Here is a 144,179-nt window from a genome sequence, read left to right on the forward strand (position 1 = left end):
GGTACCGCACATTCGATTTATCGGTACCGCACATTCGATTGATCGGTACCGCACATTCGATTGATCGGTACCGCACATTCGATTTATCGGCAACGCACATTCGATTTATAGGTACCGCACATTCGATTGATCGGTACCGCACATTCGATTGATCGGCACCGCACATTCGATTGATCGGTACCGCACATTCGATTGATCCTCACCGCACATTCGATTTATCGGTTCCGTATATTCGATTGATCGGTACCGCACTTTCGATTGATTGGTACCGCACATTCGATTGATCGGCACCGCACATTCGATTGATCGGCACCGCACATTCGATTGTTCGGTACCGCACATTCTATTTATCGGTACCGCACATTCGATTTATCGGAACCGCACATTCGATTGATCGGTACCGCACATTCGATTTATCGGCAACGCACATTCGATTGTTCGGTACCGAACATTCGATTTATCGGCAACACACATTCGATTGATCGGTACCGCACATTCGATTGATCGATACCGCACATTCTGTTTATCGGTACCGAACATTCGATTTATCGGTACCGCACATTCGATTTATCGGTACCGCACATTCGATTTATCGGTACCGCACATTCGATTGATCGGTACCGCACATTCGATTGATCGATACCGCACATTCGATTTATCGGCAACGCACATTCGATTTATAGGTACCGCACATTCGATTCATCGGAACCGCACATTCGATTTATCGGTACCGCACATTCGATTTATCAGTACCGCACATTCGATTGATCCTCACCGAAATTCTATTGATCGGCACCGCACATTCGATTGATCGGTACCGCACATTCGATTGATCGGTACCGCACATTCTATTTATCGGCAACGCACATTCGATTTATAGGTACCGCACATTCGATTGATCGATAAGGCACATTCCATTTATCGGTACCGCACATTCGATTGATCGGTACCGCACATTCGATTGATCCTCACCGCACATTCGATTTATCGGTACCGCATACTCGATTGATCGGTACCGCACATTCGATTGATCGGTTCCGCACATTCGATTGATCGGCACCGCACATTCTATTGATCGTTACCGCACATTCGATTGATCGTCATCGCACATTCGATTAATCGGTACCGCACATTCGATTGATCGGCACCGCACATTCGATTGATCGTTACCGCACATTCGATTGATCGGTACCGCACATTCGATTGATCGATACCTCACATTCTGTTTATCGGTACCGCACTTTCGATTTATCGGCACCGCACATTCGATTGATCGATATGGCACATTCGATTGATCGGTACCGCACATTCGATTGTTCGGTACCGCACAATCGATTGATCGGCACCGCACATTCGATTGATCGTTACCGCACATTCGATTAATCGGTACCGCACATCAGATTTATCGGCAACGCACATTCGATTAATCGGTACCGCACATTCGTTTGATCGGTACCGCACTATCGATTGTTCAGTACCGCACATTCGAATTATCGGCAACGCACATTCGATTTATCGGTACCGCACATACGATTTATCGGTACCGCACATTCGATTTATCGGTACCGCACATTCGATTGATCGGTACCGCACATTCGATTGATCGGTACCGCACATTCGATTTATCGGCAACGCACATTCGATTTATAGGTACCGCACATTCGATTGATCGGTACCGCACATTCGATTGATCGGCACCGCACATTCGATTGATCGGTACCGCACATTCGATTGATCCTCACCGCACATTCGATTTATCGGTTCCGTATATTCGATTGATCGGTACCGCACTTTCGATTGATTGGTACCGCACATTCGATTGATCGGCACCGCACATTCGATTGATCGGCACCGCACATTCGATTGTTCGGTACCGCACATTCTATTTATCGGTACCGCACATTCGATTTATCGGAACCGCACATTCGATTGATCGGTACCGCACATTCGATTTATCGGCAACGCACATTCGATTGATCGGTACCGCACATTCGATTCATCGGTACCGCACATTCGATTTATCGGCAACGCACATTCGATTAATCGGTACCTCACATTCGATTTATCGGCAACGCACATTCGATTTATAGGTACCGCACATTCGATTGATCGGTACCGCACATTCGATTGATCGGCACCGCACATTCGATTGATCGGTACCGCACATTCGATTGATCCTCACCGCACATTCGATTTATCGGTTCCGTATATTCGATTGATCGGTACCGCACATTCGATTCATCGGAACCGCACATTCGATTTATCGGTACCGCACATTCGATTTATCGGTACCGCACATTCGATTGATCCTCACCGAAATTCTATTGATCGGCACCGCACATTCGATTGATCGGTACCGCACATTCGATTGATCGGTACCGCACATTCTATTTATCGGCAACGCACATTCGATTTATAGGTACCGCACATTCGATTGATCGATAAGGCACATTCCATTTATCGGTACCGCACATTCGATTGATCGGTACCGCACATTCGATTGATCCTCACCGCACATTCGATTTATCGGTACCGCATACTCGATTGATCGGTACCGCACATTCGATTGATCGGTTCCGCACATTCGATTGATCGGCACCGCACATTCTATTGATCGTTACCGCACATTCGATTGATCGTCATCGCACATTCGATTAATCGGTACCGCACATTCGATTGATCGGCACCGCACATTCGATTGATCGTTACCGCACATTCGATTGATCGGTACCGCACATTCGATTGATCGATACCTCACATTCTGTTTATCGGTACCGCACTTTCGATTTATCGGCACCGCACATTCGATTGATCGATATGGCACATTCGATTGATCGGTACCGCACATTCGATTGTTCGGTACCGCACAATCGATTGATCGGCACCGCACATTCGATTGATCGTTACCGCACATTCGATTAATCGGTACCGCACATCAGATTTATCGGCAACGCACATTCGATTAATCGGTACCGCACATTCGTTTGATCGGTACCGCACTATCGATTGTTCAGTACCGCACATTCGAATTATCGGCAACGCACATTCGATTGATCGGTACCGCACATTCGATTGATCGATACCGCACATTCTTTTTATCGGTACCGCACATTCGATTTATCGGTACCGCACATTCGATTTATCGGTACCGCACATACGATTTATCGGTACCGCACATTCGATTTATCGGTACCGCACATTCGATTGATCGGTACCGCACATTCGATTGATCGGTACCGCACATTCGATTTATCGGCAACGCACATTCGATTTATAGGTACCGCACATTCGATTGATCGGTACCGCACATTCGATTGATCGGCACCGCACATTCGATTGATCGGTACCGCACATTCGATTGATCCTCACCGCACATTCGATTTATCGGTTCCGTATATTCGATTGATCGGTACCGCACTTTCGATTGATTGGTACCGCACATTCGATTGATCGGCACCGCACATTCGATTGATCGGCACCGCACATTCGATTGTTCGGTACCGCACATTCTATTTATCGGTACCGCACATTCGATTTATCGGAACCGCACATTCGATTGATCGGTACCGCACATTCGATTTATCGGCAACGCACATTCGATTGATCGGTACCGCACATTCGATTCATCGGTACCGCACATTCGATTTATCGGCAACGCACATTCGATTAATCGGTACCTCACATTCGATTGATCGGTACCGCACATTCGATTGATCGGCACCGCACATTCGATTGAGCGGTACCGCATATTCGATTGATCGGCACCGCACATTCGATTTATCTTCACCGCACATTCGATTGATCGTTACCGCACATTGATTGATCGATAAGGCACATTCGATTGATCGGCACCGCACATTCGATTGACCGTTACCGCACATTCGATTCATCGGTACCGCACATTCGATTTATCGGCAACGCACATTCGATTAATCGGTACCTCACATTCGATTGATCGGTACCGCACATTCGATTGATCGGCACCGCACATTCGATTGATCGGTACCGCACATTCGATTGATCGGTACCGCACATTCGATTTATCGGTACCGCACATTCGATTGATCGATACCGCACATTCTGTTTATCGGAACCGCACAATCGATTTATCGGTTCCGCACTTTCGAGTTATCGGCACCGCACATTCTATTGATCGATAAGGCACATTCGATTGATCGGTACCGCACATTCGATTGTTCGGTACCGCACAATCGATTGATCGGCACCGCACATTCGATTGATCGTTAACGCACATTCGATTAATCGGTACCGCACATTAGATTTATCGGCAACGCACATACGATTAATCGGTACCGCACATTCGATTGATCGGTACCGCACAATCGATTTTTCGGTACCGCACATTCGAATTATCGGCAACGCACATTCGATTGATCCTCACCGCAAATTCGATTTATCGGCACCGCACATTCGATTGATCGGTACCGCACATTCGATTGATCGGTACCGCACACTCGATTTATCGGCAACGCACATTCGATTTATAGGTACCGCACATTCGATTGATCGGTACCGCACATTCGATTTATCGGTACCGCACATTCTATTTATCGGTAACACACATTCGATTGATCCTCACCGCAAATTCGGTTTATCGGCACCGCACATTCGATTGATCGGTACCGCACATTCTATTGTTCGGTACGGCACAATCGATTTATCGGTTCCGCACTTTCGATTTATCGGTTACACACATTCGATTGATCCTCACCGCAAATTCGATTTATCGGCACCGCACATTCTATTGTTCGGTACGGCACAATCGATTTATCGGTTCCGCACTTTCGATTTATCGGTTACACACATTCGATTGATCCTCACCGCAAATTCGATTTATCGGCACCGCACATTCGATTGATCGGTACCGCACATTCTATTGTTCGGTACGGCACAATCGATTTATCGGTTCCGCACTTTCGATTTATCGGCACCGAACATTCGATTGATCGATAAGGCACATTCGATTGATCGGCACCGCACATTCGATTGATCGTTACCTCACATTCGATTAATCGGTACCGCACATTAGATTTATCGGCAACGCACATTCGATTAATCGGTACCGCACATTCGATTGATCGTTACCTCACATTCGATTAATCGGTACCGCACATTAGATTTATCGGCAACGCACATTCGATTGATCGGTACCGCACAATCGATTGTTCGGTACCGCACATTCGAATTATCGGCAACGCACATTCGATTGATCGGTACCGCACATTCGATTGATCGATACCTCACATTCTGTTTATCGGTACCGCATATTCGATTTATCGGCACCGTACATTCCATTTATCGGTACCGCACATACGATTTATCGGTACCGCACATTCGATTTATCGGTACCGCACATTCGATTGATCGGTACCGCACATTCGATTGATCGGCACCGCACATTCGATTGATCGGTACCGCACATTCGATTGATCCTCACCGCACATTCGATTTATCGGTTCCGTATATTCGATTGATCGGTACCGCACTTTCGATTGATTGGTACCGCACATTCGATTGATCGGCACCGCACATTCGATTGATCGGCACCGCACATTCGATTGTTCGGTACCGCACATTCTATTTATCGGTACCGCACATTCGATTTATCGGAACCGCACATTCGATTGATCGGTACCGCACATTCGATTGATCGGTACCGCACATTCGATTTATCGGCAACGCACATTCGATTGATCGGTACCGCACATTCGATTCATCGGTACCGCACATTCGATTTATCGGCAACGCACATTCGATTAATCGGTACCTCACATTCGATTGATCGGTACCGCACATTCGATTGATCGGCACCGCACATTCGATTGAGCGGTACCGCACATTCGATTGATCGGCACCGCACATTCGATTGATCTTCACCGCACATTCGATTGATAGTTACCGCACATTGATTGATCGATAAGGCACATTCGATTGATCGGCACCGCACATTCGATTGACCGTTACCGCACATTCGATTCATCGGTACCGCACATTCGATTTATCGGCAACGCACATTCGATTAATCGGTACCGCACATTCGATTCATCGGTACCGCACATTCGATTTATCGGCAACGCACATTCGATTAATCGGTACCTCACATTCGATTGATCGGTACCGCACATTCGATTGATCGGCACCGCACATTCGATTGAGCGGTACCGCACATTCGATTGATCGGCACCGCACATTCGATTGATCTTCACCGCACATTCGATTGATAGTTACCGCACATTGATTGATCGATAAGGCACATTCGATTGATCGGCACCGCACATTCGATTGACCGTTACCGCACATTCGATTCATCGGTACCGCACATTCGATTTATCGGCAACGCACATTCGATTAATCGGTACCTCACATTCGATTGATCGGTACCGCACATTCGATTGATCGGCACCGCACATTCGATTGATCGGTACCGCACATTCGATTGATCGGTACCGCACATTCGATTTATCGGTACCGCACATTCGATTGATCGATACCGCACATTCTGTTTATCGGTACCGCACAATCGATTTATCGGTTCCGCACTTTCGAGTTATCGGCACCGCACATTCGATTGATCGATAAGGCACATTCGATTGATCGGTACCGCACATTCGATTGTTCGGTACCGCACAATCGATTGATCGGCACCGCACATTCGATTGATCGTTAACGCACATTCGATTAATCGGTACCGCACATTAGATTTATCGGCAACGCACATACGATTAATCGGTACCGCACATTCGATTGATCGGTACCGCACAATCGATTTTTCGGTACCGCACATTCGAATTATCGGCAACGCACATTCGATTGATCCTCACCGCAAATTCGATTTATCGGTACCGCACATTCGATTGATCGGTACCGCACATTCGATTGATCGGTACCGCACACTCGATTTATCGGAAGCGCACATTCGATTTATAGGTACCGCACATTCGATTGATCGGTACCGCACATTCGATTTATCGGTACCGCACATTCTATTTATCGGTAACACACATTCGATTGATCCTCACCGCAAATTCGGTTTATCGGCACCGCACATTCGATTGATCGGTACCGCACATTCTATTGTTCGGTACGGCACAATCGATTTATCGGTTCCGCACTTTCGATTTATCGGTTACACACATTCGATTGATCCTCACCGCAAATTCGATTTATCGGCACCGCACATTCGATTGATCGGTACCGCACATTCTATTGTTCGGTACGGCACAATCGATTTATCGGTTCCGCACTTTCGATTTATCGGCACCGTACATTCCATTTATCGGTACCGCACATACGATTTATCGGTACCGCACATTCGATTTATCGGTACCGCACATTCGATTGATCGGTACCGCACATTCGATTGATCGGCACCGCACATTCGATTGATCGGTACCGCACATTCGATTGATCCTCACCGCACATTCGATTTATCGGTTCCGTATATTCGATTGATCGGTACCGCACTTTCGATTGATTGGTACCGCACATTCGATTGATCGGCACCGCACATTCGATTGATCGGCACCGCACATTCGATTGTTCGGTACCGCACATTCTATTTATCGGTACCGCACATTCGATTTATCGGAACCGCACATTCGATTGATCGGTACCGCACATTCGATTGATCGGTACCGCACATTCGATTTATCGGCAACGCACATTCGATTGATCGGTACCGCACATTCGATTCATCGGTACCGCACATTCGATTTATCGGCAACGCACATTCGATTAATCGGTACCTCACATTCGATTGATCGGTACCGCACATTCGATTGATCGGCACCGCACATTCGATTGAGCGGTACCGCACATTCGATTGATCGGCACCGCACATTCGATTGATCTTCACCGCACATTCGATTGATAGTTACCGCACATTGATTGATCGATAAGGCACATTCGATTGATCGGCACCGCACATTCGATTGACCGTTACCGCACATTCGATTCATCGGTACCGCACATTCGATTTATCGGCAACGCACATTCGATTAATCGGTACCTCACATTCGATTGATCGGTACCGCACATTCGATTAATCGGTACCTCACATTCGATTGATCGGTACCGCACATTCGATTGATCGGCACCGCACATTCGATTGATCGGTACCGCACATTCGATTGATCGGTACCGCACATTCGATTTATCGGTTCCGCACTTTCGATTTATCGGTTACACACATTCGATTGATCCTCACCGCAAATTCGATTTATCGGCACCGCACATTCTATTGTTCGGTACGGCACAATCGATTTATCGGTTCCGCACTTTCGATTTATCGGTTACACACATTCGATTGATCCTCACCGCAAATTCGATTTATCGGCACCGCACATTCTATTGTTCGGTACGGCACAATCGATTTATCGGTTCCGCACTTTCGATTTATCGGTTACACACATTCGATTGATCCTCACCGCAAATTCGATTTATCGGCACCGCACATTCGATTGATCGGTACCGCACATTCTATTGTTCGGTACGGCACAATCGATTTATCGGTTCCGCACTTTCGATTTATCGGCACCGAACATTCGATTGATCGATAAGGCACATTCGATTGATCGGCACCGCACATTCGATTGATCGTTACCTCACATTCGATTAATCGGTACCGCACATTAGATTTATCGGCAACGCACATTCGATTAATCGGTACCGCACATTCGATTGATCGTTACCTCACATTCGATTAATCGGTACCGCACATTAGATTTATCGGCAACGCACATTCGATTGATCGGTACCGCACAATCGATTGTTCGGTACCGCACATTCGAATTATCGGCAACGCACATTCGATTGATCGGTACCGCACATTCGATTGATCGATACCTCACATTCTGTTTATCGGTACCGCATATTCGATTTATCGGCACCGTACATTCCATTTATCGGTACCGCACATACGATTTATCGGTACCGCACATTCGATTTATCGGTACCGCACATTCGATTGATCGGTACCGCACATTCGATTGATCGGCACCGCACATTCGATTGATCGGTACCGCACATTCGATTGATCCTCACCGCACATTCGATTTATCGGTTCCGTATATTCGATTGATCGGTACCGCACTTTCGATTGATTGGTACCGCACATTCGATTGATCGGCACCGCACATTCGATTGATCGGCACCGCACATTCGATTGTTCGGTACCGCACATTCTATTTATCGGTACCGCACATTCGATTTATCGGAACCGCACATTCGATTGATCGGTACCGCACATTCGATTGATCGGTACCGCACATTCGATTTATCGGCAACGCACATTCGATTGATCGGTACCGCACATTCGATTCATCGGTACCGCACATTCGATTTATCGGCAACGCACATTCGATTAATCGGTACCTCACATTCGATTGATCGGTACCGCACATTCGATTGATCGGCACCGCACATTCGATTGAGCGGTACCGCACATTCGATTGATCGGCACCGCACATTCGATTGATCTTCACCGCACATTCGATTGATAGTTACCGCACATTGATTGATCGATAAGGCACATTCGATTGATCGGCACCGCACATTCGATTGACCGTTACCGCACATTCGATTCATCGGTACCGCACATTCGATTTATCGGCAACGCACATTCGATTAATCGGTACCGCACATTCGATTCATCGGTACCGCACATTCGATTTATCGGCAACGCACATTCGATTAATCGGTACCTCACATTCGATTGATCGGTACCGCACATTCGATTGATCGGCACCGCACATTCGATTGAGCGGTACCGCACATTCGATTGATCGGCACCGCACATTCGATTGATCTTCACCGCACATTCGATTGATAGTTACCGCACATTGATTGATCGATAAGGCACATTCGATTGATCGGCACCGCACATTCGATTGACCGTTACCGCACATTCGATTCATCGGTACCGCACATTCGATTTATCGGCAACGCACATTCGATTAATCGGTACCTCACATTCGATTGATCGGTACCGCACATTCGATTGATCGGCACCGCACATTCGATTGATCGGTACCGCACATTCGATTGATCGGTACCGCACATTCGATTTATCGGTACCGCACATTCGATTGATCGATACCGCACATTCTGTTTATCGGTACCGCACAATCGATTTATCGGTTCCGCACTTTCGAGTTATCGGCACCGCACATTCGATTGATCGATAAGGCACATTCGATTGATCGGTACCGCACATTCGATTGTTCGGTACCGCACAATCGATTGATCGGCACCGCACATTCGATTGATCGTTAACGCACATTCGATTAATCGGTACCGCACATTAGATTTATCGGCAACGCACATACGATTAATCGGTACCGCACATTCGATTGATCGGTACCGCACAATCGATTTTTCGGTACCGCACATTCGAATTATCGGCAACGCACATTCGATTGATCCTCACCGCAAATTCGATTTATCGGTACCGCACATTCGATTGATCGGTACCGCACATTCGATTGATCGGTACCGCACACTCGATTTATCGGAAGCGCACATTCGATTTATAGGTACCGCACATTCGATTGATCGGTACCGCACATTCGATTTATCGGTACCGCACATTCTATTTATCGGTAACACACATTCGATTGATCCTCACCGCAAATTCGGTTTATCGGCACCGCACATTCGATTGATCGGTACCGCACATTCTATTGTTCGGTACGGCACAATCGATTTATCGGTTCCGCACTTTCGATTTATCGGTTACACACATTCGATTGATCCTCACCGCAAATTCGATTTATCGGCACCGCACATTCGATTGATCGGTACCGCACATTCTATTGTTCGGTACGGCACAATCGATTTATCGGTTCCGCACTTTCGATTTATCGGCACCGTACATTCCATTTATCGGTACCGCACATACGATTTATCGGTACCGCACATTCGATTTATCGGTACCGCACATTCGATTGATCGGTACCGCACATTCGATTGATCGGCACCGCACATTCGATTGATCGGTACCGCACATTCGATTGATCCTCACCGCACATTCGATTTATCGGTTCCGTATATTCGATTGATCGGTACCGCACTTTCGATTGATTGGTACCGCACATTCGATTGATCGGCACCGCACATTCGATTGATCGGCACCGCACATTCGATTGTTCGGTACCGCACATTCTATTTATCGGTACCGCACATTCGATTTATCGGAACCGCACATTCGATTGATCGGTACCGCACATTCGATTGATCGGTACCGCACATTCGATTTATCGGCAACGCACATTCGATTGATCGGTACCGCACATTCGATTCATCGGTACCGCACATTCGATTTATCGGCAACGCACATTCGATTAATCGGTACCTCACATTCGATTGATCGGTACCGCACATTCGATTGATCGGCACCGCACATTCGATTGAGCGGTACCGCACATTCGATTGATCGGCACCGCACATTCGATTGATCTTCACCGCACATTCGATTGATAGTTACCGCACATTGATTGATCGATAAGGCACATTCGATTGATCGGCACCGCACATTCGATTGACCGTTACCGCACATTCGATTCATCGGTACCGCACATTCGATTTATCGGCAACGCACATTCGATTAATCGGTACCTCACATTCGATTGATCGGTACCGCACATTCGATTGATCGGCACCGCACATTCGATTGATCGGTACCGCACATTCGATTGATCGGTACCGCACATTCGATTTATCGGTACCGCACATTCGATTGATCGATACCGCACATTCTGTTTATCGGTACCGCACAATCGATTTATCGGTTCCGCACTTTCGAGTTATCGGCACCGCACATTCGATTGATCGATAAGGCACATTCGATTGATCGGTACCGCACATTCGATTGTTCGGTACCGCACAATCGATTGATCGGCACCGCACATTCGATTGATCGTTAACGCACATTCGATTAATCGGTACCGCACATTAGATTTATCGGCAACGCACATACGATTAATCGGTACCGCACATTCGATTGATCGGTACCGCACAATCGATTTTTCGGTACCGCACATTCGAATTATCGGCAACGCACATTCGATTGATCCTCACCGCAAATTCGATTTATCGGTACCGCACATTCGATTGATCGGTACCGCACATTCGATTGATCGGTACCGCACACTCGATTTATCGGAAGCGCACATTCGATTTATAGGTACCGCACATTCGATTGATCGGTACCGCACATTCGATTTATCGGTACCGCACATTCTATTTATCGGTAACACACATTCGATTGATCCTCACCGCAAATTCGGTTTATCGGCACCGCACATTCGATTGATCGGTACCGCACATTCTATTGTTCGGTACGGCACAATCGATTTATCGGTTCCGCACTTTCGATTTATCGGTTACACACATTCGATTGATCCTCACCGCAAATTCGATTTATCGGCACCGCACATTCGATTGATCGGTACCGCACATTCTATTGTTCGGTACGGCACAATCGATTTATCGGTTCCGCACTTTCGATTTATCGGCACCGCACATTCGATTGATCGATAAGGCACATTCGATTGATCGGCACCGCATATTCGATTGATCGTTACTTCACATTCGATTAATCGGTACCGCACATTAGATTTATCGGCAACGCACATTCGATTAATCGGTACCGCACAATCGATTGATCGGTACCGCACATTCGATTGATCGGCAACGCACATTCGATTGATCGGTACCGCACATTCGATTGATCGATACCTCACATTCTGTTTATCGGTACCGCACATTCGATTTATCGGCACCGAACATTCCATTTATCGGTACCGCACATACGATTTATCGGTACCGCACATTCGATTGTTCGGTACCGAACATTCGATTTATCGGCAACGCACATTCGATTGATCGGTACCGCACATTCGATTGATCGATACCGCACATTCTGTTTATCGGTACCGCACATTCGATTTATCGGTACCGCACATTCGATTTATCGGTACCGCACATTCGATTGATCGGTACCGCACATTCGATTGATCGGTACCGCACATTCGATTGTTCGGCAACGCACATTCGATTTATAGGTACCGCACATTCGATTGATCGGTACCGCACATTCGATTGATCGGTACCGCACATTCGATTGATCGGTACCGCACATTCGATTTATCGACAACGCACATTCGATTTATAGGTACCGCACATTCGATTGATCGGTACCGCACATTCGATTTATCGGCAACGCACATTCGATTTATAGGTACCGCACATTCGATTGATCGGTACCGCACATTCTATTTATCGGTACCGCACATTCGATTTATCGGTACCGCACATTCGATTGATCCTCACCGCAAATTCGATTTATCGGCACCGCACATTCGATTGATCGGTACCGCACAATCGATTGTTCGTTACCGCACATTCGAATTATCGGCAACGCACATTCGATTGATCGGTATCGCACATTCGATTGATCGATACCGCACATTCTGTTTATCGGCACCGCACATTCGATTTATCGGTACCGCACATTCCATTTATCGGTACCGCACATTCGATTTATCGGTACCGCACATTCGATTGATCGGTACCGCACATTCGATTGATCGATACCGCACATTCGATTTATCGGCAACGCACATTCGATTTATAGGTACCGCACATTCGATTCATCGGTACCGCACATTCGATTGATCGGTACCGCACATTCTATTTATCGGCAACGCACATTCGATTTATCGGTACCGCACATTCGATTGATCCTCACCGCACATTCGATTTATCGGTACCGCATACTCGATTGATCGGTACCGCACATTCGATTGATCGGTTCCGCACATTCGATTGATCGGTACCGCACATTCGATCTATCGGCAACGCACATTCGATTGATCGGTACCGCACATTCGATTGATCGATACCTCACATTCTGTTTATCGGTACCGCATATTCGATTTATCGGCACCGTACATTCCATTTATCGGTACCGCACATACGATTTATCGGTACCGCACATTCGATTTATCGGTACCGCACATTCGATTGATCGGTACCTCACATTCGATTGATCGGTACCGCACATTCGATTTATCGGCAACGCACATTCGATTTATAGGTACCGCACATTCGATTCATCGGTACCGCACATTCGATTGATCGGTACCGCACATTCTATTTATCGGCAACGCACATTCGATTTATAGGTACCGCACATTCGATTGATCGATAAGGCACATTCCATTTATCGGTACCGCACATTCGATTTATCGGTACCGCACATTCGATTGATCCTCACCGCACATTCGATTTATCGGTACCGCATACTCGATTGATCGGTACCGCACATTCGATTGATCGGTACCGCACATTCGATTGATCGATACCTCACATTCTGTTTATCGGTACCGCATTGTCGATTTATCGGCACCGTACATTCCATTTATCGGTACCGCACATACGATTTATCGGTACCGCACATTCGATTTATCGGTACCGCACATTCGATTGATCGGTACCTCACATTCGATTGATCGGTACCGCACATTCGATTTATCGGCAACGCACATTCGATTTATCGGTACCGCACATTCGATTGATCGGTACCGCACATTCGATTGATCGTCATCGCACATTCGATTGATCGTCACCGCACATTCGATTGATCGGTACCGCACATTCGATTGATGGATACCGCACAATCGATTTATCGGCACCGCACATTTAATTTATCGGTACCGCACATTCGATTTATCGGTACCGCACATTCGATTTATAGGTACCGCACATTCGATTGATCGGTACCGCACATTCGATTGATCGGCAACGCACATTCTGTTTATCGGTACCGCACATTCGATTTATCGGCACCGCACATTCCATTTATCGGTACCGCACATACGATTTATCGGTACCGCACATTCGATTGTTCGGTACCGAACATTCGATTTATCGGCAACGCACATTCGATTGATCGGTACCGCACATTCGATTGATCGATACCGCACATTCTGTTTATCGGTACAGCACATTCGATTTATCGATACCGCACATTCGATTTATCGGTACCGCACATTCGATTTATCGGTACCGCACATTCGATTGATCGGTACCGCACATTCGATTGATCGATACCGCACATTCGATTTATCGGCAACGCACATTCGATTTATAGGTACCGCACATTCGATTTATCGGTACCGCACATTCGATTTATCGGTACCGCACATTCGATTGATCCTCACCGAAATTCTATTGATCGGCACCGCACATTCGATTGATCGGTACCGCACATTCGATTGATCGGTACCGCACATTCTATTTATCGGCAACGCACATTCGATTTATAGGTACCGCACATTCGATTGATCGATAAGGCACATTCCATTTATCGGTACCGCACATTCGATTTATCGGTACCGCACATTCGATTGATCCTCACCGCACATTCGATTTATCGGTACCGCATACTCGATTGATCGGTACCGCACATTCGATTGATCGGTTCCGCACATTCGATTGATCGGCACCGCACATTCTATTGATCGTTACCGCACATTCGATTGATCGTCATCGCACATTCGATTGATCGTCACCGCACATTCGATTGATCGGTACCGCACATTCGATTGATCGGCACCGCACATTCGATTGATCGGTACCGCACATTCGATTGATCGATACCTCACATTCTGTTTATCGGTACCGCACATTCGATTGATCGGCACCGCATATTCCATTTATCGGTACCGCACATACGATTTATTGGAACCGCACATTCGATTGATCGTCATCGCACATTCGATTGATCGGTACCGCACACTCGATTTATCCGCAACGCACATTCGATTAATCGGTACCGCACATTCGATTTATCGGTACCGCACATTCGATTGATCGGTACCGCACATTCGATTGATCGGTACCGGACATTCGATTTATCGGCAACGCACATTCGATTTATAGGTACCGCACATTCGATTGATCGATAAGGCACATTCGATTTATCGGTACCGCACATTCGATTTATCGGTACCGCACATTCGATTGATCCTCACCGCACATTCGATTTATCGGTACCGCATATTCGATTGATCGGTACCGCACATTCGATTGATCGGTACCGCACATTCGATTGATCGGCACCGCACATTCGATTGATCGTTACCGCACATTCGATTAATCGGTACCGCACATTCGATTGATCGTCACCGCACATTCGATTGATCAGCAACGCACATTCGATTAATCGGTACCGCACATTCGATTGATCGGTACCGCTCATTCGATTGATCGGTACCGCACATTCGATTTATCGGTACCGCACATTCGATTTATCGGTCCCGCACATACGATTTATCGGTACCGCACATTCGATTGATCGGTAAGGCACATTCGATTTATCGGCAACGCACATTCGATTGATCGGTACCGCACATTCGATTGATCGATACCTCACATTCTGTTTATCGGTACCGCATATTCGATTTATCGGCACCGTACATTCCATTTATCGGTACCGCACATACGATTTATCGATACCGCACATTCGATTTATCGGTACCGCACATTCGATTGATCGGTACCTCACATTCGATTGATCGGTACCGCACATTCGATTTATCGGCAACGCACATTCGATTTATCGGTACCGCACATTCGATTGATCGGTACCGCACATTCGATTGATCGTCATCGCACATTCGATTGATCGTCACCGCACATTCGATTGATCGGTACCGCACATTCGATTGATGGATACCGCACAATCGATTTATCGGCACCGCACATTTAATTTATCGGTACCGCACATTCGATTGATCGGCAACGCACATTCGATTAATCGGTACCGCACATTCGATTGATCGGTACCGCACATTCGATTGATCGGCGCCGCACATTCGATTGAGCGGTACCGCACATTCGATTGATCGGTACCGCACATTCGATTGATCGGCAACGCACATTCTGTTTATCGGTACCGCACATTCGATTTATCGGCACCGCACATTCCATTTATCGGTACCGCACATACGATTTATCGGTACCGCACATTCGATTGTTCGGTACCGAACATTCGATTTATCGGCAACACACATTCGATTGATCGGTACCGCACATTCGATTGATCGATACCGCACATTCTGTTTATCGGTACCGAACATTCGATTTATCGGTACCGCACATTCGATTTATCGGTACCGCACATTCGATTTATCGGTACCGCACATTCGATTGATCGGTACCGCACATTCGATTGATCGATACCGCACATTCGATTTATCGGCAACGCACATTCGATTTATAGGTACCGCACATTCGATTCATCGGTACCGCACATTCGATTTATCGGTACCGCACATTCGATTTATCGGTACCGCACATTCGATTGATCCTCACCGAAATTCTATTGATCGGCACCGCACATTCGATTGATCGGTACCGCACATTCGATTGATCGGTACCGCACATTCTATTTATCGGCAACGCACATTCGATTTATAGGTACCGCACATTCGATTGATCGATAAGGCACATTCCATTTATCGGTACCGCACATTCGATTGATCGGTACCGCACATTCGATTGATCCTCACCGCACATTCGATTTATCGGTACCGCATACTCGATTGATCGGTACCGCACATTCGATTGATCGGTTCCGCACATTCGATTGATCGGCACCGCACATTCTATTGATCGTTACCGCACATTCGATTGATCGTCATCGCACATTCGATTAATCGGTACCGCACATTCGATTGATCGGCACCGCACATTCGATTGATCGTTACCGCACATTCGATTGATCGGTACCGCACATTCGATTGATCGATACCTCACATTCTGTTTATCGGTACCGCACTTTCGATTTATCGGCACCGCACATTCGATTGATCGATATGGCACATTCGATTGATCGGTACCGCACATTCGATTGTTCGGTACCGCACAATCGATTGATCGGCACCGCACATTCGATTGATCGTTACCGCACATTCGATTAATCGGTACCGCACATCAGATTTATCGGCAACGCACATTCGATTAATCGGTACCGCACATTCGTTTGATCGGTACCGCACTATCGATTGTTCAGTACCGCACATTCGAATTATCGGCAACGCACATTCGATTGATCGGTACCGCACATTCGATTGATCGATACCGCACATTCTTTTTATCGGTACCGCACATTCGATTTATCGGTACCGCACATTCGATTTATCGGTACCGCACATACGATTTATCGGTACCGCACATTCGATTTATCGGTACCGCACATTCGATTGATCGGTACCGCACATTCGATTGATCGGTACCGCACATTCGATTTATCGGCAACGCACATTCGATTTATAGGTACCGCACATTCGATTGATCGGTACCGCACATTCGATTGATCGGCACCGCACATTCGATTGATCGGTACCGCACATTCGATTGATCCTCACCGCACATTCGATTTATCGGTTCCGTATATTCGATTGATCGGTACCGCACTTTCGATTGATTGGTACCGCACATTCGATTGATCGGCACCGCACATTCGATTGATCGGCACCGCACATTCGATTGTTCGGTACCGCACATTCTATTTATCGGTACCGCACATTCGATTTATCGGAACCGCACATTCGATTGATCGGTACCGCACATTCGATTTATCGGCAACGCACATTCGATTGATCGGTACCGCACATTCGATTGATCGGTACCGCACATTCGATTTATCGGCAACGCACATTCGATTAATCGGTACCTCACATTCGATTGATCGGTACCGCACATTCGATTGATCGGCACCGCACATTCGATTGAGCGGTACCGCATATTCGATTGATCGGCACCGCACATTCGATTTATCTTCACCGCACATTCGATTGATCGTTACCGCACATTGATTGATCGATAAGGCACATTCGATTGATCGGCACCGCACATTCGATTGACCGTTACCGCACATTCGATTCATCGGTACCGCACATTCGATTTATCGGCAACGCACATTCGATTAATCGGTACCTCACATTCGATTGATCGGTACCGCACATTCGATTGATCGGCACCGCACATTCGATTGATCGGTACCGCACATTCGATTGATCGGTACCGCACATTCGATTTATCGGTACCGCACATTCGATTGATCGATACCGCACATTCTGTTTATCGGAACCGCACAATCGATTTATCGGTTCCGCACTTTCGAGTTATCGGCACCGCACATTCTATTGGTCGATAAGGCACATTCGATTGATCGGTACCGCACATTCGATTGTTCGGTACCGCACAATCGATTGATCGGCACCGCACATTCGATTGATCGTTAACGCACATTCGATTAATCGGTACCGCACATTAGATTTATCGGCAACGCACATACGATTAATCGGTACCGCACATTCGATTGATCGGTACCGCACAATCGATTTTTCGGTACCGCACATTCGAATTATCGGCAACGCACATTCGATTGATCCTCACCGCAAATTCGATATATCGGCACCGCACATTCGATTGATCGGTACCGCACATTCGATTGATCGGTACCGCACACTCGATTTATCGGCAACGCACATTCGATTTATAGGTACCGCACATTCGATTGATCGGTACCGCACATTCGATTTATCGGTACCGCACATTCTATTTATCGGTAACACACATTCGATTGTTCCTCACCGCAAATTCGGTTTATCGGCACCGCACATTCGATTGATCGGTACCGCACATTCTATTGTTCGGTACGGCACAATCGATTTATCGGTTCCGCACTTTCGATTTATCGGTTACACACATTCGATTGATCCTCACCGCAAATTCGATTTATCGGCACCGCACATTCTATTGTTCGGTACGGCACAATCGATTTATCGGTTCCGCACTTTCGATTTATCGGTTACACACATTCGATTGATCCTCACCGCAAATTCGATTTATCGGCACCGCACATTCGATTGATCGGTACCGCACATTCTATTGTTCGGTACGGCACAATCGATTTATCGGTTCCGCACTTTCGATTTATCGGCACCGAACATTCGATTGATCGATAAGGCACATTCGATTGATCGGCACCGCACATTCGATTGATCGTTACCTCACATTCGATTAATCGGTACCGCACATTAGATTTATCGGCAACGCACATTCGATTAATCGGTACCGCACATTCGATTGATCGTTACCTCACATTCGATTAATCGGTACCGCACATTAGATTTATCGGCAACGCACATTCGATTGATCGGTACCGCACAATCGATTGTTCGGTACCGCACATTCGAATTATCGGCAACGCACATTCGATTGATCGGTACCGCACATTCGATTGATCGATACCTCACATTCTGTTTATCGGTACCGCATATTCGATTTATCGGCACCGTACATTCCATTTATCGGTACCGCACATACGATTTATCGGTACCGCACATTCGATTTATCGGTACCGCACATTCGATTGATCGGTACCGCACATTCGATTGATCGGCACCGCACATTCGATTGATCGGTACCGCACATTCGATTGATCCTCACCGCACATTCGATTTATCGGTTCCGTATATTCGATTGATCGGTACCGCACTTTCGATTGATTGGTACCGCACATTCGATTGATCGGCACCGCACATTCGATTGATCGGCACCGCACATTCGATTGTTCGGTACCGCACATTCTATTTATCGGTACCGCACATTCGATTTATCGGAACCGCACATTCGATTGATCGGTACCGCACATTCGATTGATCGGTACCGCACATTCGATTTATCGGCAACGCACATTCGATTGATCGGTACCGCACATTCGATTCATCGGTACCGCACATTCGATTTATCGGCAACGCACATTCGATTAATCGGTACCTCACATTCGATTGATCGGTACCGCACATTCGATTGATCGGCACCGCACATTCGATTGAGCGGTACCGCACATTCGATTGATCGGCACCGCACATTCGATTGATCTTCACCGCACATTCGATTGATCGTTACCGCACATTGATTGATCGATAAGGCACATTCGATTGATCGGCACCGCACATTCGATTGACCGTTACCGCACATTCGATTCATCGGTACCGCACATTCGATTTATCGGCAACGCACATTCGATTAATCGGTACCTCACATTCGATTGATCGGTACCGCACATTCGATTGATCGGCACCGCACATTCGATTGATCGGTACCGCACATTCGATTGATCGGTACCGCACATTCGATTTATCGGTACCGCACATTCGATTGATCGATACCGCACATTCTGTTTATCGGTACCGCACAATCGATTTATCGGTTCCGCACTTTCGAGTTATCGGCACCGCACATTCGATTGATCGATAAGGCACATTCGATTGATCGGTACCGCACATTCGATTGTTCGGTACCGCACAATCGATTGATCGGCACCGCACATTCGATTGATCGTTAACGCACATTCGATTAATCGGTACCGCACATTAGATTTATCGGCAACGCACATACGATTAATCGGTACCGCACATTCGATTGATCGGTACCGCACAATCGATTTTTCGGTACCGCACATTCGAATTATCGGCAACGCACATTCGATTGATCCTCACCGCAAATTCGATTTATCGGTACCGCACATTCGATTGATCGGTACCGCACATTCGATTGATCGGTACCGCACACTCGATTTATCGGAAGCGCACATTCGATTTATAGGTACCGCACATTCGATTGATCGGTACCGCACATTCGATTTATCGGTACCGCACATTCTATTTATCGGTAACACACATTCGATTGATCCTCACCGCAAATTCGGTTTATCGGCACCGCACATTCGATTGATCGGTACCGCACATTCTATTGTTCGGTACGGCACAATCGATTTATCGGTTCCGCACTTTCGATTTATCGGTTACACACATTCGATTGATCCTCACCGCAAATTCGATTTATCGGCACCGCACATTCGATTGATCGGTACCGCACATTCTATTGTTCGGTACGGCACAATCGATTTATCGGTTCCGCACTTTCGATTTATCGGCACCGCACATTCGATTGATCGATAAGGCACATTCGATTGATCGGCACCGCACATTCGATTGATCGTTACTTCACATTCGATTAATCGGTACCGCACATTACATTTATCGGCAACGCACATTCGATTAATCGGTACCGCACAATCGATTGATCGGTACCGCACAATCGATTGTTCGGTACCGCACATTCGAATTATCGGCAACGCACATTCGATTGATCGGTACCGCACATTCGATTGATCGATACCGCACATTCTGTTTATCGGTACCGCACATTCGATTTATCGGTACCGCACATTCCATTTATCGGTCCCGCACATACGATTTATCGGTACCGCACATTCCATTTATCGGTACCGCACATTCGATTTATCGGTACCGCACATTCCATTTATAGGTACCGCACATTCCATTTATCGGTACCGCACATTCGATTGTTCGGTACCGCACATTCGATTGATCGGTACCGCACATTCGATTTATCGGCAACGCACATTCGATTGATCGGTACCGCACATTCGATTGATCGATACCTCACATTCTGTTTATCGGTACCGCATATTCGATTTATCGGCACCGTACATTCCATTTATCGGTACCGCACATACGATTTATCGGTACCGCACATTCGATTTATCGGTACCGCACATTCGATTGATCGGTACCTCACATTCGATTGATCGGTACCGCACATTCGATCTATCGGCAACGCACATTCGATTTATCGGTACCGCACATTCGATTGATCGGTACCGCACATTCGATTGATCGTCATCGCACATTCGATTGATCGTCACCGCACATTCGATTGATCGGTACCGCAAATTCGATTGATGGATACCGCACAATCGATTTATCGGCACCGCACATTTAATTTATCGGAACCGCACATTCGATTGATCGGTACCGCACATTCGATTGATCGGTACCGCACATTCGATTTATCGGCAACGCACATTCGATTGATCGGTACCGCACATTCGATTCATCGGTACCGCACATTCGATTTATCGGCAACGCACATTCGATTAATCGGTACCTCACATTCGATTGATCGGTACCGCACATTCGATTGATCGGCACCGCACATTCGATTGAGCGGTACCGCACATTCGATTGATCGGCACCGCACATTCGATTGATCTTCACCGCAAATTCGATTGATCGTTACCGCACATTGATTGATCGATAAGGCACATTCGATTGATCGGCACCGCACATTCGATTGACCGTTACCGCACATTCGATTCATCGGTACCGCACATTCGATTTATCGGCAACGCACATTTGATTAATCGGTACCTCACATTCGATTGATCGGTACCGCACATTCGATTGATCGGCACCGCACATTCGATTGATCGGTACCGCACATTCGATTGATCGGTACCGCACATTCGATTTATCGGTACCGCACATTCGATTGATCGATACCGCACATTCTGTTTATCGGTACCGCACAATCGATTTATCGGTTCCGCACTTTCGAGTTATCGGCACCGCACATTCGATTGATCGATAAGGCACATTCGATTGATCGGTACCGCACATTCGATTGTTCGGTACCGCACAATCGATTGATCGGCACCGCACATTCGATTGATCGTTAACGCACATTCGATTAATCGGTACCGCACATTAGATTTATCGGCAACGCACATACGATTAATCGGTACCGCACAATCGATTTTTCGGTACCGCACATTCGAATTATCGGCAACGGACATTCGATTGATCCTCACCGCAAATTCGATTTATCGGCACCGCACATTCGATTGATCGGTACCGCACATTCGATTGATCGGTACCGCACACTCGATTTATCGGCAACGCACATTCGATTTATAGGTACCGCACATTCGATTGATCGGTACCGCACATTCGATTTATCGGTACCGCACATTCTATTTATCGGTTACACACATTCGATTGATCCTCACCGCAAATTCGGTTTATCGGCACCGCACATTCGATTGATCGGTACCGCACATTCTATTGTTCGGTACGGCACAATCGATTTATCGGTTCCGCACTTTCGATTTATCGGTTACACACATTCGATTGATCCTCACCGCAAATTCGATTTATCGGCACCGCACATTCGATTGATCGGTACCGCACATTCTATTGTTCGGTACGGCACAATCGATTTATCGGTTCCGCACTTTCGATTTATCGGTTACACACATTCGATTGATCCTCACCGCAAATTCGATTTATCGGCACCGCACATTCGATTGATCGGTACCGCACATTCTATTGTTCGGTACGGCACAATCGATTTATCGGTTCCGCACAATCGATTTATCGGTTCCGCACTTTCGATTTATCGGCACCGCACATTCGATTGATCGATAAGGCACATTCGATTGATCGGCACCGCACATTCGATTGATCGTTACCTCACATGCGATTTATCGGTTCCGCACTTTCGATTTATCGGTTACACACATTCGATTGATCCTCACCGCAAATTCGATTTATCGGCACCGCACATTCTATTGTTCGGTACGGCACAATCGATTTATCGGTTCCGCACTTTCGATTTATCGGTTACACACATTCCATTGATCCTCACCGCAAATTCGATTTATCGGCACCGCACATTCGATTGATCGGTACCGCACATTCTATTGTTCGGTACGGCACAATCGATTTATCGGTTCCGCACTTTCGATTTATCGGCACCGAACATTCGATTGATCGATAAGGCACATTCGATTGATCGGCACCGCACATTCGATTGATCGTTACCTCACATTCGATTAATCGGTACCGCACATTAGATTTATCGGCAACGCACATTCGATTAATCGGTACCGCACATTCTATTGATCGTTACCTCACATTCGATTAATCGGTACCGCACATTAGATTTATCGGCAACGCACATTCGATTGATCGGTACCGCACAATCGATTGTTCGGTACCGCACATTCGAATTATCGGCAACGCACATTCGATTGATCGGTACCGCACATTCGATTGATCGATACCTCACATTCTGTTTATCGGTACCGCATATTCGATTTATCGGCACCGTACATTCCATTTATCGGTACCGCACATACGATTTATCGGTACCGCACATTCGATTTATCGGTACCGCACATTCGATTGATCGGTACCGCACATTCGATTGATCGGCACCGCACATTCGATTGATCGGTACCGCACATTCGATTGATCCTCACCGCACATTCGATTTATCGGTTCCGTATATTCGATTGATCGGTACCGTACTTTCGATTGATTGGTACCGCACATTCGATTGATCGGCACCGCACATTCGATTGATCGGCACCGCACATTCGATTGTTCGGTACCGCACATTCTATTTATCGGTACCGCACATTCGATTTATCGGAACCGCACATTCGATTGATCGGTACCGCACATTCGATTGATCGGTACCGCACATTCGATTTATCGGCAACGCACATTCGATTGATCGGTACCGCACATTCGATTCATCGGTACCGCACATTCGATTTATCGGCAACGCACATTCGATTAATCGGTACCTCACATTCGATTGATCGGTACCGCACATTCGATTGATCGGCACCGCACATTCGATTGAGCGGTACCGCACATTCGATTGATCGGCACCGCACATTCGATTGATCTTCATCGCACATTCGATTGATCGTTACCGCACATTGATTGATCGATAAGGCACATTCGATTGATCGGCACCGCACATTCGATTGACCGTTACCGCACATTCGATTCATCGGTACCGCACATTCGATTTATCGCAACGCACATTCGATTAATCGGTACCTCACATTCGATTGATCGGTACCGCACATTCGATTGATCGGCACCGCACATTCGATTGATCGGTACCGCACATTCGATTGATCGGTACCGCACATTCGATTTATCGGTACCGCACATTCGATTGATCAATACCGCACATTCTGTTTATCGGTACCGCACAATCGATTTATCGGTTCCGCACTTTCGAGTTATCGGCACCGCACATTCGATTGATCGATAAGGCACATTCGATTGATCGGTACCGCACATTCGATTGTTCGGTACCGCACAATCGATTGATCGGCACCGCACATTCGATTGATCGTTAACGCACATTCGATTAATCGGTACCGCACATTAGATTTATCGGCAACGCACATACGATTAATCGGTACCGCACATTCGATTGATCGGTACCGCACAATCGATTTTTCGGTACCGCACATTCGAATTATCGGCAACGCACATTCGATTGATCCTCACAGCAAATTCAATTTATCGGTACCGCACATTCGATTGATCGGTACCGCACATTCGATTGATCGGTACCGCACACTCGATTTATCGGAAGCGCACATTCGATTTATAGGTACCGCACATTCGATTGATCGGTACCGCACATTCGATTTATCGGTACCGCACATTCTATTTATCGGTAACACACATTCGATTGATCCTCACCGCAAATTCGGTTTATCGGCACCGCACATTCGATTGATCGGTACCGCACATTCTATTGTTCGGTACGGCACAATCGATTTATCGGTTCCGCACTTTCGATTTATCGGTTACACACATTCGATTGATCCTCACCGCAAATTCGATTTATCGGCACCGCACATTCGATTGATCGGTACCGCACATTCTATTGTTCGGTACGGCACAATCGATTTATCGGTTCCGCACTTTCGATTTATCGGCACCGCACATTCGATTGATCGATAAGGCACATTCGATTGATCGGCACCGCACATTCGATTGATCGTTACTTCACATTCGATTAATCGGTACCGCACATTAGATTTATCGGCAACGCACATTCGATTAATCGGTACCGCACATTCGATTGATCGGTACCGCACAATCGATTGTTCGGTACCGCACATTCGAATTATCGGCAACGCACATTCGATTGATCGGTACCGCACATTCGATTGATCGATACCGCACATTCTGTTTATCGGTACCGCACATTCGATTTATCGGTACCGCACATTCCATTTATCGGTCCCGCACATACGATTTATCGGTACCGCACATTCCATTTATAGGTACCGCACATTCGATTTATCGGTACCGCACATTCCATTTATAGGTACCGCACATTCCATTTATCGGTACCGCACATTCGATTGTTCGGTACCGCACATTCGATTGATCGGTACCGCACATTCGATTTATCGGCAACGCACATTCGATTGATCGGTACCGCACATTCGATTGATCGATACCTCACATTCTGTTTATCGGTACCGCATATTCGATTTATCGGCACCGTACATTCCATTTATCGGTACCGCACATACGATTTATCGGTACCGCACATTCGATTTATCGGTACCGCACATTCGATTGATCGGTACCTCACATTCGATTGATCGGTACCGCACATTCGATCTATCGGCAACGCACATTCGATTTATCGGTACCGCACATTCGATTGATCGGTACCGCACATTCGATTGATCGTCATCGCACATTCGATTGATCGTCACCGCACATTCGATTGATCGGCACCGCACATTCGATTGATCTTCACCGCACATTCGATTGATCGTTACCGCACATTGATTGATCGATAAGGCACATTCGATTGATCGGCACCGCACATTCGATTGACCGTTACCGCACATTCGATTCATCGGTACCGCACATTCGATTTATCGGCAACGCACATTCGATTAATCGGTACCTCACATTCGATTGATCGGTACCGCACATTCGATTGATCGGTACCGCACATTCGATTGATCGGTACCGCACATTCGATTGATCGGTACCGCACATTCGATTTATCGGTACCGCACATTCGATTGATCGATACCGCACATTCTGTTTATCGGTACCGCACAATCGATTTATCGGTTCCGCACTTTCGAGTTATCGGCACCGCACATTCGATTGATCGATAAGGCACATTCGATTGATCGGTACCGCACATTCGATTGTTCGGTACCGCACAATCGATTGATCGGCACCGCACATTCGATTGATCGTTAACGCACATTCGATTAATCGGTACCGCACATTAGATTTATCGGCAACGCACATACGATTAATCGGTACCGCACAATCGATTTTTCGGTACCGCACATTCTATTTATCGGCAACGGACATTCGATTGATCCTCACCGCAAATTCGATTTATCGGCACCGCACATTCGATTGATCGGTACCGCACATTCGATTGATCGGTACCGCACACTCGATTTATCGGCAACGCACATTCGATTTATAGGTACCGCACATTCGATTGATCGGTACCGCACATTCGATTTATCGGTACCGCACATTCTATTTATCGGTTACACACATTCGATTGATCCTCACCGCAAATTCGGTTTATCGGCACCGCACATTCGATTGATCGGTACCGCACATTCTATTGTTCGGTACGGCACAATCGATTTATCGGTTCCGCACTTTCGATTTATCGGTTACACACATTCGATTGATCCTCACCGCAAATTCGATTTATCGGCACCGCACATTCGATTGATCGGTACCGCACATTCTATTGTTCGGTACGGCACAATCGATTTATCGGTTCCGCACTTTCGATTTATCGGTTACACACATTCGATTGATCCTCACCGCAAATTCGATTTATCGGCACCGCACATTCGATTGATCGGTACCGCACATTCTATTGTTCGGTACGGCACAATCGATTTATCGGTTCCGCACTTTCGATTTATCGGCACCGCACATTCGATTGATCGATAAGGCACATTCGATTGATCGGCACCGCACATTCGATTGATCGTTACCTCACATTCGATTAATCGGTACCGCACATTCGATTTATCGGCAACGCACATTCGATTAATCGGTACCGCACATTCGATTGATCGGTACCGCACAATCGATTGTTCGGTACCGCACATTCGAATTATCGGCAACGCACATTCGATTGATCGGTACCGCACATTCGATTGATAGATACCGCACATTCTGTTTATCGGTACCGCACATTCGATTTATCGGTATGGCACATTCCATTGATCGGTCCCTCACATACGATTGATCGGTACCGCACATTCGATTGATCGGTACCGCACATTCGATTTATCGGCAACGTACATTCGATTTATAGGTACCGCACATTATATTTATCGGTACCGCACATTCGATTGATCGGTACCGTACATTCGATTTATCGGCAACGTACATTCGATTTATAGGTACCGCACATTCGATTTATCGGTACCGCACATTCGATTGATCCTCACCGCACATTCGATTTATCGGTACCGCACATTCGATTGATCGGCACCGCACATTCGATTGATCGGTACCGCTCATTCGATTGATCGGTACCGCACATTCGATTTATCGGTACCGCACATTCGATTTATCGGTACCGCACATTCGATTTATCGGTACCGCACATTCGATTTATAGGTACCGCACATTCGATTTATCGGTACCGCACATTCAATTTATCGGTACCGCACATACGATTTATCGGTACCGCACATTCCATTTATCGGTACCGCACATTCTATTGTTCGGTACCGCACATTCGATTGATCGGTACCGCACATTCGATTTATCGGCAACGCACATTCGATTGATCGGTACCGCACATTCGATTGATCGATACCTCACATTCTGATTATCGGTACCGCATATTCGATTTATCGGCACCGTACATTCCATTTATCGGTACCGCACATACGATTTATCGGTACCGCACATTCGATTTATCGGTACCGCACATTCGATTGATCGGTACCTCACATTCGATTGATCGGTACCGCACATTCGATTTATCGGCACCGCACATTCGATTGATCTTCACCGCACATTCGATTGATCGGTACCGCACATTCGATTGATCGTCATCGCACATTCGATTGATCGTCACCGCACATTCGATTGATCGGTACCGCACATTCGATTGATGGATACCGCACAATCGATTTATCGGCACCGCACATTTAATTTATCGGTACCGCACATTCGATTGATCGACAACGCACATTCGATTTATCGGTACCGCACATTCGATTGATCGGTACCGCATTTTCGATTGATCGGCACCGCACATTCGATTGAGCGGTACCGCACATTCGATTGATCGGTACCGCACATTCGATTTATCGGCAACGCACATTCTGTTTATCGGTACCGCACATTCGATTTATCGGCACCGCACATTCCATTTATCGGTACCGCACATACGATTTATCGGTACCGCACATTCGATAGTTCGGTACCGAACATTCGATTTATCGGCAACGCACATTCGATTGATCGGTACCGCACATTCGATTGATCGATACCGCACATTCTGTTTATCGGTACCGCACATTCGATTTATCGGTACCGCACATTCGATTTATCGGTACCGCACATTCGATTTATCGGTACCGCACATTCGATTGATCGGTACCGCACATTCGATTGATCGGTACCGCACATTCGATTGATCGGTTCCGCACATTCGATTGATCGGCACCGCACATTCTATTGATCGTTACCGCACATTCGATTGATCGTCATCGCACATTCGATTGATCGTCACCGCACATTCGATTGATCGGTACCGCACATTCGATTGATCGGCACCGCACATTCGATTGATCGGTACCGCACATTCGATTGATCGATACCTCACATTCTGTTTATCGGTACCGCACATTCGATTGATCGGCACCGCATATTCCATTTATCGGTACCGCACATACGATTTATTGGAACCGCACATTCGATTGATCGTCATCGCATATTCGATTGATCGGTACCGCACACTCGATTTATCGGCAACGCACATTCGATTAATCGGTACCGAACATTCGATTTATCGGTACCGCACATTCGATTGATCGGTACCGCACATTCGATTGATCGGTACCGGACATTCGATTTATCGGCAACGCACATTCGATTTATAGGTACCGCACATTCGATTGATCGATAAGGCACATTCGATTTATCGGTACCGCACATTCGATTTATCGGTACCGCACATTCGATTGATCCTCACCCCGCACATTCGATTTATCGGTACCGCATATTCGATTGATCGGTACCGCACATTCGATTGATCGGTACCGCACATTCGATTGATCGGCACCGCACATTCGATTGATCGTTACCGCACATTCGATTAATCGGTACCGCACATTCGATTGATCGTCACCGCACATTCGATTGATCAGCAACGCACATTCGATTAATCGGTACCGCACATTCGATTGATCGGTACCGCACATTCGATTGATAGGCACCGCATATTCGATTGAGCGGTACCGCACAATCGATTGATCGGTACCGCACATTCGATTGATCGGTACCGCACATTCGATTGATCGATACCTCACATTCTGTTTATCGGTACCGCACTTTCGATTTATCGGCACCGCACATTCGATTGATCGATATGGCACATTCGATTGATCGGTACCGCACATTCGATTGTTCGGTACCGCACAATCGATTGATCGGAACCGCACATTCGATTGATCGTTACCGCACATTCGATTAATCGGTACCGCACATCAGATTTATCGGCAACGCACATTCGATTAATCGGTACCGCACATTCGTTTGATCGGTACCGCACAATCGATTGTTCGGTACCGCACATTCGAATTATCGGCAACGCACATTCGATTTATCGGTACCGCACATTCGATTGATCGATACCGCACATTCTTTTTATCGGTACCGCACATTCGATTTATCGGTACCGCACATTCCATTTATCGGTACCGCACATACGATTTATCGGTACCGCACATTCGATTTATCGTCACCGCACATTCGATTGATCGGTACCGCACATTCGATTGATCGGTACCGCACATTCGATTTATCGGCAACGCACATTCGATTTATAGGTACCGCACATTCGATTGATCAGTACCGCACATTCGATTGATCGGCACCGCACATTCGATTGATCGGTACCGCACATTCGATTGATCCTCACCGAACATTCGATTGATCGGTACCGCACTTTCGATTGATTGGTACCGCACATTCGATTGATCGGTACCGCACATTCGATTGATCGGCACCGCACATTCGATTGTTCGGTACCGCACATTCTATTTATCGGTACCGCACATTCGATTTATCGGAACCGGACATTCGATTGATCGGTACCGCACATTCGATTGATCGGTACCGCACATTCGATTTATCGGCAACGCACATTCGATTGATCGGTACCGCACATTCGATTGATCGGTACCGCACATTCGATTTATCGGCAACGCACATTCGATTAATCGGTACCTCACATTCGATTGATCGGTACCGCACATTCGATTGATCGGCACCGCACATTCGATTGAGCGGTACCGCACATTCGATTGATCGGCACCGCACATTCGATTGATCTTCACCGCACATTCGATTGATCGTTACCCCACATTGATTGATCGATAAGGCACATTCGATTGATCGGCACCGCACATTCGATTGACCGTTACCGCACATTCGATTCATCGGTACCGCACATTCGATTTATCGGCAACGCACATTCGATTAATCGGTACCTCACATTCGATTGATCGGTACCGCACATTCGATTGATCGGCACCGTACATTCGATTGATCGGTACCGCACATTCGATTGATACTTACCGCACATTCGATTTATCGGTACCGCACATTCGATTGATCGATACCGCACATTCGATTTATCGGTACCGCACATACGATTTATCGGTACCGCACATTCGATTTATCGGTACCGCACATTCGATTGATCGGTACCGCACATTCGATTGATCGGTACCGCACATTCGATTTATCGGCAACGCACATTCGATTTATAGGTACCGCACATTCGATTGATCGATAAGGCACATTCGATTTATCGGTACCGCACATTCGATTTATCGGTACCGCACATTCGATTGATCCTCACCGCACATTCGATTTATCGGTACCGCATATTCGATTGATCGGTACCGCAAGTTCGATTGATCGGTACCGCACATTCGATTGATCGGCACCGCACATTCGATTGATCGGTACCGCACATTCGATTGATCGGTACCGAACATTCGATTTATCGGTACCGCACATTCGATTGATCGATACCGCACATTCTGTTTATCGGTACCGCACATTCAATTTATCGGTACCGCACATTCGATTTATCGGTACCGCACATACGATTTATCGGTACCGCACATTCGATTTATCGGTACCGCACATTCGATTGATCGGTACCGCACATTCGATTGATCGGTACCGCACATTCGATTTATCGGCAACGCACATTCGATTTATAGGTACCGCACATTCGATTGATCGATAAGGCACATTCAATTTATCGGTACCGCACATTCGATTTATCGGTACCGCACATTCGATTGATCCTCACCGCACATTCGATTTATCGGTACCGCATATTCGATTGATCGGTACCGCAAGTGCGATTGATCGGTACCGCACATTCGATTGATCGGCACCGCACATTCGATTGATCGTTACCGCACATTCGATTAATCGGTACCGAACTTTCGATTTATCGGCAACGCACATTCGATTAATCGGTACCGCACATTCGATTGATCGGTACCGCACATTCCATTGATCGTCATCGCACATTTAATTTATCGGTACCGCACATTCGATTGATCGGTACCGCACATTCGATTTATCGGCAACGTACATTCGATTAATAGGTACCGCACATTCGATTTATCGGTACCGCACATTCGATTGATCCTCACCGCACATTCGATTTATCGGTACCGCACATTCGATTGATCGGCACCGCACATTCGATTGATCGGTACCGCTCATTCGATTGATCGGTACCGCACATTCGATTTATCGGTACCGCACATTCGATTTATCGGTACCGCACCTTCGATTTATCGGTACCGCACATTCGATTTATAGGTACCGGACATTCGATTTATCGGCAACGCACATTCATTTTATAGGTACCGCACATTCGATTTATCGGTACCGCACATTCGATTTATAGGTACCGCACATTCGATTTATCGGTACCGCACATTCAATTTATCGGTACCGCACATTCGATTGTTCGGTACCGCACATTCGATTGATCGGTACCGCACATTCGATTGATCGATACCTCACATTCTGTTTATCGGTACCGCATATTCGATTTATCGGCACCGTACATTCCATTTATCGGTACCGCACATACGATTTATCGGTACCGCACATTCGATTTATCGGTACCGCACATTCGATTGATCGGTACCGCACATTCTATTTATCGGCAACGCACATTCGATTTATAGGTACCGCACTTTCGATTGATCGATAAGGCACATTCCATTTATCGGTACCGCACATTCGATTTATCGGTACCGCACATTCGATTGATCCTCACCGCACATTCGATTTATCGGTACCGCATATTCGATTGATCGGTACCGCACATTCGATTGATCGGTTCCGCACATTCGATTGATCGGCACCGCACATTCGATTGATCGGTACCGCACATTCGATTGATCGGCACCGCACATTCGATTGATCGGTACCGCACATTCGATTGATCGATACCTCACATTCTGTTTATCGGTACCGCACATTCGATTGATCGGCACCGCATATTCCATTTATCGGTACCGCACATACGATTTATTGGAACCGCACATTCGATTGATCGTCATCGCACATTCGATTGATCGGTACCGCACACTCGATTTATCGGCAACGCACATTCGATTAATCGGTACCGAACATTCGATTTATCGGTACCGCACATTCGATTGATCGGTACCGCACATTCGATTGATCGGTACCGGACATTCGATTTATCGGCAACGCACATTCATTTTATAGGTACCGCACATTCGATTTATCGGTACCGCACATTCGATTTATAGGTACCGCACATTCGATTTATCGGTACCGCACATTCAATTTATCGGTACCGCACATACGATTTATCGGTACCGCACATTCCATTTATCGGTACCGCACATTCGATTGTTCGGTACCGCACATTCGATTGATCGGTACCGCACATTCGATTGATCGATACCTCACATTCTGTTTATCGGTACCGCATATTCGATTTATCGGCAAAGAACATTCCATTTATCGGTACCGCACATTCGATTGATCGGTACCGCACATTCGATTTATCGGTACCGCACATTCGATTGATCGGTACCTCACATTCGATTGATCGGTACCGCACATTCGATTGATCGTCATCGCACATTCGATTGATCGTCACCGCACATTCGATTGATCGGTACCGCACATTCGATTGATGGATACCGCACAATCGATTTATCGGCACCGCACATTTAATTTATCGGTACCGCACATTCGATTGATCGGCAACGCACATTCGATTAATCGGTACCGCACATTCGATTGATCGGTACCGCACATTCGATTGATCGGTACCGCACATTCGATTGATCGGTACCGCACATTCGATTGATCGGTACCGCACATTCGATTTATCGGCAACGCACATTCGATTTATAGGTACCGCACATTCGATTGATCGATAAGGCACATTCGATTTATCGGTACCGCACATTCGATTTATCGGTACCGCACATTCGATTGATCCTCACCGCACATTCGATTTATCGGTACCGCATATTCGATTGATCGGTACCGCAAGTGCGATTGATCGGTACCGCACATTCGATTGATCGGCACCGCACATTCGATTGATCGTTACCGCACATTCGATTAATCGGTACCGAACATTCGATTTATCGGCAACGCACATTCGATTAATCGGTACCGCACATTCGATTGATCGGTACCGCACATTCCATTGATCGTCATCGCACATTTAATTTATCGGTACCGCACATTCGATTGATCGGTACCGCACATTCGATTTATCGGCAACGTACATTCGATTAATAGGTACCGCACATTCGATTTATCGGTACCGCACATTCGATTGATCCTCACCGCACATTCGATTTATCGGTACCGCACATTCGATTGATCGGCACCGCACATTCGATTGATCGGTACCGCTCATTCGATAGATCGGTACCGCACATTCGATTTATCGGTACCGCACATTCGATTTATCGGTACCGCACCTTCGATTTATCGGTACCGCACATTCGATTTATAGGTACCGGACATTCGATTTATCGGCAACGCACATTCATTTTATAGGTACCGCACATTCGATTTATCGGTACCGCACATTCGATTTATAGGTACCGCACATTCGATTTATCGGTACCGCACATTCAATTTATCGGTACCGCACATTCGATTGTTCGGTACCGCACATTCGATTGATCGGTACCGCACATTCGATTGATCGATACCTCACATTCTGTTTATCGGTACCGCATATTCGATTTATCGGCACCGTACATTCCATTTATCGGTACCGCACATACGATTTATCGGTACCGCACATTCGATTTATCGGTACCGCACATTCGATTGATCGGTACCGCACATTCTATTTATCGGCAACGCACATTCGATTTATAGGTACCGCACATTCGATTGATCGATAAGGCACATTCCATTTATCGGTACCGCACATTCGATTAATCGGTACCGCACATTCGATTGATCCTCACCGCACATTCGATTTATCGGTACCGCATATTCGATTAATCGGTACCGCACATTCGATTGATCGGTTCCGCACATTCGATTGATCGGCACCGCACATTCGATTGATCGGTACCGCACATTCGATTGATCGGCACCGCACATTCGATTGATCGGTACCGCACATTCGATTGATCGATACCTCACATTCTGTTTATCGGTACCGCACATTCGATTGATCGGCACCGCATATTCCATTTATCGGTACCGCACATACGATTTATTGGAACCGCACATTCGATTGATCGTCATCGCACATTCGATTGATCGGTACCGCACACTCGATTTATCGGCAACGCACATTCGATTAATCGGTACCGAACATTCGATTTATCGGTACCGCACATTCGATTGATCGGTACCGCACATTCGATTGATCGGTACCGGACATTCGATTTATCGGCAACGCACATTCATTTTATAGGTACCGCACATTCGATTTATCGGTACCGCACATTCGATTTATAGGTACCGCACATTCGATTTATCGGTACCGCACATTCAATTTATCGGTACCGCACATACGATTTATCGGTACCGCACATTCCATTTATCGGTACCGCACATTCGATTGTTCGGTACCGCACATTCGATTGATCGGTACCGCACATTCGATTGATCGATACCTCACATTCTGTTTATCGGTACCGCATATTCGATTTATCGGCACCGTACATTCCATTTATCGGTACCGCACATGCGATTTATCGGTACCGCACATTCGATTTATCGGTACCGCACATTCGATTGATCGGTACCTCACATTCGATTGATCGGTACCGCACATTCGATTGATCGTCATCGCACATTCGATTGATCGTCACCGCACATTCGATTGATCGGTACCGCACATTCGATTGATGGATACCGCACAATCGATTTATCGGCACCGCACATTTAATTTATCGGTACCGCACATTCGATTGATCGGCAACGCACATTCGATTCATCGGTACCGCACATTCGATTGATCGGTACCGCACATTCGATTGATCGGCACCGCACATTCGATTGATCTTCACCGCACATTCGATTGATCGTTACCGCACATTGATTGATCGATAAGGCACATTCGATTGATCGGCACCGCACATTCGATTGACCGTTACCGCACATTCGATTCATCGGTACCGCACATTTGATTTATCGGCAACGCACATTCGATTAATCGGTACCTCACATTCGATTGATCGGTACAGCACATTCGATTTATCGGTACCGCACATACGATTTATCGGTACCGCACATTCGATTTATCGGTACCGCACATTCGATTGATCGGTACCGCACATTCGATTGATCGGTACCGCACATTCGATTTATCGGCAACGCACATTCGATTTATAGGTACCGCACATTCGATTGATCGATAAGGCACATTCGATTTATCGGTACCGCACATTCGATTTATCGGTACCGCACATTCGATTGATCCTCACCGCACATTCGATTTATCGGTACCGCATATTCGATTGATCGGTACCGCAAGTTCGATTGATCGGTACCGCACATTCGATTGATCGGCACCGCACATTCGATTGATCGGTACCGCACATTCGATTAATCGGTACCGAACATTCTATTTATCGGCAACGCACATTCGATTAATCGGTACCGCACATTCGATTGATCGGTACCGCACATTCCATTGATCGTCATCGCACATTTAATTTATCGGTACCGCACATTCGATTGATCGGCACCGCACATTCGATTGATCGGTACCGCTCATTCGATTGATCGGTACCGCACATTCGATTTATCGGTACCGCACATTCGATTTATCGGTACCGCACATTCGATTTATCGGTACCGCACATTCGATTTATAGGTACCGGACATTCGATTTATCGGCAACGCACATTCATTTGATAGGTACCGCACATTCGATTGATCGGTACCGCACATTCGATTTATAGGTACCGCACATTCGATTTATCGGTACCGCACATTCAATTTATCGGTACCGCACATTCGATTGTTCGGTACCGCACATTCGATTGATCGGTACCGCACATTCGATTGATCGATACCTCACATTCTGTTTATCGGTACCGCATATTCGATTTATCGGCACCGTACATTCCATTTATCGGTACCGCACATACGATTTATCGGTACCGCACATTCGATTTATCGGTACCGCACATTCGATTGATCGGTACCGCACATTCTATTTATCGGCAACGCACATTCGATTTATAGGTACCGCACATTCGATTGATCGATAAGGCACATTCCATTTATCGGTACCGCACATTCGATTAATCGGTACCGCACATTCGATTGATCCTTACCGCACATTCGATTTATCGGTACCGCATATTCGATTAATCGGTACCGCACATTCGATTGATCGGTTCCGCACATTCGATTGATCGGCACCGCACATTCGATTGATCGGTACCGCACATTCGATTGATCGGCACCGCACATTCGATTGATCGGTACCGCACATTCGATTGATCGATACCTCACATTCTGTTTATCGGTACCGCACATTCGATTGATCGGCACCGCATATTCCATTTATCGGTACCGCACATACGATTTATTGGAACCGCACATTCGATTGATCGTCATCGCACATTCGATTGATCGGTACCGCACACTCGATTTATCGGCAACGCACATTCGATTAATCGGTACCGAACATTCGATTTATCGGTACCGCACATTCGATTGATCGGTACCGCACATTCGATTGATCGGTACCGGACATTCGATTTATCGGCAACGCACATTCATTTTATAGGTACCGCACATTCGATTTATCGGTACCGCACATTCGATTTATAGGTACCGCACATTCGATTTATCGGTACCGCACATTCAATTTATCGGTACCGCACATACGATTTATCGGTACCGCACATTCCATTTATCGGTACCGCACATTCGATTGTTCGGTACCGCACATTCGATTGATCGGTACCGCACATTCGATTGATCGATACCTCACATTCTGTTCATCGGTACCGCATATTCGATTTATCGGCACCGTACATTCCATTTATCGGTACCGCACATGCGATTTATCGGTACCGCACATTCGATTTATCGGTACCGCACATTCGATTGATCGGTACCTCACATTCGATTGATCGGTACCGCACATTCGATTGATCGTCATCGCACATTCGATTGATCGTCACCGCACATTCGATTGATCGGTACCGCACATTCGATTGATGGATACCGCACAATCGATTTATCGGCACCGCACATTTAATTTATCGGTACCGCACATTCGATTGATCGGCAACGCACATTCGATTCATCGGTACCGCACATTCGATTGATCGGCACCGCACATTCGATTGATCTTCACCGCACATTCGATTGATCGTTACCGCACATTGATTGATCGATAAGGCACATTCGATTGATCGGCACCGCACATTCGATTGACCGTTACCGCACATTCGATTCATCGGTACCGCACATTTGATTTATCGGCAACGCACATTCGATTAATCGGTACCTCACATTCGATTGATCGGTACAGCACATTCGATTGATCGGCACCGCACATTCGATTGATCGGTACCGCACATTCGATTGATCGGTACCGCACATTCGATTTATCGGTACCGCACATTCGATTGATCGATACCGCACATTCTGTTTATCGGTACCGCACATTCGATTTATCGGTACCGCACATTCGATTTATCGGTACCGCACATACGATTTATCGGTACCGCACATTCGATTTATCGGTACCGCACATTCGATTGATCGGTACCGCACATTCGATTGATCGGTACCGCACATTCGATTTATCGGCAACGCACATTCGATTTATAGGTACCGCACATTCGATTTATCGTTACCGCACATTGATTGATCGATAAGGCACATTCGATTGATCGGCACCGCACATTCGATTGACCGTTACCGCACATTCGATTCATCGGTACCGCACATTTGATTTATCGGCAACGCACATTCGATTAATCGGTACCTCACATTCGATTGATCGGTACAGCACATTCGATTGATCGGCACCGCACATTCGATTGATCGGTACCGCACATTCGATTGATCGGTACCGCACATTCGATTTATCGGTACCGCACATTCGATTGATCGATACCGCACATTCTGTTTATCGGTACCGCACATTCGATTTATCGGTGCCGCACATTCGATTTATCGGTACCGCACATACGATTTATCGGTACCGCACATTCGATTTATCGGTACCGCACATTCGATTGATCGGTACCGCACATTCGATTGATCGGTACCGCACATTCGATTTATCGGCAACGCACATTCGATTTATAGGTACCGCACATTCGATTGATCGATAAGGCACATTCGATTTATCGGTACCGCACATTCGATTTATCGGTACCGCACATTCGATTGATCCTCACCGCACATTCGATTTATCGGTACCGCATATTCGATTGATCGGTACCGCAAGTTCGATTGATCGGTACCGCACATTCGATTGATCGGCACCGCACATTCGATTGATCGGTACCGCACATTCGATTAATCGGTACCGAACATTCGATTTATCGGCAACGCACATTCGATTAATCGGTACCGCACATTCGATTGATCGGTACCGCACATTCCATTGATCGTCATCGCACATTTAATTTATCGGTACCGCACATTCGATTGATCGGCACCGCACATTCGATTGATCGGTACCGCTCATTCGATTGATCGGTACCGCACATTCGATTTATCGGTACCGCACATTCGATTTATCGGTACCGCACATTCGATTTATCGGTACCGCACATTCGATTTATAGGTACCGGACATTCGATTTATCGGCAACGCACATTCATTTTATAGGTACCGCACATTCGATTGATCGGTACCGCACATTCGATTTATAGGTACCGCACATTCGATTTATCGGTACCGCACATTCAATTTATCGGTACCGCACATTCGATTGTTTGGTACCGCACATTCGATTGATCGGTACCGCACATTCGATTGATCGATACCTCACATTCTGTTTATCGGTATCGCACATTCGATTTATCGGCACCGTACATTCCATTTATCGGTACCGCACACTCGATTTATCGGTACCGCACATTCGATTTATCGGTACCGCACATTCGATTGATCGGTACCGCACATTCTATTTATCGGCAACGCACATTCGATTTATAGAAACCGCACATTCGATTGATCGATAAGGCACATTCCATTTATCGGCACCGCACATTCGATTTATCGGTACCGCACATTCGATTGATCCTCACCGCACATTCGATTTATCGGTACCGCATATTCGATTGATCGGTACCGCACATTCGATTGATCGGTTCCGCACATTCGATTGATCGGCACCGCACATTCTATTGATCGTTACCGCACATTCGATTGATCGTCATCGCACATTCGATTGATCGTCACCGCACATTCGATTGATCGGTACCGCACATTCGATTGATCGGCACCGCACATTCGATTGATCGGTACCGCACATTCGATTGATCGATACCTCACATTCTGTTTATCGGTACCGCACATTCGATTGATGGGCACCGCATATTCCATTTATCGGTACCGCACATACGATTTATTGGAACCGCACATTCGATTGATCGTCATCGCACATTCGATTGATCGGTACCGCACACTCGATTTATCGGCAACGCACATTCGATTAATCGGTACCGAACATTCGATTTATGGGTACCGCACATTCGATTGATCGGTACCGCACATTCGATTGATCGGTACCGGACATTCGATTTATCGGCAACGCACATTCATTTTATAGGTACCGCACATTCGATTTATCGGTACCGCACATTCGATTTATCGGTACCAAACATTCGATTTATCGGTACCGCACATTCAATTTATCGGTACCGCACATACGATTTATCGGTACCGCACATTCCATTTATCGGTACCGCACATTCGATTGTTCGGTACCGCACATTCGATTGATTGGTACCGCACATTCGATTGATCGATACCTCACATTCTGTTTATCGGTACCGCATATTCGATTTATCGGCACCGTACATTCCATTTATCGGTACCGCACATACGATTTATCGGTACCGCACATTCGATTTATCGGTACCGCACATTCGATTGATCGGTACCTCACATTCGATTGATCGGTACCGGACATTCGATTGATCGTCATCGCACATTCGATTGATCGTCACCGCACATTCGATTTATCGGTACCGCACATTCTATTTATCGGTACCGCACATTCGATTTATCGGTACCGCACATTCGATTGATCCTCACCGAAATTCTATTGATCGGCACCGCACATTCGATTGATCGGTACCGCACATTCGATTGATCGGTACCGCACATTCTATTTATCGGCAACGCACATTCGATTTATAGGTACCGCACATTCGATTGATCGATAAGGCACATTCCATTTATCGGTACCGCACATTCGATTTATCGGTACCGCACATTCGATTGATCCTCACCGCACATTCGATTTATCGGTACCGCATATTCGATTGATCGGTACCGCACATTCGATTGATCGGTTCCGCACATTCGATTGATCGGCACCGCACATTCTATTGATCGTTACCGCACATTCGATTGATCGTCATCGCACATTCGATTGATCGTCACCGCACATTCGATTGATCGGTACCGCACATTCGATTGATCGGCACCGCACATTCGATTGATCGGTACCGCACATTCGATTGATCGATACCTCACATTCTGTTTATTGGAACCGCACATTCGATTGATCGATAAGGCACATTCGATTGATCGGTACCGCACACTCGATTTATCGGCAACGCACATTCGATTAATCGGTACCGAACATTCGATTTATCGGTACCGCACATTCGATTGATCGGTACCGCACATTCGATTGATCGGTACCGGACATTCGATTTATCGGCAACGCACATTCGATTTATAGGTACCGCACATTCGATTGATCGATAAGGCACATTCGATTTATCGGTACCGCACATTCGATTTATCGGTACCGCACATTCGATTGATCCTCACCGCACATTCGATTGATCGGTACCGCATATTCGATTGATCGGTACCGCACATTCGATTGATCGGTACCGCACATTCGATTGATCGGCACCGCACATTCGATTGATCGTTACCGCACATTCGATTAATCGGTATCGCACATTCGATTGATCGGCACCGCATATTCGATTGAGCGGTACCGCACAATCGATTGATCGGTACCGCACATTCGATTTATCGGCAACGCACATTCGATTGATCGGTACCGCACATTCGATTGATCGATACCTCACATTCTGTTTATCGGTACCGCACTTTCGATTTATCGGCACCGCACATTCGATTGATCGATATGGCACATTCGATTGATCGGTACCGCACATTCGATTGTTCGGTACCGCACAATCGATTGATCGGCACCGCACATTCGATTGATCGTTACCGCACATTCGATTAATCGGTACCGCACATCAGATTTATCGGCAACGCACTTTCGATTGATCGGTACCGCACATTCGTTTGATCGGTACCGCACAATCGATTGTTCGGTACCGCACATTCGAATTATCGGCAACGCACATTCGATTGATCGGTACCGCACATTCGATTGATCGATACCGCACATTCTTTTTATCGGTACCGCACATTCGATTTATCGGTACCGCACATTCCATTTATCGGTACCGCACATACGATTTATCGGTACCGCACATTCGATTTATCGGTACCGCACATTCGATTGATCGGTAGCGCACATTCGATTGATCGGTACCGCACATTCGATTTATCGGCAACGCACATTCGATTTATAGGTACCGCACATTCGATTGATCGGTACCGCACATTCGATTGATCGGCAGCGCACATTCGATTGATCGGTACCGCACATTCGATTGATCCTCACCGCACTTTCGATTTATCGGTTCCGTATATTCGATTGATCGGTACTGCACTTTCGATTGATTGGTACCGCACATTCGATTGATCGGCACCGCACATTCGATTGATCGGCACCGCACATTCGATTGTTCGGTACCGCACATTCTATTTATCGGTACCGCACATTCGATTTATCGGAACCGCACATTCGATTGATCGGTACCGCACATTCGATTGATCGGTACCGCACATTCGATTTATCGGCAACGCACATTCGATTGATCGGTACCGCACATTCGATTGATCGGTACCGCACATTCGATTTATCGGCAACGCACATTCGATTGATCGGGACCTCACATTCGATTGATCGGTACCGCACATTCGATTGATCGGCACCGCACATTCGATTGAGCGGTACCGCACATTCGATTGATCGGCACCGCACATTCTATTGATCTTCACCGCACATTCGATTGATCGTTACCGCACATTGATTGATCGATAAGGCACATTCGATTGATCGGCACCGCACATTCGATTGACCGTTACCGCACATTCGATTCATCGGTACCGCACATTCGATTTATCGGCAACGCACATTCGATTAATCGGTACCTCACATTCGATTGATCGGTACCGCACATTCGATTGATCGGTACCGCACATTCGATTTATCGGTACCGCACATTCGATTGATCGATACCGCACATTCTGTTTATCGGTACCGCACATTCGATTTATCGGTACCGCACATTCGATTTATCGGTACCGCACATACGATTTATCGGTACCGCACATTCGATTTATCGGTACCGCACATTCGATTGATCGGTACCGCACATTCGATTGATCGGTACCGCACATTCGATTTATCGGCAACGCACATTCGATTTATAGGTACCGCACATTCGATTGATCGATAAGGCACATTCGATTTATCGGTACCGCAAATTCGATTTATCGGTACCGCACATTCGATTGATCGGTACCTCACATTCGATTGATCGGTACCGGACATTCGATTGATCGTCATCGCACATTCGATTGATCGTCACCGCACATTCGATTTATCGGTACCGCACATTCGATTTATCGGTACCGCACATTCGATTTATCGGCACCGCACATTCGATTGATCCTCACCGAAATTCTATTGATCGGCACCGCACATTCGATTGATCGGTACCGCACATTCGATTGATCGGTACCGCACATTCTATTTATCGGCAACGCACATTCGATTTATAGGTACCGCACATTCGATTGATCGATAAGGCACATTCCATTTATCGGTACCGCACATTCGATTTATCGGTACCGCACATTCGATTGATCCTCACCGCACATTCGATTTATCGGTACCGCATATTCGATTGATCGGTACCGCACATTCGATTGATCGGTTCCGCACATTCAATTGATCGGCACCGCACATTCTATTGATCGTTACCGCACATTCGATTGATCGTCATCGCACATTCGATTGATCGTCACCGCACATTCGATTGATCGGTACCGCACATTCGATTGATCGGCACCGCACATTCGATTGATCGGTACCGCACATTCGATTGATCGATACCTCACATTCTGTTTATTGGAACCGCACATTCGATTGATCGTCATCGCACATTCGATTGATCGGTACCGCACACTCGATTTATCGGCAACGCACATTCGATTAATCGGTACCGAACATTCGATTTATCGGTACCGCACATTCGATTGATCGGTACCGCACATTCGATTGATCGGTACCGGACATTCGATTTATCGGCAACGCACATTTGATTTATAGGTACCGCACATTCGATTGATCGATAAGGCACATTCGATTTATCGGTACCGCACATTCGATTTATCGGTACCGCACATTCGATTGATCCTCACCGCACATTCGATTTATCGGTACCGCATATTCGATTGATCGGTACCGCACATTCGATTGATCGTTACCGCACATTCGATTAATCGGTACCGCACATTCGATTGATCGGCACCGCATATTCGATTGAGCGGTACCGCACAATCGATTGATCGGTACCGCACATTCGATTTATCGGCAACGCACATTCGATTGATCGGTACCGCACATTCGATTGATCGATACCTCACATTCTGTTTATCGGTACCGCACTTTCGATTTATCGGCACCGCACATTCGATTGATCGATATGGCACATTCGATTGATCGGTACCGCACATTCGATTGTTCGGTACCGCACAATCGATTGATCGGCACCGCACATTCGATTGATCGTTACCGCACATTCGATTAATCGGTACCGCACATCAGATTTATCGGCAACGCACATTCGATTGATCGGTACCGCACATTCGTTTGATCGGTACCGCACATTCGATTGTTCGGTACCGCACATTCGATCTATCGGCAACGCACATTCGATTGATCGGTACCGCACATTCGATTGATCGATACCGCACATTCTTTTTATCGGTACCGCACATTCGATTTATCGGTACCGCACATTCCATTTATCGGTACCGCACATACGATTTATCGGTACCGCACATTCGATTTATCGGTACCGCACATTCGATTGATCGGTAGCGCACATTCGATTGATCGGTACCGCACATTCGATTTATCGGCAACGCACATTCGATTTATAGGTACCGCACATTCGATTGATCGGTACCGCACATTCGATTGATCGGCAGCGCACATTCGATTGATCGGTACCGCACATTCGATTGATCCTCACCGCACATTCGATTTATCGGTTCCGTATATTCGATTGATCGGTACTGCACTTTCGATTGATTGGTACCGCACATTCGATTGATCGGCACCGCACATTCGATTGATCGGCACCGCACATTCGATTGTTCGGTACCGCACATTCTATTTATCGGTACCGCACATTCGATTTATCGGAACCGCACATTCGATTGATCGGTACCGCACATTCGATTGATCGGTACCGCACATTCGATTTATCGGCAACGCACATTCGATTGATCGGTACCGCACATTCGATTGATCGGTACCGCACATTCGATTTATCGGCAACGCACATTCGATTAATCGGGACCTCACATTCGATTGATCGGTACCGCACATTCGATTGATCGGCACCGCACATTCGATTGAGCGGTACCGCACATTCGATTGATCGGCACCGCACATTCTATTGATCTTCACCGCACATTCGATTGATCGTTACCGCACATTGATTGATCGATAAGGCACATTCGATTGATCGGCACCGCACATTCGATTGACCGTTACCGCACATTCGATTCATCGGTACCGCACATTCGATTTATCGGCAACGCACATTCGATTAATCGGTACCTCACATTCGATTGATCGGTACCGCACATTCGATTGATCGGCACCGCACATTCGATTGATCGGTACCGCACATTCGATTGATCGGTACCGCACATTCGATTGATCGGTACCGCACATTCGATTGATCGATACCGCACATTCTGTTTATCGGTACCGCACATTCGATTTATCGGTACCGCACATTCGATTTATCGGTACCGCACATACGATTTATCGGTACCGCACATTCGATTTATCGGTACCGCACATTCGATTGATCGGTACCGCACATTCGATTGATCGGTACCGCACATTCGATTTATCGGCAACGCACATTCGATTTATAGGTACCGCACATTCGATTTATCGATAAGGCACATTCGATTTATAGGTACCGCACATTCGATTTATCGGTACCGCACATTCGATTGATCCTCACCGCACATTCGATTTATCGGTACCGCATATTCGGTTGATCGGTACCGCAAATTCGATTTATCGGTACCGCACATTCGATTGATCGGCACCGCACATTCGATTGATCGTTACCGCACATTCGATTAATCGGTACCGAACATTCGATTTATCGTCTACGCACATTCGATTAATCGGTACCGCACATTCGATTGATCGGTACCGCACATTCCATTGATCGTCATCGCACATTCGATTGATCGGTACCGCACATTCGATTGATCGATACCGCACAATCGATTGATCGGCACCGCACATTTAATTTATCGGTACCGCACATTCGATTGATCGGTACCGCACATTCGATTTATTGATTTATCGGTACCGCACATTCGATTGATCGATACCTCACATTCTGTTTATCGGTACCGCACATTCGATTTATCGGTACCGCACATTCGATTTATCGGTACCGCACATACGATTTATCTTTACCGCACGTTCGATTTATCGGTACCGCACGTTCGATTGATCGGTACCGCACATTCGATTTATCGGCAACGCACATTCGATTTATAGGTACCGCACATTCGATTTATCGATAAGGCACATTCGATTGATCGGTACCGCACATTCGATTTATCGCTACCGCACATTCGATTAATCGGTACCGAACATTCTATTTATCGGCAACGCACATTCGATTAATCGGTACCGCACATTCGATTGATCGGTACCGCACATTCGATTGATCGTCATCGCACATTCGATTGATCGGTACCGCACATTCGATTGATCGATACCGCACTATCGTTTTATCGGTATCGCACATTCGATTGATCGGTACCGCACATTCGATTTATCGGTTCCGTATATTCGATTGATCGGTACCGCACATTCGATTGATTGGTACCGCACATTCGATTGATCGGGACCGCACATTCGATTGATCGGCACCGCACATTCGATTGTTCGGTACCGCACATTCGATTGATCGGCACCGCACATTCGATTGAGCGGTACCGCACATTCGATTGATCGGCACCGCACATTCGATTGATCGGCACCGCACATTCGATTGATCGTTACCGCACATTGATTGATCGATAAGGCACATTCGATTGATCGGCACCGCACATTCGATTGACCGTTACCGCACATTCGATTCATCGGTACCGCACATTCGATTTATCGGCAACGCACATTCGATTAATCGGTACCTCACATTCGATTGATCGGTACCGCACATTCAATTGATCGGCACCGCACATTCGATTGATCGGTACCGCACATTCGATTGATCGGTACCGCACATTCGATTTATCGGTACCGCACATTCGATTGATCGATACCTCACATTCTGTTTATCGGTACCGCACATTCGATTTATCGGTACCGCACATTCGATTTATCGGTACCGCACATACGATTTATCGGTACCGCACATTCGATTTATCGGTACCGCACATTCGATTGATCGGTACCGCACATTCGATTTATCGGCAACGCACATTCGATTTATAGGTACCGCACATTCGATTGATCGATAAGGCACATTCGATTGATCGGTACCGCACATTCGATTTATCGCTACCGCACATTCGATTAATCGGTACCGCACATTCGATTGATCGGTACCGCACATTCGATTGATCGGCACCGCACATTCGATTGATCGGTACCGCACATTCGATTGATCGGTACCGCACATTCGATTTATCGGTACCGCACATTCGATTGATCGATACCTCACATTCTGTTTATCGGTACCGCACATTCGATTTATCGGTACCGCACATTCGATTTATCGGTACCGCACATACGATTTATCGGTACCGCACGTTCGATTTATCGGTACCGCACATTCGATTTATCGGCAACGCACATTCGATTTATAGGTACCGCACATTCGATTGATCGATAAGGCACATTCGATTGATCGGTACCGCACATTCGATTTATCGCTACCGCACATTCGATTAATCGGTACCGCACATTCGATTGATCCTCACCGCACATTCGATTTATCGGTACCGCATATTCGATTGATCGGTACCGCAAATTCGATTGATCGGTACCGCACATTCGATTGATCGGCACCGCACATTCGATTGATCGTTACCGCACATTCCATTAATCGGTACCGAACATTCGATTTATCGGCAACGCACATTCGATTAATCGGTACCGCACATTCGATTGATCGGTACCGCACATTCGAGAGATGGGTACCGCACATTCGATTGATCGTCATCGCACATTCGATTGATCGGTACCGCACATTCGATTGATCGATACCGCACTATCGTTTTATCGGCACCGCACATTTAATTTATCGGTACCGCACATTCGATTGATCGGTACCGCACATTCGATTTATCGGTACCGCACATTCGATTGATCGGTACCGCACATTCGATTGATCGGTACCGCACATTCGATTTATCGGCAACGCACATTCGATTTATAGGTACCGCACATTCGATTGATCGATAAGGCACATTCGATTTATCGGTACCGCACATACGATTTATCGGCAACGCACATTCGATTTATCGGTACCGCACATTCGATTGATCGGTACCGCACATTCGATTGATCGGTACCGCACATTCTATTTATCGGTACCACAAATTCAATTGATCCTCACCGCAAATTCGCTTTATCGGCTCCGCACATTCGATTGATCGGTACCGCACATTCGATTCATCGGTACCGCACATTCGATTTATCGGTACCGCACATTCGATTTATCGGTACCGCACATTCGATTGATCGGTACCGCACATTTGATTGTTCGGTACCGCACATTCGATTGATCGGTACCGCACATTAGATTTATCGGCAACGCACATTCGATTGATCGGTACCGCACATTCGATTGATCGATACCGCACATTCGATTGTTCGGTACCGCACATTCGAATTATCGGCAACGCACATTCGATTGATCGATACCGCACATTCGATTGATCGATACCGCACATTCTGTTTATCGGTACCACACATTCGATTTATCGGTACCGCACATTCGATTGATCGGTACCGCACATTCGATTTATCGGTACCGCACATTCCATTTATCGGTACCGCACATTCGATTGATCGGTACCGCACATTCTATTTATCGGTACCACAAATTTATCGGCACCGCACATTCGATTGATCGGTACCGCACATTCGATTCATCGGTACCGCACATTCGATTTATCGGTACCGCACATTCGATTAATCGGTACCGCACATTCGATTGATCGGTACCGCACAATCGATTGATCGGTTCCGCACTTTCGATTTATCGGCACCGCACATTCGATTGATCGATAAGGCACATTCGATTGATCGGTACCGCACATTCGATTTATCGGAACCGCACATTCGATTGATCGGTACCGCACATTCGATTTATCGGTACCGCACATTCGATTGATCGGCACCGCACGTTCGATTGATAGGTACCGCACATTCGATTGATCCTCACCGCACACTCGATTTATCGGTACCGCATATTCGATTGATCGATACCGCACATTCGATTGATCGGTACCGCACATTTGATTGATCGGCACAGCACATTCGATTGAACGGCACCGCACATTCCATTTATCGGTACCGCACATACGATTTATCGGTACCGCACATTCGATTGATCGGTACCGCACATTCGATTGATCCTCACCGCACTTTCGATTGATCGGCAACGCACATTCGATTATTCGGTACCGCACATTCGATTGATCGGTACCGCACATTCGATTGATCGGCACCGCACATTCGATTTATCGGCAACGCACATTCGATTGATCGGTACCGCACATTCGAGTGATCGATACCTCATATTCTGTTTATCGGTACCGCACATTCGATTTATCGGCACCGCACATTCCATTTATCGGTACCGCACATTCGATTTATCGGAACCGCACATTCGATTTATGGGTACCGCACATTCGGATGATCGGTACCGCACATTCGATTGTTCGGTACCGCACAATCGATTTATCGGTTCCGAACTTTCGATTTATCGGTACCGCACATTCGATTTATCGGTACCGCACATTCGATTGATCGGTACCGCACATTCGATTGTTCGGTACCGCACAATCGATTGATCGGCACCGCACATTCGATTGATCGGTACCGCACATTAGATTTATCGGCAACGCACATTCGATTGATCGGTACCGCACATTCGATTGATCGGTACCGCACATTCGATTTATCGGTACCGCACATTCGATTTATCTGTACCGCACATTCGATTGATCGGTACCGCACATTCGATTGATCGGTACCGCACATTCGATTTATCGGCAACGCACATTCGATTTATAGGTACCGCACATTCGATTGATCGATAAGGCACATTCGATTTATCGGTACCGCACATACGATTTATCGGTACCGCACATTCGATTGATCGGAACCGCACATTCGATTGATCGGTACCGCACATTCGATTGATCGGTAGCGCACATTCCATTTATCGGCAACGCACATTCGATTTATCGGTACCGCACATTCGATTGATCGGTACCGCACATTCGATTGATCGGTACCGCACATTCTATTTATCGGTACCGCAAATTCGATTGATCCTCACCGCAAATTCGCTTTATCGGCACCGCACATTCGATTGATCGGTACCGCACATTCGATTCATCGGTACCGCACATTCGATTTATCGATACCGCACATTCGATTGATCGGTACCGCACATTCGATTGTTCGGTACCGCACAATCGATTGATCGGCACCGCACATTCGATTGATCGGTACCGCACATTCTATTTATCGGTACCACAAATTTATCGGCAACGCACATTCGATTGATCGGTACCGCACATTCGATTCATCGGTACCGCACATTCGATTTGTCGGTACCGCACATTCGATTAATCGGTACCGCACATTCGATTGATCGGTACCGCACAATCGATTTATCGGTTCCGCACTTTCGATTTATCGGCACCGCACATTCGATTGATCGATAAGGCACATTCGATTGATCGGTACCGCACATTCGAATGTTCGGTACCGCACAATCGATTAATCGGTACCGCACATTCGATTGATCGGTACCGCACATTCTATTTATCGGCAACGCACATTCGATTGATCGGTACCGCACATTCGATTGATCGATACCTCACATTCTGTTTATCGGTACCGCACTTTCTATTTATCGGCACCGCACATTCCATTTATTGGTACCGCACATACGATTTATCGGTACCGCACATTCGATTTATCGGAACCGCACATTCGATTGATCGGTACCGCACATTCGATTGATCGGTACCGCACATTCGATTGATCGGCACCGCACGTTCGATTGATCGGTACCGCACATTCGATTGATCCTCACCGCACATTCGATTTATCGGTACCGCATATTCGATTGATCGGTACCGCACATTCGATTGATCGGTACCGCACATTTGATTGATCGGTACCGCACATTCGATTGAATGGCACCGCACATTCCATTCATCGGTACCGCACATACGATTTATCGGTACCGCACATTCGATTTATCGGAACCGCACATTCGATTGATCGGTACCGCACATTCGATTGATCGGTACTGCACATTCGATTTATCGGGAACGCACATTCGATTGATCGGTACCGCACATTCGATTGATCGATACCGCACATTCGATTGATCCTCACCGCACATTCGATTGATCGGCAACGCACATTCTATTAATCGGTATCGCATATTCGATTGATCGGTACCGCACATTCGATTGATCGGCACCGCACATTCGATTGAGCTGTACCGCACATTCGATTGATCGGTACCGCACATTCGATTTATCGGCAACGCACATTCGATTGATCGGTACCGCACATTCGAGTGATCGATACCTCACATTCTGTTTATCGGTACCGCACATTCGATTTATCGGCACCGCACATTCCATTTATCGGTACCGCACATACGATTTATCGGTACCGCACATTCGATTTATCGGAACCGCACATTCGATTGATCGGTACCGCATATTCTATTTATCGGTACCACACATTCGATTGATCCTCACCGCACATTCGATTTATCGTTACCGCACATTCGATTCATCGGTACCGCACATTCGATTTATCGGCAACGCACATTCGATTAATCGGTACCGCACATTCGATTGATCGGTACCGCACATTCGATTGATCGGCATCGCACATTCGATTGATCGGTACCGTACATTCGATTGATCGGTACCGCACATTCGATTTATCGGTACCACACATTCGATTTATCGGTACCGCACATTCAATTGATCGGTACCGCACATTCGATTGTTCGGTACCGCACAATCGATTTATCGGTTCCGCCATTTCGATTTATCGGTACCGCACATTCGATTTATTGGTACCGCACATTCGATTGATCGGTACCGCACATTCGATTGTACGGTACCGCACAATCGATTGATAGGCACCGCACATTCGATTGATCGGTACCGCACATTAGATTTATCGGCAACGCACATTCGATTGATCGGTACCGCACAATCGATTGATCGGTACCGCACATTCGATTGTTCGGTACCGCACATTCGAATTATCGGCAACGCACATTCGATTGATCGGTACCGCACATTCGATTGATCGATAAAGCACATTCGATTGATCGGTACCGCACATTCGAATGTTCGGTACCGCACAATCGATTAATCGGTACCGCACATTCGATTGATCGGTACCGCACATTCGATTTATCGGCAACGCACATTCGATTGATCGGTACCGCACATTCGATTGATCGATACCTCACATTCTGTTTATCGGTACCGCACTTTCTATTTATCGGCACCGCACATTCCATTTATCGGTACCGCACATACGATTTATCGGTACCGCACATTCGATTTATCGGAACCGCACATTCGATTGATCGGTACCGCACATTCGATTGATCGGTACCGCACATTCGATTGATCGGCACCGCACGTTCGATTGATCGGTACCGCACATTCGATTGATCCTCACCGCACATACGATTTATCGGTACCGCATATTCGATTGATCGGTACCGCACATTCGATTGATCGGTACCGCACATTTGATTGATCGGCACCGCACATTCGATTGAACGGCACCGCACATTCCATTTATCGGTACCGCACATACGATTTATCGGTACCGCACATTCGATTTATCGGAACCGCACATTCGATTGATCGGTACCGCACATTCGATTGATCGGTACCGCACATTCCATTTATCGGCAACGCACATTCGATTGATCGGTACCGCACATTCGATTGATCGATACCGCACATTCGATTGATCCTCACCGCACATTCGATTCATCGGCAACGCACATTCTATTAATCGGTACCGCACATTCGATTGATCGGTACCGCACATTCGATTGATCGGCACCGCACATTCGATTGAGCTGTACCGCACATTCGATTGATCGGTACCGCACATTCGATTTATCGGCAACGCACATTCGATTGATCGGTACCGCACATTCGAGTGATCGATACCTCACATTCTGTTTATCGGTACCGCACATTCGATTTATCGGCACCGCACATTCCATTTATCGGTACCGCACATACGATTTATCGGTACCGCACATTCGATTTATCGGAACCGCACATTCGATTGATCGGTACCGCACATTCGATTTATCGGTACCGCACATTCCATTAATCGGCAACGCACATTCGATTGATAGGTACCGCACATTCTATTTATCGGTACCACAAATTCGATTGATCCTCACCGCAAATTCGCTTTATCGGCACCGCACATTCGATTGATCGGTACCGCACATTCGATTGATCGGTACCGCACATTCGATTGATCGGTACCGCACATTCGATTTATCGGTACCGCACATTCGATTGATCGGTACCGCACATTCGATTGTTCGGTACCGCAAAATCGATTGATCGGCACCGCACATTCGATTGATCGGTCCCGCACATTAGATTTATCGGCAACGCACATTCGATTGATCGGTACCGCACATTCGATTGATCGGTACCGCACATTCGATTGTTCGGTACCGCACATTCGAATTATCGGCAACGCACATTCGATTTATCGGTACCGCACATTTGATTGATCGGTACCGCACATTCGATTCATCGGTACCGCACATTCGATTTATCGGTACCGCACATTCGATTAATCGGTACCGCACATTCGATTGATCGGTACCGCACAATCGATTTATCGGTTCCGCACTTTCGATTTATCGGCACCGCACATTCGATTGATCGATAAGGCACATTCGATTGATCGGTACCGCACATTCGAATGTTCGGTACCGCACAATCGATTAATCGGTACCGCACATTCGATTGATCGGTACCGCACATTCTATTTATCGGCAACGCACATTCGATTGATCGGTACCGCACATTCGATTGATCGATACCTCACATTCTGTTTATCGGTACCGCACATTTGATTTATCGGCACCGCACATTCCATTTATCGGTACCGCACATACGATTTATCGGTACCGCACATTCGATTTATCGGAACCGCACATTCGATTGATCGGTACCGCACATTCGATTGATCGGTACCGCACATTCGATTGATGGGCACCGCACGTTCGATTGATCGGTACCGCACATTCGATTGATCCTCACCGCACATTCGATTGATCGGTACCGCATATTCGATTGATCGGTACCGCACATTCGATTGATCGGTACCGCACATTTGATTGATCGGCACCGCACATTCGATTGAATGGCACCGCACATTCCATTTATCGGTACCGCACATACAATTTATCGGTACCGCACATTCGATTTATCGGAACCGCACATTCGATTGATCGGTACCGCACATTCGATTGATCGGTACCGCACATTCGATTTATCGATACCGCACATTCGATTGATCCTCACCGCACATTCGATTGATCGGCAACGCACATTCTATTAATCGGTACCGCACATTCGATTGATCGGTACCGCACATTCGATTGATCGGCACCGCACATTCGATTGAGCTGTACCGCACATTCGATTGATCGGTACCGCACATTCGATTTATCGGCAACGCACATTCGATTGATCGGTACCGCACATTCGAGTGATCGATACCTCACATTCTGTATATCGGTACCGCACATTCGATTTATCGGCACCGCACATTCCATTTATCGGTACCGCACATACGATTTATCGGTACCGCACATTCGATTTATCGGAACCGCACATTCGATTGATCGGTACCGCACATTCGATTGATCGGTACCGCACATTCTATTTATCGGTACCACACATTCGATTGATCCTCACCGCACATTCGATTTATCGTTACCGCACATTCGATTTATCGGTACCGCACATTCGATTTATCGGCAACGCACATTCGATTAATCGGTACCGCACATTCGATTGATCGGTACCGCACATTCGATTGATCGGCACCGCACATTCGATTGATCGGTACCGTACATTCGATTGATCGGTACCACACATTCGATTTATCGGTACCGCACATTCGATTGATCGGTACCGCACATTCGATTGTTCGGTACCGCACAATCGATTTATCGGTTCCGCACTTTCGATTGATCGGTACCGCACATTAGATTTATCGGCAACGCACATTCGATTTATCGGTACCGCACATTCGATTGATCGGTACCGCACATTCGATTGTTCGGTACCGCACATTCGAATTATCGGCAACGCACATTCGATTGATCGGTACCGCACATTCGATTGATCGATACCGCACATTATGTTTATCGGTACCGCACATTCGATTTATCGGTACCGCACATTCGATTGATCGGTACCGCACATTCGATTTATCGGTACCGCACATTCGATTTATCGGTACCGCACATCGATTGATCGGTACCGCACATTCGATTGATCGGTACCGCACATTCGATTTATCGGCAACGCACATTCGATTTATAGGTACCACACATTCGATTGATCGATAAGGCACATTCGATTTATCGGTACCGCACATACGATTTATCGGTACCGCACATTCGATAGATCGGAACCGCACATTCGATTGATCGGTACCGCACACTCGATTGATCGGTACAGCACATTCCATTTATCGGCAACGCACATTCGATTTATAGGTACCGCACATTCGATTGATCGGTACCGCACATTCGATTGATCGGTACCGCTTATTCTATTTATCGGTACCACAAATTCGATTGATCCTCACCGCAAATTCGCTTTATCGGCACCGCACATTCGATTGATCGGTACCGCACATTCGATTCATCGGTACCGCACATTCGATTTATCGGCAACGCACATTCGATTGATCGGTACCGCACATTCCATTGATCGATACCGCACATTCTGTTTATCGGTACCGCACATTCGATTTATCGGTACCGCACATTCGATTGATCGGTACCGCACATTCGATTTATCGGTACCGCACATTCGATTTATCGGTACCGCACATTCGATTGATCGGTACCGCACATTCGATTGATCGGTACCGAACATTCGATTTATCGGCAACGCACATTCGATTTATAGGTACCGCACATTCGATTGATCGATAAGGCACATTCGATTTATCGGTACCGCACATACGATTTATCGGTACCGCACATTCGATTGATCGGAACCGCACATTCGATTGATCGGTACCGCACATTCGATTGATCGGTACCGCACATTCCATTTATCGGCAACGCACATTCGATTTATAGGTACCGCACATTCGATTGATCGGTACCGCACATTCGATTGATCGGTACCGCACATTCTATTTATCGGTACCAAAAATTTATCGGCACCGCACATTCGATTGATCGGTAACGCACATTCGATTCATCGGTACCGCACATTCGATTTATCGGTACCGCACATTCGATTAATCGGTACCGCACATTCGATTGATCGGTAACGCACAATCGATTTATCGGTTCCGCACTTTCGATTTATCGGCACCGCACATTCGATTGATCGATAAGGCACATTCGATTGATCGGTACCGCACATTCGATTGTTCGGTACCGCACAATCGATTAATCGGTACCGCACATTCGATTGATCGGTACCACACATTCGATTTATCGGCAACGCACATTCGCATGATCGGTACCGCACATTCGATTGATCGATACCTCACATTCTGTTTATCGGTACCGCACTTTCTATTTATCGGCACCGCACATTCCATTTATCGGTACCGCACATACGATTTATCGGTACCGCACATTCGATTTATCGGAACCGCACATTCGATTGATCGGTACCGCACATTCGATTGATCGGTACCGCACATTCGATTGATCGGCACCGCACGTTCGATTGATCGGTACCGCACATTCGATTGATACTCACCGCACATTCGATTTATCGGTACCGCATATTCGATTGATCGGTACCGCACATTCGATTGATCGGTACCGCACATTTGATTGATCGGCACCGCACATTCGATTGATCGATAAGGCACATTCGATTGATCGGTACCGCACATTCGAATGTTCGGTACCGCACAATCGATTAATCGGTACCGCACATTCGATTGATCGGTACCGCACATTCTATTTATCGGCAACGCACATTCGATTGATCGGTACCGCACATTCGATTGATCGATACCTCACATTCTGTTTATCGGTACCGCACTTTCGATTGATCGGCACCGCACATTCCATTTATCGGTACCGCACATACGATTTATCGGTACCGCACATTCGATTTATCGGAACCGCACATTCGATTGATCGGTACCGCACATTCGATTGATCGGTACCGCACATTCGATTGATCGGCACCGCACGTTCGATTGATCGGTACCGCACATTCGATTGATCCTCACCGCACATTCGATTTATCGGTACCGCATATTCGATTGATCGGTACCGCACATTCGATTGATCGGTACCGCACATTTGATTGATCGGCACCGCACATTCGATTGAACGGCACCGCACATTCCATTTATCGGTACCGCACATACGATTTATCGGTACCGCACATTCGATTTATCGGAACCGCACGTTCGATTGATCGGTACCGCACATTCGATTGATCGGTACCGCACATTCGATTTATCGGCAACGCACATTCGATTGATCGGTACCGCACATTCGATTGATCGATACCCCACATTCGATTGATCCTCACCGCACATTCGATTGATCGGCAACGCACATTCTATTAATCGGTACCGCACATTCGATTGATCGGTACCGCACATTCGATTGATCGGCACCGCACATTCGATTGAGCTGTACCGCACATTCGATTGATCGGTACCGCACATTCGATTTATCGGCAACGCACATTCGATTGATCGGTACCGCACATTCGATTGATCGGCACCGCACATTCGATTGATCGGCACCGCACATTCGATTGATCGGTACCGTACATTCGATTGATCGGTACCGCACATTCGATTTATCGGTACCACACATTCGATTTCTCGGTACCGCACATTCGATTGATCGGTACCGAACATTCGATTGTTCGGTACCGCACAATCGATTTATCGGTTCCACACTTTCGATTTATCGGTACCGCACATTCGATTTATTGGTACCGCACATTCGATTGATCGGTACCGCACATTCGATTGTTCGGTACCGCACAATCGATTGATCGGCACCGCACATTCGATTGATCGGTACCGTACATTAGATTTATCGGCAACGCACATTCGATTGATCGGTACCGCACATTCGATTGATCGGTACCGCACATTCGATTGTTCGGTACCGCACATTCGAATTATCGGCAACGCACATTCGATTGATCGGTACCGCACATTCGATTGATCGATACCGCACATTATGTTTATCGGTACCGCACATTCGATTTATCGGTACCGCACATTCGATTGATCGGTACCGCACATTCGATTTATCGGTACCACACATTCGATTTATCGGTACCGCACATTCGATTGATCGGTACCGCACATTCGATTGATCGGTACCGCACATTCGATTTATCGGCAACGCACATTCGATTTATAGGTACCACACATTCGATTGATCGATAAGGCACATTCGATTTATCGGTACCGCACATACGATTTATCGGTACCGCACATTCGATTGATCGGAACCGCACATTCGATTGATCGGTACCGCACATTCGATTGATCGGTACAGCACATTCCATTTATCGGCAACACACATTCGATTTATAGGTACCGCACATTCGATTGATCGGTACCGCACATTCGATTGATCGGTACCGTTTATTCTATTTATCGGTACCACAAATTCGATTGATCCTCACCGCAAATTCGCTTTATCGGCACCGCACATTCGATTGATCGGTACCGCACATTCGATTCATCGGTACCGCACATTCGATTTATCGGCAACGCACATTCGATTGATCGGTACCGCACATTCCATTGATCGATACCGCACATTCTGTTTATCGGTACCGCACATTCGATTTATCGGTACCGCACATTCGATTGATCGGCACCGCACATTCGATTTATCGGTACCGCACATTCGATTTATCGGTACCGCACATTCGATTGATCGGTACCGCACATTCGATTGATCGGTACCGCACATTCGATTTATCGGCAACGCACATTCGATTTATAGGTACCGCACATTCGATTGATCGATAAGGCACATTCGATTTATCGGTACCGCACATACGATTTATCGGTACCGCACATTCGATTGATCGGAACCGCACATTCGATTGATCGGTACCGCACATTCGATTGATCGGTACCGCACATTCCATTTATCGGCAACGCACATTCGATTTATAGGTACCGCACATTCGATTTATCGGTACCGCACATTCGATTGATCGGCACCGCACATTCGATTTATCGGTACCGCACATTCGATTTATCGGTACCGCACATTCGATTGATCGGTACCGCACATTCGATTGATCGGTACCGCACATTCGATTTATCGGCAACGCACATTCGATTTATAGGTACCGCACATTCGATTGATCGATAAGGCACATTCGATTTATCGGTACCGCACATACGATTTATCGGTACCGCACATTCGATTGATCGGAACCGCACATTCGATTGATCGGTACCGCACATTCGATTGATCGGTACCGCACATTCCATTTATCGGCAACGCACATTCGATTTATAGGTACCGCACATTCGATTGATCGGTACCGCACATTCGATTCATCGGTACCGCACATTCGATTTATCGGTACCGCACATTCGATTAATCGGTACCGCACATTCGATTGATCGGTACCGCACAATCGATTTATCGGTTGCGCACTTTCGATTTATCGGCACAGCACATTCGATTGATCGATAAGGCACATTCTATTGATCGGTACCGCACATTCGATTGTTCGGTACCGCACAATCGATTAACCGGTACCGCACATTCGATTGATCGGTACCGCACATTCGATTGATCGATACCTCACATTCTGTTTATCGGTACCGCACTTTCTATTTATCGGCACCGCACATTCCATTTATCGGTACCGCACATACGATTTATCGGTACCGCACATTCGATTTATCGGAACCGCACATTCGATTGATCGGTACCGCACATTCGATTGATCGGTACCGCACATTCGATTGATCGGCAAAGCACGTTCGATTGATCGGTACCGCACATTCGATTTATAGGTACCGCACATTCGATTGATCGATAAGGCACATTCGATTTATCGGTACCGCACATACGATTTATCGGTACCGCACATTCGATTGATCGGAACCGCACATTCGATTGATCGGTACCGCACATTCGATTGATCGGCACCGCACATTCGATTTATCGGTACCGCACATTCGATTTATCGGTACCGCACATTCGATTGATCGGTACCGCACATTCGATTGATCGGTACCGCACATTCGATTTATCGGCAACGCACATTCGATTTATAGGTACCGCACATTCGATTGATCGATAAGGCACATTCGATTTATCGGTACCGCACATACGATTTATCGGTACCGCACATTCGATTGATCGGAACCGCACATTCGATTGATCGGTACCGCACATTCGATTGATCGGTACCGCACATTCCATTTATCGGCAACGCACATTCGATTTATAGGTACCGCACATTCGATTGATCGGTACCGCACATTCGATTCATCGGTACCGCACATTCGATTTATCGGTACCGCACATTCGATTAATCGGTACCGCACATTCGATTGATCGGTACCGCACAATCGATTTATCGGTTGCGCACTTTCGATTTATCGGCACAGCACATTCGATTGATCGATAAGGCACATTCTATTGATCGGTACCGCACATTCGATTGTTCGGTACCGCACAATCGATTAATCGGTACCGCACATTCGATTGATCGGTACCGCACATTCGATTGATCGATACCTCACATTCTGTTTATCGGTACCGCACTTTCTATTTATCGGCACCGCACATTCCATTTATCGGTACCGCACATACGATTTATCGGTACCGCACATTCGATTTATCGGAACCGCACATTCGATTGATCGGTACCGCACATTCGATTGATCGGTACCGCACATTCGATTGATCGGCAAAGCACGTTCGATTGATCGGTACCGCACATTCGATTGATACTCACCGCACATTCGATTTATCGGTACCGCATATTCGATTGATCGGTACCGCACATTCGATTGATCGGTACCGCACATTTGATTGATCGGCACCGCACATTCGATTGAACGACACCGCACATTCCATTTTTCGGTACCGCACATACGATTTATCGGTACCGCACATTCGATTTATCGGAACCGCACATTCGATTCATCGGTACCGCACATTCGATTCATCGGTACCGCACATTCGATTTATCGGCAACGCACATTCGATTGATCGGTACCGCACATTCGATTGATCGATACCGCACATTCGATTGATCCTCACCGCACATTCGATTGATCGGCAACGCACATTCGATTAATCGGTACCGCACATTCGATTGATCGGTACCGCACATTCGATTGATCGGCACCGCACATTCGATTGATCGGTACCGCACATTCGATTGATCGGTACCGCACATTCGATTTATCGGCAACGCACATTCGATTGATCGGTACCGCACATTCGAGTGATCGATACCTCACATTCTGTTTATCGGTACCGCACATTCGATTTATCGGCACCGCACATTCCATTTATCGGTACCGCACATTCGATTTATCGGAACCGCACATTCGATTGATCGGTACCGCACATTCGATTGATCGGTACCGCACATTCTATTTATCGGTACCACACATTCGATTGATCCTCACCGCAAATTCGCTTTATCGGCACCGCACATTCGATTTATCGTTACCGCACATTCGATTAATCGGTACCGCACATTCGATTGATCGGTACCGCACATTCGATTGATCGGCACCGCACATTCGATTGATCGGTACCGTACATTCGATTGATCGGTACCGCACATTCGATTTATCGGTACCACACATTCGATTGATCGGTACCGCACATTCGATTAATCGGCACCGCACATTCGATTGATCGGTACCGCACATTCGATTGATATCCACCGCACATTCGATTGATCGGTACCGTACATTCGATTGATCGGTACCGCACATTCGATTTATCGGTACCACACATTCGATTTATCGGTACCGCACATTCGATTGATCCTCACCGCAAATTCGCTTTATCGGCACCGCACATTCGATTGATCGGTACCGCACATTCGATTCATCGGTACCGCACATTCGATTTATCGGCACCACACATTCGATTGATCGATAAGGCACATTCGATTTATCGGTACCGCACATACGATTTATCGGTACCGCACATTCGATTGATCGGAACCGCACATTCGATTGATCGGTACCGCACATTCGATTGATCGGTACAGCACATTCCATTTATCGGCAACCCACATTCGATTTATAGGTACCGCACATTCGATTGATCGGTACCGCACATTCGATTGATCGGTACCGCACATTCTATTTATCGGTACCACAAATTCGATTGATCCTCACCGCAAATTCGCTTTATCGGCACCGCACATTCGATTGATCGGTACCGCACATTCGATTGATCGGTACCGCACATTCGATTTATCGGCACCGCACATTCGATTGATCGGTACCGCACATTCGATTCATCGGTACCGCATATTCGATTTATTGGCAACGCACATTCGATTAATCGGTACCGCACATTCAATTGATCGGTACCGCACATTCGTTTGATCGGCACCGCAGATTCGATTGATCGGTACCGCACATTCGATTGATCGGTACCGCACATTCGATTGATCGGTACCACACATTCGATTTATCGGCAACGCACATTCGATTGATCGGTACCGCACATTCGATTGATCGGTACCGCACATTCTATTGATCGATACCTCACATTCTGTTTATCGGTACCGCACTTTCTATTTATCGGCACCGCACATTCCATTTATCGGTACCGCACATACGATTTATCGGTACCGCACATTCGATTTATCGGAACCGCACATTCGATTGATCGGTACCGCACATTCGATTGATCGGTACCGCACATTCGATTGATCGGCACCGCACGTTCGATTGATCGGTACCGCACATTCGATTGATACTCACCGCACATTCGATTTATCGGTACCGCATATTCGATTGATCGGTACCGCACATTCGATTGATCGGTACCGCACATTTGATTGATCGGCACCGCACATTCGATTGATCGATAAGGCACATTCGATTGATCGGTACCGCACATTCGAATGTTCGGTACCGCACAATCGATTAATCGGTACCGCACATTCGATTGATCGGTACCGCACATTCTATTTATCGGCAACGCACATTCGATTGATCGGTACCGCACATTCGATTGATCGATACCTCACATTCTGTTTATCGGTACCGCACTTTCGATTGATCGGCACCGCACATTCCATTTATCGGTACCGCACATACGATTTATCGGTACCGCACATTCGATTTATCGGAACCGCACATTCGATTGATCGGTACCGCACATTCGATTGATCGGTACCGCACATTCGATTGATCGGCACCGAACGTTCGATTGATCGGTACCGCACATTCGATTGATCGGTACCGCACATTCGAATTATCGGTACCGCATATTCGATTGATCGGTACCGCACATTCGATTGATCGGTACCGCACATTTGATTGATCGGCACCGCACATTCGATTGAACGGCACCGCACATTCCATTTATCGGTACCGCACATACGATTTATCGGTACCGCACATTCGATTTATCGGAACCGCACGTTCGATTGATCGGTACCGCACATTCGATTGATCGGTACCGCACATTCGATTGATCGGTACCGCACATTTGATTGATCGGTACCGCACATTCTATTTATCGGTACCACACATTCGATTGATCCTCACCGCAAATTCGCTTTATCGGCACCGCACATTCGATTTATCGTTACCGCACATTCGATTAATCGGTACCGCACATTCGATTGATCGGTACCGCACATTCGATTGATCGGCACCGCACATTCGATTGATCGGTACCGTACATTCGATTGATCGGTACCGCACATTCGATTTATCGGTACCACACATTCGATTGATCGGTACCGCACATTCGATTGTTCGGCACCGCACATTCGATTGATCGGTACCGCACATTCGATTGATATCCACCGCACATTCGATTGATCGGTACCGTACATTCGATTGATCGGTACCGCACATTCGATTTATCGGTACCACACATTCGATTTATCGGTACCGCACATTCGATTGATCCTCACCGCAAATTCGCTTTATCGGCACCGCACATTCGATTGATCGGTACCGCACATTCGATTCATCGGTACCGCACATTCGATTTATCGGCACCACACATTCGATTGATCGATAAGGCACATTCGATTTATCGGTACCGCACATACGATTTATCGGTACCGCACATTCGATTGATCGGAACCGCACATTCGATTGATCGGTACCGCACATTCGATTGATCGGTACAGCACATTCCATTTATCGGCAACCCACATTCGATTTATAGGTACCGCACATTCGATTGATCGGTACCGCACATTCGATTGATCGGTACCGCACATTCTATTTATCGGTACCACAAATTCGATTGATCCTCACCGCAAATTCGCTTTATCGGCACCGCACATTCGATTGATCGGTACCGCACATTCGATTCATCGGTACCGCACATTCGATTTATCGGCACCGCACATTCGATTGATCGGTACCGCACATTCGATTCATCGGTACCCCATATTCGATTTATTGGCAACGCACATTCGATTAATCGGTACCGCACATTCAATTGATCGGTACCGCACATTCGTTTGATCGGCACCGCAGATTCGATTGATCGGTACCGCACATTCGATTGATCGGTACCGCACATTCGATTGATCGGTACCACACATTCGATTTATCGGCAACGCACATTCGATTGATCGGTACCGCACATTCGATTGATCGGTACCGCACATTCTATTGATCGATACCTCACATTCTGTTTATCGGTACCGCACTTTCTATTTATCGGCACCGCACATTCCATTTATCGGTACCGCACATACGATTTATCGGTACCGCACATTCGATTTATCGGAACCGCACATTCGATTGATCGGTACCGCACATTCGATTGATCGGTACCGCACATTCGATTGATCGGCACCGCACGTTCGATTGATCGGTACCGCACATTCGATTGATACTCACCGCACATTCGATTTATCGGTACCGCATATTCGATTGATCGGTACCGCACATTCGATTGATCGGTACCGCACATTTGATTGATCGGCACCGCACATTCGATTGATCGATAAGGCACATTCGATTGATCGGTACCGCACATTCGAATGTTCGGTACCGCACAATCGATTAATCGGTACCGCACATTCGATTGATCGGTACCGCACATTCTATTTATCGGCAACGCACATTCGATTGATCGGTACCGCACATTCGATTGATCGATACCTCACATTCTGTTTATCGGTACCGCACTTTCGATTGATCGGCACCGCACATTCCATTTATCGGTACCGCACATACGATTTATCGGTACCGCACATTCGATTTATCGGAACCGCACATTCGATTGATCGGTACCGCACATTCGATTGATCGGTACCGCACATTCGATTGATCGGCACCGAACGTTCGATTGATCGGTACCGCACATTCGATTGATCGGTACCGCACATTCGAATTATCGGTACCGCATATTCGATTGATCGGTACCGCACATTCGATTGATCGGTACCGCACATTTGATTGATCGGCACCGCACATTCGATTGAACGGCACCGCACATTCCATTTATCGGTACCGCACATACGATTTATCGGTACCGCACATTCGATTTATCGGAACCGCACGTTCGATTGATCGGTACCGCACATTCGATTGATCGGTACCGCACATTCGATTTATCGGCAACGCACATTCGATTGATCGGTACCGCACATTCGATTGATCGATACCGCACATTCGATTGATCCTCACCGCACATTCGATTGATCGGCAACGCACATTCTATTAATCGGTACCGCACATTCGATTGATCGGTACCGCACATTCGATTGATCGGCACCGCACATTCGATTGAGCTGTACCGCACATTCGATTGATCGGTACCGCACATTCGATTTATCGGCAACGCACATTCGATTGATCGGTACCGCACATTCGAGTGATCGATACCTCACATTCTGTTTATCGGTACCGCACATTCGATTTATCGGCACCGCACATTCCATTTATCGGTACCGCACATACGATTTATCGGTACCGCACTTTCGATTTATCGGAACCGCACATTCAATTGATCGGTACCGCACATTCGATTGATCGGTACCGCACATTCTATTTATCGGTACCACACATTCGATTGATCCTCACCGCAAATTCGCTTTATCGTCACCGCACATTCGATTTATCGTTACCGCACATTCGATTCATCGGTACCGCACATTCGATTTATCGGCAACGCACATTCGATTGATCGGTACCGCACATTCGATTGATCGGCACCGCATATTCGATTGATCGGCACCGCACATTCGATTGATCGGTACCGTACATTCGATTGATCGGTACCGCACATTCGATTTATCGGTACCACACATTCGATTTCTCGGTACCGCACATTCGATTGATCGGTACCGCACATTCGATTGTTCGGTACCGCACAATCGATTTATCGGTTCCACACTTTCGATTTATCGGTACCGCACATTCGATTTATTGGTACCGCACATTCGATTGATCGGTACCGCACATTCGATTGTTCGGTACCGCACAATCGATTGATCGGCACCGCACATTCGATTGATCGGTACCGTACATTAGATTTATCGGCAACGCACATTCGATTGATCGGTACCGCACATTCGATTGATCGGTACCGCACATTCGATTGTTCGGTACCGCACATTCGAATTATCGGCAACGCACATTCGATTGATCGGTACCGCACATTCGATTGATCGATACCGCACATTATGTTTATCGGTACCGCACATTCGATTTATCGGTACCGCACATTCGATTGATCGGTACCGCACATTCGATTTATCGGTACCACACATTCGATTTATCGGTACCGCACATTCGATTGATCGGTACCGCACATTCGATTGATCGGTACCGCACATTCGATTTATCGGCAACGCACATTCGATTTATAGGTACCACACATTCGATTGATCGATAAGGCACATTCGATTTATCGGTACCGCACATACGATTTATCGGTACCGCACATTCGATTGATCGGAACCGCACATTCGATTGATCGGTACCGCACATTCGATTGATCGGTACAGCACATTCCATTTATCGGCAACACACATTCGATTTATAGGTACCGCACATTCGATTGATCGGTACCGCACATTCGATTGATCGGTACCGTTTATTCTATTTATCGGTACCACAAATTCGATTGATCCTCACCGCAAATTCGCTTTATCGGCACCGCACATTCGATTGATCGGTACCGCACATTCGATTCATCGGTACCGCACATTCGATTTATCGGCAACGCACATTCGATTGATCGGTACCGCACATTCCATTGATCGATACCGCACATTCTGTTTATCGGTACCGCACATTCGATTTATCGGTACCGCACATTCAATTGATCGGCACCGCACATTCGATTTATCGGTACCGCACATTCGATTTATCGGTACCGCACATTCGATTGATCGGTACCGCACATTCGATTGATCGGTACCGCACATTCGATTTATCGGCAACGCACATTCGATTTATAGGTACCGCACATTCGATTGATCGATAAGGCACATTCGATTTATCGGTACCGCACATACGATTTATCGGTACCGCACATTCGATTGATCGGAACCGCACATTCGATTGATCGGTACCGCACATTCGATTGATCGGTACCGCACATTCCATTTATCGGCAACGCACATTCGATTTATAGGTACCGCACATTCGATTGATCGGTACCGCACATTCGATTCATCGGTACCGCACATTCGATTTATCGGTACCGCACATTCGATTAATCGGTACCGCACATTCGATTGATCGGTACCGCACAATCGATTTATCGGTTGCGCACTTTCGATTTATCGGCACCGCACATTCGATTGATCGATAAGGCACATTCTATTGATCGGTACCGCACATTCGATTGTTCGGTACCGCACAATCGATTAATCGGTACCGCACATTCGATTGATCGGTACCGCACATTCGATTGATCGATACCTCACATTCTGTTTATCGGTACCGCACTTTCTATTTATCGGCACCGCACATTCCATTTATCGGTACCGCACATACGATTTATCGGTACCGCACATTCGATTTATCGGAACCGCACATTCGATTGATCGGTACCGCACATTCGATTGATCGGTACCGCACATTCGATTGATCGGCACCGCACGTTCGATTGATCGGTACCGCACATTCGATTGATACTCACCGCACATTCGATTTATCGGTACCGCATATTCGATTGATCGGTACCGCACATTCGATTGATCGGTACCGCACATTTGATTGATCGGCACCGCACATTCGATTGAACGACACCGCACATTCCATTTATCGGTACCGCACATACGATTTATCGGTACCGCATATTCGATTTATCGGAACCGCACATTCGATTCATCGGTACCGCACATTCGATTCATCGGTACCGCACATTCGATTTATCGGCAACGCACATTCGATTGATCGGTACCGCACATTCGATTGATCGATACCGCACATTCGATTGATCCTCACCGCACATTCGATTGATCGGCAACGCACATTCGATTAATCGGTACCGCACATTCGATTGATCGGTACCGCACATTCGATTGATCGGCACCGCACATTCGATTGATCGGTACCGCACATTCGATTGATCGGTACCGCACATTCGATTTATCGGCAACGCACATTCGATTGATCGGTACCGCACATTCGAGTGATCGATACCTCACATTCTGTTTATCGGTACCGCACATTCGATTTATCGGCACCGCACATTCCATTTATCGGTACCGCACATTCGATTTATCGGAACCGCACATTCGATTGATCGGTACCGCACATTCGATTGATCGGTACCGCACATTCTATTTATCGGTACCACACATTCGATTGATCCTCACCGCAAATTCGCTTTATCGGCACCGCACATTCGATTTATCGTTACCGCACATTCGATTCATGGGTACCGCACATTCGATTTATCGGCAACGCACATTCGATTAATCGGTACCGCACATTCGATTGATCGGTACCGCACATTCGATTGATCGGCACCGCACATTCGATTGATCGGTACCGTACATTCGATTGATCGGTACCGCACATTCGATTTATCGGTACCACACATTCGATTGATCGGTACCGCACATTCGATTAATCGGCACCGCACATTCGATTGATCGGTACCGCACATTCGATTGATCGGCACCGCACATTCGATTGATCGGTACCGTACATTCGATTGATCGGTACCGCACATTCGATTTATCGGTACCACACATTCGATTTATCGGTACCGCACATTCGATTGATCCTCACCGCAAATTCGCTTTATCGGCACCGCACATTCGATTGATCGGTACCGCACATTCGATTCATCGGTACCGCACATTCGATTTATCGGCACCACACATTCGATTGATCGATAAGGCACATTCGATTTATCGGTACCGCACATACGATTTATCGGTACCGCACATTCGATTGATCGGAACCGCACATTCGATTGATCGGTACCGCACATTCGATTGATCGGTACAGCACATTCCATTTATCGGCAACCCACATTCGATTTATAGGTACCGCACATTCGATTGATCGGTACCGCACATTCGATTGATCCTCACCGCAAATTCGCTTTATCGGCACCGCATATTCGATTGATCGGTACCGCACATTCGATTCATCGGTACCGCACATTCGATTTATCGGCACCGCACATTCGATTGATCGGTACCGCACATTCTATTCATCGGTACCGCATATTCGATTTATTGGCAACGCACATTCGATTAATCGGTACCGCACATTCGATTGATCGGTACCGCACATTCGTTTGATCGGCACCGCACATTCGATTGATCGGTACCGCACACTCGATTGATCGGTACCGCACATTCGATTTATCGGTACCACACATTCGATTTATCGGTACCGCACATTCGATTGATCGGTACCGCACATTCGATTGTTCGGTACCACACAATCGATTTATCGGTTCCGCACATTCGATTTATCGGTACCGCACATTCGATTGATCGATAAGGCACATTCGATTGATCGGTACCGCACATTCGATTGTTCGGTACCGCACAATCGATTGATCGGTACCGCACATTCGATTGATCGGTACCGCACATTCTATTTATCGGCAACGCACATTCGATTGATCGGTACCGCACATTCGATTGATCGATACCTCACATTCTGTTTATCGGAACCGCACTTTCTATTTATCGGCACCGCACATTCCATTTATCGGTACCGCACATACGATTTATCGGTACCGCACATTCGATTTATCGGAACCGCACATTCGATTGATCGGTACCGCACATTCGATTGATCGGTACCGCACATTCGATTGATCGGCACCGCACATTCGATTGATAGGTACCGCACATTCGATTGATCCTCACCGCACATTCGATTTATCGGTACCGCATATTCGATTGATCGGTACCGCACATTCCATTGATCGGTACCGCACATTTGATTGATCGGCACCGCACATTCGATTGAACGGCACCGCACATTCCATTTATCGGTACCGCACATTTGATTGATCGGCACCGCACATTCGATTGAACGGCACCGCACATTCCATTTATCGGTACCGCACATACGATTTATCGGTACCGCACATTCGATTCATCGGAACCGCACATTCGATTGATCGGTACCGCACATTCGATTGATCGGTACCGCACATTCTATTTATCGGTACCACACATTCGATTGATCCTCACCGCAAATTCGATTTATCGGCACCGCACATTCGATTGATCGGTACCGCACATTCGATTGATCGGCAACGCACATTCGATTAATCGGTACCGCACATTCGATTGATCGGTACCGCACATACGATTTATCGGTACCGCACATTCGATTTATCGGAACCGCACATTCGATTGATCGGTACCGCACATTCGATTGATCGGTACCGCACATTCGATTTATCGGCAACGCACATTCGATTGATCGGTACCGCACATTCGATTGATCGATACCGCACATTCGATTGATCCTCACCGCACATTCGATTGATCGGCAACGCACATTCGATTAATCGGTACCGCACATTCTATTTATCGGTACCACAAATTCGAATGATCCTCACCGCAAATTCGCTTTATCGGCACCGCACATTCGATTGATCGGTACCGCACATTCGATTCATCGGTACCGCACATTCGATTGATCGGCACCGCACATTCGATTGATCGGTACCGCACATTCGATTGATCGGCAACGCACATTCGATTTATTGGCAACGCACATTCGATTGATCGGTACCGCACATTCGATTGATCGGTACCGCACATTCGATTTATCGGTACCGCACATTCGATTGATCGGTACCGCACATTCGATTGATCGGTACCGCACATGCGATTTATCGGCAACGCACATTCGATTGATCGGTACCGCACATTCGATTGATCGATACCGCACATTCGATTGATCCTCACCGCACATTCGATTGATCGGCAACGCACATTCGATTAATCGGTACCGCACATTCGATTGATCGGTACCGCACATTCGATTGATCGGCACCGCACATTCGAGTGATCGATACCTCACATTCTGTTTATCGGTACCGCACATTCGATTTATAGGCAACGCACATTCGATTCATAGGTACCGCACATTCGATTGATCGGTACCGCACATTCGATTGATCGGTACCGCACATTCTATTTATCGGTACCACACATTCGATTGATCCTCACCGCAAATTCGCTTTATCGGCACCGCACATTCGATTGATCGTTAACGCACATTCGATTGATCGGTACCGCACATTCGATTTATCGGCAACGCACATTCGATTGATCGGTACCGCACATTCGATTGATCGGTACCGCACATTCGATTGATCGGTACCGCACATTCTATTTATCGGTACCACACATTCGATTGATCCTCACCGCAAATTCGATTTATCGGCACCGCACATTCGATTGATCGGTACCGCACATTCGATTGATCGGCACCGCACATTCGATTGATCGGTACCGCACATTCGATTGATCGGTACCGCACATACGATTTATCGGTACCGCACATTCGATTTATCGGAACCGCACATTCGATTGATCGGTACCGCACATTCGATTGATCGGTACCGCACATTCGATTGATCGGTACCGCACATTCGATTGATCGGTACCGCACATTCGATTGATCGATACCGCACATTCGATTGATCCTCACCGCACATTCGATTGATCCTCACCGCACATTCGATTGATCGGCAACGCACATTCGATTAATCGGTATCGCACATTCTATTTATCGGTACCACAAATTCGATTGATCCTCACCGCAAATTCGCTTTATCGGCACCGCACTTTCGATTGATCGGTACCGCACATTCGATTCATCGGTACCGCACATTCGATTTATCGGCACCGCACATTCGATTGATCGGTACCGCACATTCGATTGATCGGCAACGCACATTCGATTAATCGGTACCGCACATTCGATTGATCGGTACCGCACATTCGATTGATCTGCACAGCACATTCGATTGATCGGTACCGCACATTCGATTGATCGGTACCGCACATTCGATTTATCGGAACCGCACATTCGATTCATCGGTACCGCAATTTCGATTGATCGGTACCGCACATTCGATTTATCGGCAACGCACATTCGATTGATCGGTACCGCACATTCGATTGATCGATACCGCACATTCGATTGATCCTCACCGCACATTCGATTGATCGGCAACGCACATATGATTAATCGGTACCGCACATTCGATTGATCGGTACCGCACATTCGATTGATCGGCACCGCACATTCGATTGAGCTGTACCGCACATTCGATTCATCGGTACCGCACATTCGATTTATCGGCAACGCACATTCGATTGATCGGTACCGCACATTCGAGTGATCGATACCTCACATTCTGTTTATCGGTACCGCACATTCGATTTATCGGCACCGCACATTCCATTTATCGGTACCGCACATACGATTTATCGGTACCGCACATTCGATTTATCGGAACCGCACATTCGATTGATCGGTACCGCACATTCGATTGATCGGTACCGCACATTCTATTTATCGGTACCACACATTCGATTGATCCTCACCGCAAATTCGCTTTATCGGCACCGCACATTCGATTTATCGTTACCGCACATTCGATTCATCGGTACCGCACATTCGATTTATCGGCAACGCACATTCGATTAATCGGTACCGCACATTCGATTGATCGGTACCGCACATTCGATTGATCGGCACCGCACATTCGATTGATCGGTACCGCACATTCGATTGATCGGTACCGCACATTCGATTTATCGGTACCACACATTCGATTTATCGGTACCGCACATTCGATTGATCGGTACCGCACATTCGATTGTTCGGTACCGCACAATCGATTTATCGGTTCCGCACTTTCGATTTATCGGTACCGCACATTCGATTTATCGGTACCGCACATTCGATTGATCGGTACCGCACATTCGATTAATCGGTACCGCACATTCGATTGATCGGTACCGCACATTCGATTGATCGGCACCGCACATTCGATTGATCGGTACCGTACATTCGATTGATCGGTACCGCACATTAGATTTATCGGTACCACACATTCGATTTATCGGTACCGCACATTCGATTGATCCTCACCGCAAATTCGCTTTATCGGCACCGCACATTCGATTGATCGATAAGGCACATTCGATTTATCGGTACCGCACATACGATTTATCGGTACCGCACATTCGATTGATCGGAACCGCACATTCGATTGATCGGTACCGCACATTCGATTGATCGGTACCGCACATTCTATTTATCGGTACCACAAATTCGATTGATCCTCACCGCAAATTCGCTTTATCGGCACCGCACATTCGATTGATCGGTACCGCACATTCGATTGATCGGTACCGCACATTCGATTCATCGGTACCGCACATTCGATTGATCGGTACCGCATATTTGATTGATCGGCACCGCACATTCGATTGAACGGCACCGCACATTCGATTTATCGGTACCGCACATACGATTTATCGGTACCGCACATTCGATTTATCGGAACCGCACATTCGATTGATCGGTACCGCACATTCGATTTATCGTTACCGCACATTCGATTGATCGGTACCGCACATTCGATTGATCGGTACCGCACATTCTATTTATCGGTACCACAAATTCGATTGATCCTCACCGCAAATTCGCTTTATCGGCACCGCACATTCGATTGATCGGTACCGCACATTCGATTGATCGGTACCGCACATTCGATTTATCGGCACCGCACATTCGATTGATCGATACCTCACATTCTGTTTATCGGTACCGCACTTTCTATTTATCGGCACCGCACATTCCATTTATCGGTACCGCACATACGATTTATCGGTACCGCACATTCGATTTATCGGAACCGCACATTCGATTGATCGGTACCGCACATTCGATTGATCGGTACCGCACATTCGATTGATCGGTACCGCACATTCGATTTATCGGCAACGCACATTCGATTTATAGGTACCGCACATTCGATTGATCGGTACCGCACATTCGATTGATCGGTACCGCACATTCTATTTATCGGTACCACAAATTCGATTGATCCTTACCGCAAATTCGCTTTATCGGCACCGCACTTTCGATTGATCGGTACCGCACATTCGATTCATCGGTAAAGCACATTCGATTTATCGGTACCGCACATTCGATTGATCGGTACCGCACATTCGATTGATCGGTACCGCACATTCGATTGTTCGGTACCGCACATTCGATTGATCGGCACCGCACATTCGATTGATCGGTACCGCACATTCGATTTATCGGCAACGCACATTTGATTGATCGGTACCGCACATTCGATTGATCGGTACCGCACATTCGATTGATCCTCACCGCACATTCGATTGATCGGCAACGCACATTCGATTAATCGGTACCGCACATTCTATTTATCGGTACCACAAATTCGAATGATCCTCACCGCAAATTCGCTTTATCGGCACCGCACATTCGATTGATCGGTACCGCACATTCGATTCATCGGTACCGCACATTCGATTGATCGGCACCGCACATTCGATTGATCGGTACCGCACATTCGATTGATCGGCAACGCACATTCGATTTATTGGCAACGCACATTCGATTGATCGGTACCGCACATTCGATTGATCGGTACCGCACATTCGATTTATCGGTACCGCACATTCGATTGATCGGTACCGCACATTCGATTGATCGGTACCGCACATGCGATTTATCGGCAACGCACATTCGATTGATCGGTACCGCACATTCGATTGATCGATACCGCACATTCGATTGATCCTCACCGCACATTCGATTGATCGGCAACGCACATTCGATTAATCGGTACCGCACATTCGATTGATCGGTACCGCACATTCGATTGATCGGCACCGCACATTCGAGTGATCGATACCTCACATTCTGTTTATCGGTACCGCACATTCGATTTATAGGCAACGCACATTCGATTCATAGGTACCGCACATTCGATTGATCGGTACCGCACATTCGATTGATCGGTACCGCACATTCTATTTATCGGTACCACACATTCGATTGATCCTCACCGCAAATTCGCTTTATCGGCACCGCACATTCGATTGATCGTTAACGCACATTCGATTGATCGGTACCGCACATTCGATTTATCGGCAACGCACATTCGATTGATCGGTACCGCACATTCGATTGATCGGTACCGCACATTCGATTGATCGGTACCGCACATTCTATTTATCGGTACCACACATTCGATTGATCCTCACCGCAAATTCGATTTATCGGCACCGCACATTCGATTGATCGGTACCGCACATTCGATTGATCGGCACCGCACATTCGATTGATCGGTACCGCACATTCGATTGATCGGTACCGCACATACGATTTATCGGTACCGCACATTCGATTTATCGGAACCGCACATTCGATTGATCGGTACCGCACATTCGATTGATCGGTACCGCACATTCGATTGATCGGTACCGCACATTCGATTGATCGGTACCGCACATTCGATTGATCGATACCGCACATTCGATTGATCCTCACCGCACATTCGATTGATCCTCACCGCACATTCGATTGATCGGCAACGCACATTCGATTAATCGGTATCGCACATTCTATTTATCGGTACCACAAATTCGATTGATCCTCACCGCAAATTCGCTTTATCGGCACCGCACTTTCGATTGATCGGTACCGCACATTCGATTCATCGGTACCGCACATTCGATTTATCGGCACCGCACATTCGATTGATCGGTACCGCACATTCGATTGATCGGCAACGCACATTCGATTAATCGGTACCGCACATTCGATTGATCGGTACCGCACATTCGATTGATCTGCACAGCACATTCGATTGATCGGTACCGCACATTCGATTGATCGGTACCGCACATTCGATTTATCGGAACCGCACATTCGATTCATCGGTACCGCAATTTCGATTGATCGGTACCGCACATTCGATTTATCGGCAACGCACATTCGATTGATCGGTACCGCACATTCGATTGATCGATACCGCACATTCGATTGATCCTCACCGCACATTCGATTGATCGGCAACGCACATATGATTAATCGGTACCGCACATTCGATTGATCGGTACCGCACATTCGATTGATCGGCACCGCACATTCGATTGAGCTGTACCGCACATTCGATTCATCGGTACCGCACATTCGATTTATCGGCAACGCACATTCGATTGATCGGTACCGCACATTCGAGTGATCGATACCTCACATTCTGTTTATCGGTACCGCACATTCGATTTATCGGCACCGCACATTCCATTTATCGGTACCGCACATACGATTTATCGGTACCGCACATTCGATTTATCGGAACCGCACATTCGATTGATCGGTACCGCACATTCGATTGATCGGTACCGCACATTCTATTTATCGGTACCACACATTCGATTGATCCTCACCGCAAATTCGCTTTATCGGCACCGCACATTCGATTTATCGTTACCGCACATTCGATTCATCGGTACCGCACATTCGATTTATCGGCAACGCACATTCGATTAATCGGTACCGCACATTCGATTGATCGGTACCGCACATTATATTGATCGGTACCACACATTTGTTTTATCGGTATCGCACATTCGATTGTTCGGCACCGCACATTCGATTGATCGATACCTCACATTCTGTTTATCGGTACCGCACTTTCTATTTATCGGCACCGCACATTCCATTTATCGGTACCGCACATACGATTTATCGGTACCGCACATTCGATTTATCGGAACCGCACATTCGATTGATCGGTACCGCACATTCGATTGATCGGTACCGCACATTCGATTGATCGGTACCGCACATTCGATTTATCGGCAACGCACATTCGATTTATAGGTACCGCACATTCGATTGATCGGTACCGCACATTCGATTGATCGGTACCGCACATTCTATTTATCGGTACCACAAATTCGATTGATCCTTACCGCAAATTCGCTTTATCGGCACCGCACTTTCGATTGATCGGTACCGCACATTCGATTCATCGGTAAAGCACATTCGATTTATCGGTACCGCACATTCGATTGATCGGTACCGCACATTCGATTGATCGGTACCGCACATTCGATTGTTCGGTACCGCACATTCGATTGATCGGCACCGCACATTCGATTGATCGGTACCGCACATTCGATTTATCGGCAACGCACATTTGATTGATCGGTACCGCACATTCGATTGATCGGTACCGCACATTCGATTGTTCGGTACCGCACATTCGAATTATCGGCAACGCACATTCGATTGATCGGTACCGCACATTCGATTGATCGATACCGCACATTCTGTTTATCGGTACCGCACATTCGATTTATCGGTACCGCACATTCGATTGATCGGTACCGCACATTCGATTTATCGGTACCGCACATTCGATTTATCGGTACCGCACATTCGATTTATCGGTACCGCACATTCGATTTATCGGTACCGCACATTCAATTGATCGGTACCGCACATTCGATTGATCGGTACCGCACATTCGATTTATCGGCAACGCACATTCGATTTATATGTACCGCACATTCGATTGATCGATAAGGCACATTCGATTTATCGGTACCGCACATACGATTTATCGGTACCGCACATTCGATTGATCGGAACCGCACATTCGATTGATCGGTACCGCACATTCGATTTATAGGTACCGCACATTCGATTGATCGGTACCGCACATTCGATTGATCGGTACCGCACATTCTATTTATCGGTACCACAAATTCGATTGATCCTCATCGCAAATTCGCTTTATCGGCACCGCACATTCGATTGATCGTTACCGCACATTCGATTCATCGGTTCCGCACTTTCGATTTATCGGTACCGCACATTCGATTGATCGATAAGGCACATTCGATTGATCGGTACTGCACATTCGATTGTTCGGTACCGCACAATCGATTGATCGGTACCGCACATTCGATTGATCGGTAACGCACATTCTATTTATCGGCAACGCACATTCGATTGATCGGTACCGCACATTCGATTGATCGATACCTCACATTCTGTTTATCGGTACCGCACTTTCTATTTATCGGCACCGCACATTCCATTTATCGGTACCGCACATTTGATTGATCGGCACCGCACATTCGATTGAACGGCACCGCACATTCCATTTATCGGTACCGCACATACGATTTATCGGTACCGCACATTCGATTTATCGGAACCGCACATTCGATTGATCGGTACCGCACATTCGATTGATCGGTACCGCACATTCTATTTATTGGTACCACACATTCGATTGATCCTCACCGCAAATTCGATTTATCGGCACCGCACATTCGATTGATCGGTACCGCACATTCGATTGATCGGCAACGCACATTCGATTGATCGGTACCGCACATTCGATTGATCGGTACCGCACATACGATTTATCGGTACCGCACATTCGATTTATCGGAACCGCACATTCGATTGATCGGTACCGCACATTCGATTGATCGGTACCGCACATTCGATTTATCGGCAACGCACATTCGATTGATCGGTACCGCACATTCGATTGATCGATACCGCACATTCGATTGATCCTCACCGCACATTCGATTGATCGGCAACGCACATTCGATTAATCGGTACCGCACATGCTATTTATCGGTACCACAAATTCGATTGATCCTCACCGCAAATTCGCTTTATCGGCACCGCACATTCGATTGATCGGTACCGCACATTCGATTCATCGGTACCGCACATTCGATTTATCGGAACCGCACATTCGATTGATCGGTACCGCACATTCGATTGATCGGTACCGCACATGCGATTTATCGGCAACGCACTTTCGATTGATCGGTACCGCACATTCGATTGATCGATACCGCACATTCGATTGATCCTCACCGCACATTCGATTGATCGGCAACGCACATTCGATTAATCGGTACCGCACATTCGATTGATCGGTACCGCACATTCGATTGATCGGCACCGCACATTCGATTGAGCTGTACCGCACATTCGATTGATCGGTACCGCACATTCGATTGATCGGTACCGCACATTCGAGTGATCGATACCTCACATTCTGTTTATCGGTACCGCACATTCGATTTATCGGCACCGCACATTCCATTTATCGGTACCGCACATTCGATTTATCGGTACCGCACATTCGATTTATCGGAACCGCACATTCGATTGATCGGTACCGCACATTCGATTGATCGGTACCGCACATTCTATTTATCGGTACCACACATTCGATTGATCCTCACCGCAAATTCGCTTTATCGGCACCGCACATTCGATTTATCGTTAACGCACATTCGATTTATCGGTACCGCACATTCGATTTATCGGCAACGCACATTCGATTGATCGGTACCGCACATTCGATTGATCGGTACCGCACATTCGATTGATCGGTACCGCACATTCTATTTATCGTTACCACACATTCGATTGATCCTCACCGCAAATTCGATTTATCGGCACCGCACATTCGATTGATCGGTACCGCACATTCGATTGATCGGCACCGCACATTCGATTGATCGGTACCGCACATTCGATTGATCGGTACCGCACATACGATTTATCGGTACCGCACATTCGATTTATCGGAACCGAACATTCGATTGATCGGTACCGCACATTCGATTGATCGGTACCGCACATTCGATTTATCGGCAACGCACATTCGATTTATAGGTACCGCACATTCGATTGATCGGTACCGCACATTCGATTGATCGGTACCGCACATTCTATTTATCGGTACCACAAATTCGATTGATCCTTACCGCAAATTCGCTTTATCGGCACCGCACATTCGATTGATCGGTACCGCACATTCGATTCATCGGTACCGCACATTCGATTTATCGGTACCGCACATTCGATTTATCGGTACCGCACATTCGATTGATCGGTACCGCACATTCGATTGTTCGGTACCGCACATTCGATTGATCGGCACCGCACATTCGATTGATCGGTACCGCACATTCGATTTATCGGCAACGCACATTTGATTGATCGGTACCGCACATTCGATTGATCGGTACCGCACATTCGATTGTTCGGTACCGCACATTCGAATTATCGGCAACGCACATTCGATTGATCGGTACCGCACATTCGATTGATCGATACCGCACATTCTGTTTATCGGTACCGCACATTCGATTTATCGGTACCGCACATTCGATTGATCGGTACCGCACATTCGATTTATCGGTACCGCACATTCGATTTATCGGTACCGCACATTCAATTGATCGGTACCGCACATTCGATTGATCGGTACCGCACATTCGATTTATCGGCAACGCACATTCGATTTATATGTACCGCACATTCGATTGATCGATAAGGCACATTCGATTTATCGGTACCGCACATACGATTTATCGGTACCGCACATTCGATTGATCGGAACCGCACATTCGATTGATCGGTACCGCACATTCGATTGATCGGTACCGCACATTCCATTTATCGGCAACGCACATTCGATTTATAGGTACCGCACATTCGATTGATCGGTACCGCACATTCGATTGATCGGTACCGCACATTCTATTTATCGGTACCACAAATTCGATTGATCCTCATCGCAAATTCGCTTTATCGGCACCGCACATTCGATTGATCGTTACCGCACATTCGATTCATCGGTTCCGCACTTTCGATTTATCGGTACCGCACATTCGATTGATCGATAAGGCACATTCGATTGATCGGTACTGCACATTCGATTGTTCGGTACCGCACAATCGATTGATCGGTACCGCACATTCGATTGATCGGTAACGCACATTCCATTTATCGGTACCGCACATACGATTTATCGGTACCGCACATTCGATTTATCGGAACCGCACATTCGATTGATCGGTACCGCACATTCGATTGATCGGTACCGCACATTCTATTTATCGGTACCACACATTCGATTGATCCTCACCGCAAATTCGATTTATCGGCACCGCACATTCGATTGATCGGTACCGCACATTCGATTGATCGGCAACGCACATTCGATTGATCGGTACCGCACATTCGATTGATCGGTACCGCACATACGATTTATCGGTACCGCACATTCGATTTATCGGAACCGCACATTCGATTGATCGGTACCGCACATTCGATTGATCGGTACCGCACATTCGATTTATCGGCAACGCACATTCGATTGATCGGTACCGCACATTCGATTGATCGATACCGCACATTCGATTGATCCTCACCGCAAATTCGATTGATCGGCAACGCACATTCGATTAATCGGTACCGCACATTCTATTTATCGGTACCACAAATTCGATTGATCCTCACCGCAAATTCGCTTTATCGGCACCGCACATTCGATTGATCGGTACCGCACATTCGATTCATCGGTACCGCACATTCGATTTATCGACACCGCACATTCGATTGATCGGTACCGCACATTCGATTGATCGGCAACGCACATTCGATTTATTGGCAACGCACATTCGATTGATCGGTACCGCACATTCGATTGATCGGTACCGCACATTCGATTTATCGGAACCGCACATTCGATTGATCGGTACCGCACATTCGATTGATCGGTACCGCACATGCGATTTATCGGCAACGCACATTCGATTGATCGGTACCGCACATTCGATTGATCGATACCGCACATTCGATTGATCCTCACCGCACATTCGATTGATCGGCAACGCACATTCGATTAATCGGTACCGCACATTCGATTGATCGGTACCGCACATTCGATTGATCGGCACCGCACATTCGATTGAGCTGTACCGCACATTCGATTGATCGGTACCGCACATTCGATTGATCGGTACCGCACATTCGAGTGATCGATACCTCACATTCTGTTTATCGGTACCGCACATTCGATTTATCGGCACCGCACATTCCATTTATCGGTACCGCACATACGATTTATCGGTACCGCACATTCGATTTATCGGAACCGCACATTCGATTGATCGGTACCGCACATTCGATTGATCGGTACCGCACATTCTATTTATCGGTACCACACATTCGATTGATCCTCACCGCAAATTCGCTTTATCGGCACCGCACATTCGATTTATCGTTAACGCACATTCGATTGATCGGTACCGCACATTCGATTTATCGGCAACGCACATTCGATTGATCGGTACCGCACATTCGATTGATCGGTACCGCACATTCGATTGATCGGTACCGCACATTCTATTTATCGGTACCACACATTCGATTGATCCTCACCGCAAATTCGATTTATCGGCACCGCACATTCGATTGATCGGTACCGCACATTCGATTGATCGGCACCGCACATTCGATTGATCGGTACCGCACATTCGATTGATCGGTACCGCACATACGATTTATCGGTACCGCACATTCGATTTATCGGAACCGCACATTCGATTGATCGATAAGGCACATTCGATTGATCGGTACCGCACATTCGATTGTTCGGTACCGCACATTCGATTGATCGGTACCGCACATTCGATTGATCGGTACCGCACATTCTGTTTATCGGTACCGCACTTTCTATTTATCGGCACCGCACATTCCATTTATCGGTACCGCACATACGATTTATCGGTACCGCACATTCGATTTATCGGAACCGCACATTCGATTGATCGGTACCGCACATTCGATTGATCGGTACCGCACATTCGATTGATCGGTACCGCACATTCTATTTATCGGTACCACACATTCGATTGATCCTCACCGCAAATTCGATTTATCGGCACCGCACATTCGATTGATCGGTACCGCACATTCGATTGATCGGCACCGCACATTCGATTGATCGGTACCGCACATTCGATTGATCGGTACCGCACATACGATTTATCGGTACCGCACATTCGATTTATCGGAACCGAACATTCGATTGATCGGTACCGCACATTCGATTGATCGGTACCGCACATTCGATTTATCGGTAACGCACATTCGATTGATCGGTACCGCACATTCGATTGATCGATACCGCACATTCGATTGATCCTCACCGCACATTCGATTGATCGGCAACGCACATTCGATTAATCGGTACCGCACATTCTATTTATCGGTACCACAAATTCGATTGATCCTCACCGCAAATTCGCTTTATCGGCACCGCACATTCGATTGATCGGTACCGCACATTCGATTGATCGGTACCGCACATTCGATTTATCGGCACCGCACATTCGATTGATCGGTACCGCACATTCGATTGATCGGTACCGCACATTCGATTTATCGGTACCACACATTCGATTTATCGGCACCGCACATCCGATTGATCGGTACCGCACATTCGATTGATCGGTACCGCACATTCGATTGATCGGTACCGCACATTCGATTGATCTGCACCGCACATTCGATTGATCGGTACCGCACATTCGATTGATCGGTACCGCACATTCGATTTATCGGTACCACACATTCGATTGTTCGGTACCGCACAATCGATTGATCGGTACCGCACATTCGATTGATCGGTACCGCACATTCTATTTATCGGCAACGCACATTCGATTGATCGGTACCGCACATTCGATTGATCGATACCTCACATTCTGTTGATCGGTACCGCACTTTCTATTTATCGGCACCGCACATTCCATTTATCGGTACCGCACATACGATTTATCGGTACCGCACATTCGATTTATCGGTACCGCACATACGATTTATCGGTACCGCACATTCGATTGATCGGTACCGCACATTCAATTGATCGGTACCGCACATTCGATTGATCGGTACCGCACATTCGATTTATCGGCAACGCACATTCGATTTATATGTACCGCACATTCGATTGATCGATAAGGCACATTCGATTTATCGGTACCGCACATACGATTTATCGGTACCGCACATTCAATTGATCGGAACCGCACATTCGATTGATCGGTACCGCACATTCGATTGATCGGTACCGCACATTCCATTTATCGGCAACGCACATTCGATTTATAGGTACCGCACATTCGAATGATCGGTACCGCACATTCGATTTATCGGTACCGCACATTCTATTTATCGGTACCACACATTCGATTGATCCTCACCGCAAATTCGCTTTATCGGCACCGCACATTCCATTGATCGTTACCGCACATTCGATTCATCGGTACCGCACATTCGATTTATCGGCAACGCACATTCGATTGATCGGCACCGCACATTCGATTGATCGATACCGCACATTCGATTGATCGGCACCGCACATTCGATTGATCGGTACCGTACATTCGATTGATCGGTACCGCACATTCGATTTATCGGTACCACACATTCGATTTATCGGTACCGCACATTCGATTGATCGGTACCGCACATTCGATTGTTCAGTACCGCACAATCGATTTATCGGTTCCGCACTTTCGATTTATCGGTACAGCACATTCGATTTATCGGTACCGAACATTCGATTGATCGGTACCGCATATTCGATTGTTCGGTACCGCACAATCGATTGATCGGCCCCGCCTATTCGATTGATCGGTACCGCACATTAGATTTATCGGCAACGCACATTCGATTAATCGGTACCGCACATTCGATTTATAGGTACCGCACATTCGATTGTTCGGTACCGCACATTCGATTTATCGGAACCGCACATTCGATTGTTCGGTACCGCACAATCGATTTATCGGTTTCGCACTTTCTATTTATCGGTACCGCACATTCGATTTATCGGTACCGCACATTCGATTGATCGGTACCGCATATTCGATTGTTCGGTACCGCACATTCGATTTATCGGCAACGCACATTCGATTAATCGGTACCGCACATTCGATTGATCGGTACCGCACATTCGATTGATCGGTACCGCACATTCGTTTTATCGGTACGGCACATTCGATTGATCCTCACCGCAAATTCGCTTTATCGGCACCGCACATTCCATTGATCGTTACCGCACATTCGATTCATCGGTACCGCACATTCGATTTATCGGCAACGCACATTCGATTGATCGGCACCGCACATTCGATTGATCGATACCGCACATTCGATTGATCGGCACCGCACATTCGATTGATCGGTACCGTACATTCGATTGATCGGTACCGCACATTCGATTTATCGGTACCACACATTCGATTTATCGGTACCGCACATTCGATTGATCGGTACCGTACATTCGATTGTTCAGTACCGCACAATCGATTTATCGGTTCCGCACTTTCGATTTATCGGTACAGCACATTCGATTTATCGGTACCGAACATTCGATTGATCGGTACCGCATATTCGATTGTTCGGTACCGCACAATCGATTGATCGGCCCCGCCTATTCGATTGATCGGTACCGCACATTAGATTTATCGGCAACGCACATTCGATTAATCGGTACCGCACATTCGATTTATAGGTACCGCACATTCGATTGTTCGGTACCGCACATTCGATTTATCGGAACCGCACATTCGATTGTTCGGTACCGCACAATCGATTTATCGGTTTCGCACTTTCTATTTATCGGTACCGCACATTCGATTTATCGGTACCGCACATTCGATTGATCGGTACCGCATATTCGATTGTTCGGTACCGCACAATCGATTGATCGGCACCGCACATTCGATTGATCGGTACCGCACATTAGATTTATCGGCAACGCACATTCGATTAATCGGTACCACACATTCGATTGATCGGTACCGCACATTAGATTGTTCGGTACCGCACATTCGATTGATCGGCACCGCACATTCGATTGATCGGTACCACAAATTCGATTGATCCTCACCGCAAATTCGCTTTATCGGCACCGCACATTCGATTGATCGGTACCGCACATTCGATTTATCGGTACCGCACATTCGATTTATCGGCAACGCACATTCGATTTATCGGTACCGCACATTCGATTGATCGGTACCGCACATTCGATTGATCGGCACCGCACATTCGATTGATCGGTACCGCACATTCGATTGATCGGTACCGCACATTCGATTTATCGGTACCACACATTCGATTTATCGGTACCGCACATTCGATTGATCGGTACCGCACATTCGATTGTTCGGTACCGCACAATCGATTTATCGGTTCCGCACTTTCGATTTATCGGTACCGCACATTCGATTGATCGATAAGGCACATTCGATTGATCGGTACCGCACATTCGATTGTTCGGTACCGAACAATCGATTGATCGGTACCGCACATTCGATTGATCGGTAAGGCACATTCTATTTATCGGCAACGCACATTCGATTGATCGGTACCGCACATTCGATTGATCGATATATCACAGTCTGTTTATCGGTAACGCACATACGATTTATCGGTACCGCACATTCGATTGATCGGAACCGCACATTCGATTGATCGGTACCGCACATTCGATTGATCGGTACCGCACATTCGATTGATCGGCACCGCACATTCGATTGATCGGTACCGCACATTCGATTGATCCTCACCGCACATTCGATTTATCGGTACCGCATATTCGATTGATCGGTACCGCACATTTGATTGATCGGCACCGCACATTCGATTGAACGGCACCGCACATTCGATTTATCGATACCGCACATACGATTTATCGGTACCGCACATTCGATTTATCGGAACCGCACATTCGATTGATCGGTACCGCACATTCGATTTATCGTTACCGCACATTCTATTTATCGGTACCACACATTCGATTGATCCTCACCGCAAATTCGATTTATCGGCACCGCACATTCGATTGATCGGTACCGCACATTCGATTGATCGGCACCGCACATTCGATTGATCGGTACCGCACATTCGATTGATCGTTACCGCACATTCGATTGATCGGTACCGCACATTCGATTTATCGGCAACGCACATTCGATTGATCGTTACCGCACATTCGAATGATCGGTACCGCACATTCGATTGATCGGCAACGCACATTCGATTAATCGGTACCGCACATTAGATTTATCGGCAACGCACATTCGATTAATCGGTACCGCACATTCGATTGATCGGTACCGCACCATCGATTGATCGGTACCGCACATTCGAATTATCGGCAACGCACATTCGATTGATCGGTACCGCACATTCGATTGATCGATGCCGCACATTCTGTTAATCGGTACCGCACATTCGATTTATCGGTACCGCACATTTGATTGATCGGCACCGCACATTCGATTGAACGGCACCGCACATTCGATTTATCGATACCGCACATACGATTTATCGGTACCGCACATTCGATTTATCGGAACCGCACATTCGATTGATCGGTACCGCACATTCGATTTATCGTTACCGCACATTCTATTTATCGGTACCACACATTCGATTGATCCTCACCGCAAATTCGATTTATCGGCACCGCACATTCGATTGATCGGTACCGCACATTCGATTGATCGATAAGGCACATTCGATTTATCGGTACCGCACATACGATTTATCGGTACCGCACATTCGATTGATCGGAACCGCACATTCGATTGATCGGTACCGCACATTCTGTTTATCGGTACCGCACATTCGAATTATCGGCAACGCACATTCGATTGATCGGTACCGCACATTCGATTGATCGATACCGCACATTCTGTTTATCGGTACCGCACATTCGATTTATCGGTACCGCACATTCGATTGATCGGTACCGCACATTCAATTTATCGGTACCGCACATTCGATTGATCGGTACCGCACATTCGATTGATCGGTACCGCACATTCGATTTATCGGTACCGCACATACGATTTATCGGTACCGCACATTCGATTGATCGGAACCGCACATTCGATTTATCGGTACCGCACATTCGATTGATCGGTACCGCACATTCCATTTATCGGCAACGCACATTCGATTTATAGGTACCGCACATTCGATTGATCGGTACCGCACATGCGAATGATCGGTACCGCACATTCTATTTATCGGTACCACAAATTCGATTGATCCTCACCGCAAATTCGCTTTATCGGCACCGCACATTCGATTGATCGGTAACGCACATTCGATTTATCGGTACCGCACATTCCATTTATCGGCAACGCACATTCGATTAATCGGTACCGCACATTCGATTGATCGGTACCGCACATTCGATTGATCGGCACCGCACATTCGATTGATCGGTACCTCACATTCGATTGATCGGTACCGCACATTCGATTTATCGGTACCACACATTCGATTTATCGGTACCGCACATTCGATTGATCGGTACCGCACATTCGATTGTTCGGTACCGCACAATCGATTTATCGGTTCCGCACTTTCGATTTATCGGTACCGCACATTCGATTGATCGATAAGGCACATTCGATTGATCGGTACCGCACATTCGATTGTTCGGTACCGAACAATCGATTGATCGGTACCGCACATTCGATTGATCGGTACCGCACATTCTATTTATCGGCAACGCACATTCGATTGATCGGTACCGCACATTCGATTGATCGATATATCACAGTCTGTTTATCGGTAACGCACATACGATTTATCGGTACCGCACATTCGATTGATCGGAACCGCACATTCGATTGATCGGTACCGCACATTCGATTGATCGGTACCGCACATTCGATTGATCGGCACCGCACATTCGATTGATCGGTACCGCACATTCGATTGATCCTCACCGAACATTCGATTTATCGGTACCGCATATTCGATTGATCGGTACCGCACATTCGATTGATCGGTACCGCACATTTGATTGATCGGCACCGCACACTCGATTGAACGGCACCGCACATTCGATTTATCGATACCGCACATACGATTTATCGGTACCGCACATTCGATTTATCGGAACCGCACATTCGATTGATCGGTACCGCACATTCCATTTATCGTTACCGCACATTCTATTTATCGGTACCACACATTCGATTGATCCTCACCGCAAATTCGATTTATCGGCACCGCACATTCGATTGATCGGTACCGCACATTCGACTGATCGGCACCGCACATTCGATTGATCGGTACCGCACATTCGATTGATCGTTACCGCACATTCGATTAATCGGTACCGCACATTCGATTTATCGGCAACGCACATTCGATTGATCGTTACCGCACATTCGATTGATCAGTACCGCACATTCGATTGATCGGCAACGCACATTCGATTAATCGGTACCGCACATTAGATTTATCGGCAACGCACATTCGATTAATCGGTACCGCACATTCGATTGATCGGTACCGCACCATCGATTGTTCGGTACCGCACATTCGAATTATCGGCAACGCACATTCGATTGATCGGTACCGCACATTCGATTGATCGGCACCGCACATTCGATTGATCGGTACCGCACATTCGATTGATCGTTACCGCACATTCGATTAATCGGTACCGCACATTCGATTTATCGGCAACGCACATTCGATTGATCGTTACCGCACATTCGATTGATCGGTACCGCACATTCGATTGATCGGCAACGCACATTCGATTAATCGGTACCGCACATTAGATTTATCGGCAACGCACATTCGATTAATCGGTACCGCACATTCGATTGATCGGTACCGCACCATCGATTGTTCGGTACCGCACATTCGAATTATCGGCAACGCACATTCGATTGATCGGTACCGCACATTCGATTGATCGATGCCGCACATTCTGTTAATCGGTACCGCACATTCGATTTATCGGTACCGCACATTCCATTTATCGGTACCGCATATACGATTTATCGGTACCGAACATTCGATTTATCGGTACCGCACATTCCATTTATCGGTACCGCACATTCGATTGATTGATACCGCACATTCGATTGATCCGTACCGCACATTCGATTTATCGGCAACGCACATTCGATTGATCGGTACCGCACATTCGATTGATCGACACCTCACATTCTGTTGATCGGTACCGCACATACGATTTATCGGTACCGCACATTCGATTGATCGGTACCGCACATTCCATTTATCGGCAACGCACATTCGATTAATCGGTACCGCACATTCGATTGATCGGTACCGCACATTCGATTGATCGGCACCGCACATTCGATTGATCGGTACCGCACATTCGATTGATCGGTACCGCACATTCGATTTATCGGTACCACACATTCGATTTATCGGTACCGCACATTCGATTGATCGGTACCGCACATTCGATTGTTCGGTACCGCACAATCGATTTATCGGTTCCGCACTTTCGATTGATCGGTACCGCACATTCGATTGATCGATAAGGCACATTCGATTGATCGGTACCGCACATTCTGTTTATCGGTACCGCACTTTCTATTTATCGGCACCGCACATTCTGTTTATCGGTACCGCACTTTCTATTTATCGGCACCGCACATTCCATTTATCGGTACCGTACATACGATTTATCGGAACCGCACATTCGATTTATCGGAACCGCACATTCGATTGATCGGTACCGCACATTCGATTGATCGGTACCGCACATTCGATTGATCCTCACCGCACATTCGATTCATCGGTACCGCATATTCGATTGATCGGTACCGCACATTCGATTGATCGGTACCGCACATTTGATTTATCGGAACCGCACATTCGATTGAACGGCACCGCACATTCGATTTATCGGAACCGCACATTCGATTGATCGGTACCGCACATTCGATTGATCGGTACCGCACATTCGATTTATCGGCAACGCACATTCGATTGATCGGTACCGCACATTCGATTGATCGGTACCGCACATTCTATTTATCGGTACCACACATTCGATTGATCGTTACCGCAAATTCGATTGATCGGTACCGCACATTCGATTTATCGGCACCGCACATTCGATTGATCGGTACCGCACATTCGATTGATCGGCACCGCACATTCGATTGATCGGTACCGCACATTCGATTAATCGGTACCGCACATTCGATTTATCGGCAACGCACATTCGATTGATCGTTACCGCACATTCGATTGATCGGTACCGCACATTCGATTGATCGGCAACGCACATTCGATTAATCGGTACCGCACATTAGATTTATCGGCAACGCACATTCGATTAATCGGTACCGCACATTCGATTGATCGGTACCGCACCATCGATTGTTCGGTACCGCACATTCGAATTATCGGCAACGCACATTCGATTGATCGGTACCGCACATTCGATTGATCGATGCCGCACATTCTGTTAATCGGTACCGCACATTCGATTTATCGGTACCGCACATTCCATTTATCGGTACCGCACATACGATTTATCGTTACCGAACATTCGATTTATCGGTACCGCACATTCCATTTATCGGTACCGCACATTCGATTGATCGATACCGCACATTCGACTGATCCGTACCGCACATTCGATTTATCGGCAACGCACATTCGATTGATCGGTACCGCACATTCGATTGATCGACACCTCACATTCTGTTGATCGGTACCGCACATTCGATTGATCGGTACCGCAGATTCGATTGATCGTCATCGCACATTCGATTGATCGTCACCGCACATTCGATTGATCGGTACCGCACATTCGATTGATCGATACCGCACAATCGATTTATCGGCACCGCACATTTAATTTATCGGTACCGCACATTCGATTGATCGGTACCGCACATTCTATTTATTGGTACCGCACATTCGATTGATCGATACCGCACATTCGATTGATCGATAAGGCACATTCGATTGATCGGTACCGCACATTCTATTTATCGGCAACGCACATTCGATTGATCGGTACCGCACATTCGATTGATCGATATATCACATTCTGTTTATCGGTAACGCACATACGATTTATCGGTACCGAACATTCGATTGATCGGAACCGCACATTCGATTGATCGGAACCGCACATTCGATTGATCGGTACCGCACATTCGATTGATCGGTACCGCACATTCGATTGATCGGTACCGCACATTCGATTGATCCTCACCGCACATTCGATTTATCGGTACCGCATATTCGATTGATCGGTACCGCACATTCGATTGATCGGTACCGCACATTTGATTGATCGGCACCGCACATTCGATTGAACGGCACCGCACATTCGATTTATCGGTACCGCACATACGATTTATCGGTACCGCACATTCGATTTATCGGAACCGCACATTCGATTGATCGGTACCGCACATTCAATTTATCGTTACCGCACATTCTATTTATCGGTACCACACATTCGATTGATCCTCACCGCAAATTCGATTTATCGGCACCGCACATTCGATTGATCGGTACCGCACATTCGATTGATCGGCACCGCACATTCGATTGATCGGTACCGCACATTCGATTGATCGTTACCGCACATTCGATTAATCGGTACCGCACATTCGATTTATCGGCAACGCACATTCGATTGATCGTTACCGCACATTCGATTGATCGGTACCGCACATTCGATTGATCGGCAACGCACATTCGATTAATCGGTACCGCACATTCGATTGATCGGTACCGCACCATCGATTGTTCGGTACCGCACATTCGAATTATCGGCAACGCACATTCGATTGATCGGTACCGCACATTCGATTGATCGATGCCGCACATTCTGTTAATCGGTACCGCACATTCGATTTATCGGTACCGCACATTCCATTTATCGGTACCGCACATACGATTTATCGGTACCGAACATTCGATTTATCGGTACCGCACATTCCATTTATCGGTACCGCACATTCGATTGATTGATACCGCACATTCGATTGATCCGTACTGCACATTCGATTTATCGGCAACGCACATTCGATTGATCGGTACCGCACATTCGATTGATCGACACCTCACATTCTGTTGATCGGTACCGCACATACGATTTATCGGCACCGCACATTCGATTGATCGGTACCGCACATTCGATTGATCGGCACCGCACATTCGATTGATCGGTACCGTACATTCGATTGATCGGTACCGCACATTCGATTTATCGGTACCGAACATTCGATTTATCGGTACCGCACATTCCATTTATCGGTACCGCACATTCGATTGATTGATACCGCACATTCGATTGATCCGTACTGCACATTCGATTTATCGGCAACGCACATTCGATTGATCGGTACCGCACATTCGATTGATCGACACCTCACATTCTGTTGATCGGTACCGCACATACGATTTATCGGTACCGCACATTCGATTGATCGGTACCGCACATTCGATTGATCGGTACCGCACATTCGATTGATCGGTACCGCACATTCGATTTATCGGCAACGCACATTCGATTAATCGGTACCGCACATTCGATTGATCGGTACCGCACATTCGATTGATCGGCACCGCACATTCGATTGATCGGTACCGCACATTCGATTGATCGGTACCGCACATTCGATTTATCGGTACCACACATTCGATTTATCGGTACCGCACATTCGATTGATCGGTACCGCACATTCGATTGTTCGGTACCGCACAATCGATTTATCGGTTCCGCACTTTCGATTGATCGGCAACGCACATTCGATTGATCGATAAGGCACATTCGATTGATCGGTACCGCACATTCGATTGTTCGGTACCGCACAATCGATTGATCGGTACCGCACATTCTATTTATCGGCAACGCACATTCTGTTTATCGGTACCGCACTTTCTATTTATCGGCACCGCACATTCTGTTTATCGGTACCGCACTTTCTATTTATCGGCACCGCACATTCCATTTATCGGTACCGCACATACGATTTATCGGAACCGCACATTCGATTTATCGGAACCGCACATTCGATTGATCGGTACCGCACATTCGATTGATCGGTACCGCACATTCGATTGATCCTCACCGCACATTCGATTTATCGGTACCGCATATTCGATTGCTCGGTACCGCACATTCGATTGATCGGTACCGCACATTTGATTTATCGGCACCGCACATTCGATTGAACGGCACCGCACATTCGATTTATCGGAACCGCACATACGATTTATCGGTACCGCACATTCGATTTATCGGAACCGCACATTCGATTGATCGGTACCGCACATTCGATTGATCGGTACCGCACATTCGATTTATCGGCAACGCACATTCGATTGATCGGTACCGCACATTCGATTGATCGGTACCGCACATTCTATTTATCGGTACCACACATTCGATTGATCGTTACCGCAAATTCGATATATCGGCACCGCACATTCGATTTATCGGCACCGCACATTCGATTGATCGGTACCGCACATTCGATTGATCGGCACCGCACATTCGATTGATCGGTACCGCACATTCGATTGATCGTTACCGCACATTCGATTGATCGGTACCGCACATTCGATTGATCGGCAACGCACATTCGATTAATCGGTACCGCACATTAGATTTATCGGCAACGCACATTCGATTAATCGGTACCGCACATTCGATTGATCGGTACCGCACAATCGATTGTTCGGTACCGCACATTCGAATTATCGGCAACGCACATTCGATTGATCGGTACCGCACATTCGATTGATCGATGCCGCACATTCTGTTAATCGGTATCGCACATTTGATTTATCGGTACCGCACATTCCATTTATCGGTACCGCACATACGATTTATCGGTACCGAACATTCGATTTATCGGTACCGCACATTCCATTTATCGGTACCGCACATTCGATTGATCGATACCGCACATTCGATTGATCCGTACCGCACATTCGATTTATCGGCACCGCACATTCGATTGATCGGTACCGCACATTCGATTGATCGACACCTCACATTCTGTTGATCAGTACCGCATATTCGATTGATCGGTACCGCACATTCGATTGATCGTCATCGCACATTCGATTGATCGTCACCGCACATTCGATTGATCGGTACCGCACATTCGATTGATCGATACCGCACAATCGATTTATCGGCACCGCACATTTAATTTATCGGTACCGCACATTCGATTGATCGGTACCGCACATTCTATTTATTGGTACCGCACATTCGATTGATCGACACCGCACATTCGATTGATCGATAAGGCACATTAGATTGATCGGTACCGCACATTCGATTGATCGTCACCGCACATTCGATTGATCGGCAACGCACATTCGATTATTCGGTACCGCACATTCGATTGATCGGTACCGCACATTCGATTGATCGGCACCGCACATTCGATTGAGCTGTACCGCACATTCGATTGATCGGTACCGAACATTCGATTAATCGGCAACGCACATTCGATTGATCGGTAACGCACATTCCATTGATCGATACCTCACACTCTGTTTATCGGTACCGCACATTCGATTGATCGGCACCGCACATTCCATTTATCGGTACCGCACATACGATTTATCGGTACCGCACATTCGATTTATCGGAACCGCACATTCGATTGATCGGTACCGCACATTCGATTGATCGGTACCGCACATTCGATTGATCGGTACCGCACATTCGATTTATCGGCAACGCACATTCGATTTATAGGTACCGCACATTCGATTGATCGGTACCGCACATTCGATTGATCGGAACCGCACATTCTATTTATCGGTACCACACATTCGATTGATCCTCACCGCAAATTCGCTTTATCGGTACCGCACATTCGATTGATCGGCAACGCACATTCGATTAATCGGTACCGCACATTCGATTGATCGGTACTGCACATTCGATTGATCGGCACCGCACATTCGATTGATCGGTACCGTACATTCGATTGATCGGTACCGCACATTCGATTTATCGGCACGCACATTCGATTTATCGGCACGCACATTCGATTGATCGGTACCGCACATTCGATTGATCGTCATCGCACATTCGATTGATCGTCACCGCACATTCGATTGATCGGTACCGCACATTCGATTGATCGATACCGCACGATCGATTTATCGGCACCGCACATTTAATTTATCGGTACCGCACATTCGATTGATCGGTACCGCACATTCTATTTATTGGTACGGCACCTTCGATTGATCGATACCGCACATTCGATTGATCGATGCCGCACATTCTGTTAATCGGTACCGCACATTCGATTTATCGGTACCGCACATTCCATTTATCGGTACCGCACATACGATTTATCGGTACCGAACATTCGATTTATCGGTACCGCACATTCCATTTATCGGTACCGCACATTCGATTGATCGATACCGCACATTCGACTGATCCGTACCGCACATTCGATTTATCGGCAACGCACATTCGATTGATCGGTACCGCACATTCGATTGATCGACACCTCACATTCTGTTGATCGGTACCGCACATTCGATTGATCGGTACCGCACATTCGATTGATCGTCATCGCACATTCGATTGATCGTCACCGCACATTCTATTGATCGGTACCGCACATTCGATTGATCGATACCGCACAATCGATTGATCGGCACCGCACATTTAATTTATCGGTACCGCACATTCGATTGATCGGTACCGCACATTCTATTTATTGGTACCGCACATTCGATTGATCGATACCGCACATTCGATTGATCGATAAGGCACATTCGATTGATCGGTACCGCACATTCGATTGATCGTCACCGCACATTCGATTGATCGGCAACGCACATTCGATTAATCGGTACCGCACATTCGATTGATCGGTACCGCACATTCGATTGATCGGCACCGCACATTCGATTGAGCTGTACCGCACATTCGATTGATCGGTACCGAACATTCGATTAATCGGCAACGCACATTCGATTGATCGGTACCGCACATTCGATTGATCGATACCTCACACTCTGTTTATCGGTACCGCACATTCGATTGATCGGCACCGCACATTCCATTTATCGGTACCGCACATACGATTTATCGGTACCGCACATTCGATTTATCGGAACCGCACATTCGATTGATCGGTACCGCACATTCGATTGATCGGTACCGCACATTCGATTGATCGGTACCGCACATTCGATTTATCGGCAACGCACATTCGATTTATAGGTACCGCACATTCGATTGATCGGTACCGCACATTCGATTGATCGGAACCGCACATTCTATTTATCGGTACCACACATTCGATTGATCCTCACCGCAAATTCGCTTTATCGGTACCGCACATTCGATTGATCGGCAACGCACATTCGATTAATCGGTACCGCACATTCGATTGATCGGTACTGCACATTCGATTGATCGGCACCGCACATTCGATTGATCGGTACCGTACATTCGATTGATCGGTACCGCACATTCGATTTATCGGCACGCACATTCGATTTATCGGCACGCACATTCGATTGATCGGTACCGCACATTCGATTGATCGTCATCGCACATTCGATTGATCGTCACCGCACATTCGATTGATCGGTACCGCACATTCGATTGATCGATACCGCACGATCGATTTATCGGCACCGCACATTTAATTTATCGGTACCGCACATTCGATTGATCGGTACCGCACATTCTATTTATTGGTACGGCACCTTCGATTGATCGATACCGCACATTCGATTGATCGATGCCGCACATTCTGTTAATCGGTACCGCACATTCGATTTATCGGTACCGCACATTCCATTTATCGGTACCGCACATACGATTTATCGGTACCGAACATTCGATTTATCGGTACCGCACATTCCATTTATCGGTACCGCACATTCGATTGATCGATACCGCACATTCGACTGATCCGTACCGCACATTCGATTTATCGGCAACGCACATTCGATTGATCGGTACCGCACATTCGATTGATCGACACCTCACATTCTGTTGATCGGTACCGCACATTCGATTGATCGGTACCGCACATTCGATTGATCGTCATCGCACATTCGATTGATCGTCACCGCACATTCTATTGATCGGTACCGCACATTCGATTGATCGATACCGCACAATCGATTGATCGGCACCGCACATTTAATTTATCGGTACCGCACATTCGATTGATCGGTACCGCACATTCTATTTATTGGTACCGCACATTCGATTGATCGATACCGCACATTCGATTGATCGATACCGCATATTCTATTTATCGGCAACGCACATTTGATTGATCGGTACCGCACATTCGATTGATCGATATATCACATTCTGTTTATCGGTAACGCACATACGATTTATCGGTACCGAACATTCGATTGATCGGAACCGCACATTCGATTGATCGGTACCGCACATTCGATTGATCGGTACCGCACATTCGATTGATCGGCACCGCACATTCGATTGATCGGTACCGCACATTCGATTGATCCTCACCGCACATTCGATTTATCGGTACCGCATATTCGATTGATCGGTACCGCACATTCGATTGATCGGTACCGCACATTTGATTGATCGGCACCGCACATTCGATTGAACGGCACCGCACATTCGATTTATCGGTACCGCACATACGATTTATCGGTACCGCACATTCGATTTATCGGAACCGCACATTCGATTGATCGGTACCGCACATTCGATTTATCGTTACCGCACATTCTATTTATCGGTACCACACATTCGATTGATCCTCACCGCAAATTCGATTTATCGGCACCGCACATTCGATTGATCGGTACCGCACATTCGATTGATCGGCACCGCACATTCGATTGATCGGTACCGCACATTCGATTGATCGTTACCGCACATTCGATTAATCGGTACCGCACATTCGATTTATCGGCAACGCACATTCGATTGATCGTTACCGCACATTCGATTGATCGGTACCGCACATTCGATTGATCGGCAACGCACATTCGATTAATCGGTACCGCACATTAGATTTATCGGCAACGCACATTCGATTAATCGGTACCGCACATTCGATTGATCGGTACCGCACCATCGATTGTTCGGTACCGCACATTCGAATTATCGGCAACGCACATTCGATTGATCGGTACCGCACATTCGATTGATCGATGCCGCACATTCTGTTAATCGGTACCGCACATTCGATTTATCGGCACCGCACATTTAATTTATCGGTACCGCACATTCGATTGATCGGTACCGCACATTCTATTTATTGGTACCGCACATTCGATTGATCGACACCGCACATTCGATTGATCGATAAGGCACATTAGATTGATCGGTACCGCACATTCGATTGATCGTCACCGCACATTCGATTGATCGGCAACGCACATTCGATTATTCGGTACCGCACATTCGATTGATCGGTACCGCACATTCGATTGATCGGCACCGCACATTCGATTGAGCTGTACCGCACATTCGATTGATCGGTACCGAACATTCGATTAATCGGCAACGCACATTCGATTGATCGGTAACGCACATTCCATTGATCGATACCTCACACTCTGTTTATCGGTACCGCACATTCGATTGATCGGCACCGCACATTCCATTTATCGGTACCGCACATACGATTTATCGGTACCGCACATTCGATTTATCGGAACCGCACATTCGATTGATCGGTACCGCACATTCGATTGATCGGTACCGCACATTCGATTGATCGGTACCGCACATTCGATTTATCGGCAACGCACATTCGATTTATAGGTACCGCACATTCGATTGATCGGTACCGCACATTCGATTGATCGGAACCGCACATTCTATTTATCGGTACCACACATTCGATTGATCCTCACCGCAAATTCGCTTTATCGGTACCGCACATTCGATTGATCGGCAACGCACATTCGATTAATCGGTACCGCACATTCGATTGATCGGTACTGCACATTCGATTGATCGGCACCGCACATTCGATTGATCGGTACCGTACATTCGATTGATCGGTACCGCACATTCGATTTATCGGCACGCACATTCGATTTATCGGCACGCACATTCGATTGATCGGTACCGCACATTCGATTGATCGTCATCGCACATTCGATTGATCGTCACCGCACATTCGATTGATCGGTACCGCACATTCGATTGATCGATACCGCACGATCGATTTATCGGCACCGCACATTTAATTTATCGGTACCGCACATTCGATTGATCGGTACCGCACATTCTATTTATTGGTACGGCACCTTCGATTGATCGATACCGCACATTCGATTGATCGATGCCGCACATTCTGTTAATCGGTACCGCACATTCGATTTATCGGTACCGCACATTCCATTTATCGGTACCGCACATACGATTTATCGGTACCGAACATTCGATGTATCGGTACCGCACATTCCATTTATCGGTACCGCACATTCGATTGATCGATACCGCACATTCGACTGATCCGTACCGCACATTCGATTTATCGGCAACGCACATTCGATTGATCGGTACCGCACATTCGATTGATCGACACCTCACATTCTGTTGATCGGTACCGCACATTCGATTGATCGGTACCGCACATTCGATTGATCGTCATCGCACATTCGATTGATCGTCACCGCACATTCTATTGATCGGTACCGCACATTCGATTGATCGATACCGCACAATCGATTGATCGGCACCGCACATTTAATTTATCGGTACCGCACATTCGATTGATCGGTACCGCACATTCTATTTATTGGTACCGCACATTCGATTGATCGATAAGGCACATTCGATTGATCGGTACCGCACATTCGATTGATCGTCACCGCACATTCGATTGATCGGTACCGCACATTCGACTGATCGGTACCGCACATTCGATTGATCGGTACCGCACATTCGATTGATCGGCACCGCACATTCGATTGAGCTGTACCGCACATTCGATTGATCGGTACCGAACATTCGATTAATCGGCAACGCACATTCGATTGATCGGTACCGCACATTCGATTGATCGATACCTCACACTCTGTTTATCGGTATCGCACATTCGATTGATCGGCACCGCACATTCCATTTATCGGTACCGCACATACGATTTATCGGTACCGCACATTCGATTTATCGGAACCGCACATTCGATTGATCGGTACCGCACATTCGATTGATCGGTACCGCACATTCGATTGATCGGTACCGCACATTCGATTTATCGGCAACGCACATTCGATTTATAGGTACCGCACATTCGATTGATCGGTACCGCACATTCGATTGATCGGAACCGCACATTCTATTTATCGGTACCACACATTCGATTGATCCTCACCGCAAATTCGCTTTATCGGTACCGCACATTCGATTGATCGGCAACGCACATTCGATTAATCGGTACCGCACATTCGATTGATCGGTACTGCACATTCGATTGATCGGCACCGCACATTCGATTGATCGGTACCGTACATTCGATTGATCGGTACCGCACATTCGATTTATCGGCACGCACATTCGATTTATCGGCACGCACATTCGATTGATCGGTACCGCACATTCGATTGATCGTCATCGCACATTCGATTGATCGTCACCGCACATTCGATTGATCGGTACCGCACATTCGATTGATCGATACCGCACGATCGATTTATCGGCACCGCACATTTAATTTATCGGTACCGCACATTCGATTGATCGGTACCGCACATTCTATTTATTGGTACGGCACCTTCGATTGATCGATACCGCACATTCGATTGATCGATGCCGCACATTCTGTTAATCGGTACCGCACATTCGATTTATTGGTACCGCACATTCCATTTATCGGTACCGCACATACGATTTATCGGTACCGAACATTCGATTTATCGGTACCGCACATTCCATTTATCGGTACCGCACATTCGATTGATCGATACCGCACATTCGACTGATCCGTACCGCACATTCGATTTATCGGCAACGCACATTCGATTGATCGGTACCGCACATTCGATTGATCGACACCTCACATTCTGTTGATCGGTACCGCACATTCGATTGATCGGTACCGCACATTTGATTGATCGTCATCGCACATTCGATTGATCGTCACCGCACATTCTATTGATCGGTACCGCACATTCGATTGATCGATACCGCACAATCGATTGATCGGCACCGCACATTTAATTTATCGGTACCGCACATTCGATTGATCGGTACCGCACATTCTATTTATTGGTACCGCACATTCGATTGATCGATACCGCACATTCGATTGATCGATACCGCACATTCTATTTATCGGCAACGCACATTTGATTGATCGGTACCGCACATTCGATTGATCGATATATCACATTCTGTTTATCGGTAACGCACATACGATTTATCGGTACCGAACATTCGATTGATCGGAACCGCACATTCGATTGATCGGTACCGCACATTCGATTGATCGGTACCGCACATTCGATTGATCGGCACCGCACATTCGATTGATCGGTACCGCACATTCGATTGATCCTCACCGCACATTCGATTTATCGGTACCGCATATTCGATTGATCGGTACCGCACATTCGATTGATCGGTACCGCACATTTGATTGATCGGCACCGCACATTCGATTGAACGGCACCGCACATTCGATTTATCGGTACCGCACATACGATTTATCGGTACCGCACATTCGATTTATCGGAACCGCACATTCGATTGATCGGTACCGCACATTCGATTTATCGTTACCGCACATTCTATTTATCGGTACCACACATTCGATTGATCCTCACCGCAAATTCGATTTATCGGCACCGCACATTCGATTGATCGGTACCGCACATTCGATTGATCGGCACCGCACATTCGATTGATCGGTACCGCACATTCGATTGATCGTTACCGCACATTCGATTAATCGGTACCGCACATTCGATTTATCGGCAACGCACATTCGATTGATCGTTACCGCACATTCGATTGATCGGTACCGCACATTCGATTGATCGGCAACGCACATTCGATTAATCGGTACCGCACATTAGATTTATCGGCAACGCACATTCGATTAATCGGTACCGCACATTTGATTGATCGGTACCGCACCATCGATTGTTCGGTACCGCACATTCGAATTATCGGCAACGCACATTCGATTGATCGGTACCGCACATTCGATTGATCGATGCCGCACATTCTGTTAATCGGTACCGCACATTCGATTTATCGGTACCGCACATTCCATTTATCGGTACCGCACATACGATTTATCGGTACCGAACATTCGATTTATCGGTACCGCACATTCCATTTATCGGTACCGCACATTCGATTGATTGATACCGCACATTCGATTGATCCGTACCGCACATTCGATTTATCGGCAACGCACATTCGATTGATCGGTACCGCACATTCGATTGATCGACACCTCACATTCTGTTGATCGGTACCGCACATACGATTTATCGGTACCGCACATTCGATTGATCGGTACCGCACATTCGATTGATCGGTACCGCACATTCGATTGATCGGTACCGCACATTCGATTTATCGGCAACGCACATTCGATTGATCGGTACCGCACATTCGATTGATCGGTACCGCACATTCGATTGATCGGCACCGCACATTCGATTGATCGGTACCGCACATTCGATTGATCGGTACCGCACATTCGATTTATCGGTACCACACATTCGATTTATCGGTACCGCACATTCGATTGATCGGTACCGCACATTCGATTGTTCGGTACCGCACAATCGATTTATCGGTTCCGCACTTTCGATTGATCGGTACCGCACATTCGATTGATCGATAAGGCACATTCGATTGATCGGTACCGCACATTCGATTGTTCGGTACCGCACAATCGATTGATCGGTACCGCACATTCTATTTATCGGCAACGCACATTCTGTTTATCGGTACCGCACTTTCTATTTATCGGCACCGCACATTCTGTTTATCGGTACCGCACTTTCTATTTATCGGCACCGCACATTCCATTTATCGGTACCGCACATACGATTTATCGGAACCGCACATTCGATTTATCGGAACCGCACATTCGATTGATCGGTACCGCACATTCGATTGATCGGTACCGCACATTCGATTGATCCTCACCGCACATTCGATTTATCGGTACCGCATATTCGATTGATCGGTACCGCACATTCGATTGATCGGTACCGAACATTCGATTTATCGGAACCGCACATTCGATTTATCGGAACCGCACATACGATTTATCGGTACCGCACATTCGATTTATCGGAACCGCACATTCGATTGATCGGTACCGCACATTCGATTGATCGGTACCGAACATTCGATTTATCGGTACCGCACATTCCATTTATCGGTACCGCACATTCGATTGATTGATACCGCACATTCGATTGATCCGTACCGCACATTCGATTTATCGGCAACGCACATTCGATTGATCGGTACCGCACATTCGATTGATCGACACCTCACATTCTGTTGATCGGTACCGCACATACGATTTATCGGTACCGCACATTCGATTGATCGGTACCGCACATTCGATTGATCGGTACCGCACATTCGATTGATCGGTACCGCACATTCGATTTATCGGCAACGCACATTCGATTAATCGGTACCGCACATTCGATTGATCGGTACCGCACATTCGATTGATCGGCACCGCACATTCGATTGATCGGTACCGCACATTCGATTGATCGGTACCGCACATTCGATTTATCGGTACCACACATTCGATTTATCGGTACCGCACATTCGATTGATCGGTACAGCACATTCGATTGTTCGGTACCGCACAATCGATTTATCGGTTCCGCACTTTCGATTGATCGGTACCGCACATTCGATTGATCGATAAGGCACATTCGATTGATCGGTACCGCACATTCGATTGTTCGGTACCGCACAATCGATTGATCGGTACCGCACATTCTATTTATCGGCAACGCACATTCTGTTTATCGGTACCGCACTTTCTATTTATCGGCACCGCACATTCTGTTTATCGGTACCGCACTTTCTATTTATCGGCACCGCACATTCCATTTATCGGTACCGCACATACGATTTATCGGAACCGCACATTCGATTTATCGGAACCGCACATTCGATTGATCGGTACCGCACATTCGATTGATCGGTACCGCACATTCGATTGATCCTCACCGCACATTCGATTTATCGGTACCGCATATTCGATTGATCGGTACCGCACATTCGATTGATCGGTACCGAACATTCGATTTATCGGAACCGCACATACGATTTATCGGTACCGCACATTCGATTTATCGGAACCGCACATTCGATTGATCGGTACCGCACATTCGATTGATCGGTACCGCACATTCGATTTATCGGCAACGCACATTCGATTGATCGGTACCGCACATTCGATTGATCGGTACCGCACATTCTATTTATCGGTACCACACATTCGATTGATCGTTACCGCAAATTCGATATATCGGCACCGCACATTCGATTTATCGGCACCGCACATTCGATTGATCGGTACCGCACATTCGATTGATCGGCACCGCACATTCGATTGATCGGTACCACACATTCGATTGATCGTTACCGCACATTCGATTAATCGGTACCGCACATTCGATTTATCGGCAACGCACATTCGATTGATCGTTACCGCACATTCGATTGATCGGTACCGCACATTCGATTGATCGACAACGCACATTCGATTAATCGGTACCGCACATTAGATTTATCGGCAACGCACATTCGATTAATCGGTACCGCACATTCGATTGATCGGTACCGCACAATCGATTGTTCGGTACCGCACATTCGAATTATCGGCAACGCACATTCGATTGATCGGTACCGCACATTCGATTGATCGATGCCGCACATTCTGTTAATCGGTACCGCACATTCGATTTATCGGTACCGCACATTCCATTTATCGGTACCGCACATACGATTTATCGGTACCGAACATTCGATTTATCGGTACCGCACATTCGATTGATCGGTACCGCACATTCGATTGATCGATACCGCACATTCGATTGATCCGTACCGCACATTCGATTTATCGGCACCGCACATTCGATTGATCGGTACCGCACATTCGATTGATCGACACCTCACATTCTGTTGATCGGTACCGCACATTCGATTGATCGGTACCGCACATTCGATTGATCGTCATCGCACATTCGATTGATCGTCACCGCACATTCGATTGATCGGTACCGCACATTCGATTGATCGATACCGCACAATCGATTTATCGGCACCGCACATTTAATATATCGGTACCGCATATTCGATTGATCGGTACCGCACATTCTATTTATTGGTACCGCACATTCGATTGATCGATACCGCACATTCGATTGATCGATAAGGCACATTCGATTGATCGGTACCGCACATTCGATTGATCGTCACCGCACATGCGATTGATCGGCAACGCACATTCGATTAATCGGTACCGTACATTCGATTGATCGGTACCGCACATTCGATTGATCGGCACCGCACATTCGATTGAGCTGTACCGCATATTCGATTGATCGGTACCGCACATTCGATTAATCGGCAACGCACATTCGATTGATCGGTACCGCACATTCGATTGATCGATACCTCACACTCTGTTTATCGGTACCGCACATTCGATTGATCGGCACCGCACATTCCATTTATCGGTACCGCACATACGATTTATCGGTACCGCACATTCGATTTATCGGAACCGCACATTCGATTGATCGGTACCGCACATTCGATTGATCGGTACCGCACATTCGATTGATCGGTACCGCACATTCGATTTATCGGCAACGCACATTCGATTTATAGGTACCGCACATTCGATTGATCGGTACCGCACATTCGATTGATCGGTACCGCACATTCTATTTATCGGTACCACACATTCGATTGATCCTCACCGCAAATTCGCTTTATCGGCACCGCACATTCGATTGATCGGCAACGCACATTCGATTGATCGGTACCGCACATTCGATTGATCGGTACTGCACATTCGATTGATTGGCACCGCACATTCGATTGATCGGTACCGTACATTCGATTGATCGGTACCGCACATTCGATTTATCGGCACGCACATTCGATTTATCGGCACGCACATTCGATTGATCGGTACCGCACATTCGATTGATCGTCATCGCACATTCGATTGATCGTCACCGCACATTCGATTGATCGGTACCGCACATTCGATTGATCGATACCGCACGATCGATTTATCGGCACCGCACATTTAATTTATTGGTACCGCACATTCGATTGATCGGTACCGCACATTCTATTTATTGGTACCGCACCTTCGATTGATCGATACCGCACATTCGATTGATCGATAAGGCACATTCGATTGATCGGTACCGCACATTCGATTTATCGTCACCGCACATTCGATTGATCGGCAACGCACATTCGATTAATCGGTACCGCACATTCGATTGATCGGTACCGCACATTCGATTAATCGGCACCGCACATTCGATTGAGCTGTACCGCACATTCGATTGATCGGTACCGCACATTCGATTTATCGGCAACGCACATTCGATTGATCGGTACCGCACATTCGATTGATCGATACCTCACATTCTGTTTATCGGTACCGCACATTCGATTTATCGGCACCGCACATTCCATTTATCGGTACCGCACATACGATTTATCGGTACCGCACATTCGATTTATTGGAACCGCACTTTCGATTTATCGGCACCGCACATTCCATTTATCGGTACCGCACATACGATTTATCGGTACCGCACATTCGATTTATCGGAAAGGCACATTCGATTGATCGGTACCGCACATTCGATTGATCGGTACCGCACATTCGGTTGATCGGTACCGCACATTCGATTTATCGGCAACGCACATTCGATTTATAGGTACCGCACATTCGAATGATCGGTACCGCACATTCGATTTATCGGTACCGCACATTCTATTTATCGGTAGCACACATTCGATTGATCCTCACCGCAAATTCGCTTTATCGGCACCGCACATTCCATTGATCGTTACCGCACATTCGATTCATCGGTACCGCACATTCGATTCATCGATACCGCACATTCGATTGATCGGCACCGCACATTCGATTGATCGGTAATATACATTCGATTGATCGGTACCGCACATTCGATTTATCGGTACCACACATTCTATTTATCGGTACCGCACATTCGATTGATCGGTACCGCACATTCGATTGTTCAGTACCGCACAATCGATTTATCGGTTCCGCACTTTCGATTTATCGGTACAGCACATTCGATTTATCGGTACCGCACATTCGATTGATCGGTACCGCATATTCGATTGTTCGGTACCGCACAATCGATTGATCGGCCCCGCCTATTCGATTGATCGGTACCGCACATTAGATTTATCGGCAACGCACATTCGATTAATCGGTACCGCACATTCGATTTATAGGTACCGCACATTCGATTGTTCGGTACCGCACATTCGATTTATCGGAACCGCACATTCGATTGTTCGGTACCGCACAATCGATTTATCGGTTTCGCACTTTCGATTTATCGGTACCGCACATTCGATTTATCGGTACCGCACATTCGATTGATCGGTACCGCATATTCGATTGTTCGGTACCGCACAATCGATTGATCGGCACCGCACATTCGATTGATCGGTACCGCACATTAGATTTATCGGCAACGCACATTCGATTGATCGGTACCACACATTCGATTGATCGGTACCGCACATTCGATTGTTCGGTACCGCACATTCGATTTATCGGAACCGCACATTCGATTGATCGGTACCGCACATTCGATTGATCGGTACCGCACATTCGATTTATCGGCAACGCACATTCGATTGATCGGTACTGCACATTCGATTGATCGATACCGCACATTCGATTGATCCTCACCGCACATTCGATTGATCGGCAACGCACATTCGATTAATCGGTACCGCACATTCGATTGATCGGTACCGCACATTCGATTGATCGGCACCGCACATTCGATTGATCGATAAGGAACATTCGATTGATCGGTACCGCACATTCGATTTATCGGCAACGCACATTCGATTGATCGGTACCGCACATTCGATTGATCGATAACTCACATTCTGTTTATCGGTACCGCACATTCGATTTATCGGCACCGCACATTCCATTTATCGGAACCGCACATACGATTTATCGGTACCGCACATTCGATTGATCGGAACCGCACATTCGATTGATCGGTACCGCACATTCGATTGATCGGTACCGCACATTCGATTGATCGGTACCGCGCATTCCATTTATCGGCAACGCACATTCGATTTATAGGTACCGCACATTCGATTGATCGGTACCGCACATTCGATTGATCGGTACCGCACATTCTATTTATCGGTACCACACATTCGATTGATCCTCACCGCAAATTCGCTTTATCGGCACCGCACATTCGATTGATCGTTACCGCACATTCGATTCATCGGTACCGCACATTCGATTTATCGGCAACGCACATTCGATTAATCGGTACCGCACATTCGATTGATCGGTACCGCACATTCGATTGATCGGCACCGCACATTCGATTGATCGGTACCGTACATTCGATTGATCGGTACCGCATATTCGATTTATCGGTACCACACATTCGATTTATCGGTACCGCACATTCGATTGATCGGTACCGCACATTCGATTGTTCGGTACCGCACAATCGATTTATCGGTTCCGCACTTTCGATTTATCGGTACCGCACATTCCATTTATCGGTACCGCACATTCGATTGATCGGTACCGCACAATCGATTGATCGGCACCGCACATTCGATTGATCGGTACCGCACATTAGATTTATCGGCAACGCACATTCGATTGATCGGTACCGCACATTCGATTGATCGGTACCGCACATTAGATTGTTCGGTAACGCACATTCGAATTATCGGCAACGCACATTCGATTGATCGGTACCGCACATTCGATTGATCGATACCGCACATTCTGTTAATCGGTACTGCAAATTCGATTTATCGGTACCGCACATTCGATTGATCGGTACCGCACATTCGATTGTTCGGTACCGCACAATCGATTTATCGGTTCCGCACTTTCGATTTATCGGTACCGCACATTCCATTTATCGGTACCGCACATTCGATTGATCGGTACCGCACAATCGATTGATCGGCACCGCACATTCGATTGATCGGTACCGCACATTAGATTTATCGGCAACGCACATTCGATTGATCGGTACCGCACATTCGATTGATCGGTACCGCACATTCGATTGATCGGTACCGCACATTCGATTTATCGGCAACGCACATTCGATTTATAGGTACCACACATTCGATTGATCGATAAGGCACATTCGATTTATCGGTACCGCACATATGATTTATCGGTACCGCACATTCGATTGATCGGAACCGCACATTCGATTGATCGGCACCGCACATTCGATTGATCGGTACCGCACATTCCATTTATCGGCAACGCACATTCGATTCATAGGTACCGCACATTCGATTGATCGGCACCGCACATTCGATTTATCGGTACCGCACATTCGATTGATCGGTACCGCACATTCCATTTATCGGTACCGCACATACGATTTATCGGTACCGCACATTCCATTTATCGGTACCGCACATTCGATTGATCGGTACCGCACATTCGATTGATCGGTACCGCACATTCGATTTATCGGCAACGCACATTCGATTGATCGGTACCGCACATTCGATTGATCAAAACCTCACATTCTGTTGATCGGTACCGCACATTCGATTTATCGGCACCGCACATTCCATTTGTCGGTACCGCACATACGATTTATCGGTACCGCACATTCGATTTATCGGTACCGCACATTCGATTGATCGGTAACGCACATTCGATTGATCGGTACCGCACATTCGATTTATCGGCAACGCACATTCGATTTATCGGTACCGCACATTCGATTGATCGATAAGGCACATTCGATTGATCCTCACCGCAAATTCGCTTTATCGGCACCGCACATTCGATTGATCGTTACCGCACTTTCGATTTATCGGTACCGCACATTCGATTTATCGGTACCGCACATTCGATTGATCGGTACCGCATATTCGATTGTTCGGTACCGCACAATCGATTGATCGGCACCGCACATTCGATTGATCGGTACCGCACATTAGATTTATCGGCAACGCACATTCGATTGATCGGTACCACACATTCGATTGATCGGTACCGCACATTCGATTGTTCGGTACCGCACATTCGATTTATCGGAACCGCACATTCGATTGATCGGTACCGCACATTCGATTGATCGGTACCGCACATTCGATTTATCGGCAACGCACATTCGATTGATCGGTACTGCACATTCGATTGATCGATACCGCACATTCGATTGATCCTCACCGCACATTCGATTGATCGGCAACGCACATTCGATTAATCGGTACCGCACATTCGATTGATCGGTACCGCACATTCGATTGATCGGCACCGCACATTCGATTGATCGATAAGGAACATTCGATTGATCGGTACCGCACATTCGATTTATCGGCAACGCACATTCGATTGATCGGTACCGCACATTCGATTGATCGATAACTCACATTCTGTTTATCGGTACCGCACATTCGATTTATCGGCACCGCACATTCCATTTATCGGAACCGCACATACGATTTATCGGTACCGCACATTCGATTGATCGGAACCGCACATTCGATTGATCGGTACCGCACATTCGATTGATCGGTACCGCACATTCGATTGATCGGTACCGCGCATTCCATTTATCGGCAACGCACATTCGATTTATAGGTACCGCACATTCGATTGATCGGTACCGCACATTCGATTGATCGGTACCGCACATTCTATTTATCGGTACCACACATTCGATTGATCCTCACCGCAAATTCGCTTTATCGGCACCGCACATTCGATTGATCGTTACCGCACATTCGATTCATCGGTACCGCACATTCGATTTATCGGCAACGCACATTCGATTAATCGGTACCGCACATTCGATTGATCGGTACCGCACATTCGATTGATCGGCACCGCACATTCGATTGATCGGTACCGTACATTCGATTGATCGGTACCGCATATTCGATTTATCGGTACCACACATTCGATTTATCGGTACCGCACATTCGATTGATCGGTACCGCACATTCGATTGTTCGGTACCGCACAATCGATTTATCGGTTCCGCACTTTCGATTTATCGGTACCGCACATTCCATTTATCGGTACCGCACATTCGATTGATCGGTACCGCACAATCGATTGATCGGCACCGCACATTCGATTGATCGGTACCGCACATTAGATTTATCGGCAACGCACATTCGATTGATCGGTACCGCACATTCGATTGATCGGTACCGCACATTAGATTGTTCGGTAACGCACATTCGAATTATCGGCAACGCACATTCGATTGATCGGTACCGCACATTCGATTGATCGATACCGCACATTCTGTTAATCGGTACTGCAAATTCGATTTATCGGTACCGCACATTCGATTGATCGGTACCGCACATTCGATTGTTCGGTACCGCACAATCGATTTATCGGTTCCGCACTTTCGATTTATCGGTACCGCACATTCCATTTATCGGTACCGCACATTCGATTGATCGGTACCGCACAATCGATTGATCGGCACCGCACATTCGATTGATCGGTACCGCACATTAGATTTATCGGCAACGCACATTCGATTGATCGGTACCGCACATTCGATTGATCGGTACCGCACATTCGATTGATCGGTACCGCACATTCGATTTATCGGCAACGCACATTCGATTTATAGGTACCACACATTCGATTGATCGATAAGGCACATTCGATTTATCGGTACCGCACATATGATTTATCGGTACCGCACATTCGATTGATCGGAACCGCACATTCGATTGATCGGCACCGCACATTCGATTGATCGGTACCGCACATTCCATTTATCGGCAACGCACATTCGATTCATAGGTACCGCACATTCGATTGATCGGCACCGCACATTCGATTTATCGGTACCGCACATTCGATTGATCGGTACCGCACATTCCATTTATCGGTACCGCACATACGATTTATCGGTACCGCACATTCCATTTATCGGTACCGCACATTCGATTGATCGGTACCGCACATTCGATTGATCGGTACCGCACATTCGATTTATCGGCAACGCACATTCGATTGATCGGTACCGCACATTCGATTGATCAAAACCTCACATTCTGTTGATCGGTACCGCACATTCGATTTATCGGCACCGCACATTCCATTTGTCGGTACCGCACATACGATTTATCGGTACCGCACATTCGATTTATCGGTACCGCACATTCGATTGATCGGTAACGCACATTCGATTGATCGGTACCGCACATTCGATTTATCGGCAACGCACATTCGATTTATCGGTACCGCACATTCGATTGATCGATAAGGCACATTCGATTGATCCTCACCGCAAATTCGCTTTATCGGCACCGCACATTCGATTGATCGTTACCGCACATTCGATTGATCGGTACCGCACATTCGATTTATCGGCACCGCACATTCGATTCATCGGTACCGTACATTCGATTGATCGGTACCGCACATTCGATTCATCGGTACCACACATTCGATTTATCGGTACCGCACATTCGATTGATCGGTACCGCACATTCGATTGATCGGTACCGCACAATCGCTTTATCGGTTCCGCACTTTCGATTTATCGGTACCGCACATTCGATTTATCGGCAACGCACATTCGATTGATCGGTACCGCACATTCGATTGATCGATACCGCACATTCTGTTTATCGGTACCGCACATTCGATTTATCGGTACCGCATATTCGATTGATCGGTACCGCACATTCGATTTATCGGTACCGCACATTCGATTTATCGGTACCGCACATTCGATTGATCGGTACCGCACATTCGAATGATCGGTACCGCACATTCGATTTATCGGCAACGCACATTCGATTTATAGGTACCACACATTCGATTGATCGATAAGGCACATTCGATTTATCGGTACCGCACATACGATTGATCGGTACCGCACATTCGATTGATCGGAACCGCACATTCGATTGATCGGTACCGCACATTCGATTGATCGGTACCGCACATTCCATTTATCGGCAACGCACATTCGATTCATAGGTACCGCACATTCGATTGATCGGCACCGCACATTCGATTGATCGGTACCGCACATTCGATTGATCGGTACCGCACATTCCATTTATCGGTACCGCACATACGATTTATCGGTACCGCACATTCGATTGATCGGTACCGCACATTCGATTGATCGGTACCGCACATTCGATTTATCGGCAACGCACATTCGATTGATCGGTACCGCACATTCGATTGATCAACACCTCACATTCTGTTGATCGGTACCGCACATTCGATTTATCGGCACCGCACATTCCATTTGTCGGTACCGCACATACGATTTATCGGTACCGCACATTCGATTTATCGGTACCGCACATTCGATTGATCGGTAACGCACATTCGATTGATCGGTACCGCACATTCGATTGATCGGCAACGCACAATCGATTTATCGGTACCGCACATTCGATTGATCGGTACCGCACATTCGATTGATCGATAAGGCACATTCGATTGATCCTCACCGCAAATTCGCTTTATCGGCACCGCACATTCGATTGATCGTTACCGCACATTCGATTGATCGGTACCGCACATTCGATTTATCGGCAACGCACATTCGATTAATCGGTACCGCACATTCGATTGATCGGTACCGCACATTCGATTGATCGGCACCGCACATTCGATTGATCGGTACCGTACATTCGATTGATCGGTACCGCACATTCGATTTATCGGTACCACACATTCGATTTATCGGTACCGCACATTCGATTGATCGGTACCGCACATTCGATTGTTCGGTACCGCACAATCGATTTATCGGTTCCGCACTTTCGATTTATCGGTACCGCACATTCGATTTATCGGTACCGCACATTCGATTGATCGGTACCGCACAATCGATTGATCGGCACCGCACATTCGATTGATCGGTACCGCACATTCGATTGATCGGTACCGCACATTCGATTTATCGGCAACGCACATTCGATTTATAGGTACCACACATTCGATTGATCGATAAGGCACATTCGATTTATCGGTACCGCACATACGATTTATCGGTACCGCACATTCGATTGATCGGAACCGCACATTCGATTGATCGGTACCGCACATTCGATTGATCGGTACCGCACATTCCATTTATCGGCAACGCACATTCGATTCATAGGTACCGCACATTCGATTGATCGGCACCGCACATTCGATTTATCGGTACCGCACATTCGATTGATCGGTACCGCACATTCCATTTATCGGTACCGCACATACGATTTATCGGTACCGCACATTCGATTGATCGGTACCGCACATTCGATTGATCGTTACCGCACATTCGATTTATCGGCAACGCACATTCGATTTATCGGTACCGCACATTCGATTTATAGGTACCGCACATTCGATTGATCGATAAGGCACATTCGATTTATCGGTACCGCACATACGATTTATCGGTACCGCACATTCGATTGATCGGAACCGCACATTCGATTGATCGGTACCGCACATTCGATTGATCGGTACCGCACATTCCATTTATAGGCAACGCACATTCGATTCATAGGTACCGCACATTCGATTGATCGGTACCGCACATTCGATTGATCGGTACCGCACATTCTATTTATCGGTACCACACATTCGACTGATCCTCACCGCAAATTCGCTTTATCGGCACCGCACATTCGATTGATCGGTACCGCACATTCGATTGATCAGCACCGCACATTCGATTGATCGATACCGCACATTCTGTTTATCGGTACCGCACATTCGATTTATCGGTACCGCACATTCGATTGATCGGAACCGCACATTCGATTTATCGGTACCGCACATTCGATTGATCGGTACCGCACATTCGATTGATCGATAAGGCACATTCGATTGATAGGTACCGCACATTCGATTGTTCGGTACCGCACAATCGATTGATCGGTACCGCACATTCGATTGATCGGCACCGCACATTCGATTTATCGGCAACGCACATTCGATTGATCGGTACCGCACATTCGATTGATCGATGCCGCACATTCGATTGATCCGTACCGCACATTCGATTTATCGGCACCGCACATTCGATTGATCGGTACCGCACATTCGATTGATCGACACCTCACATTCTGTTGATCGGTACCGCACATTCGATTGATCGGTACCGCACATTCGATTGATCGGCACCGCACATTCCATTTATCGGTACCGCACATACGATTTATCGGTACCGCACATTCAATATCGGAACCGCACATTCGATTGATCGGTACCGCACATTCGATTGATCGGTACCGCACATTCGATTGATCGGTACCGCACATTCGATTTATCGGCAACGCACATTCGATTTATAGGTACCGCACATTCGATTGATCGGTACCGCACATTCGATTGATCGGTACCGCACATTCTATTTATCGGTACCACACATTCGATTGATCCTCACCGCAAATTCGCTTTATCGGCACCGCACATTCGATTGATCGGCAACGCACATTCGATTGATCGGTACCGCACATTCGATTGATTGGTACTGCACATTCGATTGATCGGCACCGCACATTCGATTGATCGGTACCGTACATTCGATTGATCGGTACATTCGATTGATCGGTACCGCACATTCTATTTATTGGTACCGCACATTCGATTGATCGATACCGCACAATCGATTTATCGGCACCGCACATTTAATTTATCGGTACCGCATATTCGATTGATCGGTACCGCACATTCTATTTATTGGTACCGCACATTCGATTGATCGATACCGCACATTCGATTGATCGATAAGGCACATTCGATTGATCGGTACCGCACATTCGATTGATCGGTACCGCACATTCTATTTATTGGTACCGCACCTTCGATTGATCGATACCGCACATTCGATTGATCGATAAGGCACATTCGATTGATCGGTACCGCACATTCGATTTATCGTCACCGCACATTCGATTGATCGGCAACGCACATTCGATTAATCGGCAACGCACATTCGATTGATCGGTACCGCACATTCGATTGATCGATACCTCACACTCTGTTTATCGGTACCGCACATTCGATTGATCGGCACCGCACATTCCATTTATCGGTACCGCACATACGATTTATCGGTACCGCACATTCGATTTATCGGAACCGCACATTCGATTGATCGGTACCGCACATTCGATTGATCGGTACCGCACATTCGATTGATCGGTACCGCACATTCGATTTATCGGCAACGCACATTCGATTTATAGGTACCGCACATTCGATTGATCGGTACCGCACATTCGATTGATCGGTACCGCACATTCTATTTATCGGTACCACACATTCGATTGATCCTCACCGCAAATTCGCTTTATCGGCACCGCATTATAGGTACCGCACATTCGATTGATCGGTACCGCACATTCGATTGATCGGTACCGCACATTCTATTTATCGGTACCGCACATTCGATTGATCGATACCTCACATTCTGTTTATCGGTACCGCACATTCGATTTATCGGCACCGCACATTCCATTTATCGGTACCGCACATACGATTTATCGGTACCGCACATTCGATTTATCGGAACCGCACTTTCGATTTATCGGCACCGCACATTCCATTTATCGGTACCGCACATACGATTTATCGGTACCGCACATTCGATTTATCGGAAAGGCACATTCGATTGATCGGTACCGCACATTCGATTGATCGGTACCGCACATTCAATAGATCGGTACCGCACATTCGATTTATCGGCAACGCACATTCGATTTATAGGTACCGCACATTCGAATGATCGGTACCGCACATTCGATTTATCGGTACCGCACATTCTATTTATCGGTAGCACACATTCGATTGATCCTCACCGCAAATTCGCTTTATCGGCACCGCACATTCCATTGATCGTTACCGCACATTCGATTCATCGGTACCGCACATTCGATTCATCGATACCGCACATTCGATTGATCGGCACCGCACATTCGATTGATCGGTAATGTACATTCGATTGATCGGTACCGCACATTCGATTTATCGGTACCACACATTCCATTTATCGGTACCGCACATTCGATTGATCGGTACCGCACATTCGATTGTTCAGTACCGCACAATCGATTTATCGGTTCCGCACTTTCGATTTATCGGTACAGCACATTCGATTTATCGGTACCGCACATTCGATTGATCGGTACCGCATATTCGATTGTTCGGTACCGCACAATCGATTGATCGGCCCCGCCTATTCGATTGATCGGTACCGCACATTAGATTTATCGGCAACGCACATTCGATTAATCGGTACCGCACATTCGATTTATAGGTACCGCACATTCGATTGATCGGTACCGCACATTCGATTGATCGGTACCGCACATTCTATTTATCGGTACCACACATTCGATTGATCCTCACCGCAAATTCGCTTTATCGGCACCGCACATTCGATTGATCGTTACCGCACATTCGATTCATCGGTACCGCACATTCGATTTATCGGCAACGCACATTCGATTAATCGGTACCGCACATTCGATTGATCGGTACCGCACATTCGATTGATCGGCACCGCACATTCGATTGATCGGTACCGTACATTCGATTGATCGGTACCGCACATTCGATTTATCGGTACCACACATTCGATTTATCGGTACCGCACATTCGATTGATCGGTACCGCACATTCGATTGTTCGGTACCGCACAATCGATTTATCGGTTCCGCACTTTCGATTTATCGGTACCGCACATTCGATTTATCGGTACCGCACATTCGATTGATCGGTACCGCACAATCGATTGATCGGCACCGCACATTCGATTGATCGGTACCGCACATTAGATTTATCGGCAACGCACATTCGATTGATCGGTACCGCACATTCGATTGATCGGTACCGCACATTAGATTGTTCGGTAACGCACATTCGAATTATCGGCAACGCACATTCGATTGATCGGTACCGCACATTCGATTGATCGATACCGCACATTCTGTTAATCGGTACTGCAAATTCGATTTATCGGTACCGCACATTCGATTGATCGGTACCGCACATTCGATTTATCGGTACCGCACATTCGATTGATCGGTAACGCACATTCGATTGATCGGTACCGCACATTCGATTTATCGGCACCGCACATTCGATTGATCGGTACCGTACATTCGATTGATCGATAAGGCACATTCGATTGATTCTCACCGCAAATTCGCTTTATCGGCACCGCACATTCGATTGATCGTTACCGCACATTCGATTGATCGGTACCGCACATTCGATTTATCGGCACCGCACATTCGATTGATCGGTACCGTACATTCGATTGATCGGTACCGCACATTCGATTCATCGGTACCACACATTCGATTTATCGGTACCGCACATTCGATTGATCGGTACCGCACATTCGATTGTTCGGTACCGCACAATCGCTTTATCGGTTCCGCACTTTCGATTTATCGGTACCGCACATTCGATTTATCGGCAACGCACATTCGATTGATCGGTACCGCACATTCGATTGATCGATACCGCACATTCTGTTTATCGGTACCGCACATTCGATTTATCGGTACCGCATATTCGATTGATCGGTACCGCACATTCGATTTATCGGTACCGCACATTCGATTTATCGGTACCGCACATTCGATTGATCGGTACCGCACATTCGATTGATCGGTACCGCACATTCGATTTATCGGCAACGCACATTCGATTTATAGGTACCACACATTCGATTGATCGATAAGGCACATTCGATTTATCGGTACCGCACATACGATTTATCGGTACCGCACATTCGATTGATCGGAACCGCACATTCGATTGATCGGTACCGCACATTCGATTGATCGGTACCGCACATTCCATTTATCGGCAACGCACATTCGATTCATAGGTACCGCACATTCGATTGATCGGCACCGCACATTCGATTTATCGGTACCGCAAATTCGATTGATCGGTACCGCACATTCCATTTATCGGTACCGCACATACGATTTATCGGTACCGCACATTCGATTGATCGGTACCGCACATTCGATTGATCGGTACCGCACATTCGATTTATCGGCAACGCACATTCGATTGATCGGTACCGCACATTCGATTGATCAACACCTCACATTCTGTTGATCGGTACCGCACATTCGATTTATCGGCACCGCACATTCCATTTGTCGGTACCGCACATACCATTTATCGGTACCGCACATTCGATTTATCGGTACCGCACATTCGATTGATCGGTAACGCACATTCGATTGATCGGTACCGCACATTCGATTGATCGGCAACGCACAATCGATTTATCGGTACCGCACATTCGATTGATCGGTACCGCACATTCGATTGATCGATAAGGCACATTCGATTGATCCTCACCGCAAATTCGCTTTATCGGCACCGCACATTCGATTGATCGTTACCGCACATTCGATTGATCGGTACCGCACATTCGATTTATCGGCAACGCACATTCGATTAATCGGTACCGCACATTCGATTGATCGGTACCGCACATTCGATTGATCGGCACCGCACATTCGATTGATCGGTACCGTACATTCGATTGATCGGTACCGCACATTCGATTTATCGGTACCACACATTCGATTTATCGGTACCGCACATTCGATTGATCGGTACCGCACATTCGATTGTTCGGTACCGCACAATCGATTTATCGGTTCCGCACTTTCGATTTATCGGTACCGCACATTCGATTTATCGGTACCGCACATTCGATTGATCGGTACCGCACAATCGATTGATCGGCACCGCACATTCGATTGATCGGTACCGCACATTCGATTGATCGGTACCGCACATTCGATTTATCGGCAACGCACATTCGATTTATAGGTACCACACATTCGATTGATCGATAAGGCACATTCGATTTATCGGTACCGCACATACGATTTATCGGTACCGCACATTCGATTGATCGGAACCGCACATTCGATTGATCCTTACCGCACATTCGATTGATCGGTACCGCACATTCCATATATCGGCAACGCACATTCGATTCATAGGTACCGCACATTCGATTGATCGGCACCGCACATTCGATTTATCGGTACCGCACATTCGATTGATCGGTACCGCACATTCCATTTATCGGTACCGCACATACGATTTATCGGTACCGCACATTCGATTGATCGGTAGCGCACATTCGATTTATCGGTACCGCACATACGATTTATCGGTACCGCACATTCGATTGATCGGAACCGCACATTCGATTGATCGGTACCGCACATTCGATTGATCGGTACCACACATTCCATTTATCGGCAACGCACATTCGATTCATAGGTACCGCACATTCGATTGATCGGCACCGCACATTCGATTTATCGGTACCGCACATTCGATTGATCGGTACCGCACATTCCATTTATCGGTACCGCACATACGATTTATCGGTACCGCACATTCGATTGATCGGTACCGCACATTCGATTGATCGGTACCGCACATTCGATTTATCGGCAACGCACATTCGATTGATCGGTACCGCACATTCGATTGATCAACACCTCACATTCTGTTGATCGGTACCGCACATTCGATTTATCGGCACCGCACATTCCATTTGTCGGTACCGCACATACCATTTATCGGTACCGCACATTCGATTTATCGGTACCGCACATTCGATTGATCGGTAACGCAAATTCGATTGATCGGTACCGCACATTCGATTGATCGGCAACGCACAATCGATTTATCGGTACCGCACATTCGATTGATCGGTACCGCACATTCGATTGATCGATAAGGCACATTCGATTGATCCTCACCGCAAATTCGCTTTATCGGCACCGCACATTCGATTGATCGTTACCGCACATTCGATTGATCGGTACCGCACATTCGATTTATCGGCAACGCACATTCGATTAATCGGTACCGCACATTCGATTGATCGGTACCGCACATTCGATTGATCGGCACCGCACATTCGATTGATCGGTACCGTACATTCGATTGATCGGTACCGCACATTCGATTTATCGGTACCACACATTCGATTTATCGGTACCGCACATTCGATTGATCGGTACCGCACATTCGATTGTTCGGTACCGCACAATCGATTTATCGGTTCCGCACTTTCGATTTATCGGTACCGCACATTCGATTTATCGGTACCGCACATTCGATTGATCGGTACCGCACAATCGATTGATCGGCACCGCACATTCGATTGATCGGTACCGCACATTCGATTGATCGGTACCGCACATTCGATTTATCGGCAACGCACATTCGATTTATAGGTACCACACATTCGATTGATCGATAAGGCACATTCGATTTATCGGTACCGCACATACGATTTATCGGTACCGCACATTCGATTGATCGGAACCGCACATTCGATTGATCGGTACCGCACATTCGATTGATCGGTACCGCACATTCCATTTATCGGCAACGCACATTCGATTCATAGGTACCGCACATTCGATTGATCGTCACCGCACATTCGATTTATCGGTACCGCACATTCGATTGATCGGTACCGCACATTCCATTTATCGGTACCGCACATACGATTTATCGGTACCGCACATTCGATTGATCGGTAGCGTACATTCGATTGATCGTTACCGCACATTCGATTTATCGGCAACGCACATTCGATTTATCGGTACCGCACATTCGATTTATAGGCACCGCACATTCGATTGATCGATAAGGCACATTCGATTTATCGGTACCGCACATACGATTTATCGGTACCGCACATTCGATTGATCGGAACCGCACATTCGATTGATCGGTACCGCACATTCGATTGATCGGTACCGCACATTCCATTTATAGGCAACGCACATTCGATTCATAGGTACCGCACATTCGATTGATCGGTACCGCACATTCGATTGATCGGTACCGCACATTCTATTTATCGGTACCACACATTCGACTGATCCTCACCGCAAATTCGCTTTATCGGCACCGCACATTCGATTGATCGTTACCGCACATTCGATTGATCGGTACCGCACATTCGATTTATCGGCAACGCACATTCGATTAATCGGTACCGCACATTCGATTGATCGGTACCGCACATTCGATTGATCGGCACCGCACATTCGATTGATCGGTACCGTACATTCGATTGATCGGTACCGCACATTCGATTTATCGGTACCACACATTCGATTTATCGGTACCGCACATTCGATTGATCGGTACCGCACATTCGATTGTTCGGTACCGCACAATCGATTTATCGGTTCCGCACTTTCGTTTTATCGGTACCGCACATTCGATTTATCGGTACCGCACATTCGATTGATCGGTACCGCACAATCGATTGATCGGCACCGCACATCTGATTGATCGGTACCGCACATTCGATTGATCGGTACCGCACATTCGATTTATCGGCAACGCACATTCGATTTATAGGTACCACACATTCGATTGATCGATAAGGCACATTCGATTTATCGGTACCGCACATACGATTTATCGGTACCGCACATTCGATTGATCGGAACCGCACATTCGATTGATCGGTACCGCACATTCGATTGATCGGTACCGCACATTCCATTTATCGGCAACGCACATTCGATTCATAGGTACCGCACATTCGATTGATCGGCACCGCACATTCGATTTATCGGTACCGCACATTCGATTGATCGGTACCGCACATTCCATTTATCGGTACCGCACATACGATTTATCGGTACCGCACATTCGATTGATCGGTAGCGCACATTCGATTGATCGTTACCGCACATTCGATTTATCGGCAACGCACATTCGATTTATCGGTACCGCACATTCGATTTATAGGTACCGCACATTCGATTGATCGATAAGGCACATTCGATTTATCGGTACCGCACATACGATTTATCGGTACCGCACATTCGATTGATCGGAACCGCACATTCGATTGATCGGTACCGCACATTCGATTGATCGGTACCGCACATTCCATTTATAGGCAACGCACATTCGATTCATAGGTACCGCACATTCGATTGATCGGTACCGCACATTCGATTGATCGGTACCGCACATTCTATTTATCGGTACCACACATTCGACTGATCCTCACCGCAAATTCGCTTTATCGGCACCGCACATTCGATTGATCGGTACCGCACATTCGATTGATCAGCACCGCACATTCGATTGATCGATACCGCACATTCTGTTTATCGGTACCGCACATTCGATTTATCGGTACCGCACATTCGATTGATCGGAACCGCACATTCGATTTATCGGTACCGCACATTCGATTGATCGGTACCGCACATTCGATTGATCGATAAGGCACATTCGATTGATAGGTACCGCACATTCGATTGTTCGGTACCGCACAATCGATTGATCGGTACCGCACATTCGATTGATCGGCACCGCACATTCGATTTATCGACAACGCACATTCGATTGATCGGTACCGCACATTCGATTGATCGATACCTCACATTCTGTTTATCGGTACCGCACTTTCTATTTATCGGCACCGCACATTCGATTGATCGGTACCGCACATTCGATTGATCGGTACCGCACATTCGATTGATCGGTACCGCACATTCGATTGATCGATACCGCACAATCGATTTATCGGCACCGCACATTTAATTTATCGGTACCGCACATTCGATTGATCGGTACCGCACATTCGATTTATTGGTACCGCACATTCGATTGATCGATACCGCACATTCGATTGATCGATAAGGCACATTCGATTGATCGGTACCGCACATTCGATTGATCGTCACCGCACATTCGATTGATCGGCAACGCACATTCGATTAATCGGTACCGCACATTCGATTGATCGGTACCGCACATTCGATTGATCGGCACCGCACATTCGATTTATCGGAACCACACATTCGATTGAACGGTACCGCACATTCGATTTATCGGTACCGCATATTCGATTGATCGGTACCGCACATTCGATTTATCGGTACCGCACATTCGATTTATCGGTACCGCACATTCGATTGATCGGTACCGCACATTCGATTGATCGGTACCGCACATTCGATTTATCGGCAACGCACATTCGATTTATAGGTACCACACATTCGATTGATCGATAAGGCACATTCGATTTATCGGTACCGCACATACGATTTATCGGTACCGCACATTCGATTGATCGGAACCGCACATTCGATTGATCGGTACCGCACATTCGATTGATCGGTACCGCACATTCCATTTATCGGCAACGCACATTCGATTCATAGGTACCGCACATTCGATTGATCGGCACCGCACATTCGATTTATCGGTACCGCACATTCGATTGATCGGTACCGCACATTCCATTTATCGGTACCGCACATACGATTTATCGGTACCGCACATTCGATTGATCGGTACCGCACATTCGATTGATCGGTACCGCACATTCGATTTATCGGCAACGCACATTCGATTGATCGGTACCGCACATTCGATTGATCAACACCTCACATTCTGTTGATCGGTACCGCACATTCGATTTATCGGCACCGCACATTCCATTTGTCGGTACCGCACATACGATTTATCGGTACCGCACATTCGATTTATCGGTACCGCACATTCGATTGATCGGTAACGCACATTCGATTGATCGGTACCGCACATTCGATTGATCGGCAACGCACAATCGATTTATCGGTACCGCACATTCGATTGATCGGTACCGCACATTCGATTGATCGATAAGGCACATTCGATTGATCCTCACCGCAAATTCGCTTTATCGGCACCGCACATTCGATTGATCGTTACCGCACATTCGATTGATCGGTACCGCACATTCGATTTATCGGCAACGCACATTCGATTAATCGGTACCGCACATTCGATTGATCGGTACCGCACATTCGATTGATCGGCACCGCACATTCGATTGATCGGTACCGTACATTCGATTGATCGGTACCGCACATTCGATTTATCGGTACCACACATTCGATTTATCGGTACCGCACATTCGATTGATCGATACCGCACATTCGATTGTTCGGTACCGCACAATCGATTTATCGGTTCCGCACTTTCGATTTATGGGTACCGCACATTCGATTTATCGGTACCGCACATTCGATTGATCGGTACCGCACAATCGATTGATCGGCACCGCACATTCGATTGATCGGTACCGCACATTCGATTGATCGGTACCGCACATTCGATTTATAGGTACCGCACATTCGATTTATAGGTACCACACATTCGATTGATCGATAAGGCACATTCGATTTATCGGTACCGCACATACGATTTATCGGTACCGCACATTCGATTGATCGGAACCGCACATTCGATTGATCGGTACCGCACATTCGATTGATCGGTACCGCACATTCCATTTATCGGCAACGCACATTCGATTTATAGGCAACGCACATTCGATTCATAGGTACCGCACATTCGATTGATCGGTACCGCACATTCGATTGATCGGTACCGCACATTCTATTTATCGGTACCACACATTCGACTGATCCTCACCGCAAATTCGCTTTATCGGCACCGCACATTCGATTGATCGGTACCGCACATTCGATTGATCGGCACCGCACATTCGATTGATCGATACCGCACATTCTGTTTATCGGTACCGCACATTCGATTTATCGGTACCGCACATTCGATTGATCGGAACCGCACATTCGATTTATCGGTACCGCACATTCGATTGATCGGTACCGCACATTCGATTGATCGATAAGGCACATTCGATTGATAGGTACCGCACATTCGATTGTTCGGTACCGCACAATCGATTGATCGGTACCGCACATTCGATTGATCGGCACCGCACATTCGATTTATCGGCAACGCACATTCGATTGATCGGTACCGCACATTCGATTGATCGATACCTCACATTCTGTTTATCGGTACCGCACTTTCTATTTATCGGCACCGCACATTCGATTGATCGGTACCGCACATTCGATTGATCGTCACTGCACATTCGATTGATCGGTACCGCACATTCGATTGATCGATACCGCACAATCGATTTATCGGCACCGCACATTTAATTTATCGGTACCGCACATTCGATTGATCGGTACCGCACATTCGATTTATTGGTACCGCACATTCGATTGATCGATACCGCACATTCGATTGATCGATAAGGCACATTCGATTGATCGGTACCGCACATTCGATTGATCGTCACCGCACATTCGATTGATCGGCAACGCACATTCGATTAATCGGTACCGCACATTCGATTGATCGGTACCGCACATTCGATTGATCGGCACCGCACATTCGATTTATCGGAACCACACATTCGATTGAACGGTACCGCACATTCGATTTATCGGTACCACACATTCGATTTATCGGTACCACACATTCGATTTATCGGTACCGCACATTCGATTGATCGGTACCGCACATTCGATTGTTCGGTACCGCACAATCGATTTATCGATTCCGCACTTTCGATTTATCGGTACCGCACATTCGATTGATCGGTACCGCACATTCGATTGTTCGGTACCGCACAATCGATTTATCGATTCCGCACTTTCGATTTATCGGTACCGCACATTCGATTGATCGGTACCGCACATTCGATTGATCGGAACCGCACATTCGATTGTTCGGTACCGCAAATTAGATTTATCGGCAACGCACATTCGATTAATCGGTACCGCACATTCCATTTATCGGCAACGCACATTCGATTTATAGGTACCTCACATTCGATTGATCGGTACCGCACATTCGATTGATCGATACCGCACATTCTGTTTATCGGTACCGCACATTCGATTTATCGGTACCGCACATTCGATTGATCGGTACCGCACATTCGATTTGTCGGTACCGCACATTCGATTTATAGGTACCGCACATTCGATTGATCGATAAGGCACATTCGATTTATCGGTACCGCACATACGATTTATCGGTACCGCACATTCGATTGATCGGAACCGCACATTCGATAGATCGGTACCGCACATTCGATTGATCGGTACCGCACATTCCATTTATAGGCAACGCACATTCGATTCATAGGTACCGCACATTCGATTGATCGGTACCGCACATTCGATTGATCGGTTCCGCACATTCTATTTATCGGTACCACACATTCGACTGATCCTCAACGCAAATTCGCTTTATCGGCACCGCACATTCGATTGATCGGTACCGCACATTCGATTGATCGGCACCGCACATTCGATTGATCGATACCGCACATTCTGTTTATCGGTACCGCACATTCGATTTATCGGTACCGCACATTCGATTGATCGGAACCGCACATTCGATTTATCGGTACCGCACATACGATTTATCGACACCGCACATTCGATTGATCGGTACCGCACATTCGATTGATCGGTACCGCACATTCGATTTATCGGCAACGCACATTCGATTTATCGGTATCGCACATTCGATTGATCGGTACCGCACATTCGATTGATCGTCATCGCACATTCGATTGATCGTCACCGCAAATTCGATTGATCGGTACCGCACATTCGATTGATCGATACCGCACAATGGATTTATCGACACCGCACATTTAATTTATCGGTACCGCACATTCGATTGATCGGTACCGCACATTCCATTGATCGGTACCGCACATTCAATTTATCGGTACCACACAATCGATTTATCGGTACCGCACATTCGATTGATCGGTACCGCACATTCGATTGTTCGGTACCGCACAATCGATTTATCGGTTCCGCACTTTCGATTTATCGGCACCGCACATTCGATTGATCGATAAGGCACATTCGATTGATAGGTACCGCACATTCGATTGTTCGGTACCGCACAATCGATTAATCGGTACCGCACATTCGATTGATCGTCATCGCACATTCGATTGATCGTCACTGCACATTCGATTGATCGGTACCGCACATTCGATTGATCGATACCGCACAATCGATTTATCGGCACCGCACATTTAATTTATCGGTACCGCACATTCGATTGATCGGTACCGCACATTTTATTTATTGGTACCGCACATTCGATTGATCGATACCGCACATTCGATTGATCGATAAGGCACATTCGATTGATCGGTACCGCACATTCGATTGATCGTCACCGCACATTCGATTGATCGGCAACGCACATTCGATTAATCGGTACCGCACATTCGATTGATCGGTACCGCACATTCGATTGATCGGCACCGCACATTCGATTTATCGGAACCACACATTCGATTGATCGGTACCGCACATTCGATTTATCGGTACCACACATTCGATTTATCGGCACCGTACATTCGATTGATCGGTACCGCACATTCGATTTATCGGTACCACACATTCGATTTATCGGTACCGCACATTCGATTGATCGGTACCGCACATTCGATTGTTCGGTACCGCACAATCGATTTATCGATTCCGCACTTTCGATTTATCGGTACCGCACATTCGATTGATCGGTACCGCACATTCGATTGATCGGAACCGCACATTCGATTGTTCGGTACCGCAAATTAGATTTATCGGCAACGCACATTCGATTAATCGGTACCGCACATTCGATTGATCTGTACCGCACATTCGATTGTTCGGTACCGCACATTCGAATTATCGGCAACGCACATTCGATTGATCGGTACCGCACATTCTGTTTATCGGTACCGCACATTCGATTTATCGGTACCGCACATTCGATTGATCGTTACCGCACATTCGATTTATCGGTAAAGCACATTTGATTTATCGGTACCGCACATTCGATTGATCGGTACCGCACATTCGATTGATCGGTACCGCACATTCGATTTATCGGCAACGCACATTCGATTGATCGGTACCGCACATTCGATTGATCGGTACCGCACATTCGATTTATCGGCAACGCACATTCGATTTATAGGTACCGCACATTCGATTGATCGATAAGGCACATTCGATTTATCAGTACCGCACATACGATTTATGGGTACCGCACATTCGATTGATCGGAACCGCACATTCGATTGATCGGTACCGCACATTCGATTGATCGGTACCGCAAATTCCATTTATCGGCAACGCACATTCGATTTATAGGTACCGCACATTCGATTGATCGGTACCGCACATTCGATTGATCGATACCGCACATTCTGTTTATCGGTACCGCACATTCGATTTATCGGTACCACACATTCGATTGATCGGTACCGCACATTCGATTTATCGGTACCGCACATTCGATTTATCGGTACCGCACATTCGATTTATAGGTACCGCACATTCGATTGATCGATAGGGCACATTCGATTTATCGGTACCGCACATACGATTTATCGGTACCGCACATTCGATTGATCGGAACCGCACATTCGATTGAAAGGTACCGCACATTCGATTGATCGGTACCGCACATTCCATTTATAGGCAACGCACATTCGATTCATAGGTACCGCACATTCGATTGATCGGTACCGCACATTCGATTGATCGGTACCGCACATTCTATTTATCGGTACCACACATTCGATTGATCCTCACCGCAAATTCGCTTTATCGGCACCGCACATTCGATTGATCGGTACCGCACATTCGATTGATCGGCACCGCACATTCGATTGATCGATACCGCACATTCTGTTTATCGGTACCGCACATTCGATTTATCGGTACCGCACATTCGATTGATCGGAACCGCACATTCGATTTATCGGTACCGCATATTCGATTTATCGGTACCGCACATTCGATTTATAGGTACCGCACATTCGATTGATCGATAAGGCACATTCGATTTATCGGTACCGCACATACGATTTATCGGTACCGCACATTCGATTGATCGGTACCGCACATTCGATTGATCGGTACCGCACATTCGATTTATCGGCAACGCACATTCGATTTATCGGTATCGCACATTCGATTGATCGGTACCGCACATTCGATTGATCGTCATCGCACATTCGATTGATCGTCACCGCACATTCGATTGATCGGTACCGCACATTCGATTGATCGATACCGCACAATCGATTTATCGGTACCGCACATTCGATTGATCGGTACCGCACATTCGATTGTTCGGTACCGCACAATCGATTTATCGGTTCCGCACTTTCGATTTATCGGCACCGCACATTCGATTGATCGATAAGGCACATTCGATTGATAGGTACCGCACATTCGATTGTTCGGTACCGCACAATCGATTGATCGGTACCGCACATTCGATTGATCGTCATCGCACATTCGATTGATCGTCACTGCACATTCGATTGATCGGTACCGCACATTCGATTGATCGATACCGCACAATCGATTTATCGGCACCGCACATTTAATTTATCGGTACCGCACATTCGATTGATCGGTACCGCACATTTTATTTATTGGTACCGCACATTCGATTGATCGATACCGCACATTCGATTGATCGATAAGGCACATTCGATTGATCGGTACCGCACATTCGATTGATCGTCACCGCACATTCGATTGATCGGCAACTCACATTCGATTAATAGGTACCGCACATTCGATTGATCGGTACCGCACATTCGATTGATCGGCACCGCACATTCGATTTATCGGAACCACACATTCGATTGATCGGTACCGCACATTCGATTCATCGGTACCGCACATTCGATTTATCGGTACCGCACATTCGATTGATCGGTACCGCACATTCGATTTATCGGTACCGCACATTCGATTTATCGGTACCGCACATTCGATTTATAGGTACCGCACATTCGATTGATCGATAAGGCACATTCGATTTATCGGTACCGCACATACGATTTATCGGTACCGCACATTCGATTGATCGGAACCGCACATTCGATTGATCGGTACCGCACATTCGATTGATCGGTACCGCACATTCCATTTATAGGCAACGCACATTCGATTCATAGGTACCGCACATTCGATTGATCGGCAACGCACATTCGATTGATCGGTACCGCACATTCTATTTATCGGTACCGCACATTCGATTGATCCTCACCGCAAATTCGCTTTATCGGCACCGCACATTCGATTGATCGGTACCGCACATTCTGTTTATCGGTACCGCACATTCGATTTATCGGTACCGCACATTCGATTGATCGGAACCGCACATTCGATTTATCGGTACCGCATATTCGATTGATCGGTACCGCACATTCGATTTATAGGTACCGCACATTCGATTGATCGATAAGGCACATTCGATTTATCGGTACCGCACATACGATTTATCGGTACCGCACATTCGATTGATCGGTACCGCACATTCGATTGATCGGTACCGCACATTCGATTTATCGGCAACGCACATTCGATTTATCGGTATCGCACATTCGATTGATCGGTACCGCACATTCGATTGATCGTCATCGCACATTCGATTAATCGTCACCGCACATTCGATTGATCGGTACCGCACATTCGATTGATCGATACCGCACAATGGATTTATCGACACCGCACATTTAATTGATCGGTACCGCACATTCGATTGATCGGTACCGCACATTCCATTGATCGGTACCGCACATTCAATTTATCGGTACCACACAATCGATTTATCGGTACCGCACATTCGATTGATCGGTACCGCACATTCGATTGTTCGGTACCGCACAATCGATTTATCGGTTCCGCACTTTCGATTTATCGGCACCGCACATTCGATTGATCGATAAGGCACATTCGATTGATAGGTACCGCACATTCGATTGTTCGGTACCGCACAATCGATTGATCGGTACCGCACATTCGATTGATCGGCACCGCACATTCGATTTATCGGCAACGCACATTCGATTGATCGGTACCGCACATTCGATTGATCGATACCGCACAATCGATTTATCGGCACCGCACATTTAATTTATCGGTACCGCACATTCGATTGATCGGTACCGCACATTTTATTTATTGGTACCGCACATTCGATTGATCGATACCGCACATTCGATTGATCGATAAGGCACATTCGATTGATCGGTACCGCACATTCGATTGATCGTCACCGCACATTCGATTGATCGGCAACGCACATTCGATTAATCGGTACCGCACATTCGATTGATCGGTACCGCACATTCGATTGATCGGCACCGCACATTCGATTTATCGGAACCACACATTCGATTGATCGGTACCGCACATTCGATTTATCGGTACCACACATTCGATTTATCGGCACCGTACATTCGATTGATCGGTACCGCACATTCGATTTATCGGTACCACACATTCGATTTATCGGTACCGCACATTCGATTGATCGGTACCGCACATTCGATTGATCGATACCGCACAATGGATTTATCGACACCGCACATTTAATTGATCGGTACCGCACATTCGATTGATCGGTACCGCACATTCCATTGATCGGTACCGCACATTCGATTTATCGGTACCGCATATTCGATTTATCGGTACCGCACATTCGATTTATAGGTACCACACATTCGATTGATCGATAAGGCACATTCGATTTATCGGTACCGCACATACGATTTATCGGTACCGCACATTCGATTGATCGGTACCGCACATTCGATTGATCGGTACCGCACATTCGATTTATCGGCAACGCACATTCGATTTATCGGTATCGCACATTCGATTGATCGGTACCGCACATTCGATTGATCGTCATCGCACATTCGATTGATCGTCACCGCACATTCGATTGATCGGTACCGCACATTCGATTGATCGATACCGCACATTTAAATTATCGGTACCGCACATTCGATTGATCGGTACCGCACATTTTATTTATTGGTACCGCACATTCGATTGATCGATACCGCACATTCGATTGATCGATAAGGCACATTCGATTGATCGGTACCGCACATTCGATTGATCGTCACCGCACATTCGATTGATCGGCAACGCACATTCGATTGATCGGTACCGCACATTCGATTGATCGGTACCGCACATTCGATTGATCGGCACCGCACATTCGATTTATCGGAACCACACATTCGATTGATCGGTACCGCACATTCGATTCATCGGTACCGCACATTCGATTTATCGGTACCGCACATTCGATTGATCGGTACCGCACATTCGATTTATCGGTACCGCACATTCGATTGATCGGTACCGCACATTCGATTTATAGGTACCGCACATTCGATTGATCGATAAGGCACATTCGATTTATCGGTACCGCACATACGATTTATCGGTACCGCACATTCGATTGATCGGAACCGCACATTCGATTGATCGGTACCGCACATTCGATTGATCGGTACCGCACATTCCATTTATAGGCAACGCACATTCGATTCATAGGTACCGCACATTCGATTGATCGGTACCGCACATTCGATTGATCGTCACTGCACATTCGATTGATCGGTACCGCACATTCGATTGATCGATACCGCACAATCGATTTATCGGCACCGCACATTTAATTTATCGGTACCGCACATTCGATTGATCGGTACCGCACATTTTATTTATTGGTACCGCACATTCGATTGATCGATACCGCACATTCGATTTATCGATAAGGCACATTCGATTGATCGGTACCGCACATTCGATTGATCGTCACCGCACATTCGATTGATCGGCAACGCACATTCGATTAATCGGTACCGCACATTCGATTGATCGGTACCGCACATTCGATTGATCGGCACCGCACATTCGATTTATCGGAACCACACATTCGATTGATCGGTACCGCACATTCGATTTATCGGTACCACACATTCGATTTATCGGTACCGCACATTCGATTGATCGGTACCGCACATTCGATTGTTCGGTACCGCACAATCGATTTATCGATTCCGCACTTTCGATTTATCGGTACCGCACATTCGATTGATCGGTACCGCACATTTGATTGATCGGAACCGCACATTCGATTGTTCGGTACCGCAAATTAGATTTATCGGCAACGCACATTCGATTAATCGGTACCGCACATTCGATTGATCGATAAGGCACATTCGATTTATCAGTACCGCACATACGATTTATCGGTACCGCACATTCGATTGATCGGAACCGCACATTCGATTGATCGGTACCGCACATTCGATTGTTCGGTACCGCACATTCCATTTATCGGCAACGCACATTCGATTTATAGGTACCGCACATTCGATTGATCGGTACCGCACATTCGATTGATCGTCATCGCACATTCGATTGATCGTCACTGCACATTCGATTGATCGGTACCGCACATTCGATTGATCGATACCGCACAATCGATTTATCGGCACCGCACATTTAATTTATCGGTACCGCACATTCGATTGATCGGTACCGCACATTTTATTTATTGGTACCGCACATTCGATTGATCGATACCGCACATTCGATTGATCGATAAGGCACATTCGATTGATCGGTACCGCACATTCGATTGATCGTCACCGCACATTCGATTGATCGGCAACTCACATTCGATTAATAGGTACCGCACATTCGATTGATCGGTACCGCACATTCGATTGATCGGCACCGCACATTCGATTTATCGGAACCACACATTCGATTGATCGGTACCGCACATTCGATTCATCGGTACCGCACATTCGATTTATCGGTACCGCACATTCGATTGATCGGTACCGCACATTCGATTTATCGGTACCGCACATTCGATTTATCGGTACCGCACATTCGATTTATAGGTACCGCACATTCGATTGATCGATAAGGCACATTCGATTTATCGGTACCGCACATACGATTTATCGGTACCGCACATTCGATTGATCGGAACCGCACATTCGATTGATCGGTACCGCACATTCGATTGATCGGTACCGCACATTCCATTTATAGGCAACGCACATTCGATTCATAGGTACCGCACATTCGATTGATCGGCAACGCACATTCGATTGATCGGTACCGCACATTCTATTTATCGGTACCGCACATTCGATTGATCCTCACCGCAAATTCGCTTTATCGGCACCGCACATTCGATTGATCGGTACCGCACATTCTGTTTATCGGTACCGCACATTCGATTTATCGGTACCGCACATTCGATTGATCGGAACCGCACATTCGATTTATCGGTACCGCATATTCGATTGATCGGTACCGCACATTCGATTTATAGGTACCGCACATTCGATTGATCGATAAGGCACATTCGATTTATCGGTACCGCACATACGATTTATCGGTACCGCACATTCGATTGATCGGTACCGCACATTCGATTGATCGGTACCGCACATTCGATTTATCGGCAACGCACATTCGATTTATCGGTATCGCACATTCGATTGATCGGTACCGCACATTCGATTGATCGTCATCGCACATTCGATTGATCGTCACCGCACATTCGATTGATCGGTACCGCACATTCGATTGATCGATACCGCACAATGGATTTATCGACACCGCACATTTAATTGATCGGTACCGCACATTCGATTGATCGGTACCGCACATTCCATTGATCGGTACCGCACATTCAATTTATCGGTACCACACAATCGATTGATCGTCATCGCACATTCGATTGATCGTCACTGCACATTCGATTGATCGGTACCGCACATTCGATTGATCGATACCGCACAATCGATTTATCGGCACCGCACATTTAATTTATCGGTACCGCACATTCGATTGATCGGTACCGCACATTTTATTTATTGGTACCGCACATTCGATTGATCGATACCGCACATTCGATTGATCGATAAGGCACATTCGATTGATCGGTACCGCACATTCGATTGATCGTCACCGCACATTCGATTGATCGGCAACTCACATTCGATTAATAGGTACCGTACATTCGATTGATCGGTACCGCACATTCGATTGATCGGCACCGCACATTCGATTTATCGGAACCACACATTCGATTGATCGGTACCGCACATTCGATTCATCGGTACCGCACATTCGATTTATCGGTACCGCACATTCGATTGATCGGTACCGCACATTCGATTTATCGGTACCGCACATTCGATTTATCGGTACCGCACATTCGATTTATAGGTACCGCACATTCGATTGATCGATAAGGCACATTCGATTTATCGGTACCGCACATACGATTTATCGGTACCGCACATTCGATTGATCGGAACCGCACATTCGATTGATCGGTACCGCACATTCGATTGATCGGTACCGCACATTCCATTTATAGGCAACGCACATTCGATTCATAGGTACCGCACATTCGATTGATCGGCAACGCACATTCGATTGATCGGTACCGCACATTCTATTTATCGGTACCGCACATTCGATTGATCCTCACCGCAAATTCGCTTTATCGGCACCGCACATTCGATTGATCGGTACCGCACATTCTGTTTATCGGTACCGCACATTCGATTTATCGGTACCGCACATTCGATTGATCGGAACCGCACATTCGATTTATCGGTACCGCATATTCGATTGATCGGTACCGCACATTCGATTTATAGGTACCGCACATTCGATTGATCGATAAGGCACATTCGATTTATCGGTACCGCACATACGATTTATCGGTACCGCACATTCGATTGATCGGTACCGCACATTCGATTGATCGGTACCGCACATTCGATTTATCGGCAACGCACATTCGATTTATCGGTATCGCACATTCGATTGATCGGTACCGCACATTCGATTGATCGTCATCGCACATTCGATTGATCGTCACCGCACATTCGATTGATCGGTACCGCACATTCGATTGATCGATACCGCACAATGGATTTATCGACACCGCACATTTAATTGATCGGTACCGCACATTCGATTGATCGGTACCGCACATTCCATTGATCGGTACCGCACATTCAATTTATCGGTACCACACAATCGATTTATCGGTACCGCACATTCGATTGATCGGTACCGCACATTCGATTGTTCGGTACCGCACAATCGATTTATCGGTTCCGCACTTTCGATTTATCGGCACCGCACATTCGATTGATCGATAAGGCACATTCGATTGATAGGTACCGCACATTCGATTGTTCGGTAGCGCACAATCGATTGATCGGTACCGCACATTCGATTGATCGGCACCGCACATTCGATTTATCGGCAACGCACATTCGATTGATCGGTACCGCACATTCGATTGATCGATACCGCACAATCGATTTATCGGCACCGCACATTTAATTTATCGGTACCGCACATTCGATTGATCGGTACCGCACATTTTATTTATTGGTACCGCACATTCGATTGATCGATACCGCACATTCGATTGATCGATAAGGCACATTCGATTGATCGGTACCGCACATTCGATTGATCGTCACCGCACATTCGATTGATCGGCAACGCACATTCGATTAATCGGTACCGCACATTCGATTGATCGGTACCGCACATTCGATTGATCGGCACCGCACATTCGATTTATCGGAACCACACATTCGATTGATCGGTACCGCACATTCGATTTATCGGTACCACACATTCGATTTATCGGCACCGTACATTCGATTGATCGGTACCGCACATTCGATTTATCGGTACCACACATTCGATTTATCGGTACCGCACATTCGATTGATCGGTACCGCACATTCGATTGATCGATACCGCACAATGGATTTATCGACACCGCACATTTAATTGATCGGTACCGCACATTCGATTGATCGGTACCGCACATTCCATTGATCGGTACCGCACATTCGATTTATCGGTACCGCATATTCGATTTATCGGTACCGCACATTCGATTTATAGGTACCACACATTCGATTGATCGATAAGGCACATTCGATTTATCGGTACCGCACATACGATTTATCGGTACCGCACATTCGATTGATCGGTACCGCACATTCGATTGATCGGTACCGCACATTCGATTTATCGGCAACGCACATTCGATTTATCGGTATCGCACATTCGATTGATCGGTACCGCACATTCGATTGATCGTCATCGCACATTCGATTGATCGTCACCGCACATTCGATTGATCGGTACCGCACATTCGATTGATCGATACCGCACATTTAATTTATCGGTACCGCACATTCGATTGATCGGTACCGCACATTTTATTTATTGGTACCGCACATTCGATTGATCGATACCGCACATTCGATTGATCGATAAGGCACATTCGATTGATCGGTACCGCACATTCGATTGATCGTCACCGCACATTCGATTGATCGGCAACGCACATTCGATTAATCGGTACCGCACATTCGATTGATCGGTACCGCACATTCGATTGATCGGCACCGCACATTCGATTTATCGGAACCACACATTCGATTGATCGGTACCGCACATTCGATTCATCGGTACCGCACATTCGATTTATCGGTACCGCACATTCGATTGATCGGTACCGCACATTCGATTTATCGGTACCGCACATTCGATTGATCGGTACCGCACATTCGATTTATAGGTACCGCACATTCGATTGATCGATAAGGCACATTCGATTTATCGGTACCGCACATACGATTTATCGGTACCGCACATTCGATTGATCGGAACCGCACATTCGATTGATCGGTACCGCACATTCGATTGATCGGTACCGCACATTCCATTTATAGGCAACGCACATTCGATTCATAGGTACCGCACATTCGATTGATCGGTACCGCACATTCGATTGATCGTCACTGCACATTCGATTGATCGGTACCGCACATTCGATTGATCGATACCGCACAATCGATTTATCGGCACCGCACATTTAATTTATCGGTACCGCACATTCGATTGATCGGTACCGCACATTTTATTTATTGGTACCGCACATTCGATTGATCGATACCGCACATTCGATTTATCGATAAGGCACATTCGATTGATCGGTACCGCACATTCGATTGATCGTCACCGCACATTCGATTGATCGGCAACGCACATTCGATTAATCGGTACCGCACATTCGATTGATCGGTACCGCACATTCGATTGATCGGCACCGCACATTCGATTTATCGGAACCACACATTCGATTGATCGGTACCGCACATTCGATTTATCGGTACCACACATTCGATTTATCGGTACCGCACATTCGATTGATCGGTACCGCACATTCGATTGTTCGGTACCGCACAATCGATTTATCGATTCCGCACTTTCGATTTATCGGTACCGCACATTCGATTGATCGGTACCGCACATTCGATTGATCGGAACCGCACATTCGATTGTTCGGTACCGCAAATTAGATTTATCGGCAACGCACATTCGATTAATCGGTACCGCACATTCGATTGATCGGTACCGCACATTCGATTGTTCGGTACCGCACATTCTGTTTATCGGTACCGCACATTCGATTTATCGGTACCGCACATTCGATTGATCGTTACCGCACATTCGATTTATCGGTACCGCACATTTGATTTATCGGTACCGCACATTCGATTGATCGGTACCGCACATTCGATTGATCGGTACCGCACATTCGATTTATCGGCAACGCACATTCGATTTATAGGTACCGCACATTCGATTGATCGATAAGGCACATTCGATTTATCAGTACCGCACATACGATTTATCGGTACCGCACATTCGATTGATCGGAACCGCACATTCGATTGATCGGTACCGCACATTCGATTGTTCGGTACCGCACATTCCATTTATCGGCAACGCACATTCGATTTATAGGTACCGCACATTCGATTGATCGGTACCGCACATTCGATTGATCGATACCGCACATTCTGTTTATCGGTACCGCACATTCGATTTATCGGTACTACACATTCGATTGATCGGTACCGCACATTCGATTTATCGGTACCGCACATTCGATTGATCGGTA

Source organism: Apostichopus japonicus, chromosome 14 (genome assembly GCF_037975245.1).
Source record: "Apostichopus japonicus isolate 1M-3 chromosome 14, ASM3797524v1, whole genome shotgun sequence".
Lineage (NCBI taxonomy): Eukaryota > Metazoa > Echinodermata > Holothuroidea > Aspidochirotida > Stichopodidae > Apostichopus > Apostichopus japonicus.